The 110459-nt window shown below is 36.6% G+C and overlaps 2 protein-coding genes and 1 pseudogene across 5 annotated transcripts; 2 read left to right on the forward strand and 1 right to left on the reverse strand.

The window, feature by feature from the left end:
* Positions 1-28847: 28847 nt before the first annotated feature.
* LOC102959051 lies at positions 28848-70733 on the reverse strand. Of its 2 annotated transcripts, none has more exons than XM_042989564.1 (8): positions 70230-70733; positions 49890-50011; positions 48179-48311; positions 44571-44692; positions 42765-42875; positions 34860-34966; positions 31325-31415; positions 28848-29073 (listed from the first exon to the last, which is right to left on the reverse strand). In XM_042989564.1, the coding sequence occupies exons 1-8, from the start codon at positions 70510-70512 to the stop codon at positions 28957-28959; spliced, it is 1086 nt and encodes a 361-aa protein (XP_042845498.1). In that variant the 5' UTR covers positions 70513-70733; the 3' UTR covers positions 28848-28956. The 2 variants fall into 2 exon arrangements, with proteins under 2 accessions (XP_042845498.1, XP_007073802.2); XM_007073740.3 differs by having other exon boundaries at positions 48179-48317; positions 70230-70731.
* LOC102958772 lies at positions 57983-58586 on the forward strand (annotated as a pseudogene).
* A 77-nt stretch (positions 70734-70810) lies between the features above and the next one.
* On the forward strand, positions 70811-109957 carry SRP54 (signal recognition particle 54). 3 transcript variants are annotated; one of them, XM_007073736.3, is made up of 17 exons: positions 70811-71024; positions 77366-77501; positions 81879-81991; positions 84803-84894; positions 85855-85939; positions 87494-87598; positions 89699-89765; positions 89846-89903; positions 93786-93936; positions 95040-95188; positions 96216-96316; positions 96811-96897; positions 100046-100119; positions 100337-100445; positions 106044-106214; positions 108624-108719; positions 109815-109957. In XM_007073736.3, the coding sequence occupies exons 2-17, from the start codon at positions 77471-77473 to the stop codon at positions 109904-109906; spliced, it is 1581 nt and encodes a 526-aa protein (XP_007073798.1). In that variant the 5' UTR covers positions 70811-71024; positions 77366-77470; the 3' UTR covers positions 109907-109957. The 3 variants fall into 3 exon arrangements, with proteins under 3 accessions (XP_007073798.1, XP_007073799.1, XP_007073800.1); XM_007073737.3 differs by lacking the exon at positions 77366-77501; XM_007073738.3 differs by lacking the exons at positions 70811-71024; positions 77366-77501 and adding an exon at positions 79339-79705.
* Positions 109958-110459: the final 502 nt, after the last annotated feature.

Here is a 110459-nt window from a genome sequence, read left to right on the forward strand (position 1 = left end):
AAAAAGAAAAAAATATATAGGGGCTCCTGGGTGCCTCAGCTGGTTGAGCATTTGACTTTTGATTTTGGCTCAGGTCATGATCCCAGGGTTGTGGGACTGAGGCCCATGTCAGGATCTGTGCTGAGCTTGGAGTCTGCTTGAGATTCTCTCTCCCTCTGCCCCTCTCTCCTGCTCATGCTCTTGCGCGCTCTCTCTCAAAAATAAAAAACAAAAACAAATTAAAAATAAATTAAAATGCAAAGCTATCATATTCAAAACAGTATGGTACTGGCACAAAAATAGAAATATAGATCAATGGAACAGAATAGAGCAAGAAATCCATGCTTATACAATCAATTAATCTATGACAAAGGAGGCAAGAATATAAAATGGGGGAAAAGATTGTCTCTTCAATAAATGGTGCTGGGGAAATTGAACAACTACATGCAAAAGAATAAAACTAGACCACTTGCTTATACCATACACAAAAATAAACTCAAAATGGATTAAAGACCTAAATGTAAGACCTGAAACCATAAAACCCCTAAAAGAAAACATAGGTGGTAATCTCTTGGACATCAGCCCTAGCAATATTTTTCTGGATGTTTCCTCAAGCAAAGGAAACAAAAACAAAAAAGTAAAAATAAACAGGTGGGACCACATCAAGGTAAGAGATTTTTGCAGAATGAAGGAAACCATCAACAAAATGATACAATCTACGGAAAGGGAGAAGATATTTGCAAAGTATATATCATCTAAGGGGTTAATATCCAAAATATACAAAGAACTCATATAACCCAACACCAAAAAAACCCCAAATAATCTGATTAAAAATGGGCAGAGGACCTGAATGGACATTTCTCCGAAGAAGACATACAGATGGCAAACAGACACATGAAAATTTGCTCAATATCACTCATTACAGGGAAATCCAAATCAAAACCACAATGAGATATCACCTCACACCAGTCAGAATGGCTAGTATCAAAAAGACAAGAAATAACAAGTGTTGGTGAAGATGTAGAGAAAAGGGAGCTCTCATGCACTGTTGGGTATGTTAATTGGTGCAGTCACTATGGAAAATAGTAAGGAGTTTCCTCACAAAATGTAAAATAGAAATACCATAAAGCCTAGTAATTCCACTTCTAGGTATTTACCTAAAGAAAATAGTACCATTATTTAGAAAAGATATATGCACTCCTAAGTTTATTGCATAAATTATGTATGTATGTGTTTATTTATTTATTTTTATTTTTTAAAAAAATGTTTTATTTATTCTTGACAGAGAGAGAGAGAGCATAAGCGAAGGAGGGGCAGAGAGAGAGGGCGACACAGAATCTGAAGCAGGCTCCAGGCTCTGAGCTGTCAGCACAGAGCCCGACGCAGGGCTCGAACTCACGGACCGCGAGATCATGACCTGAGCCGAAGTCGGGCGCTCAACCGACTGAGCCACCCAGGCGCCCCAAATTGTTATTTATAATAGCCTTGAATTTTTTTTTTTTAACGTTTATTTATTTTTGAGACAGAGAGAGACAGAGCATGAATGGGGGAGGGTCAGAGAGAGGGAGACACAGAATTGAAACAGGCTCCGGGCTCTGAGCTGTCAGCACAGGGGCCCGATGCGGGGCTCGAACTCACGGACCGCGAGATCGTGACCTGAGCCGAAGTCGGCGCTCAACCGACTGTATAATAGCCTTGATATGGAAGTAACCTAAGTATCCATCATAGATGAATGGATAAAGAAGATGTGATAAATATATACAATGGAATATTGCTCATTCATAGAAAAATAATGATATCTTGCCATTCACAACAACATGGATAGATCTTGGAGGTGAAATAAGTCAGACAGGAAAAGACAAATATCATATGATTTCACTTGTATGTGGAATCTAAAAAACAGAAACAGCAACAAACTCATAAGTACAGAGAACAAACTGGTGGTTACCAGAGCGGAGGGGTAATGAGGGGATGGAGAAATAGGTGAAGGGGATCAGAGGTACAAAATTCCAGTTATAAAATAAGTAAGTCACGGGGATGAAAAGTACGGCATAGGGAATGTAGTCAACTATATTGTTGTAACACTGTATGGTGACAGGGATGGTGAATAATTGTGGTGGGCACTGAGTAATGTATAGACTTGTTGAATCATTATGTTGTACACCTGAAACTAATATAATATTGCATGTCAACTATATTTCAATTAAAAAATGCCAAGACTATTTATTCCCTTATAAGGGTAGGTAGATGTGTTCATTAGAACATAAACTCCCTAACTCTGGAAAATAGTATGGAGGTTCTTCCAAAAGTTAAAAATAGAACTACCGTAGGGCCCAGCAATTGCACTACTAGGTATTTACCTAAAGGATACAAAAATACTGACTCAAAGTAATACATGCGCCCAGATGTTTACAGCAGCACTATCAACAATAGCCAAATTATGGAAAGAGCCCAAATGTCCATCGACTGAACAGTGGACAAAGAAGATGTGGTACATATATGCAATGGCATATTATAAAGCCATCAAAAAGAATGAAATCTTGCCATTTGCAATGATGTGGATGGAGCCAGAGACTATTATGCTAAGCAAAATAAGTCAGTCAGAGAAAGACAAATACCATATGATTTCACTCATATGTGGAATTTAAAAGCAAAACAGATGAACATGGGAGGAAAAAAGAGAAGGACAGACCATAAAACAGACTCTTAACTATAGAGAACAACTAAGGGTTGCTGGAGGGGATGTGGGTGGGGGGAAGTGCTAAATGAGTGATGGGGATTAAGGAGGGCACATGTTATGATGAGCACTGGGTGTTATAGGTAAGCGATGAATCACTAAATTCTACTCCTGAAACTAATGTTACACTGTATGTTAACTAACTGGAATTTAAATAAAAACTTGAAACAAACAAAAAAACCCACACGAACTCCCTAAGCACAAAAACCTTGTGCTATTTGTCTTTGTATCCTTCCCCCCGCACCCTGCCCCCCGTACTTGGGACAGGGGGAGTTCTGTAAATGTTTATATATGAAAATATTTCCTTTTAGATCACCTATAGGAAAGGAACAGAGCAAAATAATATATATAAAGATTTTTACTCACTTTATTTAGTACATCCATTTTTCTACAGATGTGTGGTGTTTATTGTCTCTGGAGAGCAACAGTAGTCTGAAGCTCAAGGGACAGTTTTCCATGACCTAAGCAATGGAATGAAGAGAATAACTAAATTCCAGTTTCAAGCATTTGAACTGCTCTTAAACTTTAGTCAGAATTCTTTATATCCTTTCACAAAATGGGCCAAGTCAGTTAAGGAAAGTTACTGAGAAGCTTTGAGGATATGTGAATCAATGAATGCGAAGAACTGTTCATTTTAACAACTATGTTTGTACACATTTAAGAATAGTGCTATGTAAGTTTTATATGTATATAAAATGAGTAAATGTCCTTTGGCCTACAGCCCTCTAAACACTATTATTCTACTTACAGTTTGGGGTTTGGACCTTAGTCAATCCAGGATTTTGGTCCAGTTAGTCCTTTTGCATGAATGCGTATATGTGTACACGTTTGTGTGTGTGTGGATTGTGTTTGCTTTTATATCAGGATTTCCTATTTGTCTCCAGCAGTCACAAGTAACATTGCTTCATAAAACCACTTCAGGTGGCAGTTTAGATAATTACTTAGATTTATGATCTTGTAAAGCAGGATATTTTTTTGATAGAACATACGTAAGAACTTCTCTCATTGAAGTCCTAACAATAGAGAAAAGTAATTATCCCAACCTTCCACAAAAGATCTGAAAGTCAATGTAGCCCTAAGAAGTTCACTTTTTTTCCAACCATTCTTAGTTTAAAAAATTCATGGAATAGGGGTGCCTGGTGGACGTTCAGTTGGTTAAGTGTCCAACTTCGGCTCAGGTCATGATCTCATGGTTGGTGGGTTTGAGCTCCACTTTGGGCTCTGTGCTGATAGCTCAAAGCCTGGAACCTGCTTCAGATTCTGTGTCTTTCTCTCTGCCCCTCCCCTGCTCACTCGCTGTCTCTCTCTGTCTCTCAAAAATGAATAAATATTTAAAAAAATGAAAAATTCATGGAATATTTTGAGGAAGTAGATATGTTCATTATCTTGATTGTGGTATTGCTACAGATATAGGTATATATATCTAAGCTCATCAAATTGTACACTTTGAAAATGTACAGATTATTGTATGTCATATAACCTCAAAAAATGTTAAAATTAAGCTCCTTAAAGAATGAGTGAACCATAATTATATAAAGCAATTATAGATGAATGCCACAAACATAATATTGAGCAAAAGAAGTCAGATACAAAAGAGTACATAATATGTGATTCACTCTTAAGGGAGACTAATGACTGAAAAGGGGTATAAGGAGGTCTTCTGAAATGGTGGTGATTTTGTTTCTTGCATTGAATTGCATGGGTGAATTTACTTCATGAAAATTAAATGAACTGTGCATTTGTGCACGGGGTCTTTGTGCTGACGGAATTGTTCTGTATCTTGATGATGGTGGTGGTTACACAAATCTATAAAGATGTAATAAATCTGCATAGATTTTTATACATGCGTACAAATGAGTGCTTGTAAAGATGGTGAAATATGAATAAATTCTATGGATTATACCCATGTCAATTTCCTGCTTTTGATATTATACTACAGTTATGTAAAATGCTACTACTGAGGGAAACTAGGTGGAACCTCTCTGTTCTAATTTTTCAACTTCCTGTGAATCTATAATTATTTCAAAATGAAAAAATACTATTGTGTTAAGTGGAATTTTAGTGCAAGAATGTCTGTTGGATTTTCTATTTATTTATTTCCCATCTCTAAAAATTTCTCTACTCTCCCTCAGGATTCTGGTGAAAGCTGTTATGTTCCATCTAACTGGCCTCAAACCTACATGGCAGTCAATTAGTCCAGAGGTGGGCATCTGTCCTAATACAGACAAATCAGAGCCTTTTCTGGATATGGAATTTGGACTAAATTATGGTGTTTGGACTAAATGAGCCATTTCTCTTTTTATGCCTGGACTATAACTTTTAAACTCAAGAGCTTCCAGGCTGTCCTCTTTTTCATGATGTGGTCAAGGGAAGCAGAAGAACCTAGTCTACAGAGAGGAGGTGGAATGAAGCACATGCACAAAGAGAGGGGGAGACTGGAGGAGAGTGCTTTGGACATTTGTCTTCCTGGTTCCTTATGTGCGGTTGACTATCTGTCCTTGAGTTCTGAGAGATGCTTCTATACATTTAAAATAGATTTGCCTTCTTATCTAAATAAGGTCCATTTGGATTTCCATTGCTTTCAACCCTAAAGAATCCTAACCAATACACTTACGAAGATGCAAACTGAGGCTTACACTTAGAGTACTTTTTTTTTTTTTTTAATTAAGAAGTATGACTTTACAGTATCTGAGATAAAGATTTCTACTTCTCCATCGTACAATTGCACAGGATGTACTGACAATCATTTAACCACCCACCTCATTTTCAGGTGAGAAAGCTGAAGCCAGAGAGGTTATGAGACTTAGCCAGATCATACAGCCGGTTTCTAGAGGATCCAGAGCCACCAGCACCTCACCTCCCTCACTTCAGTATTACATAGTATGTCCTGGAGGGAAGCTCCAGAATGTTCTACTCCCGGTTTCATCTGCTTGTTTTTAGTGTATTGGCGGCATAACTAATGAATCAGAATATAATTAACAAGGACCTACTTGAAAGATCAAATGAATAAGGGGTAGGGAATACTGATATAAATAAGAGTTATAATTACAGGTACTTACTACTAAAAAAACTTTAACTTTTATCATTATTAGTCATAGAGATATTCCATTTGTCACTTAGACATAGTCTTCCGAGAGTCAAAGGAAACATAATTTCAGGACAGATTACTCAAACATTTTAATTCAAATGGTGAGTGTCTGGAAGTGAGGAAAAAATTGAAGACTCTATTAAACAGGATGTCAATACTCATTTTGACGTAAACTTCCTGAGAGGTGGAGGTTTGCTCTGAAACTTCCTGCTTGGTCATAAAGAGGAACGAGGCAATTGGAACACATTAGTCTTTCTCTCCCAATCTGGTCCAATTTGGTTGATTAAAAATGCTGATTTTGGTTTATTCTTAAAAAACACAAGTAGCCAAAGCACAGCATTGTGTTGACTGTATTTCAGGAGGCACCTGCAAGGTGAGAAAAAAGTATTACCCAGTTTTAAATAAAGAGAAGTCTGATAAACACGTGACTTGCTGGAAAGCAAAGCACAGAATAGAAAAAGTGTCATTTGCAGCTTTCAGTTTTATGTTCCCTTAATGGAAGTAGCGGCTCTTACCCTGGCTAGCACATTGGAGACTTAAAGTTACAGCTGTCTACTTTTTGATGAAAGTTGTCTGCCACTGGTTGCTGTACCCCAACTCTCTGTGGTGGGGTTGTGGATGATAACACAGCCCTGTGTTATGTACACATGTAACTCCCCCTACTCTTGTCCTCCCCTAAACCTGTATTGTGTCTTTTTTTGTTTTGTTTTGTTTTGGTAATTTCTTATGCAGAGGGGCATTTTATTTTATTTTAAAGATTTTATTTTTAAGTAATCACTACATCCAATGTGGGGCTTGAACTCATAACCCTGAGATCAAGAGTCACATGTTCCACTGACTGAGCCAGCCAGGTGCCCAGTAAAGGGGCATTTTATTTACTTATTTTTATTATTTTTAAAAAATGTTTATTTTTGAGACAGAGAGAGAGCGCGAGCATGAGTGGGGAGAGGAGCAGAGAGAGAGGGAGATACAGAATCCACAGCAGGCTCCAGGGTCTGAGCTGTTAGCACAAAGCCCAATGAAGGGCTGGAACCCATGAACCACAAGATCATGACCTGAGCTGAAGTCGGATGCTTAACCGAGTGAGCCACCCAGGCGCCCCGTAAAGGGCCATTTTAATAACTAATTTCCCGAGAATAGAGATCCCAGCTCTGTCACCACCTCAGGTGCGTATGCTGTTGTCCCCAATGTGTTCTGTTTTGTTTTTGCTGCTAATCCCTAAATCCAATAATTGGCCAGTCAATGATGCTGCATGCTGTTTCTCTGTGATCTCACTCCTAGCACCACAGGTGACCAAGGACCATTCTTAGTCTTTGGGTCTCTTTTGGACCCACACACTGGTTTGGCTTCCGGTCTCTCTCAATAGGCACAGAGTCTCTAACTCTCTAGGACCACCCCCAAGAATGATAGCTAGAGATCCTTGGTCTTCATTCCCTGGAGCTGCACTCTCCCTGAGAGAAGGCACTGGCTCATTCACATGTTTGATACTTAAACTTTGAGCTAGGGGGAAAGAAAAAACTTTTCTCACTATAGAGTTGCCCAAAAGGAAATAAGTAACTAAAAATAATAACTGCTTAAAAAAAAAAAAAAGGAAGGAAGAAGCAAAAAAAGAAAGAGTTCCCAGACCCTTAAGATTTTTTCTGGGGGAGGGGCCCCAACACTTTTCTGTTTAGTTGGCTTCCCAATGTTCCCACTCCTTTCTGGAACATTTTCTATTTCACCTTGGCATACAGCATTGCATTTTTGTAATATTGCTTTGCAAAGAAATTATTAAGTGTTTGGCATTAATATTTGGCATAATATTAATTTATCCCTCCTACTCCTGAAGCCCCCATTACACACAGTTCTACCTTGCAGCTCTGTCACAGAGGCTAGGCTAACAGAAAGATAAATGTATTTAGTTTAATTTAGCAAATACTTGTTAAATGGAGAGGTACCTTGAGAAAAATTGGAAGCTTGTAATCCTATAACGGTGAATCTCTGATAAATATCAGACATTGACAATTGATACTACGAAGATATAGACAATATATAGACATTCAGAAAGTGAGGATGGGAAGAGTGATGCCAAATGAGAATAATGGAACTTCAGAAAAGTAGAACTTTGTTAAAAATTGCTGTACTTTTCTTTGACAACAAAAGGAATACCGGCTTTTCATTCTTTAAACAAATTTTTTTTATTATGTTTCTTTATTTTTGAGAGGCTGAGAGAGACAGAGCATGAATGGGGGAGGGGCAGAGAGGGAGACACAGAATCCCTAAGTAGGCTCCGGGCTCTGAGCTGTCAGCCCAGAGCCCAACATGGGGCTCAAACCCATGAACCGTGAGATCATGACCTGAGCCCAAGTCAGACACTCAACCAACTGAACCACCCAGGCGCCCCTACCAGCTTTTCATTCTTAAAAGTTTGAAATATGCAGGGGCACCTAGTGGCTCAGTCGGTTAGGCATCTGACTTTGGCTCAGGTCATGATCTCGTGGTCCGTGGGTTCAAGCCCTGCATCCGGCTCTGTGCTGACAGCTCAGAGCCTGGAGCCTGTTTCAGATTCTGTGTCTCTGTCTCTCTCTCTGCTCCTCGCCTGCTCACGCTTTGTCTCTCTCTCTCTCAAAAATAAAATAAACATTAAAAAAAAAGTTTGAAATACACAGAAAAGCAGAAAGAAAGAAAGAAAGAAAGAAAGAAAAAAGCCACCTTTGAGATAATCACTGTTTACATCTGGGCATATAACTTTAAACATTTTTATTTATATGTACATTTATACACATATACACAAACACATGTGTAATTGGGATCATATTCTATATAATACTCTGTGACCTCTTTTTTTTTAAATTTCAAATCCACTGTATAATTCTTGTTCAAAATATAGATTATAAGCATTCAAGAAGCATTCTTGTTCTAATATAATGACCTAGGAGTAAGGATTTCAATAATTTTCAGGCCTGAGGTAATTATTAAGAAATGTTGATGTACAAGTGTATGCCTTTTTAGGAAAGAGTTAGCTAGCTATCTTCTACTGATATCTGTGAAGGTTTCTTCATTTCAACCACATCAACTAATATTCTCTACTTCTATCTATTACTATTATAAAGATGCATCAGTATTTTAATAGATTGGCACCACTTTTTCTTTTTTTTTTTTTTTTGACAATTTTTTTTTTATTTTTTAATATATGAAATTTACTGTCAAATTGGTTTCCATACAACACCCAGTGCTCATCCCAAAAGGTGCCCTCCTCAATACCCATCACCCACCCTGCCCTCCCTCCCACCCCCCATCAACCCTCAGTTTGTTCTCAGTTTTTAACAGTCTCTTATGCTTTGGCTCTCTCCCACTCTAACCTCTTTTTTTTTTTTTTTTCCTTCCCCTCCCCCATGGATTTCTGTTACGTTTCTCAGGATCCACATAAGAGTGAAACCATATGGTATCTGTCTTTCTCTGTATGGCTTATTTCACTTAGCATAACACTCTCCAGTTCCATCCATGTTGCTACAAAAGGCCATATTTCATTTTTTCTCATTGCCACGTAGTATTCCATTGTGTATATAAACCACAATTTCTTTATCCATTCATCAGTTGATGGACATTTAGGCTCTTTCCATAATTTGGCTATTGTTGAGAGTGCTGCTATAAACATTGGGGTACAAGTGCCCCTCTGTATCAGTACTCCTGTATCCCTTGGATAAATTCCTAGCAGTGCTATTGCTGGGTCATAGGGTAGGTCTATTTTTAATTTTCTGAGGAACCTCCACACTGCTTTCCAGAGCGGCTGCACCAATTTGCATTCCCACCAACAGTGCAAGAGGGTTCCTGTTTCTCCACATCCTCTCCAGCATCTATAGTCCCCTGATTTCTTCATTTTGGCCACTCTGACTGGCGTGAGGTGATATCTGAGTGTGGTTTTGATTTGTATTTCCCTGATGAGAAGCGACGTTGAGCATCTTTTCATGGCACCACTTTTTCTTTAAAGACCAATTGGTATAACATTTTATTTATAAAATTCAAAATATTCCTTAGTCATACAAAATGCAGAAGAATGAGGCCCTAAACACCAATTTCAAGGTAATGATATCAATGTTACAAGTCAACCATGAACAGCATCTCCATTTAGGTTTTAGTCATATATTGTATATTATGCTGTCATTAATCTTCCATGGAAAGTTAGATATGCATGAATCCCACCTAATGAAGAAAGGCATTTCATATTGTTCAAGCAGAAACAAGCAACCACGTGATTTCACATATCCACAAGGAATAAACGAATTTCGTGATTTAAGAGCAGAAATACATTAATATTTGCTAGTCACAAATCTCAAGTAGGGTCAATGTAAAAAAGGCACATATTGAAATTACTGATAACTGTCCAAAAATGTATCCCCTGAATCTTCTGAAGCATAATAGCATACACATTATCTAAGAGCTTAACTTTGGATTGTTCCTTACATAAGTATTCTGATTTAGAGTGATGTCTGAAACGAGTGACTGGCTTACTGCTGTCTACTGTGAAATCTGTGACATTTACTGACATTTGATTTTCAATTAAATACTTTTCTATATTTTGTAACCTCATTTTTAAACCTAACAATACATTGTGAATATTTATTCACATTCTGACATATTCTTCTACTCCTGATTATCATTTCAGAATATGGTTGCTCTGTCCTTAATCTCTATTAGACAGTTTGTTTCCAATGTTTAACCATTATAAACAATACTGTGATGAACTATCATATGTAAGTAATTCTATAAATATCCGATTATTTTCTTAAGTTCCCAGAGATGGAACTGCTTAGTCAAGGTCTTTAAACATTTTAAGGCTTTTATGACACTACTATCAGCAACACATGAGTATCTCATATTCTGATGGGTAGAACTTTTCTAGGGGTGACAATATTTCCTGTTTGAAGCTTGATTTGTTTTGAAGATACAGAAAATTACATAATAGAGATTTTTCTCCCTGGTATGCCATAGCTCCATCCATAGTGCTCCATCTATTCTACCCTGTCAATTTGGTGTCTGAGGGGGGAAAGGTAAGATTGTGTTTAAGATGGTGTCACACCCTTGGCACATGAAACACAATATGTAGATCAAAGAGGAGAAAGCCCTGGGCACTTCTTATCTCCAGTGTGCTCTTGCTAAATGCCTTCCTTGCAGTATTAAGCAGTCTACTGTAGGTGGACAGAATAGGTCTTTTCTTACCTGAAATTTTCTCCCCTTCAAAGATGATAACCAATTTTGTTATTTTCATTAAACATTCATGACCTGAGGGGCACCCGGGCGGCTCAGTAGGTTAAGCATCCGGCTTCAGCTCAGGTCATGATCTCACGGTTCATGAGTTTGAGTCCTGCGTCGGGTTCTGTGCAGACAGCTCAGAGCCTGGAGCCTGCTTCGGATTCTGTGTCTCCCTCTCTCTGCCCTCCCTTGCTTGCACTGTCTCTGTCTCTCAAAAAATGAATAAATATTAAAATTTTTTTAAAAAAAATATTCATGACCTGAAAGATCAGGTCTACTCAAAGATATTTAATGGCAAACTATATAATTTTTATTAAAAGAAAGAAAAAGAAAACCAAGTGGCATTAACTTTGATTTGAGTATATACATGATGAGAGTTAATCCCTCCCTGTTTTAATGAGTATGGCATTAAGTGCCTATATCTTGATCTTTCATGCAGTGCAACCTATCATTGAGAGATTTCAAAGCTGTTATTTAAGATGTTGATTATATAATGTATAGATGTCATTAAGTGTGTGGTTTAATCTGTTAAGACACACTTAGAGAAGGGAGCATGAGTGTATTATTGTCACTTTTACAAATCTGTATCAGTATATACATATATACATACATACATATATATATATATATATATATATGTATTCATGACCTACATATGTATGTGTGTGTGTATATATATAGATATATATACACACACACATATTTATGTGTATATATATATATACACACACACATATATATATATATAGTAATATACAGGTATACTGTATAGTAAATACTGTATAGTAAATTTACTATACTACTGTATAGTAAATATACAGGTATACTGTATACTAAATAGTAATATACAGGTATACTGTATAGTAAATAGTATACCTATATAGTATATACTATACTATACTATGCTATATAGTGTGTATATATATAGTGGTGGTGGCTCAGTCAGTTAAGTGTCAGACTCTTGATTTCAGCTCAGGTCATCATCCCAGGGTCGAGGAATCGAACCCCTCATTGGGCTCTGCACTAAGTGTGGAGCCTGCTTAAGATTCTCTCTCTCTCCCTCTGCCCCTCTCCTCCACTTGTATGCTCTTTTTCTCTCTAAAATAAAAATAAATAAATGACAGTAAGTAAAATATTAAAAAAATAAAAATATTATGTAGTGCAAAACTTCAGTTGGTAATTTATTTTACTTGCCTAGCACCCTCCACCTCCACTCCTCTCCCAGTTAAGATATACACCCCACGGGGCGCCTGTGTGGCTCAGTTGGTTGAGCGTCCGACTTCAGCTCAGGTCATGATCTCACGGTTCTTGGGTTTGAGCCTGCAAAGGCTTGTTGCTGTCAGCACAGAGCCTGCTTTGGATCCTCTGTCCCCTCCCCCCCACCTCTCCCCTGCTCACGCTCCCTCTCTCAAAAATAAATAAACTTAAAAAAAAAAGATATACACCCCAAAAAGACTGTGACCTTGATTATCTTGTTCACTGCTGCATACCTATCTTAAATAGTTCCAGATATCTAGTAAAAGGTCTATAAATATTTTCTGAATGAATGAAAACTAAAGCCGTAATTCAAAAAGAGTAAAAAAATAAAAACCAAAACAGCATTGCATTTATAAAATACTATAAACAAAAGTCCCAAAGGCATCCAGTTGTAAAACAATCCAGATGTGCCAACAGAGTTGCAAATTTAATCTAATTCCAAACTTTAAAGTGGTAGCATGCATTACTGCTTCAATGAATGATGATATTAATAGTAATACTAAGAATGAGTAATAAATGCATAGTGGGATTCATAATATCAGTGTCAGAAGTAGCCCTTCTGACTGAATTCTGAGATTCAGACTGATCTGATCTGAATTCTGAGATTCAGGTATTCTGACTGAATATTTGAGAAAAGGAAGAGATCAATCCATGTAGACAAATGTTTAAACCTGTGGCAGATGAAAAAAGGAGGTAACTGCAGAAGCAATTTACCTTTTTTCTTATTGTGTGGCTTCTCTTTATTTTTCGCTTTTTCACCTTTATCTTTGAAAACAAAAGGACTAAAAAGCACCTGGGTGGCTCATTCTGTTGAGTATCTGACTCTTGATTTCCACTCAGGTCACGATCCCAGGGTTGTAGGATTCAAACCCCGCACTGGGCGCCATGCTGGGCATGAAGCCTGCTTAAGATTCTCTCTCTCTCCCTGCCCCTCCCCCCCCCCCCCCCCCCCCCCCCCGGTCAAAAATTAACAAAACAAAACAAAAGGATTAATTTTGGAGGACCTGAGTGGTTGGATCTTTGGTAAACAGGTAACTTAAAAAATTTTAGGAGAACTAAAGTATGTTAAACTTAATAGAAGCTTAGAAGGCACATCTTTTTTCAGATGACTACCATATGCACCCTTTACAGCTTGACTTTTAAATAAAGTCTTAAATATCAGAAGAAGGCAGAAGGCTTGTTTGATTTTTTTAACTTGGTTTTTATTATAAAATGTATCATATACACCAAAGAGCATATAAAATCTAGAAGTAGATTTTAAAGAACTATAGAAACATCAATATATCCACTAGTTTGAGAATAACTCTTTTAAAAGTTTATTTACTTATTTTGAGAGAGAGAGAGCATCTGTGTGCAGGGGGGTAGGGGCAGACTGAGAGAGGGAGAGAGAGAAACCCAAGCAGGCTCCTTGTTGTCAGCAAGGAGTCCACTTGGGGCTTAGTCTCACAAACTGTGAGATCATGACCTGAGCTGAAATCAAGAGCTGGATGCTTAACTGACCGAGCCACCCAGGTGCCCCGAGAATAATTTCTTAAATGAACTATTTATGAGAATTGTCACATCATTTGTTCTCCTTTTGAATTTTCACAAAATGGTGGCTGTTTATTTAAATAGCTAGGTCTATTCAAATCCACAGTTCTGATAATTTCCACTACAGAATACTTATTTCCGGAATCAACCATAGTTACTACAGAGCTAGGAGTATATTATTTTTCAGAATAGTGGAAAATTGTACTTATGGCTCATAAAAATAGAACCTCATAGTTTCTTAATGGAAAAATATGACTGGAAACTACAATTCTTTCATATTAATTTCTAAACTCAGAAGTGAGATCATGATACGATCACTTGGCATATATCTAAGCTTTTTCTGGACAATAACTACCTTGACTGGGTAAAGAATAAATCTTCTCAGATGCATATTCACTTCTTCTTAAGTGAAATTTGAGTTAGGGATAAGTTACTATTTATCATATGGAATCTGTATTAGTTTTCTATTGCTGTACAAGTTACCATTTCATGAATAAAAGCAATAGACATTTACTCTCTTATAGCATCTATGGGTAAGGAAGGTAGACGTAGCTTAGTTGGGTCTTCTGACTCTGGGTCTCTCACAAGGCTGCAGTCAAGGTGTTAGCTGTGGCTGCAGTGTTTTCAGTGTTCTTAATGCTTGACTAGAGGTGGATCCACTTCTATCTTACTTGGAGGACATTGGGAGGATTTAGTTCCTCTCAGTATGTTGCACTAAGGGCGTCAGTTCCTCTCTGACTGTTGACTGGAAGCTGCCCTCTGTTCTTTGCCACCTAGACCTAACCACTGAGCGGTTCACAACATGGCAGTCTCCTCCATCACAATGAGCAAGTGAGAGAGCAAGAGAGAGAGAGAGATGAAGATGGAAGTCATAGTCTTTTGTAAACTAATCTCAGACACACCTTTCCATCACTTTTGCCATATTCTATTCATGAGAAGCAAGTCACTGGGTCCAGCCGACACACAATGGGAGGAAATAACAGAAAGAGGTGAAAGTCAGCAGGTGGGGATCATTGGGACCCTCAAAAAGGAGAAGATGCTGTATTTTTAGGTGATTAGTGAAGGATAATTACCACCTCTCTTGCCTATTGGCACTCTTACATAGTAACATTTCTACTATGCCTTCCTTTTTTTTTATCAGAAGTATCCTTCTGGGCTCATTCATCCATTCGACAGGAATGCTGACAATACAGCTTTTAGGTGATTAAGCCTGGTGGCCAGCTTGCTGTATTACAAGCCCTTTTCAGTTGTACCACCCTTTATGTGTGTTTGAAACTTTCCATGCCTTTGGTCAGCCCGATTATTTCTTTGTTTGGAAAAAGTGAGATAACTCATCTGAGGTGATTTTCCCCCTCACAAGGGAAAATATATTTATTATTTCACTTTGAAAGCTTTCTTTTATTTTTTTAAATGTTTATTTTTGAGACAGAGAGAGAGTGTGTGTGTGAGAACAGGGCAGGGGCAGAAAAAGAGGGAGACACAGAATCTGAAGCAGGCTCCAGGCTCCAAGCTGTCGGCATAGACCCTGACGCAGGGCTCAAACTCACAAACCATGAGATCATGACCTGAGTCAAAGTCAGACACTCAACCAACTGATCCACCCAGGAACCCCTGAAAATTTTCTTTTCTTTTTTATTTATTACAAATTTTTTAATGTTTATTTATTTTTGAGAGAGAGAAAGCCCGCGCACATGAGCGGGAGAGGGGCAGAGAAAGAGAGGGAGACACAGAATCTGAAACCGACTCCAGTTTCCAAGTTGTCATCATCACACAGCCTGATGCTAGGCTCGAATTCACGAACCACGAGATCATGACCAGAGCCAAAGTTGGACCCTTAACTGACTGAGCCACCCAGGCACCCCTGAAAAATTTCTTTTTAAAGTAATTTCTTCTGACTATCATTCTATAACTTATGCTGGAAAAACGACCATACTCATCTTTGGCTTCATTAGAGTAAAATCTAGTCACTTGAAAATTAAGTTTTATGCTCAATATCTTTCATAATTTAAAGAAAAATTGTCCAATTTTACTCACAGGTAAAATTGCAGTGAAGGGTGGGTTTTCCAAAAGCTGCCAGTGCTAGAGTCTGTTTAATACTTGAAGCTGTAAAGTTGAGATATGGTAATGATTAAAAGGGTTTTTGACATGTTTTCTAAAAGGCTTTGGGTATTTAGTTATTAGCTAGTACTACATTTTGTCAAAGTATCGTGATTGTTTCTTGCGTTTCTTAATTGTTCATTTCAGGCTTTTTTGCCTTTCCCACTTTATTAGCTTCCTCCATCTTGAGAAATGATTCAAAAAACTTAAAATAGGAAATAAAAAAAAAATATGGTATGATATCTGCTATCACCAGAGACCAGAATTAGTCTCTCACCTAAAATAATTTAGAAACTGGACAAAATGTATGAAGTCATAGTTTTCAGGGATCAAAGAGCAGGCAGTGCAGGACAGAGATTTTTCAGAGAAGGAAATTCCTATAATTGCTCTGGCTGCAGGAGATTTTTTCAGGCTGCAGCATAGGGAGGAGGAACCCAAGCAAAGCTCGGTCACCTCTCTGAGCAGAGGAAACAGAGTTGGAAGATCTGGGAGGTGAAAGCATCAGAATTTCAGGTTGAAAACCAGAGGAGAGAGCTGCACAAAAGAAGAGCTTGGGAGAGTACCTCTTGAGTCTTCAGCTGAGTACTGATCGGTACAGGCATGTGAGAAAACTACCAGGGCCAGAGGAAAAAAAATCACTGGGAAAGAAGAAGCACAACAAAACTTGGGAGTCACACAGGGTCAGGAATAATTTGTGTTCCAACCAGATAGCGTGGAAAGACCTTATATGTAGGGCATCGAGTAGAGTCTTCAGAAGGTTATCACCTTAGCAGTTGGGCCAATAAGCCGTAAATGAAGGGCTCTTCTGGATCTGCCCAACAAAGCTTAAACGTGAGACTTGAAAGGCTCAAACTGTTTCCAAGTAACATAAATGTATCCCAGAACAAAGCCCAAAAATGTTTATACAAAAAAACCACAGCACAATGGCATGCAATAAAAAATTAGAAGGCATTCCAGCAAGCAGGCAAATACAACCTATAATGAAAAAAAAATTAATAGAAACAGCCCCAGAAATGACACAGATGACAGAATAAGTTAAATTAATTAGGAACATTAAAACAGCTATTATAATACAACGCCATATCTTCAAAAAGTTAGAGGAAAGTGTGAGCATGATAAGAGGTATGTAAGATCTTAAAAGGACCCAAATCAAACTTCTGGAGATGAAAAAAGAAGCAATGCTTAAAATGAACGATACTCTGAATGAGACTAACAGCAGATTGGACACTGCTGAATAAAATGTTAGTAAGTTTAGGGTGCTCAGCTGGCTCAGTCAGTACAGTATGCCACTCTTGATCTCAGGGTCGTAAGTTTGAGCCCCACGTTGGGTGTTGGAGATTACTTAAAAAAAAAAAAAGATTAGTAAACTTGGAGACACAACAATAGAAATTATTCAAAATGAAACACAGAAAGATAGAAGACTGGGGTAAAAAAGAACAAAGCATCACTGAACTGCAGGACACCATGCAGCCTAATGTATGTGTCCTTAGAGTCTCAAAGGGGAGGAGAAAGATTGATGAATGGAATGCATATATGAAGAAATCATAACCCAAATTTTTCTATATATCATGAGAAGTATAAACTCACAGATCCAAGAAACTAAAAAAAATCCCAAGCAAGAGAAAAATGAAATAAAACACAGCAATTCAAATCAAAATGCAATTGTTGAGGACCAGTAACAAAAAGGAAATAATACAAGCAGGGGCACCTGGGTGGCTCAGTCAGTTGAGTGTCCAACTTCGGCTCAGGTCATGATCTCATGGTTGGTCAGTTCGAGCCCAGCATGGGATTGTTGCTTTTAGCCCAGAGCCTGCTTTAGATCCTCTGTCCCCCTCTCTCTCTGTCCCTCACCTACTCATACTCTCTCCCTCAAAAATAAATAAAAACATTAAAAAAAGGAAAATATTAAAAGGAGCCAGAGAAACAAGATACAAATACAGAGAAACAAAAGTAAGGATGACAGGAGCGGTGCCAGAGTGCACATAGAATATCCTTAAACTACTGAAAGATAAAACCGTTAACGTAGAATCCTAGACCCAGCAAAAATCTTTTAAAAATGAAGTCAAAATAAAGACATTTTTAGACATAGAAAAGCTGAGAGAATTCATCACCAGTACACCAGCTGAAAAACGGAAAAAGGAAGCTCTTCAGGCACAAGGTAAATGATAACCGACTGTAAATATGGATCTACACAAAGAAATGAGGAGCACTAGAAATGGCAAATGTGGGGATAAATATAAAAGACTTTTCCCTTACTTTAAAGTTATCTTTAAAATAATGATCCATTTAAAGCAAAAAATAATAGCCATGTATGGTGGGGTCTATAATACACGTGGAAGTAAATACATATGACAACAATAGCATAAGGACTGGGTGGGGACAAAAGGAAGTATATGGTGGTAAGGTCTTTATACTATATGTGAATTAGTATAATATTACATAAGGTAGACTGTGATGAGTTAAAGATGAACTATGAACTCTAATGCAGCCATTTTTTTTTTAAAGTTTATTTATTTATTTTGAGAGAGAGAGAGAGCGTGAGTTGGGTATGGGCAGAAAGAGAGGGGTGAAGGAGAGAATCCCAAGCAGACTTCGCACTGTCAGCGCAGAGCCCAATGTGGGGCTTGAACTCACCAACTGCAAGATCATAGTAGAAATCGTGAATGGGACACTTAACCAAATGAGCCACCCAGGCACCCCTCTAATGCAGTCATTTAAAAAAACAACATGTATTGCTAATAAGCAGATAAAGAAGACAAAATAAAATCATCAAAAGTGTTCTGATTAATACAAAAGAAGATAGGACGAGAATAAAAAGCAAACAATAGATGAGACAAATAGAAAACAAAAAGAAAAATGATAAATTTTAACTCAATTATATCAACAATTACAGTAAATGTAAATGGTCTAAACACACAATGTAAAGGCAGAAATTGTCAGAGGCAAGCATTAGCCTAACACCAAAACCAAAGACATTTCAAGGTAATAACAAAAACAACAACAACTATTGTCTATATATCAATATTCCTTACGAACATGGATTTAAAATTCTAGCAAATCAAACCCAATAATTTATAAAAACAATAATATTTCATAACCAAGGAGGGTTTATCTCAGGGCTGCAAAGTTGGTTTACCATTTGAAAAGTCAAACAACGTAGTTCACAACTTTTGCAGACTTAAAAAGAGAAACATTTGATCATCTCAATAGAAATAATTTGACAAAATTAATATCCACTTATGCTAACACTCTCAGCAAACCAGGAATAGAAGGGAAATTCATTTAACTAATAAAGGGCATGTCCTGAAAACCTATGGCTAATATCATACTTAAAAATGAAAGACTAAGTGCTTTTTCCCCATTAGATTGGAAACAAGACAAAGTTGTCCTTACCACTTCAGTTGAACATTTTACTGGAAGTCAGAGCTACTGCAATAAGGCAAGTAAAGAAACAAAAGTTTATAAATTGGAAGAGAAAAAGTAAAACTTTTTCTGAAGGAATCAATAAGAAATCTACTAGTACTAATAAGTGAATTTGGCAAGGTTGCAGAATACAGGTCAATACATAAATATCAATTGTACTTCTATATACTAGCAACAATCAGAAATTGAAAAAAATTTTAAATACCATTCATTAAAAACATTAAAATATGAAATGCTTACCCACAATGATATGGTCAGCTAATCCTTGACAAAGCAGGAAAGAATATCCAATGGAAAAAAGACAGTCTCTTCAACAAATGGTGTTGACAAAACTGGACAGTGACATGCAGAAGAAGGAAACTGAACCACTTTGTTACACTGTACTCAAAAATAAATTCAAAATGGATGAAAGACCTAAATGTGAGACAGGAAACCATCAAAATCCTAGAGGAGAACATAGGCAGCAACCTCTTTGACCTCGGCCATAGCAACTTCTTACTAGACAGGTCTCTGGAGGCAAGGGAAACAAAAGCAAAAATGAACTATTGGGACTTCATCAAGATAAAAAGCTTCTGCACAGTGAAGGAAACAATCAACAAGACTAAAAGGCAGCTTAAGGAATGGAAGATATTTGTAAATGACATATTTGATAAACGGTATCCAAAATCTATAAAAAACTTCTCAAACTCACCATCCAAAAAGCAAATAATCTGGAGCAGCTGGGTGGCTCAGCTGGTTGAGCGTCTGACTCTTGATTTCAGCTCAGGTCATGATTCCCCTTCAGACTGTTGGGCTCTGTGCTGAGCATAGAGCCAGTTTGGGATTCTCTCCCCCTCTCTCCCTCTGTCCTTCCCTTGTTTATGCTTGAATGCTCTGTTTCTCTCTCTCTCAAAAAAACAAAACAAAACAAAACAAAACAGTAGAACTACCTTAGCATCCAGCAATTGTACTATTAGGTATTTACCCAAAAGATACAAAAAGACTGATTCAAAGGGGGCACATGCACCCCGATGTTTATAGCAGCATTATCAACAATAGCCAAACTATGGAAAGAGCCCAAATGTCCACTGACTGATGAATGGATAAAGAAGAGATGGTACATATATACAATGGAATATTACTCAGCCATCAAAAAGAATTAAATCTTGCCATTTGCAATGATGTGGATGGAGCTAGAGTGTATTATGCTAAATGAAAAAAGTCAGAGAAACAAATACCATATAATTTCACTCATATGTAGAATTGAAGGAACAAAACAGATGGACATGTGGGTTAAACAAGAGAGGGAAGCAAACCATAAGAGACTCTTAACTATAGATAACAAACTGAAGTTGATGTAGGGAGGTGGATAGGGGATGGGCTAAATGGGTGATGGGTATTAAGGAGGGTACTTGTTACGATGAGCACTGGGTGTTATACGTAAGTGATGAATCACTGAATTCTACTCCTGAAACCAATATTACAGTATATGTTAACTAACTAGAACTTAAATAAAAGTTTGAGGGGGCACCTGGGTGGCTCAGCCAGTTGAGTGTTGGACTTCGGCTCAGGTCATGACCTTGAGGTTCGAGAGTTTACGACTCACATTGGGCTCGTTGCTGTCAGCCTGTCAGCGCAGAGCCTGCTTGGGATCCTCTGTCCCTCTCTCTCTCTTCCCCTCCCCTGCTTGTGTTCTCCCCTATATAAATAAATAAATAAATAAATAAATAAATAAATAAATAAATGTTGAAACAAAAAACACAATGAAATGCTTAGGAATAAACTTAACAAAGGAAGCATAAGACCTGTACACTAAAAGCTGTAAAACATTGCTGAGAAAAATTAAAGACCTAAGTAAATGGAAAGACATGCCTTATTCTTGGGTCAGAAAACTCAGCATTGTTTTTTAAAAAGATTTAAAAGTAATCTCTACACTCATTGTGGGATTCCAACCTACAATCCCGAGATCTAGAATCAGATGCTCCACTGACTGAGCCAGCCAGTCGCCCCAGAAAACTCATATTGTTAAGATGCCATTCCTCTCCAAATTGATCTATGGATTCAATGTAATCTCAATGAAAAAAATCCAGCAGGATTATCTGTGGAAATTTACAAGTAGATTCTGAAATTTGTATGGAAATACAAAGGGCCTAGAGTAGCCACAAAATTTTTGAAGAGAAACAAAGTTGGAAGAGCTACAGTGGTAGTAGTATTTAAATGGTAGTAAATCCACACTATTGAACACTATTCATCAGTAAAAAGGAATAAATTATTGATATGTGCAAAATGGATAGACATTAAAATCCTTATGCTGAATGAGAGAAGTTTGACAAAATGTGTACAGTATGGTTCCATTTATGTAAAGCAAACTAATCTATCACAACAGAAATCAGATCAGCGATTGCCTGGGACAGGGGTCAAGGGAGGGATAGATGACAAAGAAATAAGAGAAAACCTTAGTGGGGATGGAAATGTTTGTCCTCTTGATTATGGTAATGGATTCAGAGGTGTATACCTATGTCATGGTACACTTACTGTACTTCTTGCAGATTATTTTATATTGATTACACTTCAATAAAACTGTATGGTTTGACACCAGTATTAATATTAGATGTAGTACTTACAAGAGCTAGTTAGAATTCTAAATGTGTATATTAATAGAGCTTGCAAATTGGTTTCTTCAGTGTTTTACCTGTAAAAATTGTGGTCCTTTTGCAGTGATCAAAGATATATTTTATCAGTGCTACTCCTTTCCTACCCAAGAGCCTTCTGACAGTTTTGAGTATGTATGCATCTATGTGTTCTGGTACCTAAGTTCAGTTACTGTTACTAAATACAGAAAAAAAAAGGACAGTGTATTCAATTGCTTTTAGGCCTGCTGCCTCCTTGGTTTTTGGGCAGCTTGCCTTCTTTTAGACCTTTGTCAGTGAGACATGTTCCAGATCTTGTTTCATGACTATAGTCATAAATGGAAAAGTTATTTTCAGTGCTAAAAAATGTATGAAGGCTCTGAAAATGCTAGACATTCATCCAGGATCTCCAGTGGATTTGCATGGGTGGAAGAATAGAAGACCACTGGTTTACACTGTTTTCAGATAACTTTATGATCACAAATATACAAAATAGTAAGAGTACTAAAATTATCTCATTTCTTCTAATGAACTTGAGATTAGCATAATTTTTAATGTAATTATTTGCTTTCTGAGAATCAAGCATGTACTTGTTAAGCTAAGTATAGGTAGTCTTCTTACTTCATGATTTAATAATATAAACACTGCTGTGCTAAATTACCCAACTCTTATAAGGAGAAAGCCACAGGTATCGCTTACAACCTAAAGTAATTTTGGTACCTCATTTTTTTTACTTTAACAATTTTATTTAGATGTAATTCATATACAATTTCAACCATTTAAAGTGTACCATTCAATGGTTTTTCCTCTATTCACAGTTATGTATGCAGCTATCACCATGATCTAATTTTACTATTTTTATCACCCCAAAAAGAAACCCCATACCTATTAATAGACACTTCCTATCCCCTCTCTTCCCCCTCCCAGCTCTAAGCAACCACTGATGTACTTTCTGTACATTTGCCTATTCTGGACATTTCATTTAAATAGAAGCATACAACATGCGATCTTTCGTGACTCATTTTGTGACGTGATCTTTTGTGACTCGTTTCTTTCACTTGGCATGAAGTATTCAAGATTCACCCATGTGCTAGCATGTATCAATCCTTGGTTTCTTTTTATTCTGAATAAAATTCCATGGTATAGAATTATTTATACATTATTTATTTATCCATTTACTAGTTGATGGATATTTGTTTCCCCACCCTGTTTTTTGGCTATTTTAAATAATGTACTATGAACATTTGTGTACAAGTTTTGAGGTTGGATGTGAGTTTTCCTTTTTCTTGGGTATATATCTAGGAGTGGAATTGGTAGGTCATATGGCAACTCTATGGCTAACATTTTGAGGAACTACCAAACTGTTTTCCACGGCGCCTACCAAGTTATATTCCTACCAGCAATGTAGGAAGGATCCAATTTCTCAACACCAACGTAAAGTACTTTGCAAGCTTCGTTTTACCCCATAAATTGTGGGTCCCATGTTACCACCAAAATGCAGATCTATTTTAAGGAAGTTGCTTTTTCCCACTTGGCAAAGAAGTTCCAGATATAATTTTCTTTCTCTAAGAAAATGGATTTGAACTGGTTTATCCTAAGGTAACTTCTAACTAAAAATCTGTGCTTCTCCAAATTCTTCATCTTCCAACAGAAAGAATGGCTCTTCTTATTTGCACCTTGCAGTCTGACCTAAATAATAATGTTTGTTTGGCAAGGAAAAAATAAAGCTGGAATCCAAAACCTGAGTCATTGTTTTAGGTAAATTATCTATAGTCTGAACTCGTTACCCTTTCTGCCTGTGAACCAAAATCTTGGCATGTTTTGTCTTCAGTTGCTTTTGAAAAGTTCAGGTATTATTTTACAACGTATGAATAATTTAGTAAGTGGACAAAAATGAAGAAATTGAACCTACTTTTTATATAGGTAACTTTTAATGTAAAAACATTAATAATTTTATATTAATAAAAATATAAAATTATAATATTATATAATTATATTAATAAAATATAAAAAAAATAATAATAAAACATTGATAATTTCCATCTAGGATGTTATAATCATAGTATTAATCAGTATCAATTATAATATTAAAGCCCTGTTGTACCTCTCTTTCATACAAAAGCCAATTGTGATCTATGACCTAGTTGTCATTTTTCCTCTTGGTTTAAGCATCCATCAGATTTATAAATCACACCTGTAGCGGGGTGGGGGGAGGGGAAAATGGGTGATGGGGATTATGGAGAGCACTTGTAGTGATGAGTGCTAGCTGTCATATGAAGTGTGGAATCACTATATTATACATATCTGCAACTACTGTTATACTGTATATGAACTAGCTGCAATTTAAATAAACTTAAAAAAAAATCACAGTTGCAACCCACACATTTGATAATTACTAAAGCAATTCTCACATTGATGAGGAATCCAAAGGCAAAATAAGGAAGTTTCTTCTCTCCATAATAATCTGTTAATTTAGTGGTTAATATTAGACTATGAAATTTAAGAGAGAGGCAGCATAACAAAAGAGCATAGGCTTTGGAGTTTAGATAGAAAATAGAATTAAATCCTGGTTGTGCCATTTACCAGCTGTACAACTTTTGGAAAGTTTCTTACCTTCACTAAAACTCAGTTTACTCATCTGTTAAATAGTATTAATAGCTCCCACTTCATTGGGTTGTTGTCAGGCTCAGTAATGCATCAAGTACAAAATCTGTATCGATGAATTTAGGGTGTTTTTTGTTTTTGTTTTTTTTACCTGAAAATCTTTCTTGATGGCTCACCATTTAAATATATATTACTTCCTGATCTAGAAGTGTGTCTTTTAAAGATTTAATGTTTCTTTGTTTTTGAGAGAAGAGAGAGAGGGAGAGAGAAACATGAGCAGGGGAGAGGCAGAGAGAGCTGGAGACACAGTATCTGAAGCAGGCTCCAGGTTGAACGTCAGAACCCACTAACCGGGAGATCATGACCTAAGCTGAAGTCGGATGCTTAACTGACTGAGCCACCTAGGCCCCCTTAGAAGTCTGTCTTTGATTTAGGTCAGTACGGATGTGCTTTAATATAACCTGTTTAAGAACTGATTTCATAGCCTGTGATCTTTATCTGCCATTAGATTCAGATTTTTCATACATTTTTTTTCTTCTTAGCCTACAGGATTATATTTTCATTAATCCATATTCAATTTATTCCTAGGTTATCTTGGGCACATTTTTCTTTTCCTTATCTTCCTCAAAGAAAGTAGAAATTTAAGAAAACAAGAAGATTTGGAGAATGTAACAACCAATGATCATTATTGCTGGCAAAAAGAACTTGAATTTGAAAGCTCTTGGAAACAAGGATCCTTGATACAATTATGATTATTATATCTATCAATTTTCTTGGGGCACGTCTTTAGAGAGACTAAAATCAATTTCAATTTGTATTCTATTTATGTGCTCTTCCATGTGTGTATCTCAAGGTAGTTATGATTCAGATAATGTACATAATACTCCTGTGAAACTCATGGTCCAAAAACATTAATTAACTTAATTTACAAGTAGGTAAACTACAGCCTAAAGTGGTTGGGTTGCTTTAGGCATCTGGGCAAGTCTAGGGAATTTACAGCTGCCAAACAAGGCTGGTTTAGTTAATATTGTTTCTCAGAAACGAGTTCTGAAAAGGAGAAATCTTTTACTATGCTAGCATGTCCCCAGTGAAACCTTTAGGTTTTTTTCCCCATCAGCTAGATTCTTCATTTATTTACATGAAAAATGTTTGGAACTTTATGCCCCACCCAAATCCTTCTCTTTAATGCTAATTAATACCCTTGTTTTGTGTGTGTGTGTGTGTGTGTGTGTGTGTGTGTGTGTGTGTGTGTGTGTGATGGCAGGCTCCTTTTTAAGCTATTGTCATAATTTTTGCCTCCTAGCATTCTTTTTTGCCAAAATACTTAGTATTTAACTATTTTTATGCTGATAGTATAAGGTTGCATTCAGTAGATTTCTTGTTATTATCTTTTGACCTAATAAACTTGCTGTAATGCCACATTGATTTTCTTATGTATCTTCATCAATGTAATTTTTAAACCCTCTTCAATTCTGGATTTATGTACTCCCTAACAAAGAGCTGAGACCTCCTAAATACCTCTTGACTCTTTTCTGTATATCCTTGGAGACAATGTCTTAGCTCATTCCTACGCAGTTCACTGGACCACCATAGTGGCTTCTATAATTTTATTCTGACCATATCAATATGCTGCTTAAAATCTTTTTTTTTTTTTTTTTTTTTTTCTGCTTAAAATCTTTTAATGGCTCACCCTGACTCAGAATAAAATGTGATCTCCTTTGCTTGGTATACCATGCCCTTCCTGGTCTGGCATCCATCTATTTCATGACCCTCATGTAATCCTTCCTCCCCTGGGGTCTAGTCATACTGAAATACTCTCTATCCTTTATGCCTCTGCACATGCTGTTCCCTTTACTAGGAACATCTGTCCTTACCTTAGATCTAAAATTTTTAGAAAAAAGTTCTAAAAACAATTTTGTTTTCTATCAGTTTAACTCTTTCATCAAATTGGTCACATATTTTAGGAGGTAAAGAGTTAAATAATTCAGACATTTACTGTAATCTTAATGTTTTTAGTAGTCTGATCACTAGTAATATGAAAAAATGTTTTGTGATTTTTTTCCTTTGGCTGCTGAAATACAGAAATATCTTAGCTCCACCACCCTTTTTCCCCTGAACCTTGTGAGACACACAAGGAGTAACAAACTGGAGCGTAAAATTCCATAGATGAAAAATTTTCCCCAAGTGAGAAACTAGCCTTTTTAATGACAGTATATGTCTAGAGACATCTAGACAAACATACAGACATTTCAAAGTCTATACATAAAAATCTATATTAAAGTCTATATTAAAGAATTTTACACACAGAATTTTAATACTGGTGTAAGAATGTCTCCTCAATATCCTATAGTTCTAATATTTGCCTCATTTACTAAAAACTGTATTAATGGCATAAATATTACATAGAATAATTTCCAGTATTTTGTATTTTATACATTTTTATACCTTCTTTTCCATTCCATCAACTAAAGATCCATAATTTAACACAACTAAAATAGTTTATATATAGTTTAACATAACTAAAATCATTGCAGTGACAACAGTATTTAAACAATGGTTGGGACATCTGGCTGGTTCAATCAGTAGGGCAACTCTTGATCTTGGGGTCATGAGTTCAAGCCCCACATTGGGTGCAGAGATTACTAAAAAAAAACTTAAAAAAATAATTGTCAATTTTTTCTGTAACTTTATGCATGTATCTATGGAAACCACTGATATTCTATGCTCTTGAATATATTCTACTAATGATAGCTGAATATTTATTTTTATTTTAGAGCTTAGGGGGTGAACGATTTACAAATAGACTTGTCCCTTCATGTGTTGCTAATGTTATCTCTCTTGTCCTGCCCAGTGCATTCTAGAATGGGAGTTCTGGCATATACCCAGGGCCAGAGCAAGCAAATTTTGCTTTCGAAGTTCAACAAGCACTAAGACAAATGGGAATCAGAGTTTAGAAAATACAGTTTCTTTCTCTTTCCTTCCTTTCTTTCTTCTTTTCTTTTTCTTTCTTTCTTAGAGAGTGATTGAGTGTGTGAGTAGGGGAGGGGCAGAGAGGGAACTCCAAGCAGGCTCCAGCACAGAGCCTGACGTGGGGCTCAATCCCAGAATCATAAGATTGTAACCTGAGCTGAGATCAAGAGTCAGATGCTTAACTGACTAAGCCACCCAGGTGCCCCAGAAATATAGTTTCTTAAGAAAAGGTGCCCAAGTGGTATGCTTGGGTGGCTCAGTTGGTTAAGTGTCTGACTTTAGCTCAGGTCATGATCTTGTGGTTCGTGGGTTTGAGCCCTGTGTTGGGCTCTGTGCTGACAGCACAGAGCCTGGAGCCTGCTTGAGATTCTGTGTCTCTCTCTCTCTGCCCCTCTCCTGCTCATACTTTGTCTCTCTCTCTAAAATAAATATTAAAAAAAAAACCTATTAAAAAGAATAGGTACACAATCAAGTGAAATTCAATAAACGTTCTGTAATTATGCACTGTTACTAATAAACTTATTTTTTCATGTGTGATTACTATTTGTATCTTATGTATTTGCTGCATTAGTATTGTTTGTTATGTTTGAAATTTAAGTGCCTAAATATATGCTATTACAGTAAACCGATACATTTAATTATGTATAAAATAGTTATACAAATAACAGCTATAAGTATCTTAATTATTTTTTATTTTAGTCCTTGTGCTAGCCTTTTCACATAAAGCTGTATACAAGGAATCTTACAGAATAGAAATCTAATAAATGGGATCTAATGTAACCTACCTTCTTCCCCTCTACCCTTCTTTTGTGATAAAAACACCTTCTAATCTTTTTTGTCCTATCTGGATTGATATGCAGAGTTAGTGACTAAAGAAAGACATATTTATGTGGTTTGTTTGTTTATTTATTTGAGAGAGAGAGAGAAAGAGGGGGAGAGGGGCAAAGGGAGGGAGGGAGGGAGGGGGAGAGGGAGGGAGGGGGAGAGGGAGAGAGAGAGGGAGAGAGAGAGGGAGAGAGAGAGAGAGAATATGAATCCCAAGCGGGCTCCACCCTCAGCGTGGAGCCCAACGTTGGGCTCCATCTCACGACCCTCAGATCATGACCTGAGCTGATATCAAGAGTCGGACATTCAAGCAACTGAGCAACCCAGATGCCCCTATATTTATGTTTTAAACAAGATAAAAGAAATGGGAAAACCAAAAATATTCCGATATTTAATTAAACTTGTATAGAGACACAACTATGTGTCTATACACAACTATGTATATTTATATATACCCATATAACTATTTACAAATATGTAAACATATATACAAAGACTAGAAAGGAAAATACAGAAACATATGTTAGGGTATTGGGGAGATTTTTAAAAAATTAATTTGTAATATACACCACAAAACATTACACTGAGATAGGACTATTTTAATGTCACAGAATCTTATACAAATGAATTTGTTCAAGAGCTTCTCTGTCAATATGCTTTTCTGGGTATACATCGTAGTTCAATGGTACCTCTTCAACCCAGGGAGATAACTGTATATTAATCTGGAAGAGAAAGATTATAAAAACACATGTAAACTGCAGAATGATCCTGTTCTCTGGAACTCAAGAAATCATGATGAACTAAGTAACTGAATACAAGAGATTTTTTTACAATGAGCAGGACTAAGTTTACATAGTGTTATATGAACAATATTTTTAAAGTTTATTTATTTATTTTGAGAGAGACACAGACAGCGCAAGTGGGGGAGGGGCACAGAGGGAGAGAGAGAGAGAATCCCAAGCAGGCTCTGTGCTGCCAGCGCAGAGACTGACGCAGGGCTCGAACTCATGAAACCATGAGATCATGACCTGATCCAAAACCAAGAGTCAGACACTCAACTGACTGAGCCACCCAGGTGCCCCTCATATGAATAATTCTTTGCTGTTCTACATGGCAGGTCTGCGGATTCAGGATTTAATTTACTATGATTTTGGAACTTGAAAGAAAAAAGAAAATGCAGAATAGAGTAATTCTTTTAATGTAACTAGTTTAATAATTATTATTAGGTTTAAACAATAAAAGACTAGAACAATGAGAATACACAGAGAACAGAAAAAACTATTCATACATACACAGTGATGGTGCTAAGGGACTACATGAGAGGGGCTAATCTACTCCCCCCCCATAACTTTTATCTGCTCCCCCCACCTTCCTCTGCATTGTAAACTTGAGTCTGCATGGCACAGAAATTCTAGAGCCACCAATGAATATATCTGGTTAAAGAAGATTCATTAAACAAGAAAGCAATAAAGTTATTAAAAAATTTATGTATAAATTTATGTATAAATACTTATGTATTCTTAAGTAATAATTTCCAGTGGTTATCTAGACAGATTTACATATTTAGCGTGAAAATTACTATTTTGTTAAGTGAAAATTCACCAAGTTACTTCAAACCTATATAGAAATAATAAATTGGAGACCATATGTTTAAAAGACACATTTTTATAAGTATGGAAAAGTATGGTAGGATTATACCACTCATGAGATGGGTCTCTCCAGAAAAGAATTAAATGGAGGGAATGGGGAGATTAACATCTTTTTTAAATATATCTCAGGATTATTTCCCTTTTTATGGCAAACATGAATTACTTTTGTAATTTAGATGATTAACAAAAAGTTCTTACAGTATTATTGATGATTGTTTAATCTTTTTTTAAGGAAGAAATAGATACTTAAATTTGGCAGTGCTTATAGGTAAGGAAAGCGCTACTAAAAAAAACTATAGCACTCCATTATTGAGAAATACAACAGTATCTTTCATCTGGGGGTCTCTAAGAACTTTATAAATACTAATGAATCTTTATATAAAGGTCAATTTATTGGGTTGAAACTTAGTAAGTATGGGCCTTATTTACTTTATTTTTTAAAATCTGTCCTTTTCAAAAAAATGTTTATTTTTGAGAAAGAGAGAGAAAGCCTGTTGGAGAGGGGCAGAGAGAGAGGTAGACAGAGAATCCAGAGCAGCCTCCACCCTGTCAACACAAAGCCAGACATGGGACTCAAATCCATGATGAGATCACGACTTTAGCCAAAGTCGTATGTTCAACCTACTGAGCCACTCAGGTGCTCTGGGCTTATTTTATATGGAGAATCTGAGGAACAAAGAAGTGGACTGCATAAGATTCCAAACTACAGAGTACATGGACCTCCAATCTACATATCTTATTCTAGAAGCCTTGAACAACTCTGTTCCTTTTGTTCTAAGGGAAATGTTATGATGTGGGTGTTCTAAGCTTCTTACAAACATTTAAGAGCATTTGTTAACCTAAAACTGTAACCCCCCAGTTGGAAAAACCAGGTGGAGAAGCAAAGGAATCAATACCAAGATAAGAATTATAATTTCTGAGCTCTTGAGGTCAATGAAAAAACTACAAACCAGTTCTTAAGCCATAGGCTTTTGCATTCTTTCAATCATATGTCACTATATCCAGAAAAAGCATTTCCAGAATATTGTAATAGCTACCAGAAAAAAGTAGAAGAGGGGCACCTGGGTGGCTCAGTCGGTTAAGCGGACAACTTCAGCTCAGGTCACGATTTCATGGTTCATGGGTCTGAGCCCTGAGTTAGGCTCTGTGCTGACAGCTCAGAGCCTGGAGCCTGCTTCGGATTCTGTGTCTCCCTCTCTCTTTGCCCCTCCCCTGCTCATGCTCTGTCTCTCTAAAATAAATAAAAATGTTTAAAAAAAAAAAAAAAGAAAAAAGTAGAAGAAAAGTTTTGACAATAAAAACGCTGGGAAAGAGGCTTACATACCTGAAGACTTGACAGAGAATCTTCAAGGCTTGGTACTGTTACTAATAAGGATCCTTGTTTCCTTACATTATGGCTGATATATTCCCAGGCTCTGCAACATATTAAAAACTTGTATTTTAGGTTTTACCAGATACTGAACACATAAAAAAAAAAAAGAAAATGACAAGAGAAAATGCAGCATAAGCAATACCTAGAAATCCAGGTGGGCAAAAGTGTTTGCCTGCAGGAAACAGGATTATAGCAGCAAGTTAGAAATTGGGAAATTTTTCAGTTCAGTATTGAAGAGATTTAGCAAGATGGGGATTTGTGTTACTACCAGGTACTGTAAGGCAAAAACTCAGTTCTCAGGACCAATACACAAGGTAAAGGTGGATCAGCAGTTAACGCCCCTTAAACTCTTGATGAAGTGTCAAAACTGGATCTGCGGATGGAAAAGGGCTGGGGAGAGGCAGAGAGGGGAAAGGGACGTGGAGAAAGGCCACAGAAGCCAGAAACCAAGAAAAAGCTAACAATAAAGCAGAATATGTAGATTACATTTTTAAAAATAACATCAAGAGTGAAATCATACTTTATTTGGTTGTCAAAAATATTTAATGGAAAGACTTCTGGACAATATGGTTTAGTGGGGCCAGCCTGGTTGAAAGCACGACGAAATACCATGTACATATGTATGTGCCAGAGGGCAACACCTGAGCAGTTCTGACTCACTTTAATGCAGACATGAACTGGATTCTCATGTACACGAGTCTCGACAGTGCACCCCGCTACTGGGGAGCGATGGTCAGCAAAGCAGGGATGGGCATCCCTTGCAACAGGCACGTGGGCAGCAGTGTCATTTGTATTTATTTTAGTTACAACAATTTATTAGGTTTAGTATTCTGGAGTTTATTAGGCAAAATGATACAAATGTTCTTTTTTCTTAGGCTAGATCTAAAATCATGTAGCAGTGCTTGGTAACAGTCCCTGTGCTTGGGTTAGAGCTATTGTTTTGATGTGGTGCCTTAAAAATGATGTATTTTACAAGTTTATTTAATAAGAATGAAGAAGCTGAGTAAATTGGCACGGTTGGTCATGGCTCTCAAAATACTGGTAAGCTGTCACTGTAGGAGTTGTATCTGTTTTACCTAATAAAAAAATGCATTGAGGCACCTTTGAAACTAACAATTACTCTACAAATCTGGGGTGTTACCCTGCAATGAGATCTAACTTATTCTGAAGCCTCAGACTTTCCTGAGTACACATTTTCTATTATTATGATATATTTCTGTTTTCTCTTATATACTAACTCCTATAGCAATATCATCCCACTTGTCCCAGATTCTAATTAAGACTACAAGTCTTTGGAGGCTATATGTAATGCCATCTGTTCCTTTTCACTTAGTACAATACAGAATTAATACAGCTAAATGATCAGTTTCTTCAGAATGATTCCAATGTCAGAATACTTTACTATGTGTTCTAAACATTCTCTTATATACTGTCATTCATGACTATAACCTGCATATATTTAGACTTCATTGCACTAGACTAATTTAGGAGAAATGACCGAACCAACATATGTGGCCAAAACCTATTCACTGAACAATGAGAGTTTGTGACTGAATGTACCAAGAAAGCTTTTAAAACAGCCCAAACATTCAGCAGTATTTCCAATATCAAGTTCACCAGTAGCTTTCACCAGTCTTCAGTAGTCTAAATCTTTCTACAATGAATCTCCAAAGATTTTAAGGTGTTTTTCTCTTTTAACTTCTTGTACAACATAAACCTGGTTAATATTTCATTCTCCAACAATCATGTAATGTTTTGGCTACTGGTCATTAACTTAAAAAGGTAAAGAGCTAATCATACTTTGTCCACTGGAAATTAAGTTTAAAGAAAGCACCATTATTAAAACAACTTTGCTCATGTTGTGTTTCTGGTCTTTAGCCTGTGACCAAAAATTGTCACTCATTGTGGCTGAGCTTTGACTATATGATTAGCTTTCTGTTGAACTAGTTTCTTTCTTTCTTTTTTTAATGTTTACTTATTTATTTTGAAAGAGGAGAATGTGAGCAGGGGAGGGGCAGATAGAGAAGGAGAGAGAGAATCCCAAGCAGGTTCCACAACTGGCACGGAGCCTGACGATCCCACGAACCATGAGATCATAACCTGAGCTGAAATCAAGAGTAGGATGCTTAATCATTGAGCCACCCAGGCGCCCCTGAACTAGTTTCTTTTTAAAATATTTAAATTGTTAATTTCATAGTGACCTTAACCTACTAGTAATGGGTATGGATATACGTATATATTTTTTAATATGAAATTTATTGTCAAATTGGTTTCTATACAACACCCAGTGCTCCCAGTGCTCATCCCAACAGGTGCCCTCCTCAATGCCCGTCACCCATTTTCCCCTCCCTCCCACCCCCCATCAACCCTCTGGATATATGTATGTGTGTGTGTGTGTGTGTGTGTGTGTGTGTGTGTGTGTGTGAGAGAGAGAGAGAGAGAGAGAGAGAGAGGGAGGGAGGGAGGGAGGGAGGGAGAAAGTTGGGGGCAGGGTGAAGGTAAAAGGTAAAAGGGTGGCAGGATGAAGAGGTTTAGCCATTTGAGAGTCCACTTAGTAATAACTATTTATGGTCTGTAACTATATGCCTTTTTATTTCTCTGCAGTAGAAACCTTATTGGTACACTAATCCAAACATTTGTATAATTCCCTTTCATACATATAGAAAGGAGCTTTCCTGCATCTAGAGTACACATATGCCATTATGATAAATAAAAAGCCAGCAATCCTAACTAGCCAGAAAAATCAGTGTCTCAGACTATGGACCATAGGAATTTTCCAATTAGAGGAACCTACTGGTCCTGATGGATCAAAAAAACATCAAACTGTGGCAGAGAAGTCAAAAAAGTGGTAACAGATTTGCTGATTTTTCCATTACCTGAAGAGTGGAATAACTCTAGGAACCAACTATTACCACCTTAAAAATATTTTTAGTTTGATAATTAAGCACTATTTTGGTGAATATTCTTATATCTTGCTTTATGCTCACAAAAATTAATTCCCATCATTTTGTGATAGAATAGCACATGAGATGTTTTTTCAAAGAAAATAAAACAGAAAAGAGTAAGTATAAACGCCCACTGGGAATAGATATTTTATTGCATCTGTGATTGCTAAGCAGGTGCTTGAGTCATGATATAATTTTATATATACCCTCCCCCCTGCAAATTAGATGTGATATTCTACAAAGTTAGACAATCAAACTTTATTTTTATTTTATACATAATGCATTTCCTTGTTAATATAATCTTGTTGAGGTTGTTTTAAAAAATAGTTTAATATGAAAGTATTTCTACTTTATCAATCCTTTATTTTTTTAAAAAAATATGCATTTATTTAAGTAATCTCTACACCCAATGTAGGGCTTGAACTCATAACCCCAACATTAAGAGTTGCCTGATTGACTGAGCCAGCCAAGCGCCCCACTAACCCCTTTTCATACTTTGCTGAATATAGTTTGACAGATTCTTGCTTGAATAAATAACATACCTGGCCTGTTCTGCCTCATCAAGAAAATATTCGAAGACGTTATTCATTATAATAACATCAGCATTTTGCAGAAGTGAACCTTGGGTACAGATGTCTGCATGAAGCACCTAAAGAAGAATGAGTTCATTTAAGAAAACAAAGATACCGTATCATATAACCAAAGAAGAAATATTTATTGGTTCAATGATGTTGTTGAGGCAATATGAGAAGTTAACCGACTTAAAATGGGAGAAAGAACAGTATATTTAATAGTACTGTCTAGGGGAGATACTTGATATCTAATGAAAACCATAAACTTGTGAAAATTTGTTTTAGATGGATTTATTTATACATATATACATATATAAAATTTATTCATATAATTATAGTCTTTTAATCTCCAGTTCAGAGCTTTTTCTCACTATGATTATATCATTAACTGTTAAGAGTCAAAGTCCCTAGGGTCAAATTCTGGCTCCATCATCAATGGAGTTTGTATACTTAGGCAGTCAGTATCCTCATAAATAAATTGGAATATATCTATTACGATTCACAGAATCAAATGGGATCATATAAAAACAATAAAAGTAATTGATACATTGTAAAATGTTAATATGCTTATTGGCTTTGTCTAACTTTTCATCTAAAATTTACTTGATATATTATTTATCTAAAAAAGCTAACAAGATAATTTATTTAAAAACTATATGCCTAGGGGCACCTGGGTGGCTCAGTCAGTTGGGTGTCCGACTTCGGCTCAGGTTCTGTGCTGACAGCTCAGAGCCTGAAGCCTGCTTCAGATTCTGTGTCTCCCCCTTCTCTGCTCCTCCCCTGCTTGCACTCTGTTTCTCTCTCACAAAAATAAATCAACACTAAAAAAAAAATTAAAAAAATTTTTTTAACTATATGCCTCATACCCCAAACAATAGAATACCTAGGAATAAATTTATTCAAGGAGGTTAAAGACCTGTACTTTGAAAACAAACACTGATGAAAGAAATTCAAGATGACACAAAGAAATGGAAAGACATTTCATGTTCATGGGCTGGAAGAACAAATATTGTTAAAATATCTATACTACTCAAAGCAAGACTTAATGGAATCCCTATCAAAACACCAACAGCAATTTTCACAGAACTAGAACAAACAATCCTAAATTTTGTATCGAATCACAAAGGATCCTAAATGGCCAAAGCAAACTTGAAAAAGAAAAACAAAACGGGAGATAACACAATTCTACACTTCAAGTTGTATTACAAAGTTGGAGTGATCAAAACAGTATGGTTCTGGCACAAATATAGACACCTAAATCAATGAACAGAATAGAAAACCCAGAAATAAATCCACAACTATGTGGTCAATTAATCTTTGACAAAAGAGGCAAGAATATGCAACAAGAAAAAGAGTGTCTTTAACAAATGGTGTTGGGAAACTGTACAGCTACATGCAAAAGTATGAAACTGAACCCCTTTCTTACACCATATGCAGAAATAAACTCAAAATGGAGTAAAGACCTAAAGGTGAGACCCGAAACCATAAAAATCCTAGAAGAGAGTACAGGTAATAATTTCTCTGACACTGGCTATAGCAACATCTTTCTAGATAGATCTCCCAAGGCAAGGGAAACAAAAGCAAAAATAAACTATTGGGACTATATCAAAATGAAAAGCTTCTGTACAGCAAAGGAAACAATCAACAAAACTAAATGACAAACTCCTGAATGGGAAACGATATTTGCAAATGACATATCTGATAAAGGGTTAGCATCCAAAATCTATGAAGAACATATAAGACTGAACACCAAAAAACCAAATAATCCAATTAAATGGGCAGAAGACATGAAGAGACATTTCTCCAAAGAAGACGTATAGATGGCCAACAGACACATGAAAAGATGCTCAACATTACTCATCATCAGGGAAATGTAAATCAGAACTACAATGAGATATCACTTCACATCTGTCAGAATGACTAAAATAAAAAACACAAGAAACAACAAATGTTGACAAAGATGTAGAGAAAAAGAAACCTTCATGCACTACTGGTGGGAGTGCAAACTGAGGCAGCCACTGTGGAAGACAGTATGGAGGTTCCTCAAAAAGGTAAAAATAGGACTACTGTATGACCCATTACTCGCAGTACTGGGTAGTTACTGAAAACATATAAAAGCACTAATTCAAAGGGATACATGCACCCCTATGTTTACTGCAACATTCTTTACAATACCCAAATTATGGCAGCAGTCCCAGTGTCCACCAACAGATGAATGGATAAAGAAGGGGTGGTATATGTATGTGTGTGTACATATATATACATATATATGTACACACACATACACACGCGCACACACACACACACACAATGGAATATTAGTCAGTCATAAACAAGAATGAAATTTGCCATTTGCAATAACATGGACGGAGCTAGAGAGTATAATGCTAAGTGAAATAAGTCAGAGAAGGACAAATACCATATGATTTCACTCAAGTGTGGAATTTATGAAAACAAATAAAGGGAAAAAAGAGAGAGACAAAGTAAAAAATGGAATCTTAACCTTAGAGAACAAACTGATGGTCAGCAGAGGGGAGGTGGGTGGGAGGATGGGTGAAATAGGTGATGGGGATTAAAGAGTACACTTATCATGATGAGCGCAGAGTAATGTATAGAATTGTTGAATTATTATACTGTACACTTGAAACTAATATAACACTGTATGTTAACTATACTGGAATTAGAACAAAAAACTTAATAATAAAAAATAAAAACTATATACCTCAAAAAATTAAACTAGACCAGAATCAACAAATCTTACAGAGCACAGGAAAGATAACAAGAGAAAACATCTATTTTCTGAAGAGCAAAACAAACCTCTTTTCTTTAAAAAAAAATTTTTTTTTTAATGTTTATTTATTTTGGAGAGAGAGAGAGAGAGAGACAGAGTGTGATCAGTGAAGGGGCAGATAGAGAGGGAGACACAGAACTGGAAGTGGGCTCCAGGCTCCAGGCTGTCAGCACAGAGCCCGTCTCAGGGCTTGAACTCACGAACTGTGAGATCATGACCCGAGTTGAAGTCAGAGGCTTAACCAACTGAGCCACCCAGATGCCCCAGAACAAACCTCTTTTCATTTTAAAAAGAAGAGAAAAAGTTAAATTATTTTGTATCATATGAGTTCTTTGGTCTTACAAATAAATAGTGTTCAGAATGTTGTAGAGTCTGATTCTTAACATATTAAAAAAAATTTATTTTTAAGTTTTATTTATTTATTTATTTATTTGTTTGTTTATTTATTTATTTAGAGCGAGCATGAGCAGGGGAGGGGCAGAGAGAGGGAGAGAGAATCCCAAGCAGGCTCCGTGTTGTTAGTACAGAGCCTGACACAAGGCTCAAACCCATTAACCGAGAGATCATGACCTGAGCCGAAGTCAGATGCCCAGCTGAACTGTGAAATCCCGACCTGAGCCAAAATCAATTCAGATGCTTAATCATCTGAGTCACCCAGGCACCCCTGATTCTTAACATATTTTATTCTTTAAGTAGTAAAAATACTAAAATAATTTAAATTAAGTGGGTCTATAGTCTCTGAACCACACCTTTGACATGTTGTTCCTGAACACACTTAGAAAACACTCACTTTAAAATTTCTTAAAAAAATTTTTTTTTGAACGTTTATTTCTGAGAGTCAGAACATGAGTGGGGGAAGGGCAAGAGAGAGGGAGGTACAGAATTTGAAACAGGCTCTAGGCTCTGAGCTGTCAGCACAGAGCCCGATGTGGGGCTCGAACCCATGAACTGTGAGATCATGACCAGAGCCAAAGTCTGACACCCAACTGACCGAGCCACCCAAGCTCCCCTCACTTTAAACTTTCTTTTTTTTTTTTTTTTTAATTTTTTTTTTTAACGTTTATTTATTTTTGAGACAGAGAGAGACAGAGCATGAACGGGGGAGGGGCAGAGAGAGAGGGAGACACAGAATCGGAAGCAGGCTCCAGGCTCTGAGCCATCAGCCCAGAGCCTGAGGCGGGGCTCGAACTCCCGGACCGCGAGATCGTGACCTGAGCCGAAGTCGGACGCTTAACCGACTGAGCCACCCAGGCGCCCCTCACTTTAAACTTTCTAAACATGTTGCTGAGATGTGAAATAGGTATGCAAATTAACCTATGGATATAGTATAGCTCTCATATCCTCTTTTTCTTTCCTATCTCTGTTCACTCTCTCACACCTCATCCCACAGATAGGGTAAAAAATTATGGTGGATCAATTAATTATGGCAACCAATAGAGGTCCCAGGGCAACCCCTCAAAATGGCTCTGGACAAACTGGAATGCTAACAAGGCAAAGGCCACAAGGCAACCAAAATCAATTTAACCAATTTTTAATGGACACCTCCTATATATGAGATACTATGCAAGGAGATATAACATGATGAATGAGATACAATATCTATACTCAAATACTTTATAATCTAGTAATGGGATGAAACAGCTATGCTGGTAACTCTAAATCCTATCAAAGGAATAAGCAAGATATGAATAAAGGAAAATTCACCTTTAGCCTAAAAGAAAGGGAAGAATTTAAATCAATGGGTCTTTTCATAAAGTGCGTAAGACACATGGCATGTACTCTAGTACTTTCCTGAAACCCCATTATAATAAAAATATAGGGTTTTTAGAAAAGAAGATGTATACCTACAAGGATGAAGAGAATAGGAAAGCAAACAACAGACATAAAATTTACAAGTTAAGGGGGTGCTTTGGCCGGCTCAGTTGGTAGAGCATGAGACTCTTGATCTCAGGGTTGTAAGTTCGAGCCCCATGTTGGGTGTAGAGATTACTTAAAATAAAATCTAAAAAAAATTAGTATGTTAGGAAAAAAAGAGGAACTAATAAGGAATTTAGGACCAGAAAAATCTGATTTCTAAGTAGATTATGTATCTATAATTCTAAATATTCTATATATATCTATAATTCTACATATTTAGTTATATATATAATTCTATACATATATCTATAATTTTATATAGAATAAAAATATGTATCTATATATAAACACATATATATCTATAATATACATATATTCTATATATTTCTAGACATATAGAAAGCAAAGATCCAGCCTTGATTTATACTACAGAATCTTAAAAAGGCTTATATTTGGTGGTACTGGGCATTTCTGGGTGAAGGAGTACAGACAAATGCTAAAAATAAGGTAATTTGGTTGAAAGTCAGTTTTAGAAGCACCCAGACCCCTATACACCTCTGCCCTGCCCCAGCAACAGAGGTTTATTCTCTGCAAAGGATAAAATGCAAAGGTGTCTGGGTCAGGGGATATCAGGACTAGCTGAAAAAAAGGCTAATGTACTGAAAACAAGGGAAGTAAGGAAATAACGCAGACAGGATGCTGTGAATCCCTCACGTCTCAATTCTTTTCCTCTATCCCTCAGTCCCCAGGATGTTGTTTGCCATTTAGTAAGGAGACTGGAAAGGTTTTCTCCGGGCAATCAGACCAGCCCAAGAGGAAAGATCTTAAGCTACTTTATCAGATATTCCCCAACTAATTAACTACCCAAACAAGATCACTCAACAGTGAAGCCCACAGTGCTCAGAATCCCCACCTAAGTGCTGAGAAATTCAACCAGCCTTTTTGTTTCTCACTTTCAAGTATGAACAGACAACCAAGGATTCTTAGACTTCTGAGGAAAGTCCTGTCAAAAAAGACCAAACACAAACTACAACAAAACAAAACACAGAGACTGAGCCTTAAAGGGTGGATGGATTTCAACAGATACTATAAAAAATAGTCCTACAATTCCTTTCTGTTGATCTTAGGGCCTCTCAAACACAACAATTATCTTTAGCATCAAGGAAGGAAACTGTGAAGTTTGCCAATAAAACGGTATAAAAACAGCTTTCTGCCATTGGGTTACTAATAGCCACCGAAGCCATAAGCTGGGAAAGTATGTGGGATGGGCATGCATCCACATATACTCCTTTGAAAAGTAAGGGGTAAAAATCTTTTAAAATGTAAATAAATGCTTTTTTTTTTTTTAAGTTCATTTATTTAGAGAGAGGGAGAGCATGCACATGGGCAGGGGAGGGGCAGAGAGAGACAGGGAGAGAGAGAATCCCAAGCAGGCTCTGTGAGGTCAGCACAGCACCCCATTTGGGCCTCAACCTCACAAAATGAAATCATGACCTGAGCTGAAATCAAGTCAGATACTTAAGCAACTGAGCCACTTGGGCACCCCGTAAATGTTTTATATAACTTTATCATCTTCTTTAAAAAAATAATAATAAAGTACTTGGTTGTCCATTTATAAACTATGATTCTCAGAGGTCCTGATTTTTATTTCTTATTAAAAAAATTTTTTTTAATGTTTATTTTTGACAGAGAATGAGCACGTGAATGGGGGAGGGGCAGAGAGAAAAGGGTGCAGAGGATCCCAAGCAGCCTCTGCTGACAGCAGAGAGCCCAATGTGGGGTTCGAACTCATAAACCATGAGATCACGACCTGAACTGACGTCAGACACTTAACCAACTAAGCCACCCAGGTGCTCCAGAGGTCTTAATTTTTAAATCTCAATTTCCAATTAAATCGACACTACTGTTAATTATGTGATTCTTATTATCCAAGAGCAATGTGTTTTCGTTCACTAAATATGGGATAGTGAGAACAACCCATGAATTTTTTTACTGGACAATAAATTTACTTTAATCATTTGTCTATTTCTAAGATGAGAAAGAGACAGAGAGAGAGAGAAAAAAGAAAGTTTGGAAGGAGGAAGACCATGAAAAAATTTCCTTCAGTAAGAAAGGGGAAGACTAGACCTCAATTGTACTGAGATGTCTTTCAACATCAGATTGCCCTTAACACCAGAGAGCCTTCGATGCTCAATATTTCCCTGCATTGCCACTAGAAGTATAAGATTGTCAGTCAAAGGGTAAGAATTACTGCATTAAGCAAAAAACTTCCTTTCCCCCTTTTGGTTATCTTTGCCCTTACATACAGAAAAAGAGAAAATTTCTGTTGTAGCCCAACCCAGGGCATCATTCCCCTTGAACTGCCATTCTGTGGCATCCACAAAGCCTCCTGAAAGCTTAGAAAAAGAAGATAAAGAACTGAGAGCATTAATTTTTTTGCTTACTTTCAACATAAGAGTTTAATTAAATACACTTCTGACCAACATCTAGAGGTTCAAAAATGCTACCAAAATTGTACTAAAGTGGAGATGAAAGAGATTAAGAAAAAAAATTCCACTTTCTAATAACACTGGGGAGGAAGAGAAATAGGAGTGGAAGATAATTATAATTACATTCATCTTTATTAATGTTTTAAAATATTAAGTCAACTCCACCTATTTCTACACAACAGCAACCAAGAATAGATTCAAAAAGATTTTCTAACTCCAATTCAGAAGAAACTTGGCTAAATTATGGTATAAGATAGACAACAGAAATATACATATACATATTTAATTTTTAATGTTTATTTATTTTTGAGAGAGAGAGAGAGCGAGCGAGCAGGGGAAGTGCAAAGAGAGAGAGACACACACACACACACACACACAGAATCTGAAGCAGGCTCCAGGCTCTAAGCTGTCAGCACAGAGCCCGACGCAGGGCTTGAACTCACGGACCGCGAGATCATGACCTAAGCCGAAGTCAGACGCTTAACTGACTGAACCACCCAGGCGCCCCTATAACAGAACGTATATTTAAAAGGATACCTTTAATACAGCTTAGGAAACACAGTCAATGGTACTGTAATAGTGCTGTGTGGGGACAGGTGGTACCTATGCTCATGGTGAGCACAGAATAATGTACAGACTTGTCAACCACCATGTTGTACACCTGAAACTAATGTAACACTTTGTGTCAATTGTCCCTCATAAATAAATAAATAAATAAATAAATAAATAAATGGGTACCTTTATTCTGTCAGTGAACTGGTATTTTTTAATAACCATTTCCTGCAACTGGCAAAAATCTCCATTCAATTCTACTCCATATAGCTGCAGTGCTGAACTGTAAAGATAACCCTGAAAAAGATGAAGACACACTGTGATGCAAATGAATTAACTGTGAGTTCATTTCTACCTAAAATTTAAAAAATCAAACTTAAAAAAAAATGGAATTCAATAAAGTAAAAATAAAATGAAAGATAAATAATAACTTGTAGTGTATGTAAAACTTACAACTTCAAGAACTTAAAGACTCTTACTGATCAAGACCTTGATTGTAGTTTATTAATTTCTATTATTTAAAAGCAATCATGTTTTGAAAGATTGATCTCTTCTTACTCTTCTTGATAAAACCGTGCATTCAACAAAGTTGGAAGTAAGAAAAGTGATCACATACAGATTCTCTGTTTAATACCCTATTTCTGTAATTTCTTGGAAAGTTTTATCAGGGGAAATCAAGAAAGGAGTTAACCCGTGGGGAATATAATGGAAAATCATGCACAGTCTGACACTAGAGGAAGGTGGCTGGAGATGTGTCCTGTTGGGCTTAGGGAAGTCAGTCTGATGTCTGCAATCTGCCAAAGATAACTGACCAATCAGTCAACAAGAACAATCAAGAAGTGACTAGATATTATAACGTATCCATTTTTGGTTGCAATAACAAAAAAAATAATATGGAAGGAAAGGCAAATCATATTCTGAGTATCATTTTACATCAACTAACACCCATGCATAAACCAGATTTGTATTCACAGCTCATGATGGATTTTTAGAATATGTTCAACAGAACGCATGTAGGTATTCAAAAATTTGTTGAATCGGTAACCATATTAATATGGAGAAAAATGACAATATGTTTAAATTTATTGACGCTGCCACATACCTGCACAGCCAGATTTCTTTCAGCTATATACTCTTCCAACAAATCAGAAAATGGACAAGAGTGGAGCAAATATGGTAAACAATCATAACCTCTAATGTTCTCCAAACAAAACCATCTGACAATCTGTATTTTCTACTACAGATATCATTACTAATTATAGAATGTAAGTCTTAACACTAAAACATAAACTAAGCACTAAAGAGTTAACTTTCTGATTAGAGCAGCAACGGATGCTGGGAACTGATGGTGCCTGTTTCTGGTATGAGTCTCTACTGCTGTTGGCCACATGTTTTAACAAGTCTGCTAATGACAACCAGAAACCACATTTAAGTTTTTTGATAAAACCATTTAAGAACATTAGAAATACTCGTGATTTGAATTTTTTTTAAAAAGCCACCTTGAAGTGATACTTCAGAAACAAATGTCTCCGTTCAAACTTGAATCACAGAAAATTGGAGCAAGATGTGTCCTTGGATATCATTTAGTTAGCTTATTTACAGGTGAGAAGCTTGAGGCCAGGGTGTTAAGTGACTTGGTTATGGCCATATGCAATTTCCTAGGTTAGGTAAATTTTATAAAAGTTTTAATAAAAGCTCTTACCAAACCTCAGTCCATCAGTAGTGATGGGCAAAACAGCAAAGTGTTATGAGGGTCACCTGCTTCTGTTTTGTTGCTATTCCTTCATTTGTGTCACAGAGACAAACTAGTAAAGGATATCAGAGAGCTGGCCTTTGAAATTCCAAGTCCAGTATACTATTTTAACCTCATTATTCTGTTACTCTAATAAATAAAGCCAAGCTGTCACCTTGGATGGTGGCAGGCAAAATTGTCGCTAGCAGGAGAAGAAAGTATTTTCCAAATGTTGAGTGTGTCCACAAGCTGGACTTTACCCCATAAAGGACTGTGCCAAGCCTGGAGCCAACGTCAACCAAGACCTTTCCCGACAGATCAGGGAGGACATGATGATAAATGAACTTCAATTCCATGAGGGAGAAGGAATGAGAAATAAATCCTGGAGAATTAGAACAGAATAAACATCAAATTGTACTTGGGTATTAAACATTCTCTTCTGTATTTCTAATTCTTTTAACCATATTTATAAAGCGTATTTCTTTTTTCTTTTTTTTACTGTTATTTTTTAATGTTTTAATTATTTTTGAAGGGGAGAGAGAGACAAAGCATGAGCAGGGGAAGAGCAGAGAGAGAGGGAGACACAGAATTCGAAGCAGGCTCCAGGCTCTGAGCTGTCAGCACAAAGCCTGATGAGGAGCTTGAACTCACGAACTGTGAGATCATGACCTGAGCCAAAGTTGGACGCTTAACCGACTGAACCACCCAGGTTCCCCTCTTTTGTAATTTTTTAAAATGTTTATTTTTGAGAGAGAGAGAGAGAGAGAGAAAGAAAGAGGGAAGGAGGAAGGGAGGGGCAGAGAGAGATGGAGACACAGAATCTGAAGCAGGCTCCAGGCTCTGAGCTGTCAGCACAGAGCCCGATGTGGGGTGCGAACCCACAAATGGTGAGATTATGATCTGAGCTGAAGTTGGATGCCCAATAGATTGAGCCACCCAGGTGCCCCTATAAAGCATATTTCATGTTTTTCTCTTCATCAACAAAGGCCATTCAGAGGTTATTTAGAAAAAATTAATGTGATAATTTTGTACTCATTCACTCTGAGCTGTATTAGAGAAGAATAAACATGAAGTCTCTGACATTTAGGGAACAGCTACTTAGCAACCTGTCCCTAACCCTGTGCCCCTCACTTCCTTGTCCTTGGTTTTTCCCTTCTTTTCCCTAGGACTCTTATTCTGTGGGATGCTTCCTAACTCCCATACCATCTGGCTTTCTCCCCTTATCCCAGAGCAACCACAGAACAGCCACACACTACTGCATAGAACACACACTATCAAATGAATGACCATCTCTGGAGTTGTGCAGTGTGGCAGCCCTGACCAACCTAAAATGTGTTCTGGAGTGCAGGAGGAGGCTGGTATGAGGGGAGGCGAAGATATTCCCATAAATTATTTTTATTTGAGTTTAATTGCTACAATTTTTTAACTGCTACAAGCCTCCTAGCTCATCTCACTCCATTGTTTGTGTAATCAAGTATCTGGAAGAGCCTGAGTATATTTTTTAAAGACTTACTATATTATGTTCTACATAATATAATGGTAGGAAGGGGAGATACTTTGGCTGTAAGTAATAGATGGTGGCAAAGAAAATGGGAAGCAGGCAGGCTAATCCCTTGGAAGAAAATAAAGCGTTTGACCACTACTATCCTTTTCTGCCTAGAATCCTCATCCTCACTACCCTCTTTGTAACATTAGTGCTTCTGCCTTGGGTTACAGAGTCATTATTAGTGTCTTACAGCTAGACAAGCCCCTTTTCATAGGAGAGTTCCACAAGATGATAGTTTTTTCAGATTCACTGTAGTTATATGGGCTGGCCTGTACACCTAGTCACTATTTACAACCTGATTTCTATGGGAAAATGCATGTATTTTCCCACAAAATGCTTTGTAATTTTCAAATTTCTATGTGTCAAACATATCTCTTCTTTAGACTTCTGCAAATCAGATCTGATACGGTATTATAGTTGTAATTCACTTTTTAGTTTTCTTTTACGGTTCTTATCCAAGTCCTTTTCTATTCTTGAATTTTAACTATCTCAAATGGAAATTGTGAGTACTATCTAAAAATAGAATCTTAAGTAAATCAGGGAAGTTTAATTCCCCATTATAATATAGATACAATATATTTGTATTAGCAGCACATTACAAATTTGGTAGTAGTCAACTTTTGACAATGATATTATCTGAGATCAGTAATATCAACACAAGATTACTTACCTGGAGGGGTAGGCCACTATAAGCAATAACTAAATCTAAGTGACCAGGAAGATTGAAATAGCATGTCTAAAGCAACAGCCTAGATGATCATATCCAATTTGAACAAAGAGTATATTAACAGAAGAGTTAGCATATTAGCAGCATGGGGTTAGTCTAGCTTCCCATTTGAGACGTAAGTGTTGCATCTTAGGGGCAGAGAGGCAAGAGACTTTCTGTCACTAGAGCTGTACTCTCTTATGGACTGGAGATGTTTCACTAGGTCAAATCATGGCCTGAATAAACTCTTTCTCAAGATCATCTTTTTAAGAAAAAATAAAAAAAAAAAAGTTTTTTTGATGTTTATTTTTGAGAGAGAGAGAGAGAATGTGAGTGGGGAAGGGGCAGAGAGTGAGAGGGAGACACAGAATCCAAAGCAGGGTCCAGGCTCTGAGCTGTCAGCACAGAGCCCAATGCAGGGCTTGAACCCATGAACCATAAGATCATGACTTGAGCTGAAGTTGGACACTTGATCGATTGAGCCACCCAGGTGCCCCTAAAATTTTTTTAAAATGTTTATTTACATTTGAGAGAGAGAGAGAGGGGGGGGGAGGGGCAGAGAGACACAAGGGGAGACAGAATCCAAAGCAGGCTCCAGGCTCTGAGCTGTCAGCACAGAGCCCCATGAGGGGCTCGAACTCATGAACGGTGAGATCATGACCTGAGTCAAAGTTGAATGCTTAATCAACTGTGACACCCAGGTGCTCCCAAGATATCTATCTCTGTCCTCTGAATCCATGCCCATCCAACAATATCTGGTTACTATCTTTTTTTTTTTAATGTTTGTTTATTTCTGAGGGAGAGAGAGAGACAGAGAGAGCACAAGGAAGAGACAGAGAGAGAGAGAGAGGGAGACATAGAACTCGAAGGAGGCTCCAGGCTTTGAGCTGTCAGCACAGAGCCCGACGTGGGGCTGAAACTCGTGAACTGTGATATCATGACCTTAGCCGAATTTGGACGCCCAACCAACTGAGCCACCCAGGTGCCCCTATCTGACTTCTCAAGTAGATGCTTTTATAAGAACATTTCAGCCCCCCTGCAGTTATAGTTCTCATTGTAAATGAATTAACATTATGGTTTATCTATGAATTTCTTGTGAGTTTGGAAAGTATAAGTTGGTTTCCCTGTACTCAGTTATTTCTGATTAGTTTCTGGACCTGAAAAGTCACTTCTGTGAAAAGCAGAGAGATCCTCCCTGGAGGCATAAAGTGGCCTAACTTTCCTGGGTAAGATTTCTATTTCGCCTCCCTAAACCTTAATAATTGCTAATGGCTACGTTGGAGGTTGGCCTTTTCCTTTCAAAAACCATTGAATGCCTTGGTCAAGAGTTTGCATACTTGGGCAACTGGGTGGCTTAGTTGATTAAGCGTCTGATTCTTGATTCGGCTCAGGTCATGGTCTCACAGTTGGTGGGATCGAGCCCCACGTCAGGCTCTGTGCTGACAGTGTGAAGCCTGCTTGGGATTCTCTCTCTCCCTCTGACCCACCCCTGCTCGCAAGTGCTCTCTCAAAAATAAATAAACTTAAAATAAAATTAATTAAAAAAAAGAATTTGTATTCTCATGAAATGTAAAGAAAAGACACAAAATCATCAGTTTGCATACTTGAATGCCTACCTAAAGGTGCAGTCTGGTGTGAGCCACACACCATACAGTAGTTTCTGCTCATTTTTCCTTCCTCACATAATGAATCAATAAAGTCTTCATCATAAAGGAATGCATCAACGTGAACTGTGGGTTCTGGCTGCTGCTGTATCTGGTGGAGAGAAGAAGAACTTCAAAAGAAACAAAGTACAAAGGAGTCTCTTTTTATTGCTAAATAAGGCAAAACATCAGTGGTTCATATGCTAAAAATCTGAGAGCAACAACAAGGCACAGAAAGACAAGTTTCACTTATTGAAGAGCAACCCTGTTCTTCTTTCATTTTATTTCTGAGACAATTAGAAACTTTTAAGTTGATGCAAAATGATGTAAAACATGGCCATGAGAAATATATAAAATTTGAGTTAAAGGAGTATTTTGAGACCATCCTGTCCATCCTAAGTAGTATATTTTACAGACAAAGAAACTGATACTCAGATTTCTCCAAAGAAAACGACCATAAGAAAGAATTGAAACTAAAACTAATACCACGTTCTTCTGAGTCCTACATGTCAGTGACTACCCATCAAAATACTTAGCAAGTAATCTTAGCCCAGAGACAAAGTTTTCAAATAATAAAGATGTTAGTAAAATTTCTTGCTGACAATTAATAGCCCTTTATTAATACTAGCAAAACATGATATAATAGCAAGTGGCTACAAAGAAAAAATGTCTGATTCTTTTTACCTTAACTATAATAAAGAATCAACCTATTTACTTAGAGACCTACAAAATTATATCTATACCTACACATACATGAATCTGTTATACGTGTGTAAAATGTATGAACATACACAAGGACCAGAAAGAAACAAAGGAAGATAAAAATCATTTGTTAGAATAAGGGATTATGGGTCAATGATTACAGGCAATGAATATACTTTTTCCTTGTTTCATATATTTTGGTATATCATGCCACTGATACAGGACTGCCTTATTAATAACATCCAAACTATATTACAAATACTCTCTCAGTTTTTACACTATTCACTACTTTCCACCTTTGAGAATCCACTCTGAATGACTGGATGTTTACTAAGATTTGCTAAGTGTTCACAATGTGCACAGCACTATCAAAAATTTATGGGATTTAGTTCTTCTGCTTAGGAATTTGCATGCTAAAAAACCACATAGAGAGTTGCTGTTTTCAGATTAGTGGGAGAAGGATTATTATTAGCTTTGCTTTAGGAAACAATATTCCTAGCATATGTACCCCATAAGAGTTGAGATCTGAAGGGACTTGAATGAGGGGGTTGTCTGGATAAGAAAAATGGGATTTATTTTAGGAATAAAGGAACTGGATAAGCAAAAATTGTACAGTGCAAAAGCAGGAGAAGGAAACAAAAAGATGAATTTCACCTTTGATAAAAGTGAGGGAAATGGAACAGGAAACAGAAAACCAGGACAATGATGTAGGCAGGACCAGATTATGGTTGGGCCTTGTTCTGTGGGGGGGTGGGGATGGGTTAAGTGCTTGGCAAACAGGATGCCCTCATAAAATATTTGTTGAATGAATGGGAGCCAGAGGGTTACAGACTCAAAAGAATTAGGGACACGGCTGAAGAACCAAATGAAATACTGTTTAAAGCAGAATTCAGGACTAATTAGACCAGAGAGGCTGTGGGATTAGGGAAGAATAGGAGTATCCTCAAATAGCACTGAAAGTAAATTAATTTAATGTATTTACTTTTTGGAGCGCTAGATGTTCTGAGGAAAGCATGGTTTCTAGAGGTAAGCAATTCCGAAGGTCTTCTGCTATGTTTTTCAACATAATGTCATTATTATCTTGAGTGAACTCATCAAAATCTCCTGGGGAAAAAAAAAAAGAAATATCTTTTATGGTTTTGGTCATACCTAAGTAAATACAATGGACATATTTTCCATCAGAAAGCATCAATTTATAACAATAAATAAGCCTTCTAACCAACGAAATATTCAAATTCTAATAAACGTTCCATTTCAAATAGTGAATTTTTCTTTTTCCCAAATTGTTTGAAAATACAAAACTTAACTATTTCAGCCTGTTCAAGAAGAACAAAGGAATTTAAAATATATATAACATTTTAAGGGCACCTGGGTAGCTCAGTTGGTTAAGAGTCTGACTTCAGCTCAGGTCATTATCTCTTGGTCCATGAGTTAGAGCCGTGCATCAGGCTCTGTGCTGACAGCTCAGAGCCTTAAGCCTGCTAAGAATTCTGTGTCTCTCTCTGCCCCTCCCCTGCTTGTGCTCTCTCTGTCTCTTAAAAATAAACATTAAAATAAGTAAACACATGAATAATATGTAGTATTTAAACTATTTTTACTCGGAAATAGCACTGCCATTAGTTTTTTAGGGTCTTAAACTCACCAGCAAGTGGTTAAATATTCCTTCTCAGACCATACAGATCTTAGTGTAGGAGGCATCACAGAGACTGCTAAGAAGATAACTAAACTGAGTATCCCTGCCTCCAACAAAATGTACCTAAGCCTTAAGATAATAAGCACTAATGGCTGACACCAACTATGTAACAAACTTAACAATGACCATGATGCTCTGCTGCATTTGAGCAGCAGGTAAAATTATCATTAAAACTGTATTTCTGGGGATGCGTGGCTGGCTCAGTTGGTGGAACATGCAAATCTTGATCTTGTGGTCATGAGTTTGAGTCCCTTGTTGGGGTGTAGAGCTTACTTAAAAAAAAAAAAAAGCATATTTCTTTTTTGAGAGGGAGAGAGAGAGAGAGGGAGGGAGAGAGGATCCGAAGAGGGCTCTGTGCTGACAGCAGTAAGCCCGATGCAGGGCTCAAACTCATGAACCTCAAGATCATGATCTGAGCCGATGTCAGACACTCAACCAACTGAGCCACCCAGATGCCCCAAAAGAAAATATTTCTGATGGCTATGGCCTACTTCTGGATGATCTGGCAAAAAGTGGAGGGGTAGATGAGGTAAGGGAGAGTATGTGTAGCAATAAAGATGGGGAAGGTCTAGTTAAGAGATTGACAGCTGATGAATCTAGGTGAGGGTATAAAAGGGGTGTTTATTGTTCAGTTGTTTCTACTTTTAGGCATGTTTAATATTTTCTGGTTCTAAAAAAGTATTATTTCCAAGCAGCTCATATATAATTTTAAATAGAATGTGACTTACCTGAAAGTAAAATACTCATAAAGTTAGCTACCACTTGGGATGCCAAATGTAGACTGGAAAGTACTACTAGTGAAAATATTTTACCTTTCTCTTAAAAGACTTTCTTATACTGAACTCTTACTAGAGTAAAAGCATGCCAAAGGGTCTGTTTCAAAATAGCTGTAGAAGGAAAACACAGAGATCCTGAAGGTTAATGTCATCTGTCTCCACATTCCCTGCCCCCTGAATTGTGGGCTGTTTGTAAGTAAGCTCATGATTTGTTTTTAAACAAAAAAATAATTCTTGTGTTGGTTCAGAATGCTATTATCCTGTCACTAATAACAATTAAAAGTTACAAAGCAGGCCAATGGCAGCATAAGGAAATAAGCGGAGGTTTCTGCTTCTAAATAAAGATACTCTTCTTTTTCACTGTATTATTCGGTGCCTTACACACAAAGGATCTTTCTCTGCATAACTTCTCACTGAGCAACAGTAATACAAAGATTCAGTTTGCTGAACTGATGTGAGAAGGTCTTTGAGCTTTTTTTCTTTCCTCACCTATCTAGCATAATGTTCTAAGCTGTTGCTTAAAGTTATTTCTAGAAGGAGACAAAACATAAAATTATAGAGAAACAAAAATACTATTAAAATTCATTCCAAACTCTTTTAGGTGGAACTTAAACAGCATCTGATATGTGTTTTTCAAAAAATTGGCCTTTTTAATTGTATTTGTAAAATCTAAGTTTTCTCAAGGTGTTAATTAATATCTAACATCTGCTTAGCTTCCTTCCCTCCATAGATAGAACACTGTCTGGGAGTCTCTATGACTCACATTAATTCTAATAATATCACTCCCACCAGTGATCCTTAGCAGGTTCTCTCAATTTGTAAATGGTATCACTAGAAAAGCCAAAAAAAAGTCTCATTATGTTAAACTAAGATATTCCCTATCCCAACTTCTTTGGATTTAATTCTGTAACATAAGCAACCATATTAATAAAACATAGTTTTTATGTGCCTTATAAAAGGCAGCCCAGGGACTCCTGGGTGGTTCAGTCAGTTAAGTGTCTGACTGTTGATTTCGGCTCGTGAGACTGAGCCCCGAGTCATGAAGCCTGTTGAGGATTTTCTCTCTCTCCCTTTCTCCCTCTCTCTGCCCTTTCCCTGCTCATGTACCTGCATGCTTCTCTCTCTCAAAATAAATTAAAAACAAGTCTTTCAGTGAAAAAGGAACTTAGACTATGACCTATTACCAAATGGCCCATCCATCTATGCATCTCTGATATATACATATGCATACACAGACACACACAGACACACACATACACACGATAGTTGTTTAGTCTTTGCTTGAACATATTCAGGGACAGAATTCCTTCCTCATGCTGAGCCAGAATCTGACTCTCTATAACATTAACTCATTTTTTCTGAGAGGAATCATCACCTTTAACGCTATACAACATTTACTGAATGAACACTTGAGGCATGCTAGACTTGGTGCTTTTCACACACTATCATTTAATCCTAAAAATCCTATAGGTGGTAACTATGATTATTTCTATTTTGTAACAAAAACAACAAAAATATGAGGTCAGAGGTTCAGTTACTTGCCTCGGTCATACTGGCCAAAAGGTGGAGTTGGGGTTTAAATGCAGGGCTTAGTCTGAACTCTTAATTACTACATCATAGCAAAGAAGGCAGCTGGCTAGTAACAGTTCTCCTATCACTACCATAATCTTCTCTTCTCCCCACCTCTGTCCAGTTCTCCATATGATGTGGCAGCCATATCTTTTGCCATCTGCTTGCTGTCTTCTGGACTTGTTCAACAAAACCCTTTAAATATAGCCTTGGAACTCACATTGCCAATCTAGTTCTCTAATCCATGGCTACCTTCGTTTATTCTCTTCTTCTATCACATTGTGGCCTCTAGGGCCCTGATTACTACTGCTACTGGGTGATTAATAAATTTGGAAGCGATGGTGGCAGTGGAGGCCAAAGAGTGTCTTCAACAGTCATATGTAAAGATCAAGGAAGCTGGAACAATGACAGATGGGAATGGCTGCAAATTCTAAGCCATCACAATCGATTTCCAGCTGTCTCTCTGGTGAAGTATGTTTATTTGAGAGTCAATACTTCAATTAATGTGAGCATTACCAGTTGAGAGATACTATGAAAAGGTGTATTAAATTCAGTCATTTAAAATAGGTAGTTATGAAGACTGCATTTGTTTAACCCCAATACCAAGGATACCAAGTGAAAAAGAGAACTGGCAGCTCTTACCCTGAACAAACTCTGATTCAACCACATTCAAGGGTAAAGAGAGATTTTTTCAGTTACAGCAATGATTCCTTTTTTTTTTTTTAAGTTTATTTGTTTTGAGAGAGAGAGAGAGACAGAGAGAGAGAGAGAGAGAGAGAGAGAGAGAGAGAGAGAGAGAGAGCGCGCACACAAGCAGGGGAAGGGCAGAGACAGGGAGAGAGACAGCATCCCAAGCAGGCTCTGTGCTGCCAGCATGGAGCCTGATGTGGGGCTTGAACTCATGAACTGAGATCCTGACCTGAGCCAAAACTGAGAGTCAGACTTTAACTGACTGAGCCACCCAGGGGCCCCAAGCAGTAATTCTTCAGTGTGGCCCTAAAGAGGATCTACATATGGGACTTATGTGGTCCTTAAAGGGCCTAAAGCTGTATGTTCGGTTGTATACATAAATATGTATATTTTTCCAGGAAGAAAGTTTTTAAGAGGTTCAATACTTATAGCTAATATTATTGAGCACTACGGAAATTTTTAGTGCAAGAAGGCTAAAATTAGTCTTAATATCTGTAGTGGTTGGCAAATAACTTATGAAAGGAAGAGCAAAACATTTTTGCCCTAATAATGGCTATAAGACAGGTTAAAAAAGCATGATATGATATTACTGAAGTGTGTAAATCTGAACTTCATGTTATATCGTTAACTATTTACTCCGTTATTAAAGTGGAATTCCTTAAACCATCATTTCTAAAGGCTGTGCAATATTCCACCATTGTGTATGTATTTAACCATTCACTTCTAATGCACATTTAGATATAGCTCTGTGAAAAATTAAGGACACTGCAACTGACATTTTGGCATTCATCTTCTCTTGCATTTCTGATTATTTGCTTATTGTAAATGGTTAGAACTAGAAGTACTTAAAACATTTTAAAGGCTCTTGCTACATATTGTCAAATTTCTTTCCTGAAAGATAACACCAATTTACTTTAACAGAAAAGAATATGTGTTTCATTAAACCCTGCAGCAGTAAATATTACCATACAAACTTTGTTGTTTTAATTTGCATTTCCTTAATTACTGGTGAGGCTGACATCTTTTAACATGTATAATAGCTATTTCAGAATGTGTTGTAATAGTATTATGCTTGGAAAAAGATTAAAGAAAGGTGTTAGTTGCTTGACAGTAAAGTTTTTCTCAAATTACACATGTAGGTGGGAAGGGAGTGGAGAAAGAAAAGTTGCTCTAAAGGGCAACATTAATTCTTTAAAAATTTCCTACCTATATTTAACTAAATATATGAGTAAACAGAAGTCACCAAAACTGATAGTCTACGAATCAAGCCCCACTTTTTATACCTGGTCAGTATCAAGTCCTGCCTTTTTTGCTTGTAAAACCTACTTCCTCTTTATTCCCACTCCAACCACCTCAGCCACAGTTATCACTTCACACTTAGATACTAGGACAAACTCATGACTAGCCCCTTGATCTTGGTTCCCCTACTATAACATACCTTGTACATCTACTTTAAACTAATCTCACTCAAACCTCACTTTCATATCACTTGCTTCCCTCACAATTTTTGGATGTCTTTCTACTTTTCAACTTATCAAATCTTATACTAGATATTTAAGGCCCTCTATATCAAGAGTCTAACCATCCTATTTTCTATCCTTATTACCCCTAACATAATTTCTGCTCAAGACAGGCAAATCTTGGGGTGCCTGGGTGGCTTAGTTGAGTGTCCGACTTCAGCTTAGGTCATGATCTCGCAGTTTACAAGTTCAGGCCTTGCCGTCCTGCTCTGTGCTTACAGCTCAGAGCCTGGAGCCTGCTTTGGACTCTGTGTCTCCCTTTCTCTCTGCCTCTACACTGCTCATACTCTATCTTTCAAAAACAAAAGAGGCAAATCTCCCCAGTTGTTTTCCATAGTCCTTCCCATTCATACTGTTCCTTTCAACTGCATGACCTAGCTTTTTGCAATAAGGGCCTGTCCAAATTATTTCGTGTCCATGAATTGTTTCTTTTTTTATTAAAAAATTTTTTTAACATTTATTTTTTGAGAGAGAGAGAGAGATAGAGAGAGAGAGGGAGGGAGGGAGGGAGACAGGGTGTGAGTGAGGGAGCGTGAGTCCCCAACATGGGACTGGAACCCGCAAACCGCGAGATCATGACCTGAGCCCTCCAGGCACCTCTCCATGAATTCTGACCTTCGACCTCTAGCCTTAACTTATCCATATTCTTACATCTAATGACTTAAAATGCATAAATACAAGGTTTTACACACACTTACACACACACACACACACACACACACACACACACACACACACACACACATATATATAACCTATTATTCATTCATATCATGTATTACTCTGAAGTCCCTACTGAAATTTTGAAAATTTATTGAGGGGGGACTTCTGGTCCCAGACAAGATGGCAACTTTCCTCACTTTCCTTTGTTCCTCCCCTCTAACTACAACTAAATACCCTGGAAATAATTCAACAGGCAATTATAAAATAGGAATTGGAAAGCTAGAAAGAAGGTGAACTGTCTAGGGGCCTTAGGACTTAAGAACAGTCACTGCAGTGAGCTCCCTGGATTTTCTTTTCATCTTCCATGTAGCTTGGACTAGGTACCAGAGAAACCAATACCAGAACCACTAACAGGCATAGGAGGAAAAAAAAAAGTATTAAGAAAAGTGTGTTATCTCTTGCCAAAGACTGGTAAAGGGGACAAACAACAAAGACCTACTGAGGAACCCTAATCCCCACTCCACACCTGGGCCAGCAGCAGACTGTCCAGTCTTCAGACCCTCTCCAGGGGCATAAAAAAACCCAGGTCTGGCACCTCTTAGCCATCTGCTCAGTGGTGGAAAGCAAACAAGGTCCTGAATTGCTTGTCTCCATTCTCACTATTGGAAGGCAGCTCAGCAAGACAGGGCAGCCCAATGTGTTTCCCCATGCAGGTGACACCAGCATAGATTGAACAAGAACTGTAACAGTGCTAGAGAACAAGGCAAAGTTGAAAACACTGCAAGGACACTGAAAACCAAATTGTTATCAGAGACACAGCCCACAAAAGCAGGCCAGAACCAACAGGTTAGAACTAAGCAAGACAACAAACCGCCTATTGATAAAAAAATTTGAATAGGAACAAAAGTCTTAGCATAACATCCAAAATATCTGAGATATAATCAAAATGATCCTGGCATGATATCCAAAATATCTAGGATATGATGGAAAATCAATTATTATACAAAGAACAGAAAAAAAAAGTCTTTAACCTGTAAGGGAAGACAGATCAGGAACACAGCAGACCTATCCAGAGAAACTTGACAGACCAGAAAGGAGTGGCAGGATATATTCAATGTGTTGAATTGGGAAAATATGCAGCCAAGAATTCTTTATCCAGCAAGGCTGTCATTCAAAATACAAAGAGAGAGTTTTCCAGACACACAAAAACTAAAGGAGTTTATGAGCACTAAACCAGCCCTGCAAGAAATTTTAAGGGGGACTCTTTGGAGAAAAGACACAACAAAACAAAAAAGACCAAAAGCAACAAAGATTAAAAAGGACCAGAGAACATCACCAGAAACACCAACTCTACAGGCAACACAATGGTACTAAATTCCTATCTTTCAGTACTCACTCTAAATGTAAATGGACTAAATGCTCCAATCAAAAGACAGTGCATCAGAATGGATAACAAAACAAGACCCATCTGTATGTTGCTTATAAGAGACTCATTTTAGACCTAAAGACACCTGCAGATTGAAAGAAAGGGGACAGAGAACCATCTATCATGCTACCGTACTTATATCAGACAAACTAGATTTGAAAATGAAGACTGTAACAAGGGGTGAAGAAGGGCATTATATCATAATTAAGGGGGTCTATGCACCAAGAAGATCTAAAAATTGTTAATATTTATGCTCCCAACGTGGAATACCCAAATACATAAATCAATTAATCACAAACATAAAGAAACTCATTGATAATACCTTAATAGTAGGGGTCTTCAACACCCCACTTACAGCAATGGACAGATCATCAAAACAAAATCAGCAAGGAAACAATGGCTTTGAATGACACACCAGACTGGATGGACTTAACAGATATATTCAGAACATTTCATCCAAAAGCAGCAGAATACACACTCTTCTTGAGTGCACATGGAACATTCTCCAGAATAGATCACATACTGGGACACAAATCAGCCCTCAACAAGTACAAAAAGATTGAGATCATACCTTGCAGGTTTTCAGACCACAACTCTATGAAACTCGAAATCAACCATAAGAAAAAATTTGGAAAGACCATGAATAATTGGGAGATTAAAGAACATCCTACTAGGGGTCGCATCACTTCCGCTCCAGTTCGGCGTTTCGTCGTCTGTGAGAACTCACACGGTTTCAACATGCCTATTGAGAAGTGTTATTTCTGTTTGGGGCCCATTTACCCCAGCCACGGCATGATGTTGTCCGCAACGATTGCAAGGTGTTCAGATTCTGTAAATCCAAGTGTCATAAAAACTTTAAAAAGAAGCGCAATCCTCGCAAGGTCAGGTGGACTAAAGCATTCCATAAAGCAGCTGGTAAAGAGCTTACAGTGGATAATTCATTTGAACTTGAAAAATGTAGAAATGAACCTGTTAAATACCAGCGAGAGCTATGGAGTAAGACTATTGATGCAATGAAGAGAGTTGAAGAGATCAAACAGAAATGCCAAGCTAAATTTATAATGAACAGATTAAAGAAAAATAAAGAATTACAGAAAGTTTAGGACATCAAAGAAGTCAAGCAAAACATTCATCTTATCCGGGCCCCTCCTGCCGGCAAAGGAAAGCAATTGGAAGAAAAAATGGTGCAGAAATTACAACAGGATGTGGACATGGAAGATATTTCTTAAAGATCTCACTATTTCTATAAGTGCATTTGAAAATCTCCTTAGGAGACCAAGAACTTCTAAATGATCTTTTATATTTTACATAAGGTCACTCAAATGAAAGGTATTTAAAAATACATCTCTTCTATGTTGCTCATTGCTGTCTGTAAAACATCGGATATTATGGGATGTTAGATTGCATTTCCATTGTTAAACCTTCACTGATAGTTACATTTATGTAAATCATGCAAATTCTCTTTGTAAATACAGAAGTGAAGTGTAGGCATAAAATGTTCCTGCCATTTGGGTAATGGCACTATGCAGTATTTATGTAAGAACTAATGACAAAAATATATTTTACATATCCCTAGCCATAAATTTTCTTTGCAGTAAAATATTAATTTTACTTTATTAATATTATAGAAGGGGGCTTAAAACAAGGCTAAAACAACCTGTATGTATGATAATTAGCCTTAAGTAATCTTTTATTTTGATTTCAGTATTTGTTTTGGTTTCTTAGAAGAGTATATGAAGCCTAATTATGTTGGAGGTGAGAGCTGAATAGCTTTTTCCTGAAATGGCACTATATACTTTCCACTTTGGAGAACACTCAATTCTGAGATTCCTGATAGAACCAGATTTTTTTTCCAGCTTAGCAGTGGTTTAGAAGTGGAGGAATCCCAGTGCCTTTTAGGATGTTGTGTGGTTTCATTTAAAAAGCTCCAAATTGTTTTTGGATAAAGGAATTTATGGTTTTTGTGTCACAAATTATTTGGACCTAAGTTCATATTTTTTGTTTAAAAGCTACTAAAAATGTATTCATTAGCAGGAAGAAAATAACTCCCACATACTACTGAAGTAGGAAATACAATTAAAGAAAAATATATACTGAATAATGTTTTTATATTTCTACATTTTTTGCAACTTTAAGGATATTAAGTAACTCACTTTTTATACTTTAAGGACAGAACTTAGAATAAATTATAATCTTAGGGTTATAAAATTATAAAGTAATGGCTAAATTTTTAGCCATTTCACTTCAGTATTAGTGAAAAAGTGATCACTGGACAAAGTGTTCAGGACAAAGATCTGAATTCCAGTGTGATTTTTGCCCTTGTGTTCTTATTTGTTAAATATGGGTCATTGATAGACAACGTTATTGATAAAGCAATTAGGGGAAATGATATATGAACTCAAAGACATTTGTTAAATTACTTGGAAGTTTGTACTCCATACTAGATTTATGTTTGTTTTAATATCAACATGTTTAAGGGGTGCCCAGGTGGCTCAGTCGGTTAAGCATCCGACTTCGGTTCAGGTCATGATCTCACAGTTCATGGGTTGAACCCTATGTCAGGCTCTGTGCTGACAGCTCAGAGCCTGGAGCCTGTTTCAGATTCTGTGTCTCCCTCTCTCTCTGCCCCTCCCCCACTCATGCTCTGTCTCCCTCTTTCTCAAAAATAAATAAACATTAAAAAAAAAAAAAAAGAACATCCTACTAAAGAATGAATGGGTTAACCAAGAAGTTAAAGAGGAAATTAAAAAGCATATGGAAGCCAATGAAAATGAAAGTATGACAGTCCAAATCCTTTGGGATGCAGCAAAGGAGGTCATAAGAGGGAAGTATATAGCAATCAGGCCTTCCTAGAGAAGGAAGAAAGGTCTCAAATACACAATCTAATCTTAAACCTAAAAGAGCTGGAAAAAGAACAGCAAAAAAATCTGCCCCAAACCAGCAGAAGAAACGGAATAATAAACATTACAACAGGAATCAATCTTGAAATCAAAAAACCAGAAGAACTGATCAATGAAATCAGGAGCTGGTTCTTTGAAAGAATTAACAAAATTGTTAAGCCCCTAGCCAGAATGACATAAACCCCTAGCCAGATTGATCAAAAAGAAAAAGGAAAGGACCCAAATAAATAAAATCATGAATGAAAGAGGAGAGATCACAACCAATACTACAGAAATACAAACAACAATAAGAGAACATTATGAACAATTATATGCCAATAAATTGGGCAATCTGGAAGACTGCCCAATGGACAAATTCCTAGAAACATATAAACTACCAAAACTGAAACAGGAAGAAATAGAAAATTTGAACAGACCCATAACCAGTGAAGAAATTGAATCAGTAATCAAAAACCTCTCAACAAACAAGAGTCCAGGCCTGGATAGCTTTCCAGGGGAATTCCACCAAACATTTAAAGAGTTAATACATATTCTTTTGAAGCTATTCCAAAAAATAGAAATGGAAGGAAAACTTCCAAACTCATTCTACGAGGCCAGCATTACTACGATTCCAAAACCAGACAAAGAACCCACTAAAAAGGAGAACTACAGAGCAATTTCTCTGATGAACATGGATGCAAAAATTCTCAACAAGATACTAGCAAACCAGATCTAACAATACATTAAAAGAATTATTCACCACGATCAAGTGGGATTTATTCCTGGGACGCAGAACTGGTTCAATATTTGCAAATCAATCAATGTGATACATCACATTAATGAAAGAAAGGATAAGAACCACACATTCCTCTCAATAGATGCAGAAAAAACATTTGACAAAATATAGCATCCTTTTTTTTTTTAACGTTTGTTTATTTTTGAGAGAGAGAGAGAGCGCGCGCTCGCGAAAGTGGGGGAGGGGCAGAGACAGGCAGACACATAGAATCCCCACCAGGCTCCAGGCTCTGAGCTGTCAGCAAAGAGCTTGACGTGGGGCTCAAACTCATGAACAGCAAGATCATGACCTGAGCTGAAGTTGGATGCTTACCTGACTGAGCTACTCAGGCGCCCCTAATCCTTCTTTGATAAAAATCCTTAAGAAAGTAGGGATAGAAGTAACATATCTCAAGATCATAAAGGTCATATAGGAAAGACTCACTGCTAATATTATCCTCAATGGGGAAAAACTGAAAGATAAGCCCCTAAGATCAGGAACATGACAGGGATGTCCACTCTCATCACTATTATTTATTCAACATAGTGTTGGAAGTCCTAGCCTCAGCAATCAGACAACAAAAAGAAATAAAAGGCATCCAAATAGGCAAGGAGGATTTTTTTATAATCAAGGTACAGAAATCGTATGCATTTCTTTTTTTAAAATATATTTCTTATTTAAATGTAAATACAGCCACAGAAACACATTAATTTTTGTAAATGTGAAAACTCTCTTTAGCTCTAATACCTGTAATCTCAATTTAATGTGTCCACCTTTGACTGTACCTGATTATGTTTTCTTAATTTTTTTTAATGTTTATTTATTTTTGAGACAGAGAGACAGAGCATGAACAGGGGAGGGGCAGAGAGACAGGGAGACACAGAATCTAAAGCAGGCTCCAGACTCCGAGCTGTCAGCACAGAGCCCAACGTGCGGCTGGAACTCACAGAACTCACTGACCATGAGATCGTGACCTGAGCTGAAGTAGGAGGGTTAACTGATTGAGCCACCCAGGCGCCCCATATGCATTTCTATACACCAATAATGAAGCAGCAGAAAAATCAAGGAATTGATCCCATTTACAATTGCACCAAAACAATTAAATACCTAGGAATAAATCTAACCACAGAAGTGAAAAATCTATACACTGAAAACTATAGAAAGCTTATGAAAGAAATTGAGTAAGACACAAAAAAATGGAAAAACATTCCATGCTCATGGATTGGAAGAACAAATATTGTTAAAATGTTGATACTACCCAAAGCAATCTACATATTCAATGCAATCCCTATCAAAATAACACTAGCATTCTTCACAGAGCTTGAACAAACAATCCTAAAATTTGACGGAATCAGAAAAGTCCCTGAATAGCCAAAGTAATGATGAAAAAGAAAACCAAAGCTGAAGGCATCACAATTCAGGACTTCAAGCTGTATTACAAAGTTGTAATCATCAACACAGTTTATGGTAGTGGCACAAAAAGACACACAGATCAATGGAAGAGAATAGAGAACCCAGAAATGGACCCACAAATGCATGGCAAACTCATCTTTGACAAAGCAGGAAAGAAAATCCAGTGGAAAAAAGACACCCTCTTCAGCCAGCGGTGTTGGGAAAACTGGACAGCAACATGCAGAAGAATGAACCTGGACCAGTCTTTTATACCATACACAAAAATAAATTCAAAATGAATGAAAGACCTAAATGTGAGACAGAAAGCCATCAAAACCCTAGAGGAAAAAGCAGACAACAATCTCTTTGACCTCAGCTACAGCAAATTCTTACTTGAAATGTCTCTGGAGGCAAGGGAAACAAAAGCAAAAATGAACTACTAGGACCTCATCAAGATAAAAAGCTTCTGCACAGCGAAAGAAACAATCAGCAAATTTAAAAGGCAACTGACGGAATGGGAGAAGATATTTGCAAACGACATATCAGATAAAGGGTTAGTATCCAAAATCTATAAAGAATTTATCGAACTCAACACCCAAAAAACAAATAATCCACTGAAGAAATGGGCAGAAGACATGAATAGACACTTTTCCAAAGAAGACATCCTGATGGCAAACAGACACACGAAAAGGTGCTCAACATCACTCATCATCAGGGAAATACTAATCAAAACCACATTGAGATACCACCTCACACCTGTCTGAATGGCTAAGATTAACAACTCAGGCAACAGATGTTGGTGAGGATGCAGAGAAAGAGTATCTTTTTTGCACTGCTAGTGGGAATGCAAACTGGTATAGCCACTCTGGAAAAAAGTATGGGGGTTCCTCAAAAAATTACCCTATGACCCAGCAAATGCACTACTAGGTATTTAGCCAAAGGATTCAAAAATGCTGATTCAAAGGGTCACATGCACCTCAATGTTTATAGCAGCACTATAGACAATAGCCAAAGTATGGAAAGCGCCCAAATACCCACCAACTGATAAATGGATAAAGAAGATGTGGTGTATACACAATGGAATATTACTTGGCGATCAAAAAGAATTAAATCTTACCATTTGCAACAACGTGGATGGAATTAGAATGTATTATGCTAAGCAAAATAAGTCAGCCAGAGAAAAGCAAAAAAAAAAATCATATATTCCATATATTCCACTCATATGTGGAATTTAAGAAACAAAACAGATAAACATAGGGTAAGGGAAGCAAAATAAGATAAAAACAAAGAGGGAGACAAACCAAGAGACTCTTAAATACATGAACAAACTGTGGGTTGCTGGTGGGGTGTTGGGTGGGTGAATGGGCTAAATGGGCAAGGGGCATTAAGGAGGGCACTTGTTGGGATGAGCACTGGGTATTATATGTAAGTGATGAATCACTAAATTCTGCTCCTAAAATCATTATTACATTATATGTTAACTAACTTGGATTTAAATTTAAAAATAAGTAAATAAATAAAAATAAAATAAAAACTCTGTTAAGAGGATGAACAAATTACAGACTTGGAGAAAATACTTGCAAACCACATATATGTTCACAAAGGGCTTATACCTAGAATACATTAAGAACTCTCAAGATGACAGTATAGAAAAAATACAATTAAAATTGGGCAAAAGACATAAACAGATATTTCACCAAAGACGATATTGAAATGGCAAATAAACACATGAGCAGATGTTCAACAACCTAATGATATATCACTCAAATAACAGAATGGCTAACATAAAAAATATTGATAGGAGTGCCTGAGTGGCTCAGTCAGTTAAGTGTCTTGAGTCTTGATTTTGACTCAGGTCAGGATCTCATGGTTTGTGAGACTGAGCCCTGTGTTAGGCTCCATGCTGATAGCCTCTGCCCCTGTCTCTACTTGCCCTCTCTCTCTCGCTCTCTAAATATATAAATAAACATTAAAAAAAAAAAAAATACTGACTGGGGCACCTGGGTGGCTCAGTCGGTAAAAGTGTTTGACTTCGGCTCAGGTCATGATCTCCCAGTCTGTGAGTTCCAGTGCAGCCTCAGTCTCTGTGCTGACAGCGCGGATCCTGGAGCCTGCTTCAGCTTCTGTGTCTCCCTCTCTCTCTCTGCCTCTCCCCCACTCACACTCTGTGTGTCTCGCTCTCAAAAATAAGTAAGTATTAAAAGAAAGAAAAAAAACTAATAGCAAATGCTGGTGAGGATGCAGAGAAATCGGATTACAGTATGTTTGTATTAACATAAAAATGGCTCAGCCACTCTGGAAAACAGTTTGACAGTTTCTATAAAACTAAAAATGCACTTACCATATGACCCAGCAATTGCACTCTTGAATATTATCACAGAGAAATGAAAACTTATGTTATCACAAAAATCCACACATGAATGTTCACAGCAATATTATTTGTAAGAAAGGCTTGACTGGAGGGGCATTTCAGATGGCTTCTTTACTCCTATGTCTGGTGTCTAGGCAAGGATGGCAAGAACAGTTACAGCCTGGTTGAGCATCTTGCTGTCCATAGGCTAGCTGGGATTCCTGACAGTTTGATAATCTCAAGGTAGTCAGACTACACATATGATGGTTACCTTCTCCCAGACCAAGCATTCCAAGAGAAAGAAAGTAGAAGTTGCAAGTTTCTTAAGTCCTGGATCTGAAACTGACATAGTGTCACTTCTGCCATATTCTATGGGCCAAAGCTGTAACAGAGCCCATTCAGATTTCAAGGTAGAGAATACAGATCAGACCTCTCATAGAATGAGGATCAAAGAATTTGTGGCCATTTTGTAAAAAGTTTTATAGAAGAATTTGTACAAATAAACTATACATATTTCAAGTGTATAATTATATAAACTTTGTCATATGGATACAGTCATGAATTTATCTCTACAATCAAGGTAGTGGACATATCTGTTACCCCCAAATGTTTCCTTTTGCCCATCTGTAATCCTTCTCCAATCCCTCCACTCACTCAATTGCCACAGATGTATTTTCTATCACTATAGATCAGGCTGCGTTTTCTAGTTATAAATAAATGAAATCATGCTGTATACAGTCTTTTTTAGTATGGTTGCTTTCACTCAGTATAATTTATTCACGTTGTTGAGCAAATATTTCTTTCCATTTATTTGCTAAGTAGTATTCCATTATAAAAATATACCACATTTGCTCATCCATTCACCCATTCCTAATTGAAATGCCTCCCTCCTTCACTTGTTCTTGAGATACTGTACTGACTAGAAGCTGTATTATGATGCTGGATAGTAGCGATGAGTGCACATCTCTGTCATTTCTGATCTTAGGGGAAAGAACTCAGTCTTTTCAATTTTAAGAATGATGTTAGCTGTAGATTTTTCACACATGTCCTTTACCAGGTTGAGAATGTTCCCTTCTACTCCTAGTTTGATGAGAGTTATTATCAGGAAGAGGTGTTGGATGTTGTCAAATGCTTTTCCTGGTCTATTGAGGTAATAATATAGTTTTTCTTTTTACTGAATATGGTGAATTACATTGATTGATTTTATAATGTTTTACTCATTTATTTTTAAAAATGTTTATTTATTTTGAGAGAGGAAAGAGAACATACGAACAGGGGAGGGGCAGTGAGAGAGGGAGAGAGAGAATCCCAAGCAGGCTTTATGCTGTCAGTGTGGAGTCTGATGCAGGGCTTGATGTCCTGAACCCTGAGATTGTGACCGGAGCCAAAATTAAGAGTCAGACACTTAACTGACTGAGCCACCCAGGTGCCCCTGATTTTATAATGTTAAACCAATAGTGCATTCTTGGGATAAACCCAGTTATTCATGATGTATTATCCTTTTATATATCCTGCTCATTTTATTTTAAAAAAATCTTTTTTCTACATTTATTTTTGATAGAGAGAGACAGAGCACAAGTGGGGGAGGGGCAGAGAGAGGGGGAGACACAGAATCTGTAGCAGGCTCCAGGCTCCGAGCTGTCAGCACAGACCAACGCGGGGCTCAAACTCACAAACCACGAGATCATGACCTGAGCCGAAGTCAGACCCTTAACCGATTGAGCCACCCAGGAGCCCCTATCCTGCTCATTTTATACACAACAATATATTAAAATACAAAAGTACTTTATTCTCTCTTTTTAAAAAATGTTTTATTTATTTTTGTGAGGGAAAGCGTGAGGGGGGAGAGGCAGAGAAAGAAACAGGGACAGAGGACCTGAAGTGGGCTCTGCAATGACAGCAGTAAACCTGATGCCAGGCTTGAATTCACAAACTGTGAGATCATAACCTGAGCCAAAGTTGGATGCTCAACTGACTGAACCACCTAGGTGCCCCAAAGTACAAAAGTACTTTAGAGAAAAGGATAATTTTTTTGTTTAAAGTTTATTTATTTTGAAAGAGAGAGTACATGTGCATGCACGTGGGGGAGGGGCAGAGAGAGAATCCCAAGCAGGCTCTGTGCTATTAGCACAGAGCCTGAGACATAACTCGATCTCATGAATCAAATCGTGAGATTATGACCTGAGCCAAAATCAAGAGTCAGACGCTTAACCGACCCAGCCACCCAGATGCCCCAAAAGTGTAATTCTTTTTATTTGATAGAAAAATTTTAAGAGGTACCAATTTAAGAAAGAGGTACCAATTTGTTTAGTATACCTTGTTAGTTTTTGAAAAAACAATCTATTTTTGTTACCTCACGTTCTTGGTAACTTTCATTAATTCATATGGTTTCAATGAAGATTAGAATATCTTTGTTATGATACTTCCTCAGTGGTAATGCAATATGGAACTGAAGCGGTATACTGTCTGACAAATGTAACTAGAAACCAGACTTTACTTTTTAGATTTGTGGGAATTTCAAAGAATTTCTAACAGCTCTGTAGCTGCTGCTCACAAACAGGTCCACTTATGGTCAGTGAAGATATACCTAAAATATAGGATACAGTGAAGCTTCTAAAAGCTTCTAGTCATCTACTGTTATCTTCTTTAAGCATTAAATATTTTTTGATGATTTTAATTTTCTTAGAGCAAACCCTAATTTTCTACCCTTTGTAATCTGATTCTTAATAGAAACTCTTTTGGGCAGTGTGTTTGACTTCCTCATTTGTATTTGCATATCCAAGAAAAATTCGGTGGCTTCAGAATAGCATATGTTAACATACAGTTGTTCCAATGTACTTTTTAAAAATATGCCTATTGGGGGTCCCACTTGCAGTTCTGGCTCTCAGCTCTCCTCACTTAATGGATTGCAGTCACTCCTACACTTTGAAATCTAGATCAAGAGCCCATTTTATATATATATAGGAAATAGAAGAGAACAGATGTTCTGCCACAAGATCAGAATCAATTAGCTGAGGTCCTGCTGTATTTTTACTTCATTCATTCATTCATTCATTCATTTTGGGAGACGGTATCTTTGTGTGCTTTGCCCTTTAGACTTGGTGTATCCTTCCTACGTTGGTATTCATTTGTTTCCTAGATCTTTGGCCTAAGCTGTACCAAGGTAAAATGTAGGCTCCCATCTATTTTTTCTACATCTTCAGTTTATCAGGCATTGACATGTGCTTGGCTCTGCCCTGGTCCACGCTTCTAGTTCTACCAGCCTGATCCTAAATGACTCCAGGTATTGGTGTGATAATCCCACTATTCCTTCAGAGATCAAGAATATTATTCTGGGGTGCCTGGGTGGCTCAGTCAGTAAAGTGTCTGATTTCGGCTCAGGTCATGGTCTCATGGTTTGTGGGTTCGAGCTCCGCATCGGGCTCTCTGCTATTAGTGCAGAGCCCGCTTCAGATCCTCTGTCCCCCTTTCTCTGCCTCTCCCCTGCTCATTCTCTTTCTCTCTCAAAAATAAATAAACATTAAAAAAGATTATCCTTCCTTTTGTGTATCTAAAATGATTATGATTTTACCTGTTAGCAACATGTTTTTCAGTTTCAATAAGCACTGCAAAACTCAAAACCAAAGCCATACTCAATACCTACTACTGTCTTGCTATTTCATTAAATAGTATAAAAATTCAAGGAGATTTATACTTATTAAATGTCTAAGAAAATGTCATACAAATAAGATATTATGCAAGTGACTTAATGCTAGAGATAAAAGATAATTTTTTTTTTTCCTAGAAGAAGGAAATTAGTTAGGAAAATAAAAAATGGTTGACTGGAAGAATCTTTTGTGCTCTGTTTAGAGCCACTTCATAAAGTATACTAAGAATTTCAGCTTGGGAAGATGAGAAAGTTCTGGAGACAGATGTGATGGTTGCACAACATAAATGTATGTAATGTCACTGAACTGTACACTTAAAAATAGCTTAAAATGGTAAATTTTATGTTATGTATATTTTACCACCTAAAAAAGGCATACTAATAAGTTGCTTTTCAAGATTTATGTTAAAACACTCCATTTAAAGCAAAGTGACACCCTCATTTCTTACAATATTCATGTTAATAAACATTCTCAGAAATTCAGTCGTTTTCTAAATCATTTAATAAATTGCGTGAGCTCTCTGACTACAGGATCTGCTGGAGAAAGGCACAAAAAGAGCTTTTTAAAAAAGTAAAAATGTACTCTAAAGTCAGTGATCTTGGGTCTTCTTGTTTACAAAATTATCACCCAAAACATGCTTACAGGTTTTCCTGATTTGGAAAAATGGGGCTCTCAACTGATGTCTCTAAAACTGGAAATTTAGATTACAAATGATTCCACAAAACTGAAATCTTGAGGATAAGAATATTTTAGTAATTGTGCAATTGCCAGAACCAGGCAGTAGGTGGCATTTTTGTAGGCACTTAGGGCTTTTGGACTAAAAGAGAATGCAGAAAAAAAAAAAACGGAAACTACTATGGTTTTTATAATCAATCGGGATATGATAAATAAAACTGGCAATACAAAATTTAAATAAGGAGACTCAGCATATTTTGACTCAGCAATTCCTATCTTGAATCTACCTGTCTGGTTTTCTCCACTTTCTAAAAGGCTAACTCTATCAGTTTTCCAAGTTAATTTCATTTTGGCCTCTCATCTAAAATGATCCCCCCAAATGTGTAATAATAATAAAAATACCCAATCCTACTGATTGACTAATAACATCACAAAGAAAGAGAGTTCTAGGAAAAAGTTAAGTTTGGAAGTTATCAGCACACATGAATATTTCAAATCATGAGTCTGGATGAAAATAAATACGGGAATCAATGTTTAAAGGTATAAAGGTAGCATGGTTTTTTGGCATTGTTCTCAAACAAGGAATATCCTGTTATCTTGTGCTTTCACCAGGTTTCACTTTGCCAAAGCAGTAACCATTCTTCACTAAATGGACCTAATTGCCACATTTCCTCGATTCTAAGTTGTGCTTTTTTGTATTATTAATTTTATTAACAGCTTAAAATCAAAGTCGTCACCCCCCAATCTCTCCCTTACCTCACCCTGGAAAACTGCTATTAAATTGATGGTCCATTTTACAACTGAGAAAATAAATGCACTAGCTACAGGTGACTTTGCTTGTAGGGTAAAAGCTTCCTACCCCACAGACTGAAACACCTTTTGCAAAGTGCTTTTTCAGGTAGTAACTAACCTTACTGGTAGTCACAAATTCGTGGGAGTAATGACGGTGGGGAGGGCAAAACCCTCCACCCCTTCTCTTCTCTCAGAAAAGGATTAGGCACAAGGAGCCTCTAGGTGGCTTGTCTGAAGTCTGCAGCACAATCACAAACAACCCAGGGCCAGGTCTTCCTGCACCCAATTCCAAACTGGACTCTGAACCTGCTAAGGTTTGAAATGTGCCCCCCGTCAACCTCTCCTATAGAGAGGAGCAGAGACCCGCACAGCGACCCCTAGGAGGCTTTCGGCCTCATGCTGTCTTGGGTCCCCAAGGTCAACACCTATAGTGTATCTTTGCCCCAACCACTTGCGTCTGGCTCTGGTCGCTTACGGGTAGTTCTCATCCACTCGAGCAGCGCTGGGAGGTCTGCCGGAGCCACCGTACGTAGCAGCTGCATTATTGCTTGCCGCGCGGAGCGGAATTCCATCTTGGAGCAGAAAACAGCGTCGGGGAAAGTTCGCAATGCGCACGCGCAAGCAGAGAGCGGTCTCCACTCCAGATCCGACACGGCGGAACCCGCCTCCCCGGGCTGCGAAATCCCTAAGCCCCGCCCCTTGTTGGTGTTCGCACGTGCGCCTGGGGACGAAACCCTACTTTGAATTGCATCTCTCATGATTCTCCTTTCAGCTGGCAGTGCACTGTCCAGTCACTTTTTAAGGTGACTTCTCGAGGCCGGAATTATTTCCTGAGATCGCATCCCTAGAGAACATCCTGTACTGCCACTTTGCTGCCGCAGTGATTGGGCAATAGGAAACGGAATGTCCCAAAGCCAGTCGAAGCAAAGAAACATCGCAATAAACCCTTTCAGCGAAAGGACTGAAAGTACGCGGCAGGTGCCCCGGAAGCGGAAGTGTATCCTTTTCATAAGAGGCTGGACTACGCCGAGTGGTGACGTTTCCTCATTGGGCGGAAGGTTCGGTGGCAATCGTCGGTCTTCCAGCTGGTGGGAGTTGGCGTCGCGGTGCTGGGCGCTGGAGCCCTAGTTTGTATAGTTTGGGAAGTCGGGCTGTGGGATCGCATCTGTCTGTCTGATCCCTGCTTTTCTTGGTTTCCTCCCACGTTGCGGGGGCCTCGCGAAGGAATCCCCGGCCCCTTTGGGCCACAGCGGTAGCGGTGCCTTTTGCGGTAAGTGTCTTGCTTTTTCCCGCCCCCGACCACGGACTGGCAGCTAGGGGCAGCCTCAGCCCTGCTTGGGGGCTAGAGACTCCAGAGGGAGTCGGCTTCTCTGGCCACCGACTCTCGTCACCGAGACTGAGGTGCGCTGGCCCTTTTTCATCTCGTGTGCCCCGTCAGAAGTTTTATTAAAGGATGCACTGTGACCCTTTTAAGTTGTCTTCAGACTTACCCGAGCCAAATTAGATGTAGGCAATTACAGGCCTGGCTCTTTGCTTTGCTCTCTTGATCAATAATTTAGATGTGGCTACTTCTCCGAAAACCTTTTGACGTGTACGAGATTTTATTTTTCCGTGTCCGTTGTGCTCGACACATTGTTCTGCATATAGTAGGCGTTCAATAAACAATACGGGATATCAGTTCAATGCCAATGGTGACTTCAGATATACTCATGGCTCTTTCTGTACATTTGACACTTTCTTGAAACTCTTTCCCCTATTGTCTTTCTTGCTGCTATTCTCACCTAGTTCTTTCATATGCTTAATTCAACAGAGTATTTACTTATTCCTATCTATAGGGATATTGAAATGAATGACACAAATACTGCCATTGAGGAGCTAACAGTACAGTGAGAGAGGCACATAAATATACATTATAGCAAGATGAGTAATGAGAAAGTTTAAAGAGCCATGATAGCTATGGGAACACAGATGAGATTGTTCAGGGGGATTTGTGACCCTGAGCAGGTTGCTAGTCCAATCCAGTCTCAGTTTCCTCATCTATCTAATAACTTATTATGGGGATGAAAGATTAGGTGATCTGTTCTGGGCAGTGTCTAGAATATAGCAGTGTTGGTGCCAAAGGGTAGAATTATTTCCCTTAAAACTCTTTCTCTTGATGTTTTCATGTGGTCAGTTAGTATTTTCTAATTTAATAAAAGCATCTTCAAACAGATCTTGCCTCTAATTTCACCTAACTGGGAATTCTGGATCCACCTCTGGAATTTAATAAGATAAATATAAATGGCAGCTTTAAAAAAATTGATTTTCTTCTGTATGCTTTTGGAGAGGGTAAGGAATTAATAAGGGCTTCTATCCCTGTTAATTATTCTCAGTCTTTGTTGACTGCTTTTTGTTGGCTCTTTGCCATCCCTGTAACCCAAATGGTCTTTCACAGTCTTCTTGAGAATTATTGTCTACATCCATGGCTTCCATGGCATTATCCTTGTATGCCAATCATTTCCAAACTTCTGTAACTTCTTTTTTTTTTCCTGTAACTTCTGCCTCATGAATGATATAGTTTTTTAGTTTCTATAAATTTAGTACGTCCAAAACCAAGCTTACTACCTCAACTTTCCTTTTTTTTTATTCTTTTCATTATTACTATATGATATATACATGTTTTTGACTCCTTGTTTCTACTTGAATTTTGTGATATTTGTATGTTCAATTTTTAAGGAATAATAAAATGAATGTGCACAGTATCCAACTTTAGTAGAACATTACAAAATATTTTAGTAGATGTGCTCAAAATCCAACTTTAGTAAAACTTTACAAATACAACATTACAAAACCTTACAGCCCCTTGAACCTTTTCTGTATTAACTCTTTAATTTTCCAACCAGTTTCTCTTTTGCCTTCCATTCTTTGGTTAATGGCATCATTGGCCATCTGGTTACTGTTTGAGACCTTGGAGTCACTTTTGCCTTTTTTTCCCCTTCATTTTCCACAACCATTTGGTCATTATGTCCTGTAGCTTCTGTTTTACGGGCTTGACTTGAGCCATTTTGCTATCTGCTTCCCTTGTTCAAGCCCACGTCTCCATTAGACTTTGGGGATAAGATTAGTGTACGTAGTCTCTTTGCTCTCAAGTTTTTCTCCCTCCAAAGTATTTGCTATTTGACTCTAATCTTTTTAAATTATGGAACAGATTTTTCTTTCTCTGTTTTTCTTTGAAGAATATTGCCTCATGCAATGGTTATTAAGCCTGGCTGTACTTAATATGTAGCCAGTGAAATTTTTCAAAATCTGATGCCTTGTTTCACTCTCCTAATTAAGAATTTAGATGAGGCCACTTCTGCCAACACCTTTTGATGTTACTATCCCTAGAGGTTGATTGAATATCTAATTTTTAGCTGATAGGTGTTAGCTAAACGTCGCTGAAATAACCCGTTGCTTGAAATAGCTCATTCCTCCTCTTCCGTATTTTCAGTCTATGTTCAACTTCAGGACAAACTGTTTCCAAGGAATTCTTTTGACTTGTTTTAATCTTGGTAAAAGTTTACATAAAAATTCTTGTTATAATTGACCTGCTAGCCAAAAAAGTATCTTAAAGGAATGATTCTCATTGTTTTTGAACTGTTACCTCTTGTTGCTAATTGAGTTTTTGGTACGCCTTTTCTGTTATCAAACTATAAAGTGTCATGTTGTTGTTGTTTTTAGTTAAAAGGAATTTTAAAATTTGGAAACAGATTATTTTAATGAAGAGGGAATTTCCTGATACTTTTTGATGTAATTGAATATAACCTTTGTTGCAGAATTAAAGCAGGTAAGTCAGTGATGGTATGATGTATAATTTATCTTCTGAAGTTAATAGAGGAGTTTTGTCTGTGTTAAATTGATGTGATTTATTGATTTTGGAGTTAGAGCTTTTCTCATGCTGGGACAATTCCTGTAATACATACTAGGTGTTTGATGAATGAATAACTAAATGAATCCATGTGGCAACTTCATCTCAATCCCCAGTATAATATCATTGTAATTCTCACAAGGAGAACTTTGAAAAATAATTAATTTTACCTTTGACTTAAAAAATAATAGTCATACCAAAAGTTTGTAAATTACAAAAAAGATGTAAATAGGAAAATAAAAATTCACCATCCAGAAATGATAAATGTTATTTGCTAACAGTTTTATTGAAATAAAATTCACATATCCTACAATTCACCTAAAGTATACAATTCAGTGCTTTTTAGTGTATTGACAGAGTTGTGCAATCATCACCACAATCAATTTTAGAACATTTTCATCACTCCATGAAGAAACCCCATACCCATTAATAGTCATTCCTCATTTTCCCCCAACTTCGGAGCCCTAACCAACTATTAATCCACTTTCTGTCTCTGTAGATTTACTTCTGGACATTTCATATAAATGGAATCCTAGAATATGTGATCTTTTGTCACTGGTTTCTTTCATGCAGATTGTTTTCAGTATTCATCCATGTTGTAGCATGAATCAGTACTTCAACTCTTTTTTTTTTTTTTTTTATTTAAATTCAAGTTAGTTAACATAGAGTGTAGTCTTGGCTTCAGGAGCAGAACCCAGTGATTCATCTCTTACATGTAATACCCAGTGCGCATCCCAAGTGCCTTCCATAATGCTCATCACCCATTAACCCATCCCCCCACCTGCTTCCCCTACAACAACCCTCTATTCTCTGTATTTAAGAGTCTCTTTTGTTGGGGTGCCTGGGTGGCTTGGTCGGTTAAGCGTCTGACTTTGGCTCAGGTCATGATCTCACGGTCCGTGAGTTCGATCCCGGCGTCGGGCTCTGTGCTGACAGCTCAGAGCCTGGAGCCTGTTTCAGATTCTGTGTCTCCCTCTCTCTCTGCTCCTCCCCTGTTCATGCTCTCTGTCTCAAAAAAAATAAATAAACGTTAAAAAAAAAAAGTCTCTTGTGGTTTGTCTCTCTTTCTGTTTTTGTCTTATTTTTCCTTCCCTTCCCCTATGTTCATCTGTTGTGTTTCTCAAATTCCATATTTGAAATCATACGATATCTGTCTTTCTCTGACTTACTACGTGTCCCATAATATACTCTAGTTCCATCCACTTTGTTGCAAATGGCAAGATTTTGTTCTTTTTGATTGCTGAGTAGCATTCTGTTTGTTACACACACACACACACACACACACACACACACACACACACACACATCTTCTTTATTCATTCATCAGTCAATGGACATTTGGGCTATTGTTCATATCACTGCTATAAACATTGGGGTGCATGTGCTCCTTTGAATCAGCATTTTTGTATCTTTTGGATAAATACCTAGTAGTGCATTTGTTAGGTCATAGGGTAGTTCTATTTTCAATTTTTCTTTTTTTAAAAAAAATTTTTTTTTAACGTTTATTTATTTTTGAGACAGAGAGAGACCGCGCATGAATGGGGGAGGGTCAGAGAGAGGGAGACACAGAATCTGAAACAGGCTCCAGGCTCTGAGCTGTCAGCACAGAGCCTGACGCGGGGCTTGAACTCACGGACTGAGAGATCGTGACCTGAGCCAAAGTCGGCCGCTTAACCGACTGAGCCACCCAGGCGCCCCTATTTTTAATTTTTCGAGGAACCAACCTCCTGTTTTCCAGAGTGGCTGTACCAGTTTGCATTCCCACCAACAGTACAAAAGGGTTCCCCTTTCTCTGAATTTTTGCCAACATCTATTTCCTGAGTTGTTAATTTTAGCCGTTCTGACAGATATGAAGTGGTATCTCATTGTGGTTTTGATTTGTATTTCCCTAATGATGAGTGATGTTGAGTATTTTCATGTGTCTGTGAGCCATCTGGATGTCTTCTTTGGAAAATTGTCTATTCATGTGTTTTGCTCATTCCTTCACTGGATTATTTGTTTTTTGGGTGTTGAGTTTGGTAAATTCTTTATAGATTTTGGAAACTAACCTTTTGTCTGATATGTCATTTGCAAAGATCTTCTCGCATTGCCTGTTAGTTTGGTTGATTGTTTTCTTTGCTGTGTTCATTTCTTTTTATTATCAAATATTCCATTTTCTGGATATATCACATTATTTTTACCCACTCATCAGTTGAGGGATGTTTGGGTTCTTTCTACTTTTTGGCTAGAGTGAATAATGCTGCCACAATGACCATTTATGTACAACTTTTTGTTTGGATGTATCTTACTTTCTCTTGACTTGTACCTAGGAGTGGAATTGCTGGGTCATATATAGTAACCCTATGTTCAACATTCTGAGGAATTGCCCAAATTGTTTCCAACGGGCTGTACCATTTTACATCCCCACCAACAGTACATGAAGGTTCTGATTTCTCCACATTCGGAACAACACTTGTTATGTCTTTTTGACTATAGCCATCCTATTGTGTGTGGAGTAGTATCTGAGTGTGCCTTTGATTTGCATTTCCCTGGAGGCTAATGTTATTTTTTGATATTTGTTTATAGATAAAAATGGATTATACAATAAATACAGTTTTGTATTCTGTCTTTTGCATTTAAGCATGTTTTTAACATTAGCGAGCAAGTTTACAAAAGAATTTCCCTCATTACTGCTTCCCTTTTCATTACCCCAAATCATAATTCTTGCGAAAACTTGCCTCACTTATATGCATAGAAAATAAAATCTGTAGGAACATATACTAAATTGTTATTGTTGGTTATCAGGGGACAAGAGGGTGTAAGATTAGGGGAATTACATTTTCTGCCTTTAGTATTTCTGTAATGTTTGAATTTTTACAGTGAACACGTATCCTCCTGTAATCACAAAACATAAACTATTATGAATTATTTCCTTGGAGGACCAAGATTCAGTATGAAAAAATATCCACAAATTTAAAAGTCATAATTTATAACATTATATTGTTGGTTATTCAAATATAATAATTTTAGCAGATAAAATACAGATAGTCCACTTTGTTAAATAAATTTAATTTTCTGTTATCCTAGAATGTGAATACATATGACATACAGAATTTAAATATATATCCATATATTTAGTATTATAGTCAGGAAAGCAGGTTTTGGTTTGGGCTATTGACTAATTTATGGAAAGGTATATAATGTAGAAGTAAAGTTTCTAAAGATATTTACTACTAATAATATATTTATTTAGTTTTTTAGTCTAATATTGATCCAATAAGTTAGTCACTGACTAGGGCTAAAAATAAGTTTTTTATAGTAAAAATTAGTTCATATAAGTTTAAATAATCCTATAATTGTAATAGGATTTGAAATCTCTATTCATTAGGATCTGTTTATAAAATCTCAGATCAGGCAAGGTTCTGGCAGGCATATTTATAATGTTTATAAATAATATAAAGTGGCTGTTTGGACACTCCAGCTTCTGTTGAATAATAGAATTACAGGAACATGTAATTGGCATTAAAGATTCCTGGGGTGGTTCCTAGGTGATGGGATAGGAAACTTAGTAGGGTAAGGTTTTTAAGAAAATTTCTAGTTTACTTACACTTCGGATGAAAATATAGGGAGAGCCAGTTGGTGTCATTCAAGAAAACAAGGAAGTTTTATATTTATTGTCTCATTTAACCCTCACAACATCCCTTCAGGGTCACTATCTTGATAATGGTATTATCTCCATTTTGCAGGTGAGGAAAGTGAGGCTCAGAGAGATTAAGTAACTTGCCCACAGTAACTCAGCCAGTATGTAACAGAGCTGGGTTTGAATCCAAGTCTGTCAGACTCCAAAGCCCATGCTCTTTCCAGTACTTCACACTGCAGCAGGTAAGTATGATACTTGGCCTTGTGCTTGCCCTATGAGGGCACCCAGACTTGAGCCTGTTTCCATCACCTCACTATCCAACTCCTAGTCAGATTCTTGTCAGAACATGTGACTCAGATGAAGCTCCGTCCTCACACATCTGATTGCAGTGGTCCTCATCAGTTCTTTCTGGACATTGCAGTTATTCTGCCATGGAGAAGAGTGTGCATTTTTGCTTTCAAAAGACGATTTCCTCTCTTGTAATATAGCAACAAAATTTGACCCTGGAGTTTGCCAGCAGGGGCATTCAACCCTATTTTTTAAAGCATCATTCATACTATAGGGCCTAAGACTGGGTAGCCAAGGGACTGTGGGAAGTCATTTTGCTTTTTTTTTTTTTTTTCCTTCTAGGGAAGAGCCATTCTGTAACCTGCTTGTATCATAAAATTGTTGTGAGGGTGGAATGAGATAATAGATGTTAAATTGAATGAAATACTATACAGTAATTTACCCTTACCTTTCCAATAGCCTCATCTAAGTAGAGATTCCTTTTTTGTGAAGTTCTAGCACACACTGCTTTACTTCTGTAAATCTTTTTAGTTGAACAAGAGAATTTTGAGGGAGTGTTCTTGAATTGTAAATTACTCTAATTTGAGATATAGGGTTAGCTAGTAACATTAAAAAAGATGTTTTGCATTAAAAAATGTTTTGCATTTTAGTGTGCATATAAGACCAAGGTAAAGGTCATTTTTAAGAATCTTGTTGGAAATTCTTTTTTAGAGAAATTCTAAAAAGTTATAATAAGTGATGGCAAATGAGTATTAATTGTACGATATCAATTACATAGATCATTGACTTTTTTTTAATTTATCGTCTTATCTTCACTGGTTTATTTTAGTTGTCTTAAAGGAGATATTTGAAAGGCCTTTCATGACTTTGGATCCCTAGTCTTGCTTTATTCCTAAGTCTTAAATGTTTTCATTTGTAAAGTTCATTTTCAATACATAACTCTGAGGATACATAAAGCAGTGAGCTCATAGGGAGAGCAAAAGGGGGAAAAGTCCCTGCCCTCATGCAGCTTATATTTCAGTTGGGGGATATAGAGCACAAACAGTGTGAGTAAATCATATGTCAGTTGGTAGTGGAATGATGAGAAAAATAAAGAGAAGGCAGATTGTGATTTTAAACAAGTGGTTAGGGAAAGCCTCACTGAGAAACTGCGTTTGGACAACCACCTGAAGGAGATGGGGGAGGGAGCTGTCTTACCCATGTGGGCCAGAGGAAGAACATGCCAGCCAGTACAAAGGCCCTGAGGTGGTATAGTGCATCATCAAAAGCAAGGAGGTCCATGTGATTAAAACTGAGTGTGTGTGTGTGTGTGTGTGTGTGTGTGTGTATGTGTGTATATGTGTGTGTGTGTGTGTTTGGGAGGGCCTTACAGTCCATTTTGAAGACTTTATCTCTGCATGAAATAGGAAGGCATTGAGGTTTTGAGCAGAATTCTAATACCGGAGTTTTCACAAACATATCCTTGGAAATTGCAGAGGAAATACTATAATAATAAAAGGTACTATTAGGTATCATTATTCCTCTACTGAAATGCAGGTTTTTATAACCAGTCAAATGTATAAGAAAATGTGCTGCCAATAAGTACTTACATAAGGAAAAATGTATTAGAAAATTCACAGAGGTGCCTAGGTGGCTTATTTGTTTGAGCATCCGACTTTGGCTCAGGTTGTGATCTCACAGTTCATGAGTTCCAGCCTGGCACCGGGCTTTCTGTTGACAGCACAGAGCCTGCTTCAGTTCCTCTGTCTGCTCCCCACCCCCCGCCCGCCCCCCCTTCCCTGCTTGCTCTCTTTCTCTCAAAGTTTTTTTTAAAAAAGGAAAAGAAACTTAACAGAAGCTTTTTAAAAAAGATCTGCCCAATATGGGAAATAGGTTTATTTTAGTTAACTAGTATAGCTTTTTAAAATGGAGGATGACATGTTTATGACATGATCTCTAAAAAAGTAAATTGTGGTGTCATAATTAGGATTATATCTCTCCTGGTAACACAGTGGTAAAGGAGATGAACTGAAACATCTGGCTCTTTTTACCTTAAGAATATTTACTTAAGCAATAATAGTATAAGGAGTATGGGAGAAGAAACAAAAAGTGCTGGATCTTTTCTAAGAAGTAGTTGGTCTTTTAGGTGAAGTAACCATGTAATTGTAAACAAGTTATGGTAAGCAATTGTTTTCAATTCCATCAAGTATTGTTAGTAATTTTTTATGTTCTAAATTACCTAATTTTATGTGAGTGGAAGTGTAGTGTTTAATCTGGAGCTCAACCTGGAATATCTCTTTGCCAGTGATAAGTCCTTGAGTGCGTTTCCTTTCCTGCTTCTTTTGACTCCCCTCATCTCCGCTTTCTGGATGTTGAATGAGTCAGCAATTTTGTCCTTCTGTTTCTCTTATTTTTAATCTCCTGTATACTCTCTATGTAGGATCTAGTCTAGATTATCTTGGTTGACTATATTAGATTGGATTAATTCAGAAGAGTTACTAAATTGTTTTGAACAAATGAACTTTTCTGCTGATACTACTTATTTATACCAGATAATTGATACTTTTTAACTTGGTTTCAGAGCCCTTTACTAACTGCATTTCCTTTTAATTAGATAGCCCACTGTTCTGACTAGAATGTATAATTTACTGTCTCCTAAATAATGCATATTTAATGATCTACAAGTCCATACATATGTATATGTAAGTTGTAAGTATGTCCCAGGCTTTTCCATGTCTCAATTTCTGCTTATGCCATATCATCTTCAAATTCCTTTTTGTCTTCTTTTCCACCTGTCCATGTTCTACCTATATTTCAGGATCAAATTCACATTCAAACTTCTCTGTACAGCCTGTTCTGTCTCCTTGAGCCTGTTTTTTCTTCCTTAGAATTTTTATAGAAATAATCATTGGCCATTGATCATAAAGTTTCATTACTAACTTTGAACTCATACTTTACTGGTATTATCAAAGGTCTCCACAAAAACAATAGGATGTGTGTGTATATTTACATATATGTGTATATATATGTGTGTATATATATATGTGTGTGTGTGTGTATATATATACACACACACACACACATATATATATATATATATATATATATACACATATATAAAAAGAGATTTATTATAAGGAATAATAAATGGTTCATGTGATCATGGAGGCTAATTAAGCCCCAAGATCCTTCAACTTGGCAAGCTGGACACCTAGGAGAGCTAAGTCAGTGGTGTAGTTCCAGTCCAAAAAGGCTGGCGGGCTTGAGACCCAGGAAGAGCTGATGTTTCGTTTGAGCCTGAAGGTAGGAAAAAGCCAACGTCCCGGTTCCAAGGCAGTCAGGCAAGAGGACTTCTCTTAGTATTTATTTTGCCATTCATTCATGTGCCTTGTTTTACCAGCTAGTGGATAAGCAACTTGAGGCCAGGGACCACCTGTCATGCTTGCTTGCTTACCGTCCATAAATCCTTGCATAGGACTTAAGTGTAATGGGTATATCTGCATACTTTATAAAACTGTAACGTTTTAGAGCTGGATAGGGTCTTTGAGGTTATCTTGTTTCAGAGTTGGGGAATCAAGAACAGCTTTAAAATGGGAAGATTAGTAATATACCTCTTTCCTTGGTTATTAGAAGAGTAAGATGAGCTAATATAATGTGTGTGAAAAGTTAGGTGTCCTATTAATTAAAACTTTTTTTTTTTTTTTGGCTTAGAGCATGAATCAAAATAGTTTACAAAAGTCTTTTTATGTGATAAATTAGACAATATTTCTGGGTAGAAATCACCTTTTCTTTCTCTTTCTCATATTCAAATGTATGTTCAAAATGTCCATGTTCAAATGTATCTCCAGATTTGAGATCATACCATCATTTCCTCAAAGCATATTATCTGATAGGTTAAATTTGCTGATTTGTATAAAATATTCTAATTAGGTATACATCATCAAGTGGTAGGTTTAGCTTTTGGGCATGCCTATATTCAAGTGGCAGATTGAGGCTATAGAGGTTGAGGTTACAGTATCTGTTTTTTTTAATGTTTGTTTATTTTTGAGAGGGAGAGAACACAAGCCGGGGAGGGACAGGGACGGAGAGAGAGGGAGACAGAGGATCCAAGGCGGGCTCTGCACTGACAGCAGCAAGCCCTATGTGCATCCTGAACTCAGGAACCCATGAGATCATGACCTGAGTCAAAGTCGGACACTCGACTGACTGAGCCACCCAGGCACCCCAAGGTTACAGTATCTGAAGACTAAAGTACTTTATTTGAATTTAAATATTCTTTTTTAGAAGTCTCCAGTTATGGGAACCGGTATTGATTATTTTCAAATGTTTTTATTTAATTTTTTCTTTCCTAGATTTTCTTGTAATCACATCTACCAAAGCCTTCAAGATGGTACTAGCAGACCTTGGAAGAAAAATAACATCAGCATTACGCTCATTGAGCAATGCCACCATTATCAATGAAGAGGTATGTAAAATATGTGAAATGCGTGTGATAGCACATCATTACTAGCATTGGGGAGGTGAATTATCAGTAATCTCAATGTTTGTATTTGTTTTGTTGTAGATTTAATCATTGTAGGTAAACACTTAAAACTGAAGACACTAGTTAGTGTCTTTTATTGAGTTGACCATCTTACTGTTTAACTTGCTATAAAGAATTAGAAAAAAAGAATCAACAACAACAAAAAATTGAACCTTAACTAACATGTAAAAATGACATACATTTTATGTTTTAAAAAAGGGCTTAGGTCTGGAGATACACTTTTGCTTTGTCTCTTGACATAGGCCTAAAACTTCATTGTCCTGCTTCTTTTTTCTTGGCTAGGCATGTGTGTGTGTCTCACCTTTTTCTCTTTGACTTTTACTTAGCATTCTTGTTAAAGGCTAGTATTTTTATTTTGTCTACTTTGATTCATTTTCTCTGAAATCTTCACTCAGTTGTTTTAGAGATTTTGTAAGATGATTCCTTGTATGGTGTCTGAAATACTCTTCCTCCTGGCTTTCTTGTTTTAAGTTTAAAATATTTCTTTCTGGGGGTGTCTGGGTGGCTCAGAAAGTTGAGCATCCAACTCTTGATTTCAGCTCAGGTCATGGTCCCAGGGTCTCAGGACCCCCTGTTGGCTCCATGCAGAGTGTGTTAGTCGTTTTGATCATAGAGCCTGTTTAAGATTCTCTCTCTCTTTCACCCTCCCTCTCTGTCTCCTCTTCTGCCCCCCTTTCTCTCTAAAATAAAAAAAATATATTAAAAAAATTCTTAAAATATTTCTTTCTTTTTCCCCCCATGTCTTGTGTCTTAATGATTTGTCAATTGAAAAAAGATGAGAGTCCACAAGTATACTTTATATTTTGTGGTACCAATGGGAGAGTACTGAATTTGGTTTTAGAAGACCTTGTTTAGTGACCTACTTAGTAGCTTGTGATAGAAATCTGGGCAAGTCAACTTCAGATTCTTTAATGTATAAAATAAGAAAAAAGCACTTACCTTATAAGATGGTTTTAAGGATCAAATGAAATAATAGATGAAAAGTACTTTCTAACTTGGAAGTTTGAAAAAAAAAATTCTTTTTTTTTTAATTAAAAAAAATTTTAATTCCAGTGTGGTTAACAAACAGTGCTATATTAGTTCAATACAGTGTATAATACAGTGATTCAGTATTTCTGTACATTACTCTGTGCTCACTGGAAAGAAATTCTAATGCAGAATTTGTTATCAATATTTTAATAAGCTAATGGAATTAAATAATTTTGGGACCATCTTTGAATTTAGCTAGTCCAGCCTCTTAGTTAACAGCAACAGAAAGTCAGTTTCACATGTTTATTTATTGGAAGAACCAGGATTAGTGTCTTTTTTCTAATTCCTCATCCAGTGCTTTTTCTAATAATTATAACCATTGTTTAGTCTTTGGAATTCAGAATAAATAAAACAACAGCTTTCAAAACAGTTTTCCCTATTGTGTAACCTTTGTGCTGTTTATGTTTATAGTGGAGAAAAAAAGAAACCAGGGAAAAGAGCTTAGTGGGAAGTAGAGTTAAAGCTACTGCTTGAATTAGCAAACTTCTCTGTTCCTAGTACTGTGCTGCTAGGGAATTAACAAGAAGAAATCCCTCTAATGAAAGATCAGTTCCATTTTTATCAGGCCCTTTTAGTGAGAGATAGATCTGATAAGCCTCTGTAGGATGTACAAAGTGAGTTGAAGATGGGAATTCATTCAAGAAGATTTGAGGGACTACATTTTTTTTTAAAGATTTTATGTTTGAGTCATCTCTGTACCCAGTGTGGAGCTCAAACCCACAACCTGAGATTGAGCATCACACTGTCCACTGACTGAGCCAGCCAGGTGCCCCAAGGAATACATTTTTGCTGGCACCAGGGATTTGGCAGTGACAAAATAGACTACAGAATCCCTGCCCTCATGGAGCTTACAGTTTAGTGTGTAAACACTTATTTACATGAGCAACAAAGGCCTCACCATTTTTAAGACTTTATAGTTTGTGACCTTTTAACTGGCCTTGTAACTCAGCAAATATATGATGATAGTTTTTTTTTAATTTTTTTTCAATGTTTATTTATTTTGAGAGACAGAGTGTGAGCGGGGGAGGGGCAGAGAGAGAGAGTGAAAGAGAGACAAACCCAAGCAGGCTCCCAGCATAGAGTCTGATGCATGGCTCAAACTCACAAACCATGAGATCATGACCTGAACCAAAATCAAGTGGGGCGGTTAACCGACTGAACCACCCAGGTGCCCTGATAGTGAGTTATCAATGGAGGATAGTTTTCTTTTCAACTTTGTTCCTCTGCTCTGAGTGGAAATAGTAAGACTGCTAGGTCAGACTTGGTTATTATTTTTTTTTTGTTGTTATATTTTCCTCCATGGTAGTGCAATTAAGCAGATATAGTGAATATAAAGTGCTGTGTATTAGCCACAGAAGGTGTTCAATAGCAGCATCTATTGCGTAGTAACTTTCTTTGGCTTAAAGAAAAAGTCTTTACTACTGTTACGTTAATATAGGAATAAAATTGTGATAATATTTGGTTGAATAAAACTAAATAGAATGTCTTATTTTGACAACATGATTAGACATTTGATAAAATGCTCTTTCTAAGGCTAATTGAAAAACTTTTTTTCCTATAATAGTGTAGTATTACTTTTATTAAGTTATGGTAGTATATGATGAGTAATCAGCCATTGTTTTTATAAGATTGAAATGATACACGGGGAGTGTTAAACTTTTTTGGGGGGTTGTGTTAAATTTTTATGTATTTATTTATTTGCAGGTATTAAATGCTATGCTAAAAGAAGTATGTACAGCATTATTGGAAGCAGATGTTAATATTAAACTAGTGAAGCAACTAAGAGAAAATGTAAAGTAAGTTAAATTAATCAGGTAAAAAGCAGGCAAAACTAAATTTAGTTTACTGAGATGAGGAGCTAACCAGAAAAGTCTGCTATATCAAGAAATGTTTCTGCTTTAAGCATTTAAAAAGAATAGAACTCATATTTTGCAAGACTGTATTTATAGTATGTTTCCGTAATGATGTTTCAAAGAATAAACTTACATGTGGCTTTCATTTAATTATGGATTTCTTTCCATTTTACTCCTTTATTTGGATGGATTCAATCATATACAGTATAGTATTTCAATATAAAAGCCTTTTAACAATTCTTCATACAAAAGTGGTGCCAGTTTATCCTTTTCAGGCTTAAGATGACATTAATGAGCTTCCTTCATTATTGGAGAATTGTATTCATTTCTTGTTCTCCTCTTTGATTTTCTGTCCATATTTGAATGAAGGAGTAATGTGTGTCATCTCAGTTACTGTGTTCACTGGGAAAGGCACTGACTGGGGCAGGGCTCATAGAGTAATACAGGCACCTCAGTTAACTACTTGAATCCTCATCCTTGTCATGTCCAGGCCATCTTTCCTTTTCATACTGTTAGACTGGGTAATGAATGTAGAACTGCTGGCATTTACACATTTAGAATTAGAGAAATTAATCCTGTTTTCTGCTGGGTGTAAAGATGTATAAAGTATATATGTAAAAATAAGTAAATAAAATTAATACTTTGTGGTGATATGAGGACAAATTAATATTTAAACTTTAAAAAAAAAAAAACCTTGAAAAACTAACCAGTCTTCCGTCTAATATTTCCTGATCAGTTTTTTAGGATATAGACTTATAAATCTGTGGTAATTATATGCATGTTAATCAGAGGGCTACTAATGTGAATGATTGAATATTTTTACATTCTCTGGAGCAGAAACTTTTTTTCAGAACGTCTTAACTGGCTTTTCTCTCCTACCCACAAATAACCATCATCATGAAGGTCTGCTATTGATCTTGAAGAGATGGCATCTGGTCTTAACAAAAGAAAAATGATTCAGCACGCTGTATTTAAAGAACTTGTGAAGGTAAGAGTATATCAGGATTGTGCTGTGATTCTCTGTAGACCTCAGTGGGTAAAAATACATTAGCACTGCGAACAAGAATATTATTTCAGAATACTTACTTACATTTTTATAGAATATTCATCTGTATTAAAAATATTAATGGAAAGATTATTAACTTTTCTAAAGGGGCCTATTTTTATTATTGACTTTTCTGAATACAAAGTTCTGAGTATAGATATGAAAGGCCAGTACTATTCCTGCAACAATTCCCAAAGCCAGGTTACAAAAAGTAAAACTTCACTACAGATTAATTGATAGAAGGGCCTCTCTTGAGTTTATCCTCTTTAGCATCAGGTTTGCCTTATTGGTCTTACTTTTGTATGGAAAGTCACTCTTGACAAGTCTTCTTTTCTGAACTGTTCATTGTTTACAGAATTCCCTTTGAAAAGACCAAATATCCCAACTCTTGTTTAGATTATGAGCAATTGGTGAAATTTTATTTTGCAAGTGGTAAATATAGCCTATTACTTTGTATCACCTTAGAACTGATTATGCTTCCGTGGTCATGAAAATAATGGTGAGAATCTTAGAGCTTTAAAAAATATGTATGGGTTTTGGGGCACTTGGGTGGCTCAATCAGTTAAGCATCCGACTCTTGATTTTGGCTCAGGTCATGGTCTCATGGTTGGGAGATTGAGCCCCATTGGGCACCATGCTGTGCATGGCGTCTGCTTAAGATTCTCTCTTTCTCTCTCTCCCCCCACGCCTACTCCTTCTGCTCCTCTTGTGCTCTCTGTCTGTCTCTCTCTCACTCTCACTCTCTCTCACTTTCTCAAAAAAAAAAAAAGAAAAGAAAAAATAGGGGTACTTGGGTGGCTCAGTTGGTTGAACGTTCAACTTCAGCTCAGGTCATGATCTCGCAGTCCGTGGGTTCGAGCCCCGTTTTGGACTCTGCTGACAGCTCAGAGCCTGGAGCCTGCTTTGGATTCTGTGTTTCCCTCTCTCTTTGCCCTTCCCCTTCTTGTGCTCTGTCTCTCTCTCTCAAAAATAAATAAACATTAAAAAAAACAGATATAGGTTCAGTGGTAGGGGGAGAAAAAGAAGGAACTATAAAAACTTTTTTTAGAGCAACAGATGTCTGCTAGTGGTCTTCTAGTATTTTTCCATTTATTGTGTGAATAGTTTCATTTATTCCTTTGGTTTCTTATAGACTAATAAATAAAAAAAGAAATTCAGACATAAATGAGGTCAGAGAATTTATCCAGTCATGCTTCTTCATTTGTAGTTGAGAAAAGTGAACAGCTAGTTAGTGGCAGAGCCAGGTCTGATCTCTAAACTCTGTAGGATTCCTCACATTATTTCCAGTTTGCTTTTTATCTAGAATCTGAAATAGAAAATTTGCCTGTGTAGGCAAAATAGGGAAATAGTCAAGTTTTATGGGAATGGTAGGATTATGGTTGCCCATTATACCAAAGTGCCTTTAAATTATTTTTACAATTTAGAAGTTGTGGCGATAGGGGTTTTGAATGTAAGCATATGTTAAGCCAATCTTACTAATTTATTTCTGGTACATAGCTTGTAGACCCTGGAGTTAAAGCATGGACACCCACTAAAGGAAAACAGAATGTGATCATGTTTGTTGGATTGCAAGGGAGTGGTAAAACAACAACATGTTCAAAGGTAAATTATACTTAGTTTTAAAAAAAGTCATGGAACATACATGTTTGTATATATCAAGTTTTATGTTAAAGCCAGGCTAGAATGCTTGCTTTACAATTTTGTGTTATTTGATATATCTTATTATTTTTTTGTAATAGCTTTTTGTACGGTAAGAAGAAAGAATCCCAGAGTCTCCCTTGTGATTGCTTTTTATAAGAATCGTAGACTTCTACATAGCTATCCTGTTTCTTTTACCAAAGAGACTGTTCCTATACTTTAAGGACATGAGGATATGATTTTTGGAGAAGAGAACATGGAAAGTTTAGCTTATCTCCTGTGGTTCCAGGCTCTCTTTTCACAGTGTCCCCCCCAACATAATCATAGATCTTTATTTTGCATATCCTTCTACTAATTTTTAATTCATCATACCACCTCTTTCTTCAGAATTAAGTGCCTCAAGTTTGTTACCGGATTTTGTTTCACAAGCCTCAACTATGTTATAGTCTATAAAAAAAGAAAAAAGGATTATTTTTTAGAGGATTCTATTATTATTTATTTTTACTTAACATTAATAGTGGTTAGTATTTTTCACTATGGTAATGTATTGCTTGATCATTTTATGTCCTTTGAATGTTACTGTATGGCAGTTAGAATTTAAACTCTTTAGCAAATTCACCGTGTTCAAAAATGTAGGGGTGCCTGGGTGGCTCAGTCAGTTGAGCGACCGACTTCGGCTCACATCATGATCTCACGGTTTGTGGGTTCGAGCCCTGCGTCGGGCTCTGTGCTGACAGCTCAGAGCCTGCAGCCTGCTTTGGATTCTGTGTCTCCCTTTCTCTCTGTCCCTCCCCCACTCATGCTCTGTCTCTCTCTCTCTGTCTCAGAAATAAACATTTAAAAATAAGTAATAATAGTGGTGTGTGTATATAAATATAAATATATATATGTATATATATATATATATATATAATGGAATGTTTGCTGTGTTCAAAAATGTAATAATAGTGGTGTGTGTATATATATTAAATATATATAATATTATATATTATATATATAATGGAATATAATATAATATATATATATAATGAAACGTTATGGAATGGAATATATATATATATATATATATATATATATATATATATATATATAATGGAATGCTACTCGGCCATAAAAAAGAATGAAATCTTGCCATTTGAAATGATATGGATGGGGGTGCCTGGGTGGCTTAGTCAAAGTGTCCGACTTCAGCTCAGGTCATGATCTCAAGGTTCTTGAGTTCGAACCCTGCGTCAGGCTCTGTGTTGACAGAGCCTGGAGCCTGCTTTGGATTTTGTGTCTCCCTCTCTCTCTGTCCCTCTTGCACTCTGTCTTTCTCTCTCTCTCAAAAATAAACATCAAAAAAATTAATGAAATGACATGAGTGGAGCTAGAGAGTATTATGCTAAGTGAAATAAGTCAGAGAAAGACAAATACCATATGATTTCACTCATATGTGGAATTTAAGAAACAAAACAAATGTGAGCAAGGGGAAAAAGAAAAGAGAGACAAACAAAGAAACAGACTCTTAGGGTGCCTGGGTGGCTCAGTCAGTTAACTGTCCAACTCTTGATTTCGGCTTGGGTCATGATCTCATGATTTGTGAGATTGAGCCCCGTGTCAGGCTCTGCACTGACAGTGCGGAGCCTGCTTGGGATTCTACCTCTCTCTCTGCCCCTCCCCTGCTCACGCTCTCTCTCTCTCTCTCTCTCTCAAAAATAAAGAAACTTAAAAAAGAAACAGACTCTTTAAACTATAGAGAACAAACTGATGGTTATCAGAGGGGAGGTAGGAGGGGTGATGGGCAAAATAGGTGATGGGGATTAAGGAATGCGCTTGCTGTGATGAGCACCGGGTGTTGTATGGAAGTGTTGAATCACTGTATTATACACCTGAAACTAATATTATACTGGTAACTAACTGAAATTAAAGTTAAAACTGTTAAAAATGTAATAATACTACTCTCAGGAGAATATGAGCAGTTTTACTTTAATCCTTAAGTAAATAACAAGAGTAAACAAAAGTATTTTGTGTATAATAATTTGTATTTATTGATATTGTATTTTTTAAATCTTATTTTCCCAGTTAGCATATTATTACCAGAGGAAAGGTTGGAAGACCTGTTTGATATGTGCAGACACATTCAGAGCAGGTAATGTGTTTAAATTTGAAAACCGTTCTCTGTAATTTTTATTTTCAAGTCTGAGAACTCATTAATTCTTTATTTTATAGGAGCTTTTGACCAACTAAAACAGAATGCTACCAAAGCAAGAATTCCATTCTATGGAAGGTGGGTTTCTGGTTTTTATTTTGATACTCATGTCTTCTCTAAGTTTTTATTTTATGCTATCTTGTGACATTTTTAATATTTACTTAGAAGTTTAAATCTTTCTGGAACTAAGTAGGGTATAATTAATAAATTATCTTTTATTATTGTACCATGACTCTTCTGATCCAGCCTTATAGATCAGAGTGGACATTATTTAGTTCATAATTCTGCCTGTATTTACCATCCTGCCTTGCATGCCTTCTGACTTGCTTCCCTATTCCTGTTGTTTCTTTTAAGACCTATCTGAAGCATTCCTCGATTAAATACACACTGGTGAATTCCATACTGTTTCTTTAGTACATAATTTTAAAAAGTTGTGTTTGATCATCTTAAAATAGCTTATAATTTGTTATTAACTCAGAGATTCTGATCATTGCTGTCCTTCATTTGATACAGTAGTTCAGGTAGGTAGTTTATACATGTTAGAATGATTGATGAAAAAAATCAAGTCTAGATTGAATTTAGGACTTTTTGAGAGGATAGCATTTTTTTAACATTATTAATATAAATGGTTTATTATACCCTTAGAAAGAAAGTTTAAAGAAGCTAAACTTTGAAGTAATTAAATGAATGATATCATTTTGTTAGTCACTGCCTTCTACTTTTTGGCTGGCTAGAAATGCGAACGAACTTTCTCTTTCATGTATTCCTTATTTAAAATTTTTTCCTTTCAGTTTTATTTATTTATTTATTTATTAAATTTTTTCTTTTTAACCTTTATTTATTTTTGAGACAGAGAAAGACAGAACATGAATGGGGGAGGGTCAGAGAGAGAGGGAGACACAGAATTGGAAACAGGCTCCAGGCTCTGAGCGGTCAGCATAGAGCCTGACGCGGGGCTCGAACTCATGGACCGTGAGATCAGGACCTGAGCTGAAGTCGGCCGCTTAACCAACTGAGCCACCCAGGCGCCCCTCCTTTCAGTTTTTTTATGATAATGTCTTACAGGTAGATTAAAGAATAATGTTAGGAATTTTATCTTTTTAGGATAAGAATGGTTTCTAATATAGATTTAAAAATCAAGGGATAAAAAATCAAGGAATAGTAAAATTTTATCTTAGGGTTCAAAATTTGTAAATAATTTAGCTGATAATTACTTGAACTATTGGCCAAAGCCAAACCATTTTCTTTTAAAGTTTATCTTCTTTTTTTTTTTTTTTTTTTTTTGCGAGGGAGGGGAGGGACAGAGAGAAAGAGGAAGAGAGAAAGAGAATCCCAAGTAGGCTCCACATGGTCAGCACGTGGGACTCAAACTCACAAACTGTGACATTTCACCTGAGCTGAAATCAGGGGTCAGACGCTTAAATGGCTGAGCCACCCAGGTGCCCTTATTTATTTATTTTGTGAGAGAGAGGGTGATTGAGCACGTGTGAGCATGAACAGGGGAGGAGGCAGAGAGAGGGAAAGAAAGTGCGTGCAGGAGAATCCCAAGCAGGCTCTACATGGTCAGCGCAGAGCCTGATGCAGGGCTCAATCTCACAAACTTTGAGATCATGACCTGAGCCAAAATCAAGAGTTGGATGCTTAACTGACTAAGCCACCCACGGACCCCCAAAGCCAGAGCATTTTTAAACAGTTATCTCAATACCATTTATTAAATAATCTCTCCTTTGCTCATGTAAACTTAAGAAACATCATGTATGTGTGGAGTAAAGTATTAGTGTATCATTGTTTCCTCTGGGAGGACTGAAGGGAGTGAGACTGAGGAAGAATTTGAACTGCATCTCGGCTGTTAAATTTACATATTAGCATTTATTTTAGGGGGTGGTACATGTTGGACTGTTTGTTATATTATCATTTGTTCTGTGTTAAAAAAAACTATTTCACATAAAACTTTTAAAGAAGTGAAAGCACTAACAGTTTCACTTCCTAGTTACCAGTTTTTAGTGTGTCCACCTGTGCTTTTTTTCTATGTCAGTACAAACAACCACACAGAAAGATAATTTTAAATTGAAATGGAGTGTTAACAGTGCTTTGTACCTTGATTGTTGTGGTAGTGGTTATATGTAAATTTGTCAAAACTCATCAAAATGAACATTTAAAATAGTGCATCTTCCTGTATATCAGTAGACCACTGTAGAGTTGATTACAAATGGGATCTTTTTTTTATTTACAAATGAGATCTTATGACTAGATTGTGATTACGCTTAGGAGGGAGTGTGGTGCTGGTTATTGTTTTTTGATCTGGGTGTGTTTGCTTTGTGAAAATTCAGAGTTTATAATTTGTGCAGCTTTTCTGTATATATATTATACTTCATTAACACATTTACAAAAAAAATGTGATCTTAATAATTCTGGAATAGATAATATACAATTTAATGTAATTCTTTTTTATGACTTTTTTTTTCAACATTCTCTTGCCTAGTCTCACCTGCTTATTTTCCTATATTAAATTTTAAAATTCCTTATTAAGTTCCAAAAAGAAAAATCTCTCTAAGATTTTGATTGGAAGTACATTGAAACCAATTAATCAACTTAGTGAAGAGTTGACATCTTTACTGTATTTGTATAGTTAGCTTAGAAACCTACTATGTCATTTTTGCTTTAAAAACTTATGTCCTTAAATATAGTAATTTTCTTCATTTAAATCTCACACATATTCTTATCAAATGCCTTCATACCTGATTTTTATTGTTAATTTAGGGGGAAAACTTTTTTTAACATATGTCCTTTCATTTGACAGTATTGATCTGTATAAGAAGTTGCCACTACTGAAAACAGTGCAAATTAAAATGGGATTTCATTTCTTTTTTTTTTTCTTTAATTTAAATGTTTATTTATTTTTGAGATGGAGAGAGAGAGAGAGGGATAGAGGGAGATGGAGGATCTGAAGCGGGCTTTGTGCTGGCAGCAGAGAGCTCAACGCTGGGCTTGAACTCATGAACTGTGAGATCACAACCTGAGGCAAAGTCAGACATTTAATTGATTGAGCCACCCAGGAGCTCTGGGATTTCATTTCTTGATTTTCAAGTTGAAAAGAGTTTTGAGAATTGTGAAAATGTGGTGAAATAGGAATGAAATTAAACTTTTATGGAAGACCTTTTCCTCTTAGGAGCCAAAAGCCTACCATCAAATGTAATAACATTCAGGTTATAGGAGTACCAGAAGAAGAGAGAGAAAAGGGGCCAGAAAATTTATTTGAGGAAGTAATAGCTGAAAATTTCCCTAATCTGGGGAAGGAAACAGACATCCACATCCAAGAGGCACAGAGAACTCCCATCAAAATCAACAAAGAAGAAACAAAAAGCCTAAATTATCATATCATTTGATACAAATTCAAGCTGTAAGAATATGTCATCACAATTTCAAAGAAACAACATTATGAACTCTTCATATTGACTATGTTTTTAATACCAAGAAATTGAAAAAACCTCAGATGACCAACAATAGGGCATTTATTCAAGAAATGATTGTGTAGCCATATGATGGAATGCTATATAGCCTAAAAGTCATGTTTTACAAGAATAACGGTTTTATAAAATGCTTACAAAAGGGTGTTAAATGGGAAAACGTGTGAAACACTAACTCAGTCATTTATTTTAAGAAAATATAAAAAGTATCTGAGGAAAACACATTCAGAGAAGACATGTGGCAGAATCACATAGAATTTTGTGATTGGAAAACTGGATATTGCTTGATGATACTCTAGAAGTGGTTTGCTATTTTTATTTTTTTTTGTTTGCTATTTTTAATATTTATTAGATATTGTTATTCTAAATTGCAGTTGTGATCATTATGACTTTTTCAGAATGCATTAAAGGTGTAGAAACAGTTTCCAAATTATTAGTATTCATAAGTTTTGCTCTTATGGTTGTTATTAAATCATTTGTCCTTGTTAAATAGCTATACAGAAATGGATCCTGTTATCATTGCCTCTGAAGGAGTGGACAAATTCAAAAATGAAAATTTTGAAATTATTATTGTTGATACAAGTGGCCGCCATAAACAGGAAGACTCTTTGTTTGAAGAAATGCTTCAAGTCGCTAATGCTATAGTAAGTAGCTTTCAATTTAATAACATTGTAAGGACTTTGGTTAACTTAATTGCAAAACCTGACTGAATTTATGATCCATGTAAATTTATAAGTTATTTTTTGCCTGTATGATAGATTCCAAGTAAGTTATTTCTATTTTGGGTACGTATATCTGTATGGTAAGGACTTAATTTTCTCTAACTAGGTATGAAATTTTTATAAGTAAGTATCAAAAATTTCCTTTCTTACTTAATTATCTTATTAGTATATATAAGAAAAAATAAGAAACAAAAGTTTAGAATTAACTTTTAATATCTGTTGAATTTCCTTTCTGTAAATTATTTAAATTGGAACATTTACCTGAGATGGATTTTGAAAGATTTTCAAAATGAAGCACTTAAAAATGTTAATCATCATTTAGTGTCTCTTTAAAATTATGATGGAAATAATCTGGGGAGAAGAGGCGGTTTGTAAATAATCTGTAGCACATATTTTGCCCATGAACCCACGTTTTGCCATTGAAGAGTTGGCAGTAATTCTTTAGTTAATGGTTAATGCTAGTGAGGTTTTCTTTGGGCATGCCATTATTTTGACCTAGTTGAGCAGAGCTTAGGGAAAGAGCCTCACCTCTGTTTTATTAATTTTGGTTTTAGTGCATACTCTTATATGTTTTTTCCTCTGATTTACTTTTGCTATTCCCTTTGCTTAGAATGTGATTCCTCCAGATCTTTGCATAACTTTTTTCCTCTTTATTCAGGTCACACTTTAGCTAAAATGTTACTACCTCCAGAGAGACCTCCCCTGGCTGCCCCACCTAAAGAAGCCTCCCACATCTCGAAACTCATATTCTCTATCTCATTTTAATTATCGTACATCTTAAAGTTTACTTGCCCATTTATTATTTGTCTCCTCTGACTAGAATGCAAGTCTTATAAGGACTAGGATTTACATATTCATCTCTTTGTCTCAGGACCTAAATGGTGCCTAATACATAGTATTTCCTCAGTAAATATTTACTGATTGAATGAATAATTATTTATAATAAATATTTTTCTATAGCTTCTAATGATGAAATTTGCTTAAGAGCAGGAAAAATATGTATTGTTTTCATTTAAATTTTCTAGCAACCTGATAACATTGTTTATGTGATGGATGCCTCCATTGGGCAGGCTTGTGAAGCCCAGGCAAAGGCTTTTAAAGATAAAGTAGATGTAGCCTCGGTCATAGTGACAAAACTTGATGGGCATGCAAAAGGAGGTGGTGCACTCAGTGCGTAAGTATCATTGATGCTGTTGTCCTAAGTCTTGGGCTTGTGTGTGTGTGTGTGTGTGTGTGTGTGTGTGTGTATGAGTGTATTTATGGCTTTCTTTTTGATCATTAAAAATATATTCAAGGCGGGGCACCGGGGTGGCTTAGTCGGTTGAGCTTCCAACTTCGGCTCAGGTCATGATCTCACAGTCCGGGAGTTCAAGCCCTGCATCGGGCTCTGTGCTGTCAGTTGAGAGCCTGGAGCTTGCTTCAGATTCTGTCTCCCTCTCTGTCTGCCCCTCCCCAACTCATGCTCTATCAAAAAATGAATAAACGCTAAAAAAAAATTTTTTTTAATATATTCAAGGGGCCCCTGGACGGCTCAGTCAATTAAGCACCCGACTCTTGATTTTGGCTTGGGAAATGATCTCGCAGTTCATGGGATTGAGCACCGTGTCAGGCTCTGTGCTGACAGTACAGAGCCTACATGGGATTCTCTCTCTCCTTCTCTCTGCCCCTCCCTGCCTCCAAAGTAAATAAATAAACATTTAAGAAAATAAAATATAGGGGCGCCTGGGTGGCGCAGTCGGTTAAGCGTCCGACTTCAGCCAGGTCACGATCTCGCGGTCCGTGAGTTCGAGCCCCGCGTCAGGCTCTGGGCTGATGGCTCGGAGCCTGGAGCCTGTTTCCGATTCTGTGTCTCCCTCTCTCTCTGCCCCTCCCCCGTTCATGCTATCTCTCTCTCTGTCCCAAAAATAAATAAAAAAACGTTGAAAAAAAAAATTAAAAAAAAAAAGAAAAGAAAATATATTCCAATATATACTCAAATTTAAATAATTAAAAATAAAATAAAAATATATTCCAATAGTGGACTTAATATGGTCTATAAAAGAAGTTTAAATTGAAACAGAATTTTGGAGTCTTTCTGGTATAGTTCCGTTTTAATAGGTGAAAAGAAATTTGAACTGTGTACCTTTGTCTAAATACTCTGTAATCTGCTAGAAATTTGTTTGCCTTTTTGAGATTATTTTATGTTTTCTTTTTCTTTGCAGAGTTGCTGCCACAAAAAGTCCAATTATTTTCATTGGTACAGGGGAACACATAGATGACTTTGAACCTTTCAAAACACAGCCTTTCATCAGCAAGCTTCTTGGTATGTACATTGGTAGAGGATATAGAAAAATCTCCGAAAAATAGCATAGATCTTTGGGATGGATTAGGATTTTAATCCTGCCCTCTCATTGACTAGTTCAGGAAAACCAATACCTTCCATGATTTAGCTCCCTCACCTGTAAAAAGAAGGGTGATGGTTTTCTGCTTCTTGTGGTTAGAGTGGTAGAATGAGCTACTCAATGGAAAATTCTTAGGAAAAGTTTTAGAGCATAATACAAAAATATGTGGTTGTGGTAATAGCAGGGGTAATGGCAGTAAAACTTTTGTACTAGGTAATAGAGTTCGAGAGCATGGAATTTGGAATCCTGGGCTGGAGTCCCTGCTTTGTCACTCTAGGTTCAGTTTTCTCACCTGTAAAGTATGGTAGGAATATCTGACCTGCTATCTCACATGGTTATTACCTATGTGCATGTATTTTGTATAATGTAAAGCAGCATATGCTATTGTTAATTTTTCTTTTTTTGGGTCTTGTAGGTATGGGTGACATTGAAGGACTGATAGATAAAGTCAATGAGTTGAAGTTGGATGACAATGAAGCGCTTATAGAGAAGTTGAAACATGGTATATGAGTAGCAAAAAGCATTTGCTCTCAGATGTCTTCCCATGATTTCTTTTTGATAAAGCTACTGTTAATTTGTTTGAAATGATAAATCTCTTATTAAAGTTAGTTCTTCAAATGTTTATTTTCTACATGATTTGTATGCAAATCATTTTAAATCTCAGATATGTGAGCAGTTGTAGAATTGAGTATTTTTATTTTCTTTCTTGTAATCAAATTGCCTTAAAATTAAAATTGAAATGGAGTTTCTTGAAGTAAAACAGGTTAAATATAGGTTAGAACACTCTTCTAAACTGTTTACTTATAAATTAAGTGTGTGTATATATGTGTGTGTGTGTGTGTGTGTGTATTATTTACATTATAAAATATAAGGAAATTTAAAAGAATGAGATTAATAAACACTTTTTTTGACTCCACATTAAAGACCACTCCTATAGAGAATATATGTTGTGATTAAGAACTCAGTCAAGTTCTTAAATCTATCATACCTGAATTTATATCTGATTTATTTTCAGCTGTATAACTTTTTCAAATTACTTAACCTTAATTTCCTTACCTGTAAAAAGTAGGTAGTACTAAGTATCTTCCTCATGGAGTTGTGAAGATTAAATCAGCTGATATATATAAAATGTCTAACACATCAGAAGCATTCAACTATTATTATTATTGACCATTCCGTTTTTCTCAAAATGATCTTACTTTTAGTTTCCATGGTCACATACTATCCTGCCTCTTTCCTCTTTCTCACTCATGTTGTCAGTTACCTATGCCTTTATTCCTGTTTTAAATACTGGTATTTTTCAGGGATCATGCTAGGTCATCTTCTTTCTCTGGAGCTTCAGACTCCTATCTGTATGTTTGTTAGACCATTCTTGGATGTTCTGTAGACACTTCAAATTCAGCATATCCCGTATCTTCCCATCCTAACTTCCCACCCCCTTGTTACCATCAATGAATGTTAACATCATTTGTCTTATTGCCAGAGTTAGGAACTTGAGTATTGTCATGGACTCTCTTATTTCTTCCTCACCCTGCCCATTACTTTTCCTGTCAGTCAGCTTGTCCTACTGATTTTACCTCCTGTCTTCATTCCATTCCCTTCTCCAGCTCCAGTAATTATGCAAGTTTACCTCTTGCCCAGATTGTTTATTCTGTCTTTTATCAGATCTTCCTGTTTCTTGGATTCTTCCCCTTGGATCTATTTTTTATACTGCAGCCAAAGTGATCTTTCAAAAATGCAAGTCTGATCCTACTACTGCCTTTCTCAAAATCTTTCAGTGGCTTCCCCTTGCCCTTAGAATGTTTTTACATGAGTCTACCATCAGGCTGGCTGGCTGGCTTAGTTGGAGGACCATGCAACTTGATCTTGGGTTTGTGAGCTTGAGCCCCATGTTGAGTATAGAGATTACTTAAAAATAAAATCCTTAAAAAAAAATGACTACCATCTAGCCCACATTCTCTACATCATTTTTGATGCTGTTCTTCATAGGATTCTGTGTGCCAATCATGCTGAATTTCTCTCAGCTTTTAAATGTACATTGCTATCTGTCTCCTCTGTGCCTTTGCCTATTAGGTATCTTCTTCCTGCCTCCACCCTCCTCTCCCCAGCCATACTGGGTAGCTCCTACGCATACTTAAGTTTCTCCTTCTTTAAAAGGGACATTTTACCTGATCCCTGGACTGAGAACTCTCTGCTTTATGTTTCCATCGCGCCCTCTAATTTTTGTATCATTCATCACAATTATTAGATACCTGTCTTCCCTGCTTGAAGGTGAAGGTAAGTTTCATAGCTGTGTTCCTCACTTTTTATGTTTACAGTATCTAGCAGTTTCTGACACTTAGTAGATCTCTAATAAATATTTATTGAATGAATGAATCTGTCCCTCATGGCCTGGCTCTTTCCCCCTGCCTTCTTCTATCTTGAACAGTCCTACCATTGCTTCCACTACCACACTAAACTGGGTAAAGTATCCCTACTCAGTCTACTTTTTGACTCTTAGGTCTCTCCTTATGTCTGCATTTTGCTTCTGCTCTTAGCATTTTACTCATTTCTGTGGTCACCAAGGGCAAAACTAGTAATCTTTCTTTTTTCCCTTGGTTCCCAATATTTAAGTGTTATCTTTCTTTTGTTTTCAAACTCTTCACTTGGGTTCCATGACAGTGAATTTCCTTTGTTATCATGGCTTCAATTGTCATGTATGTATAATGACCAAATAATATTTCAGCCTTAACTTTTTCTACCACTGTTTAATTCTGCATTTCTAGCTGCCTGCTATAACATTTCTTTTAAAATATTGTACTGCCACTGAATTTCAGAATGGCTAAAACCAAATACCTTTTCCATTTATATCTTTAGGACATAAATAGAAAATACTCTGGATGTTTTTGTCATTGTTAATTGAAGTTAATTTACACGTAATGAAATGCTTAGATCCTAAGGGTATCATTCCATCAATTTTGACAAATGCATAATAACCCATATCCATCAGGAAACAACATTTCCATTATCTAGAAAGTTTGCTTATTCTCCTTGCCAGTAAGTACTTCATAGTATAGGAATCCTAGAGTATTCCTTTTTTCCCCCACCTGGTTCCTTTGACTCAGCATCATATTTTTGACATTCATCCATGTAGTTGCATGTGCCTGTAGCTCGTTCTTTAATTGCTGAGTAGTATTTCATCTACAATCTCTCCATTTTCTTGTTCACGGATAGCTAAGTTGTTTATAAAATGCCAAATGATCTTCTAAAGTGTTTTTGCCACTTTACATTCTCACCAGCAGTATATGAGAATTCTGCTTGCTCCATGTCTTGCCCCATATCTTCTTTAACTTTTGGTGTTGTCACACTTTTTAATTTTAGTCACCCTAGTGGGTAGAGTTTATCTGCCTCGTTTTCATGTTTTTTGTTGTTTGTTGTTGTCCATTTTCTCTGATAGAATGTAAACTTCTCTAGGATAGGATCTGTCTGTGCATCTGTGTATCCTGTACTGCATTCATCCTATGATCTTGCCCAGAGTAACTGCTCAGGAATATTTGTTGATTAGATGTTTTGTAAGTGTGCTTCAGGATGAACCCATGACTAAGGAAAAGATTAATTTTATTGAATGGAAATGTACACCTTCTAATATGTCTGAATAATTTATATTTCAGGTCAGTTTACATTGCGAGACATGTATGAACAATTTCAAAATATCATGAAAATGGGCCCCTTCAGTCAGATCTTGGTTAGTTATCCTAAAGAGTTTGTTTATTTTCATCTTCTTTTGTTTTTCATTAAAATTTTAAAGAGTAGATGCATTTACTTTCATTATTTTTGCTGTTTGGGTAAAAATGCTTTAAAAACTTAGTGTCAGAATTAAAGCTGAGTACTTAAATGTGAACATTGTGAACAATTTAATCTCAAGCTGTTGTTGATTTTATGTTTAAATATATCTGTTTTAGGGGATGATCCCTGGTTTTGGAACAGATTTTATGAGCAAAGGAAATGAACAGGAGTCAATGGCAAGGCTAAAGAAATTAATGACAATAATGGATAGTATGAATGATCAAGGTAAGATGGCAGATTACTTGATTTAGAGGACAATGTTCTGAATATTTACAAGTGGATTCACTGTGTTCTTGTGGATAAGATGGGGAAAAATTTAGATTGAAAGATTGTTAGGTAGATTTGTAGCCCTCTGAAAGCTCTTACTCAAAGGGTTGTTATTACTGGATTGACTTTATCAGAGAGAGAAATGTCTAATACAGTTCTCCAAATGAATTTCATGAAAAGAACACTAATTTTTCATGATGATGATGGAAATAACTTGAAAGGAGAGTTCTGTAATCAAATAAATTTGGGGGAATTATGGGTTAAAAAAAACTATTATTTATTATAAGTCTCCTTAGTGCTCTCATATACTAACATGAATTGGGAATCTGTCAGAAAGAGAGATAGTTTAAGCAATGTTTACAAACTTATTTTATACTGAAACTCTCGGGTTTCAGTCTTATTAGAGATACACTGCTCTCCGGGTGCCTGAGTGGCTCGGTTGGTTGAGCATCCGAGTCTCCATTTTGGCTCAGGTCATGATCCCAGGGTCATGGGATTAAGCCCCACATTGGGCTCGGTGCTGAGCATGGAGCTTGCTTGGGATTCTTTCTCTCTCTGTCTCTCTCTTTCTCCCTCTCTGTCTCCCATGCATGTGGGCACTCTCTCTCTCTAAAATAAAAAAAATTTTTTTAAAAAAGGAAGAAAGAAAGACATATACTGTTCTCTGTAATCCTGCATTATACTTCCAGGTCTTTTATGTAATCCTTAGCTCATTAACATTTATAATACTATGACCCCTTTATCTTTTTTCCAGTTTTTTAGCACCCTTTCTGATGCAGCCCAGAAGATACGCCAAACAGTTTTTAGGTCTAACTCTGCCACTTGACCTCTGACTTCATTTACAAAGAAATATGGGCTTTTGGCCTTGAACTTCCTCAACCATTGGCTAACTTACCAATACGATTGTGGCAGCCACAAACCACTCTTCAAGCTTTTTCAAGGACCTTAGGTCTCCTTCAGTACAATCCTCTCCTGGATCTCTAGTCTCTTCTCATCTTTTGACTTTTCTTTCCCATCAGCATATAAACATTAAGTTTTTTGAGCTATACTTCTCTCTCATGCTTTTTTACTCTTTTTCTCTTTCCAGTCAAACTTCTTCAAAGAACGGTTTGTATTTTTCTCAAATTAGTGAAATCTGACTTCTGTCCCCACCACTGCTTGGAAATAGATACTAAGATTTCCAATAGCCTGCTGGGCTGCTCCATTGGATCCTTTTCAGTCTTTTTCTTGACCTTTACAACATTGACTGTTGTTAATCACCTTTTTTTCTTGGTTTCTGTTATACCATCTCCCCACTTTACTCTACTTTTCTTGTTAACCTAGTTACTTTCCCAGCCTGTCCCTTAAATGAATACATACTACAAGTTTTGTCCTCTGCCAATGCTTCTTCTCATTCTGCTCATTTTCTTTGAATAATTCATCCACATCTGTGCTTCCTCTACTGCTTCACTGATTATTTTTTGTATTCTCTACCTCTTTCCTGGGCTCTAGGCTTTCATAGTAACCCAGATAAGACTGTGTCTTTCTCATCTCTGAATCTTTAACACCGTGAAAAGTTTTGTATGTAGAATTAACAATTGCAGCCATAATTGGAGTATTTACTCTGTCCTGCTACTGTCCTGAGCACTTTACATAGATTAACCCATCTAATTATCACAGTCACTCTCAAGAGACAGTTCTGGGGTTAAAATCCATTATTATATAACTTTTGTAGATTAGGAAACTGAGATATAGGAAAGTTGAGTAATTTGTCCAAGGATACTAGCTACAGAGTAGAGAGACTGGGCTTCAAACTCAGGCATTTTGGCTCAAGAGTCTACACTCTGCACCACTTCCTTTCTAGATGCTCACTAAATGGTGGGCAGACATCTTTATTTACATAATTGAAAGTTTTCTGAGGCACAGATCCAAAATGTAGTTTTTCTCCCTTGGTGAGTGACGCTTCATCTATCTAATAGATACCTATTTACTCAGTCACCTAAGCTAAAAACTGGGGTCAGCCTAGATTTGTGTCCTTGCTGATTTTCTGTCTAGTGGTTCAACTGATGACAGAGGTAAAGGTATTGAAGTGCCTAACTTTTTCCTTTTAGTTGTGTCAGTTTTCTGTCAGGTAAGCTCTTTTGTTGGGTACAATACATATTTAGGATTGTTGGGTCTTCTTGGTGAATTGACCTTTTTATCATAATGTCTGTAATGTCCTCCTTTGTCCCTTGTCTATTTTGTCTGATTTTTAAATTTTTTTTTCACGTTTATTTATTTATTTTGAGAGAGGGAGAGACAGAGTACCAGCAGGAGAGGGGCAGAGAGAATCCCACGCAGGCTCCGTGCTGTCAGCACAGAGCCCAGTGAGGGGCACAATGTCAGGAACCATGAGATAATGACCTGAGCTGAAATCAACAGTTGAATGCTTAACTGACTGAGCCACCCAGGTGCCCCTGAATAGTTTTCTTAATGGTTGCTTTAGGTATTATAGTATGCATACATATTTAACTTAAAACAGTCTACTTCTATCAGTATTTTACCACTTTTAGGGGAATAGATAGGAACCTTAACATTATCTTAGATTTAGTGAGTTCCATTTCCTTAATATTTCTCATATCTTCCCTCTTCTCTTTGTCTCTAAATCCCCTACATTAGTTCATACACTCATCATTTCTCTTTTTTTTTTTTTTACACCCATCATTTCTTACCTAGATTGCTATCATAGGTTCCTAACATTTCCCTTTGTCTTTTTTCATCCCTCTTTTCAGTTTGTATTCTTCATTGCCACAAGAATGGTCTTTCTAAACATAGAAAGTTCTGGGGTCAAACTCCTTCAGTGCCTCTTTAATGTTGTCATAATGAATTTGAAACTCTTAAACCTGGCTTACAAGTTCTTTATAATCTTGTCCTTATCTACTTTTGGAACTTTTTAAATCTCAGCTCTTATCCAAGCTTGGTTTCTTCTACAAAAAACTATTTTTATTCTAGAAATCCATGTTCTGCTTCCTAGAATGTCCCTTGCTTTCTCTTCTTTACTTAACCTCATACTTGTTCTTTAGGACAAGAGTTACCTTGTTACTCAGTTAAAGAGAAACCATCAGCATGGAGCCTTTCCTGACTTTCTTCTTTAAATTATGTCCCCTTTTGCTATTTGCTTGAATCTATCATGTTGCTTACCATGATATGCTGTTATTAGCGTGTCTTTTTCTTCACTACACTTGAGGTCTTAGAATGCATATTTCCTAAATATTTTATAGTGAAGTTGGGGCTTAAAAGCTGCATTTATGAAATGGATTTAGGTTTTAATGACTGTAAGTTTATTATGAGACAATTTGCTCTTTATTTATATTTCATTGGTAATCAAATTTCACCTGGATTTCAGTTCACTTCTGGATGATATGCTTAGAGGGCATAGACAAATTAGAAGATATATTTAGGAAATGTTATTTGTAATCTAGAGGAAATTCACAAGAATTTGAAATAGTCTCTCAAATTCTCAAATATTTGAGAATATCTGAAAGCCTTATTCTTTGTGTCTGGCAAGGAGACATGTATGCAAATAGGAAGTGCCATAGAAACATACTTCATTTTAATATGTGAAAAGATTTTCCATAATTATAGGTATAATAGGATGGCATAGATTACTATATTTTATTATGTATTTATTTTTAAAGTTTATTTTGAGCGAGTGCTCACGTGTGCATGCACGTGTGCATGAGTGTGGAAGGGGCAGAGACAGAAGGAGAGAGAGAATCTGAAGCAGGCTCCATGCTGACGTGGGGTTTGATCTCACAAACCATGAGATTGTGACCTGAGCCAAAATCAAGAGTCAGACACTTAACTAACTGAGCCACCCAGGTGCCCTGGAAATATTTTCCATAATTATAGGTACATTAGAATGGCATAGATTACTGTATTTCAGATAGTGGGTCACCTCTCCTGGGGATATTAAGATGGAGGCTAGGTGACCATTTATTGGGGAATGTTGTAGAGAGAATGAAGACATAATAGAAATTTTGACTAAAGTCCATCCTGTTCCTGAGATTGTATGCAGCTAAAGCCAGAAGAAATACACATAATACTCATAGAGGTATAAAAATGCTGAAGGGGTGGGGCGCTTGGTTGGCTCAGTCAGTTAAGCGTCTGACTTCAGCTCAGGTCATGATCTCACAGTTCGTGAGTTTGAGCCCAGCATCAGCCTCTCCACTGACAGTGCAGAGCCTGCTTGGGATTCTCTCTCTCCCTCTCTCTTTCTGCCCCTCTCCCACATGTGTTTTCTGTCTCTCTAAAATAAATAAACTTAAAAATTAAAAAAAAAATGGGGCCCCTGGGTGGCTCAGTCGTTTAAGTGTCCGACTTCGGCTCAGGTAGTGATTTTACAGCTTGTGAGTTTGAGCCCCGTGTAAGGCTCTGTGTTGACAGCTCAGAGCTTAAAGCCCGCTTCAGATTCTGTCTCCCTCTCTCTCTGCCCCTCACCCGTTTGCACTCTGTCTCTCTCTCTCTCTCTCTCAAAAATAAACATTAAAAAATTTTTTTAATTAAAAAAATTATTCTTAAAAAATAAAAATAAAAACTAGAAATGCTGGAGGGAATTAACTCATTATGTTATAGAAAGGATTAAAATACTAATAATAATTACTTGATTATAAAAAATATAACCATGGGGCGCCTGGGTGGCTCAGTCGGTTAAGCGGCCGACTTCGCTCAGGTCATGATCTCGCGGTCCGTGAGTTCGAGCCCCGCGTCAGGCTCTGTGCTGACAGCTCAGAGCCTGGAGCCTGTTTCAGATTCTGTGTCTCCCTCTCTCTGACCCTCCCCCGTTCATGCTCTGTCTCTCTCTGTCTCAAAAATAAATAAATGTTAAAAAAAAAATTTAAAAAAAATAAAATAAAAAATATAACCATTATTTTGTTGATGATAGGTAGAGCCTACCTACTTCCACTTGCTTAAGTGCCTAAATTTGTGATTTAAGTGTTACTAGTTATTTAGAAATGAGCAGTTTTCTTTTTTGAAATACACCTTATGCTTCTAATATATGCTCTGAGGAGCAGGTGGATATGAGATATGGAAAAAGTGGACATGGGTTTCAAAGGTTTTCAGAATGTTCTATTTTACTTAAACTGTGGGGTGAGTACATGTTTATTTGTTTTAAAGTTTATTTATTTATTTTGGGAGAGAGCACATGTGAGCAGGTGGAGGGGCAAAGAGAGAGAAGAGAGAAAATCCCAAGCAAGCACCTCCTGTGGGTGCAGAGCCTGATGCGGGGCTCCATCCCGTGAAGGAACCATGGGATCATGACCTGAGCCAAAATCAAGTCAGATGCTTAACCGACTAAGCTAGGAGCCCCTGTTTTATTGTTTTCATAGCTTATGAATATTATAAATGTTCTTTTGAATATATTCCATGTTTAATTTTTAAAAATAAGATGCAAACATGGCAGATGATGATAACATTTGTTAAATTTGGTGGTGACTTCATCATTTTGTTTTCGTGTGTGTGAGGTATTTGTACATAACTGTTTTGATAATGAATGTTAATTGTATGTAAGTGATAGTAATTAATCCTCGTCTACAGAACTTGACAGTACTGATGGTGCCAAGGTTTTTAGTAAACAACCAGGAAGAATCCAAAGAGTGGCAAGAGGATCAGGTGTGTCGACAAGAGATGTTCAAGAACTTTTGACACAATATACCAAATTTGCACAGATGGTAAAAAAGATGGGAGGTATCAAAGGACTTTTCAAAGGTAAGAAAAGAAACAAACTCCTCATTTGTTAGTATTGAAAGTAAAGAAAGAAGGTGAGAAATTAAAAGCCAGGAGTGCTACCAGGATTGGCAAACATTGCTGAATTTCATGTTATATTCAAGTACTTCTTGAATGTGATCTGTGATTTATCTGTTTGCACATTCAAAGTAATAAATACTAGTATTTAAAAAAAAAACAAATTTAATGACTTTATTTTTATGATGTAATATATATTAAAGACAATTTAGAACATATAAGAAAGAATAAGAAAAAAATCTTAAGGCACCCATTACCTTTTCTCTCCAGAGAATCCTATGGGTTTTATTGCAAATAACATTTGGTAAATGAGTGCTTTCTTCTGATACGTCATGACTATTTTTCTGTATTGTCAAATATTCTTCAAAATATAACTTTGAAGCACTGAATACTCTCCCAGGTATGCTTGTATCTTCGTTTAGTGCAGTGGTTATTTATGTTGATCCATTTGCTCCTATATCAGTATCAGTTCCTGCATCAGTTCCTGTGCAGTCTTCCATGAGGCCAGGGATTTTGTCTATTTTGATCAGATACATAGTAGATGCTGAATGAATTTTGTAATTATTATTTCCAATTGGTGGTTAAATGTTTTCTCAGTATGTGTTTTTTAAATTACCACTCAAGTTTAACATCTCTTCATACATTTTTTGGTTTGAATTTCTTTTGTGAATCACCTCTTAGGTTCCTTATTTGTCTCATTTTCCCCCCTATTGCTTTGTAGTAACTCTTTAAAATGCTTCGTTTGTGTCTGCAAATATTTTACCCAGTTTTCATTTGCCTTTTACTTTTATTTATTTTTTTTAGTGAAAGGAAGCTTTCATTTTTAATGTAGCCAAGCCTATTTATCATTTTCTTTGATTTCCTTTGTACTCATAAAAGCCTTCTCCATGTTGGTACCACAATAGCCACCTATACTTTCTATTTTGGTTTTAGTTTTTAACTCTTTATCCCATCTGAAATTTATTTTGCTGTGTACTGTATAAAGCAAAAAGATGTTTACTTTTCTAAAGAGTTAATCAACTGTCCTAATCCTCTTAAAATTTATTCTAATTTTATTTCTATATTTTCTATATTGAAATTTTTTTCTATGTTTCTATATTGTTCTATATTATATATAGAAGTTTTTACTGCCTTTTGTCCTAGACACTTATTTTCCATGCTTGTTATATTCTATTTTGTTTTTTGTGGTAGGGAGAAAAGTTAGACTAACATGTTTAAAATTGTAATTCCTAACATCACATGCTGTTTCAGATAGTGATTATTAAACACATTATGTCAGTTTAACATCTTTCTCAAATAACGCTGACTATTCTTGATAGAACTGCAGATCTAAGCACTGATTACTCAGTAAAGGCACAATCAAGATGAAATGAGCAGTGGATGTGGCACACATTCTTGTCATACCAGGCTCTTGATGTTCTTTTAGAAGTTTTAAGTCCTCGGAAACAAATACATATGACAGTTTACCAATAGACACAGAATTCATATTTTACACAGATTTATTAATCATGAAAAATTTTTCACGGATTTTACCATGTTTTATAAAAACATATTTTTCATTCATATATCTTAATTCATATAACTTATTCAGATTAGTCAGCTTTGATGCTCATTTTCATAAATACTTTTGAGAAGCACCAGAGTTATGTTCCTTTGAAATAATTTTGCTTGAAGCAGCTCTACTTACTCATTATTGTTACATCGACGATCTCTTTTGCTTCCTGTCTCTTAAGACCACAGCAGCTATTCTCTTAAAGGATGCTCTTTCCTGTTTTGCCTCAGAGTGCATCTCTTTTATTGGCTTCCTTTTTTCCTGTGGAGTTTCAACCAAGTGTGTGGAAATTCATTGGTAAATGGAGTTGCATTATTTGTCTTTCTCTTGTCTGAAGCTTTTCATTATTTTTAATAGCTTCTTAGATATATGCAAATCTTCATGCTTTCTCAGAGTCATTATTTCATATTCATTTACCAGCAATCCAGGCTCATTCCTGATTAACTCTTATCTATAAAGTCAGTTTTTTGTTTAGCATTCTCCCGTATGACTATTAAACAATTGTTGTTATAGCTTACTGTTAATAACCACTGGATACAGTTTTAACAAAAATAGCCCTTAAAAAGTCCCTTGAATGTCCCTTAATATAGAATTTTAATATAGAATTTTGTTCTTTCTCAAAAATATGTATGTAATTGAGATAAAGATTAGAAGGGAATATGTATAAATAGAAATAATGTGTTTAGGGTAATAACCTAATACCTAAGGTTATGGGTGATTGTTTAAAAATTTTACTCAATTCATTAAATTTTCTTTGATACCCTGATTATATTACATTCTTACATTCTACATTGACTCAAAACCTTTTTATTTTTTTTCAGGTGGTGACATGTCTAAGAATGTGAGTCAGTCACAGATGGCAAAATTGAATCAACAAATGGCCAAAATGATGGATCCAAGAGTTCTGCATCACATGGGTAAATATAAAATTGTTGCCACTTTATAACATACAGTTTTAATTTATAAAGGTTGAGTTTTAATAAGCCTTCTGTTGTGATACTATGAAAATCTGTTCAAAGATGTATGGTTTAGGGAAATGGCCATCTGAATTCTAAGTTGAATGGTTGTAATAGTGCTATATAACAGAGGTTTTATTTACTCTTCTGCTGCCATCAGTGTGATTTTTTTTTTTTTTAAATCTTTATTTATTTTTGAGAGAGGGACGGAGTGTGAGCAGGGGAGGAGCTGAGGGGAGGGAGACACAGAATCAGAAGCAGGCTCCAGGCCCTGAGCTGTTAGCACAGAGCCCGACATGGGGCTCAAACTCACAAACTGTGAGATCATGACCTGAGCCGAAGTCGGACGCTTAACTGACTGAGCCACCCAGGCGCCCCATTGGTGTGATTTTTGAGCAAGATACTTAATCATCTTCTGTTAATGTTTGAAGACCTTTTGCCCTAGTTTGGAATCTGGGTATTTTCAATGAGACTTTGAAATTATATAAGGATTCTGAAACCCAGTTATACTTTTGCCATGTGACCTATGAAAAGTTCCTTAAACTTTCTGAAACTCACTTTCCTCTTTTGTAAAATCACAGATAATAGCTCATCAGGACATTGTGAGCTAATATATATGAAAGCATTTAGTACAGTTCTGGGCATACAGATGTTCAATAAATGGTAAATTCTTTTTTTCCTGTAAGTCCTATGAAACAACTCCTCTCCTCCCCTGAATTGGTCATGATTTACAACAAGAGTCTTTTGGACTTCCCAGAAAAAATTTTTTTGTTTAGTTTTATTGACTTCCTATTGTGTACCAGGTATTGTTCTAAGATCCTTTCATATATTATCTCATTTATTCCTTATAACTTGATGAGATATGTTATTCATTCTGTTTTACAGATAAGGATATTGGTGATAATACAAAATTTTAATTGGTTTGTTCTTTAAGGCTGATGACCAAATTGCAGTCAGATCCCAGTAAATTTTTAGGAGTTAAAGTACTTCTTAGGCAAAAGTAATGTTTCAAGTTCTGCATAATAATTATCTGAATTTACTCTACTTTCACTCTAGGTGGTATGGCAGGACTTCAGTCAATGATGAGGCAGTTTCAACAGGGTGCTGCTGGCAATATGAAAGGCATGATGGGATTCAATAATATGTAAAGAAGATGCCTTAATATAAACTGACTCAGTTGATTACATTATTTGCTGAGACCTCAGAGTTTCCCTCCTTTTTGCAAACAGGAAAAAAAAAGTATTTTTCTTGCCTGTCTTGCTCTTTTTCTTCTTCTCATCTTTTTTCCCCCTCCTTTTCTTCTTCCTTCCTTCTTTCCTCCTTCCCTTTGATATAAGGGAGGAAAATAGTTTTTGTGGAAATCATTCTATTTTTGCTTTAGATTTTCTTCTGTTAGTGTTCACCACCATAATACTTCTTAAGTTAAACAAATCATGATGTAAAATTTAGTACTTAAAAGTTTTTAATTGTCTCAAAGGCCAAGCATTACATTTGTAAACAGTCCTGGTCAGTAGTTACATGATGTCTCAATAAAAGTGCTGTAAAATAAACTTCAAACTCGTTATAAATTAAGGGGTTGTTAACTTTCTTATGATTTAAATTTATCAATGTATCACATTAAAAGGCAGACAGAAAAACCAATTGCTATGTCACTTAAAACTAGTCCTACATGTATACCTTTAATTGGAAATATCATAGAAT

Source organism: Panthera tigris, chromosome B3, assembly GCF_018350195.1.
Source record: "Panthera tigris isolate Pti1 chromosome B3, P.tigris_Pti1_mat1.1, whole genome shotgun sequence".
Lineage (NCBI taxonomy): Eukaryota > Metazoa > Chordata > Mammalia > Carnivora > Felidae > Panthera > Panthera tigris.

Excerpts from the sequence above, each read along its gene's own strand:
- LOC102959051 (XM_007073740.3), bottom strand. The coding sequence starts at position 70,512 with ATGAGAGATGCAATTCAAAGTAGGGTTTCGTCCCCAGGCGCACGTGCG. Across the intron at positions 34,967-42,764 it reads AGTTCACTGACAGAATAAAG|GTGCTTCATGCAGACATCTG; the intron begins GTACCCATTTAT and ends ATTCTTCTTTAG. Across the intron at positions 31,416-34,859 it reads GATGAGGCAGAACAGGCCAG|AGCCTGGGAATATATCAGCC; the intron begins GTATGTTATTTA and ends AATATGTTGCAG.
- SRP54 (XM_007073736.3), top strand. The coding sequence starts at position 77,471 with ATGCTCTTTCCAGTACTTCACACTGCAGCAG. Across the intron at positions 84,895-85,854 it reads CAACTAAGAGAAAATGTAAA|GTCTGCTATTGATCTTGAAG; the intron begins GTAAGTTAAATT and ends ATCATCATGAAG. Across the intron at positions 100,120-100,336 it reads GCCCCTTCAGTCAGATCTTG|GGGATGATCCCTGGTTTTGG; the intron begins GTTAGTTATCCT and ends TATCTGTTTTAG.